The following is a 117713-nucleotide window of genomic DNA, read 5'->3' on the forward strand; positions in this document are numbered from 1 at the left end:
AGCAGTAGATCGCCCTTTTCTTGCGTCTCCTGCGGCGACTTCCGTCGGAGACTACACTTTCCGTCCTCCATGGTGCGGTGTCGCAATTGAGGAACGATGTTTGCCCGAGCTGCACCAATGGCAGAGTCCATGCGTTGTGCAATAGGCTCTGCGTGCCGCTCTCTGCTTCCGTTTGGGGTCTACGACCAGAGGCGACATCTTTGGCCCCCAGGTGATGACGCTCAAATCCATTGAATCCCCGCCGTTAGAGGTCGTCGATTGTGGCGTGGTGGAGGTTGTAAGGTTGCTTTGTGACTTGCTGAGTTGTCGGTGTTTTCTTGAAGTAATTGGCATTGACTTGACGGCATTCGTTATCGCAGATACGGACAAGGTCCATAAATTGACTAAGTTCGGTAGGTGTATCTTTGCCCTTAGTGAGAGAAAGTCTCCAGATAACGTTGTCGTGGAGGGCACGTCGGAGGTGAGCAATGAGCGCCCCACTATCCCACTCGGTGAGCTTGGCGACGGCATACCATTCGGGAGGAATGTCGTAAGGGATCTATGGCCTTGTTTCATGTCAAAGATTTTGAGTTGGGCGGTAGCTTTAGCGTCAATATCCCCGAAGGCTGACTGAAGGGTGCTTTTATGGCATTGACATCGTCGAAGAACCACCCCATCTTTAATGTTGTAGCGGACTTGGTCATGTGCTTTGCCTTTAAGGCATGAGACGACATATCCCATACGTTGAGGTTCCGAGTTCCACCAATCTTTATTCATTTCGAGCTTCAACTCGAGGTGCTGGAGGAAATTCGGCAGAAGCGTGGGGTCCTCTCCGGTGAAGGCCTCAGGATCAGGGTGTTCTGGTGTGCGGTGTGAAGCTCCTTTGACTGAATGATCTTTAGGTATGCTTCATTTTCTGCCATAAGACGGGCGATCGTTGCGTCTCCATCACTTTTAGAAATGAGCGTGTTTTCTAGGCGGGTTTGGAGGTCCTCCATGTCCCTTATTGTCGTCGTGGTCGAGGCACGTAGTGAATCGATTACCGCTTGCATACTGTATGCGGCATTGCATACGAGGAAGACTTCTTTCATGAGACCGGCTGGGTTAGCAACAAAGGCATTTCGGAACGTTTCATTGGTATTGCTGGCGTTGAGGAGGGGCAGGGGGCACTCGATCGACGGGTGTGGGGCAGCGGTAGCCATTGGGTTGTTGACGGTGTGGTGGTTTAGGTGAGAATTTGGTTGCAGGGTGTTTTGGTGAGGTTTGAAAGCGACAAGTGCGGTTTAGAACTATCGAAATCAATAGTCACGTCGCGGACGGTGATCTATTGAGGAGGGTAGTTGGTAGACAATATGTGACGGTACAAGTGCACGAAAAAGGTCGGGTGCGACTTGGGTAAGGTGATTGTCTACGAAGAGAGAAGGAGGTTCCTAAGGAAGACTCTGACTTTCGCTATTTACATGAATCAAAGTGAGACATTTCATAAAGTATGAAAGTCACATGATCGTTCCCTCACAGAGCCGACCTTTTGCTGGTATCGGTGAACCTGGTCAGACTTGGCTTGGTCATTTCGGGGCTGCAGGTCATTGGTAGGGAATAGGTTTCCCTTAAATTGATCGCGTTGAGTGATTCCGTATTGATTCGCGATTTTCTCGATGTATGAATCTTGGCAGAGCTATAGCTTGCGTGCTGTTCTGTCCCGTAAGATTCGGATGCCTAGGAACCATTTGAGTTCTCCCTGTTGCGATTGAACTTACTTCTATTCAATTCTGTCTGACAGCTCTCAACATACATATATACATAGTGGCACGTCCGTGCCACTATCCAGTGACTCACCACTTGTAACTGCTGCCTAAACAAGTAAACATATCTTGGTCCATGTCTCATATCAAGTCAACACTCCCCTAGAGCTGTTACTCGTCCCACAGACCCACGTAAAGTGGGTCCTCACCACCTGTCTGTGTCAACCACCTGGCTGTGTCACTTCACCGCTTCAAGCCTCTATCTTGACCTCAACAACGGCACATTATGAAGAAAAAAGAGCTTACGCTTGAAAGGCGCGTAGCCGAGGCTATTAAAGCCATTGAGGCAAATCCCAATATGTCCCTTCGCGCTGCGGCTAAGGAATTTGGGGTTCCACGCGATCGACTCCGCTTGCGATTTCACGGCATCCAACCTCGCAGCGGCCATAAACCAACGCATACGAGGCTATCGCCAGCTCAAGAGGACTCAATCGATCTGTATATCGATCGTCTTGAGCGTATAGGACTTGCGGTGCGGAAGGACTTATTACGCGATGCAGCAAATCGGGTTCTAAGCTCCACGGTCGGCCCTGATGGTACCCGCAACGAACCCTTCGACTCCCAATGCTTTGTTGGCAAAAACTGGATATCCCGTTTTATTAAACGCAAGGGATATCATATTATGAACAAAAGGTACTCGATAACCAACGCAAGCTTGCCGAATCAGTCCCGCACGTTACCGAGTACTTCAAGCTCCACGAGACGATTGCCTCGTACGGGATTAACCCGGCTGATATCTGGAATATGGACGAGACGGGCTTCCGTATTGGTATTGGCAGGGACCAAGTTGTCGTCACGAAATCAAGGCGATCGCAATACTTTGGTATTGAGAGAGGGAACGATCATGTGACTTTCATACTTTATGAAATGTCTCACTTTGATTCATGTAAATAGCGAAAGTCAGAGTCTTCCTTAGGAACCTCCTTCTCTCTTCGTAGACAATCACCTTACCCAAGTCGCACCCGACCTTTTTCGTGCACTTGTACCGTCACATATTGTCTACCAACTACCCCTCCTCAATAGATCACCGTCCGCGACGTGACTATTGATTTCGATAGTTCTAAACCGCACTTGTCGCTTTCAAACCTCACCAAAACACCCTGCAACCAAATTCTCACCTAAACCACCACACCGTCAACAACCCAATGGCTACCGCTGCCCCCACACCCGTCGATCGAGTGCCCCCCTGCCCCCTCCTCAACGCCAGCAATACCAATGAAACGTTCCGAAATGCCTTTGTTGCTAACCCAGCCGGTCTCATGAAAGAAGTCTTCCTCGTATGCAATGCCGCATACAGTATGCAAGCGGTAATCGATTCACTACGTGCCTCGACCACGACGACAATAAGGGACATGGAGGACCTCCAAACCCGCCTAGAAAACACGCTCATTTCTAAAAGTGATGGAGACGCAACGATCGCCCGTCTTATGGCAGAAAATGAAGCATACCTAAAGATCATTCAGTCAAGGGAGCTTCACACCGCACACCAGAACACCCTGATCCTGAGGCCTTCACCGGAGAGGACCCCGCTTCTGCCGAATTTCCTCCAGCACCTCGAGTTGAAGCTCGAAATGAATAAAGATTGGTGGAACTCGGAACCTCAACGTATGGGATATGTCGTCTCATGCCTTAAAGGCAAAGCACATGACCAAGTCCGCTACAACATTAAAGATGGGGTGGTTCTCTTCGACGATGTCAATGCCATAAAAGCACCCTTCAGTCAGCCTTCGGGGATATTGACGCTAAAGCTACCGCCCAACTCAAAATCTTTGACATGAAACAAGGCCATAGATCCCTTACGACATTCCTCCCCGAATGGTATGCCGTCGCCAAGCTCACCGAGTGGGATAGTGGGGCGCTCATTGCTCACCTCCGACGTGCCCTCCACGACAACGTTATCTGGAGACTTTCTCACTAAGGGCAAAGATACACCTACCGAACTTAGTCAATTTATGGACCTTGTCCGTATCTGCGATAACGAATGCCGTCAAGTCAATGCCAATTACTTCAAGAAAAACACCGACAACTCAGCAAGTCACAAAGCAACCTTACAACCCTCCACCACGCCACAATCGACGACCTCTAACGGCGGGGATTCAATGGATTTGAGCGTCATCACCTGGGGCCAAAGATGTCGCCTCTGGTCGTAGACCCCAAACGGAAGCAGAGAGCGGCACGCAGAGCCTATTGCACAACGCATGGACTCTGCCATTGGTGCAGCTCGGCAAACATCGTTCCCTTAATTGCGACACCGCACCATGGAGGACGGAAAAGTGTAGTCTCCGACGGAAGTCGCCGCAGGAGACGCAAGAAAAAGGGCGATCTACTGCTCTCTTCTCTGGACACCAACCAAGCTCATTTGCTACTGCCTTGTAACCTAATCGAAGACAATTCCACTCCGATTAAAACCGAAGCAATGCTTGACTCAGGTGCCACCGGAAAGGGTTTATAGACGAATCCTTCGCGCACACCAACAAACTCACGCTTTATGAATTACGAAACCGTCGCCGGCTGAACGTAGTCGATGGAAGACCCTCCTCGGCTGGCGACATCACTCATGTGGTGAAGCTCAACATGGACATCAAGGGACACAAGGAGAAGATGCTTTTTTACGTAACGAAGCTTGGGAAGTATAATGTCATACTTGGAAAACCCTGGCTAACAGATCACAACCCAATCGTCAATTGGAGCACGAATGTGGTCACTTTCAACTCTGATCACTGCCGCAAATACTGCATGGAGAAAGGACAATACCAACTGCCTGTTTCTGGAGCTCCCTCTTTGTCAAGTTCTGCAACCACGACTATACTGCCACGCCCATCAATCCCCGAAGAGTCGGCGCAGCCTGTTCCACATGCTGACCAAAAACCGCGACGTCGACGTATTCTCATTATCACTGTATGAGATCGACAAAGGCTGGCTGAACTTGGGGTCATCACAGAAGCCTCCACCTTCGTAGAACCTAAAACACGCCGACGGGTCCGATTCGACTCTGCACTCACAGACATGGACAAGATGAACCGAGAGCTCCAGCTACAGGACGGAATCACCTCCCTTAACCCCAAGGACCAACAAACACAGGAACTCCGAGCTTCCCGGAAAATAGCAGCCGATATGTACCTTTCAGGGCATCACTCGAAGACATTCACAAAGCCCTCGAACCCAAGACTTTGATCGATCCTGCAACAAAAGTACCACAACACTACCATGAATTCTTGAAGGCATTCGACCAATCAGAGGCGGATAAACTCCCCCCACACCGAGACTGCGACCACGAAATTGAACTTCAACCTGGAACGACTCCACCACATGGACCTCTGTACGGGATGTCCCAAGACGAACTTCTCGTCCTCCGGAAATTCCTTCAGGAAAACCTTGACAAGGGTTTTATACGCGCTAGCACCTCACCGGCGGCCTCGCCGGTGTTATTTGAAAGCCAGGAGGGACTTCGTTTTTGCGTGGACTACCGAGGTCTTAACGCGATAACCATCAAGAACCGCTACCCGCTACCGTTAATCCAGGAGACACTTTCTCAGCTAAGCCAAGCCAAGTATTTCACCAAACTCGATGTCGTCGCAGCGTTCAATCGAATACGCATCAAGGAGGGTCAGGAGTGGATGACGGCGTTCAACACAAGATATGGTCTCTTCGAGAGCATGGTGATGCCTTTTGGACTATCAAACGCCCCAGCTACCTTTCAAGCTCGAATCAACGAAGTCTTACGCCCATTCCTTGATAGATATTGCACAGCCTACATCGACGACATTCTCATCTACTCAGACGACCTCGCCACCCACAGACTCCACGTCAAATCAGTACTTCAAGCACTTGAAGCCGCAGGCCTACAACTTGACGTCAAGAAATGCGAATTTGAGACTACTGAAGTTAAATATCTGGGCATGATCATCTCAACCACTGGAGTACGGATGGACCCAGAGAAAGTCGACTGTCTCATCAACTGGGAGGCCCCTATCAACGTCAAAGATGTTCAAGCCTTCTTAGGATTCTCGAATTTCTACAGACGGTTCATCAAGGGATTTTCACGCATCGTACGACCACTTGTTGCCCTGACACGGAAACTAGTCAAATGGAACTGGACTTCATCGTGCCAAGAAGCATTCGATATGCTCAAAAATAGCTTCACTTCAGCGCCAATCCTCAGACACTTCGACCCCGCAAGAGAAGTGTTTGTCGAATGCGACGCATCCGATTTTGTCTCTTCGGGCATCCTCTCCCAGGAAGATGATCAAGGTGCTACACCCAGTGGCTTTCATGTCCAAGAAGTACGACCCCGCTGAGTGCAATTACGAGATCTATGACAAAGAACTTTTGGCTATTGTACGCTGCTTCGAATGCTGGAGACCCGAACTCCAAGGCACGCACCACCAGATTACAGTCATCACTGACCATGCCAACCTTCGATATTTCATGACAACCAAGCAACTTTCAAGACGACAAGTCAGGTGGAGCGAATTCCTATCACAGTTCCAATTCGCTATCAAGTCAGTGCCTGGGAAGAGAACGGAAAACCTGACTCACTCACACGAAGATCACAAGACTTGCCGAAAGATGAAAATGACGACCGCATCCAGTACCAACAACAGTCGCTGCTTAAGCCTTGCAACGTAGACTCCTCCGTACAAGAACAACTAAAGCTTGACCCCGAGCTCTCAGAACTCTTTGCCAATCTCTCCTGGGAACAAGAAATTGCACTATGTCCCGCCATTCTTGACGAAATTCAGCCAGAACCAATCAACCACAGAATCACAAGACTTCTAGACAAGGGCTATGAGGAGGACGAATGGTGGATGAAAATCAGGACGAGATGCTCAAACCCCATGGCACTCCTCACTCGAAGGAAGTTTCTATCGGAATGCATGATAAACGAAGGCCGATTATATTTCCGAGAGAGGCTATACGTACCCGCAGGCGAACTACGGACCCTTCTCACTCAACTCGCCCACGACAGCGTCGAATCAGGCCACCCGGAAAAACAAGCTATACGAACTCATTTCACGCTCTTATTGGTGGCCAAGGCTTAGCGCCGATACGAAACAATTCACACGCAATTGCCACGGATGCCTGAGGAACAAGACCTCCGGTTACGGTACCAGGGGACGTTGAAACCGCTCCCAGTTCCTTGCAAAGATGGAGGGACTTGTCCGTTGACTTCATTGGCCCAATTCAGCGCACAGCTCGTGGATTCAACGCAATCATGGTGGTAGTCGATAGGCTGTCAAAGGACAGACATTTCACGCCTTGCAAGACCGACATGAAAGCACATGACTTGGCAACGCTCTTCGTACGAGATGTCTGGAAACTCCATGGACTACCGGATTCAATCGTATCTGATAGAGGACCACTGTTTGTCTCGGAATTCTGGAAAGCGGTTTGCCACCGCCTACAGATCAATATCAGCCTCTCCACAGCATATCACCCCGAAACTGACGGCCAGACGGAAAACGCTAACTCATTTCTCGAACAATACCTTCGCCAGTATGGTAGCTTTGCTCAGGACGACTGGGACGAGTGGCTCCCATTGGCCGAATTCGCAGCCCGTAACGTTGTTAGCGATTCAACGGGAATGTCTCCATTTTTTGCGAACACAGGCTACCACCCCCGAATGAGCTTTGGTCCCCCTCGCGCAATACCACTCGCGGCATCCAAAGACCTGGCAGAACGCTGCAACGAGGGGAACGAATTTGTCGCCAAGATGCAAGAAATCACTGATCTACTTCGGACAAACCTGCTCTCAGCTCAAGCCTCACAAGAACAGTTCGCCAACGCAAATAGATCACCGGCGCCAGCGTACCGAGTTGGAGACATGGTGCTACTTAGCACACGCAACATCGATTCGGCCAGACCCATCCCCAAACTAGATCATAAGTTCATTGGCCCTTTTCGAATCGAGCGCGTGCTCAACCTCACTCCTACCAACTGAAGTTGCCACATGAATTAGACTCAATTCACAATTCATTCCACGCCAACCTCCTACGACCGTCACCAAACGACCCGCTCCCCGGCCAATACAACACACCGCCCCACCAATAACGCTAGATGCAAAGGGAGAAACTCTGGGCGATTGAAGCAATACTGGACTCGAAACGCACAAAACAGAAAGGCTTCCAGTACCATATACTATGGAGAGCTTCGACCTTGAGCAGGCAACATGGGAACCACTACACAACGTCGTCAACGCTCACATCGCCATCAGAGACTTCGAGAAGCACAGCAAAAACAAACCCAGACCCACGAAACAAGAAGTGCAAAATGCTCGCCTACAGGCTCAGCAAGACGTGGAAGAATCAGAAGCGATGGAGTAAGGGAGGCCCATGTGTGAGGAACGATCATGTGACTTTCATACTTTATGAAATGTCTCACTTTGATTCATGTAAATAGCGAAAGTCAGAGTCTTCCTTAGGAACCTCCTTCTCTCTTCGTAGACAATCACTTTACCCAAGTCGCACCCGACCTTGTTCGTGCACTTGTACCGTCACATATACCGAGTTCGTTGATACTCACCAGCAAGTCAAGTGCCTCCTGCCCTTATCGGAAGAGATTGTCGCGCTCTATCAACTACGGAAGGTTCTGAAGCCGTTTAAAGACCACACTCTGAAAGTCTCCGAAGCTATGCCGCAGATCTCACAAAGTCTCGATATCTATTGGGATTTGGAAGCTCTCCTTGATGATGTAGTCGAAGGGGTTGGCGACTTTTCAGACCTTGATATGTCCATTCGAAACACCTTCTCGAAGGGCAAAGCAAAACACGTTACATATATGAAGAAGCTTGACGATCAAATGATGCTATTCGCAGCTCACATCCTGGATCCGCGGTATAAAGCTCACCAACTAGAAATGATGGTACCGGATCAATACTCTGAGATTATGGCTAAAGTCAAGAAGTATTTCAGAACGGAGTGGCCGGAGCTAGCAACATTGGATGCCACAAACTCATCTATGAGCCAATCCAGACCAGCTGAGCGTCCTCAAGGAGTCTCCATTGCGCAGTGGAGAGCCATCCAAATGAAGAAGGCGAAGGAGGCGGAGGCGGGCGCGGCGATCCCTATTTCGGAGCTTGAACGGTGGTTTGCAACTTCCCGAATAGAGTTCGACGAGTCTATTGCAAAGTCTCCAGACTTCTTACGGAAGTGGTGGAAAGAACACAAGGAGGAGTGGCCACTTTGGCTGCGGCGGCGCGTGATCTCCTCTCTGTCCCTGGCTCTGAAGTTGACGTGGAACGCCTCTTCAGTGGTTGTAGAGACGAATTCGGTATCCGCCGTCACGCTTTGAAGGCAGATACAGCGCGAGTACTAACACTTCTACGGAGTGCTTATACTCAGGAAGATAAGATCGATCAGGCGTTGATCAAGGCGGCCATGGAGTATGACATCTTGCCCTTCGCTAATAGTATTATTTGGAGACCAGACCACATTCCGGGAATGCTGGTAAATGGTATGAATATACCCTCATTGTTTGTGTGTAATGCTAATCTGCGTTCAGGCGAGAATCCTCCTCCTAAACCCCCTGCTCCGGCGGAAGTTCCACCGAGGGTCCTACCGAGGCTCCCACCGAACCTCCCACCCCCAAACCTCTTGCTTCCCAAGCCAATAAGTCTGCGATATCAACCCCTTGTCTAGGTACAATGGAGGCTTCGGAGGATTGAGGCTCTACGAGTGTGTAACCGTGCACAATGGCGATTCGAACGCGTTGTACCGACGCATTTTGAGGATTCGGCAGAGCTTTTGAAAGTGCTTATTTTCAGCGATTTGCCTAGGACATGCGGATCAGTATTTATGTAAGTTAATTTTTGTGGTATTCGGGATTATCAAGACACTTCTCAGAGGGCTATAAAACTATATACTACTTATTGGAGTTTTGAGGTATTTTGCAATCGCTTAGGTACACACCAAATTCACTTCGTTTAGGGATCCCTTCAAACCATTCATGAATGGCCTGAATTGGCCCAAACCCAACTTGAATCGCGAAAATTGGAGCTTGAAGATTTTGAATCGAGATCCCAAAAATTCAATTCATTTGATTCATCCTTCATTCAAAATCTTCAAAAAATTCACCTTCGTATATCACCCCTACCCACCGTTCATCATTGTTTCGGGCAAGTGCCACCTCTCGACCTGGTACGAGGACAGCGATATACCGCGAGACTGGGTGATCTCCACGTCTGATAACGGTTGGACCACAAATGAGAGAGGCCTGGAATGGATTCGACATTTTGACAGGCACACCAAACCGCGCTCTTCGGCCAACTATCGCCTCCTCATCCTTGACGGCCATGAAAGTCACCACTCGACGGACTTCGAGCTCTACTGCAAGGGGAACAACATCGTCACGCTCTGTATGCCTCCTCATTCTTCTCATATACTCCAGCCTCTGGATGTTGGATGTTTTGGCCCGCTCAAGCAAGCGTATGGCCGGCAAATCGAGAAGAAGATGAGGGCCGGTACAAGCCACATCACCAAAGAGGACTTCTTTCCCGCGTTTTTCGCGGCATTCCAGGAGGCAATGACAGAAAGAACATCCAGTCAGGTTTTCGAGGGGCAGGAATTGCTCCGCTTGACCCTGACGCTGTGATTTCCCGCCTGGATGTGAAGCCACGGACGCCGACACCCTCGGAAGAGGGTCACGGAAGACCCGAACCCTGGGTTTCTAAGACGCCAAACAACCTGACTGAAGCGAGCTCCCAGACGGATTTTATCAAGGGGCGAATCTCTCGTCATCAGAATAGCTCGCCGACATCTATTTATGAAGCTGTCGACCGGCTTTCGAAGGGGCGCGGGAATCATGCATCAGATTGCCCTGCTTAAGTCTGAAAACCGGATCCTTCGAGAGGAGAATGAGATACTCAGCCGGCGTGGAAAGGCCAAAAGTCGCGTCTCCGAAAGGAGGGAGCATGACACTATCCGAGGACAGGATCTGCAGGCTCAGAACGAGATGGATGCGCAGTTGAGGCAGGAAATGAGGCAAAATGGCGGTCGCAAGTCGAGGAGAGTAGTGAAGGAACAGCGCTGTGGCGTCTGTGGCAAGACAGGACATAACGCACGAAATTGTGAGATAGTAGTGGAAATGTCTGAGGAAGACGACTCCGATTGATTTCAAATGATTCCAGGTGTTTTGGTTGATTTAGGGACTAGTTATATGCACAACAGTAGTAGTAGTAGTAGTAGTATTGATTACCGTCTGGGACATCCCTATAAGGGCAAAAGACGTGCTAGGCTAGGTATAGTACAAGATGGGGATGCTCGTCGGAGACCCGTCGCGCGTTCCTTACTTCTACTCCCCTATCTAGCAATTCTTGGACTCTGTGGCCGCTCGGATTCTCAGGTCCCTTCCCCCGTCAGCGGGTTCCGGGCACGGCGGCGAAGCCGTAATAGTCAGTCTTCGGTCAGAGCCGGGTGACTGAAAGCCCACGCAGTCAGCTGGGCCGTAGGCCCACAGGAGCCTACGGGCAGAAAACATAGAAAAGAGAGTTGTACATATTAGGTTGGAGGTTGCCTCGAGCTAGTGGCGGTGGCAGATCCGATCAAAGAATTCTGCCTCCGTTACTAGCCCGAGGAACCGGTCAAATCCCTTCCTAGTGCCTGGTTGATAGCCTTGCCCGCCGTGGGGCTGGCCTTAGGCGGTGTCGAGTACCTACCTTCCGGCAGTAGAAGGTGTGTCGGTGATTTTCTCCTCCCGCAAGAGCATTCGATCCGGGCCTCTTCGTGGTTAAACCTCTCGTGGTAGTCGGCGAAGTCCCCGTGCCCGCTCCTCGCAGCGAGCAGGTGATGGAGGTGCTCTCGTTTGGTGTGCCGCTCCGGGGGCACCGAGCGAGGCCTTGAGCTCTAGGCTCTTGTAGCTGCTCGGGGCCCCGCGGCCCACCAGTCCTGGAAGTCGCGCCTGGCCGCAGCCTTGGCCTGTCTCTTGATGTTCGCGTAGGTCGGCGATCTGTCCGGACCCTCGGCCCGGCAGCCCTCCTTTGCTAGCTGGTCGGCCCGCTCGTTGCCGGCGATCCCCGTATGGCCGGGGCACCAACGCGTGCTGACATCTCCGTGTCGAGCCGCGGCCTCAGCGAACTTCTCCGCAGCCGCTTGCGACGAGATCGATGGGCTGCCTCGTATGGCTCTTATAGCCGCAGTGTTATCAAGGCAGACGACTATCGGCCACTGCTGGTCCGGGGTTCTGGGGGACCACGTGAGTGCCGCTCGAAGCCCCTCGAGGGCGCCTTCCACCTCTGCGTCGTAGACCTCAGCGAGTAGGACCCGACCGCTGCCGTAGGTCACTTCGCTGGGGCCTAGCCACACTGAGTACCCATACCCGCAGGCGCCGTCTTCGCTCTGCGAGCCGTCAGTGTAGACGATGAGGGTATCTTCAGGGCATACCCGGAGCCACGAGTGGAAGTCTCGAGCCGCCTGCGTTTTGTCTACGCCCCTGTCGGGTCGGGCTGAGGGGTGCTGGGGAGAAGTCGGGGCCTCGGGCATGGGCCGTCATTTGGTGAAGACGCAGGAGTCTCGAGGCGTGCTGCTTCTGGGCCGCGCGAGGGGCCCGCATACCGTGCCTCTTCATTAGCTCCCGGCCAGGCGTTGGGAGGATGCTCATACGGGGGGTCAAGGGGTGCCGCTCATCTAGGGAGCGTAGACGGACCGCGGCGCGTCTCTGGGCGTCTGCGAGGAGCAGCGTGGCAGGGGGGATGCCGGTCTCTCGGTGGAGGGCCACAATCGGCATGGTACACCAGACGGGCGCGATAGCGCGCATTGCGACGTTTAAGGTCAGCTGGATCCTATTCTTCAGGTAGGTGATCCGCGACGGAACTAAGCGGGCAGTCCCCACACAGGCCGAAGCGCCCCGGGTACCATACATGGGCGCCGTATAAAGGATCGGGAGGACGCAGGCCGTGACCGCATGCCGTGTCGACCGGGAGGATTCCGCGCCGGGTGTTTGAGAGGTTCTGGAGGAACCCTGCGGCCGTCATCGCCTTCGCGGCCCACTTCTCCACATGCGTGCGGAATGAGAGCTTTCTGTCGTACCAGACGCCGAGCCAGCGCAGGTCCTGCTGTGGCTCCTTTCTACGGACCCGTGCCAGACCGACGGCAGGTCCCCTTTGTATCTCGGTCTCGTGAAGTGGATGACTTCTGTCTTGCCCGGGTCGAACACTACGCCATTATCGGCTCCCCACTGGATGAGCTCACCCGCGGCGTGGCCCGGGCGGCCGTCTCCTGTAGGGACCGGCCCCGGATCAGGGTGGCCACGTCATCTGCGTAGCCGAAGCGCGAGTTCGGTTCCCCTGTCGAGTAGATGGGCACTGTATAGAGGAGGAAGAGAATCGGGGAGGCCGGGGAGCCCTGTGGCAGCCCGCACGTCAGGGGGGTTGTCGGCGTCGTTATATCCTCGAGCCGTATTCTGGCCGATCTCTGCTCCATAAAGCAGCCTGCCCACCGGACCAGGTTTGTTGGCCAGCCCTGTTCCCGTAGGCGTAGGAGGAGCCGGTTCCGCAGAACCGTGTCAAAGGCGCCCTGTATATCCATCGTGATTAGCGTGGCGACTTTCCCCTCGGTGAGGGCCGTCTCCGCGTCGTGGAGCAATGCTAGCGCTAGGTCGAGCGCTGAACGTTTGGGCAGGGCACCCGCATGCTGGCTGTGGATGACTCGTTGTGTGATCGCAGCCCAGGCTGGCGCCGGGCTATTAGGCGTTCGAGTCCCTTGCCGAGGCAAGCTAGGAGAAAATCGGCCTCCAGCCTCTCGGAATAGACAGGTCCCTCTTGCCAGGCTTAGGGATCATTACGACCTCTGCTGCGCGGAAACAGGCGGGGTGGTAGCCCACGTGTAGGCAGCCTTCATATAGTTCCCTCACCGCCTCGCCGATGTGGTTCCAGACGCGACGCAGCATTCGGACCGTGATGCCGTCGATCCCCGGGAGGTGTTGCCCGTAGAGGTGCAGGCGCATGCCGCATCCGCGAGCGTGACGCTGCAGTCGAGAGTCCTCCTGGGGCCAGCACCTCTGGGGCCCAGGGGTCCGGGATGTCGTCCGCGGCCCCGCGCCTTTCTAGGATCTCGACTCGGAGCGCGTTTGCCTTTTCCGTCTGGGTCTCGAAGACCTGGTCGCCTACCTGTATAGGCGGGGCCCGGAACGGGCTCGGTTTCCTCGACCACCGCATGATCTTATAGATATCCTGGTTGCTCTCGGCGCCTTCTAGAACAGTCTGCCAGAAATGTCTCTTAGCCCGCCGTACCGCCCGGCGCAGCTCCCGCCGGGCAGTCTGGACCTCTCTGCCGTGCCCTGTGGGGTAGATCCGCCGCATAGCTCTTAGTTCGGCCGCTGCACCGCGCACTGATCGTTCCACCATGGGGTGCCTCTCGCGTTCTTCCTGGGCCGTCGGCCCGCTGCGTCGGCCGCCTCTTGGAGTAGGCGAGACAGCGCCTCGGCCAGCCTCTCCAGGCCTCTGGGCTCAACGGCCAGCCGGGGTAGTGCTGTGGCCCCAGCCCGCACAAGTTCCTCGAATCGCTTCATTTCTTCCTCGGAGCTTACCCTTGGTCTAGCTATCGTCCTTGGGGAATCCGCCGGGGAGCGTAATGCTGATCGTGTAATGGTCCGAGCCGGTATGAAGGTGCTCTTCGATAAGCGCGTCCGCAGAGGGATATTGGCAAAGGCTAGATCAATGGTATTTCCGCGGGCGTGTGTGGCCTCGCCTGGCGTGGTGAGCAGTCCGAGCCCCTTGTCGGCCGCCCACTGGGCGATGTCCTTTCCGTTCCTCGCACTCCGGGCTCCAGGCTGCCAGGAGAAATGACAGGCGTTGAAGTCGCCCGCGATGAGGCATCTCTCGGGGACGTCCTGCTGGTGGAGGAGGTAGTCGAGTGGCTCGGGTGTCTTCGCGTGTCGATAGAAGTTGATAATAAGGGTGCTGTTTACCCGGAGCCACAGGATATCACGCGTAGGGCGGGGCAGAGTTGCTCTGCCCGTATATCTGGGTGGTTCCGGACATACGAGATCACTCTCGGGCCTGATCCGGTTCCCAGGCGCGTTCTGGGGCGAATGCGTGGAAGGAGCGGTGCGTCTGGGTCCTGCAGGCTCCGCCTTCTTTTCTATCCAAACGTTCGGTTCCTGGATGAGCACGACGTCGTAGTTTTCTGCTTCCGCTAGTCGTAGGGCTATGCTATGATAGGCCCCTATTTTGGCCACGTTGGCCTGGAGAACTCGGATCGTCCTCCTGTCGCGAGTTGTTAGTGTTGGGGGCCTATTGTTCATAGGGGTCCAGGGATACGTTTCGTCGGCGCCTCTTCATAGGAGACTCGGATCTGTCTTCCTGTGGTGGAGGAGCGTTGTGGAGTCTGGCGCCTGCGCGCTGGTGGGGGACAGCCGCTGGGGTCGACATTGCTGCTGCTGTTGCTGCTGCTGTTGCTGCTGCTGGTCCTGTTGCTTGCCTAGGCGGGCCTCGGCAGCTCTCATGCAGGGCGATGGGGTCGGTCCTTGGGAGGGTTGGGGGGAGGCGGTCGCCGTGGCCCGTTCGAGCTCCATATTGGCTTGCCGGTATAGCTGAGAGCCGATCTTCCTTACGGCGTACTTCTCGATCTTGGAGAGCCGCACGAGTTGGCCGTGAGAGCGCCTAGGTCTGGCAGGGCACTCCTTATGGTCTGCCGGGAAGGGCCCGGAACAGTTCGCGCACCTCTCCGGCTGCTTGCAGTCGTTATCGCGATGGTCTTTCCCGCCGCATCGTCGGCAGGCTTGTTTTCGGTCGCAGGCGTAGCGGGGTGATAATCCCAACAGGTGTCGCACTGCGCGGCCGGGCGGTCTTGGCGATCAGTCGGGCTAGTCGGCTGGTGCCGAAGAGCCGCCATCTCCTCTGTATCGCCGCCTGAAAGGACACAATCATTGTCACAGTGGGCTGGTCGGAGCTTTCGGAGTATCTCTTAGCAATGTGCACATCAATTGGTTCGGCACCTGTCTGGAGCTTGATCTCTTCTTTGATAGCTTGGTCATAGTCCACGGCGGCCCCCCAGATATCCGTGAGCTGCCTGGGGCAGTCGGCCACAGCGTACGTGTGCCACTTCTGGAAGCCTTCAACCGCCACGGCCCCGAGGCGGGCCGCCCAGTCGTCCTGCCGTTCCACAAGCAGGTCCCTCGCCTCCCGGTCTGAGGCCCGTATAGCCCATCCAGTCTTAACCCGGGCGATCTGTGGCATGCGTTCTGTCCCTAGGTTGAGAGTCTTAGCTACGTGAGCTCTGATGGCATGCCCCTGATAGCCCCATGCTGGGGACTTGTCGTCGAGCCGCACGAAGACACGCAGGTCATCTTTAGGCGGCTGGACCGGAGGCGCCTTCCGGGGCTTCGGGCCGAGGCGTGCCGGCAGGGGAGCCCTTGTCTGTGCCATCCCTTCTGGGCCATAGCGGCGTAGGTCGGTGCGGTCCCGTCTCTGCCGTGGCGGTTGTTGACATTCTGACCGGCGCGTGTGGGCGCGCCGTTGAGCGCGTCGTCCCAGTAGCTAATGAAGCCGCGCGAGAATTCCTTCGCGAAGCTGAGCTCGTGGCCCGAGTTGAACTGGGCAGCCGTCTTGTCGAAGGCGGTGCAGAATGCGCGGAAGACGGCCAGCTTTGCCTGTTGTGCTTCCATCTGGTTGGCGATAAGTCTCTCTGCCGCGTGGGCAACCGTTACTGCTGGGCCTTGAGTCTCGGGCAGGTCGTCCGGCTCGTCGGTCTCGGTTTCGTCTGCTGCGTCTCCCATTACAGCATCTGGCTGGTCGGTGTCGGTGTGGGCATTGTCGCTGTTCGTGGAGCCGAATGGAGAGTCGTCGGGTTGCTGTGCGCGTCGTGGCAACAGTAATTCGGCAAGACCCGCGCGTGGGGCCTGCCGGAGGAGCGCTTCTCTAGCTCCTGGGGCGTTCGTGGAGTCATCGGCTCTTGTTCCTGGGGCGGCAGTCGCGCCTGGTCCGCGGGGTTGGGTGCCATCGCCGCCCTCAGCTTGCGCTGAGCGTGGTGTTAAACGCCCTTGTTAGCGGATGTGTGTTGTGTACAGCGAAGTCCTTAACAGATGGTGCCAAGAAAGTAAGAATACAAGGGAGTGCTTATATGCACAACAGGTTACGCTATGTGCACAGCAAAAAGTGGAGTAGTGTGGTTTGGTGGCGCAGGAGCGCCGATACCGCAAATTTGAACTGGCCCAAGGGCTCTTCCACCTCTGCGAAGTACGTATCGCATCTTAGTGCGATTTTTGCCCTCAAAACACCACGTATTGCAACCGGCGTCGCTTCCACCGCCAGTATTATGGAGTCGGTTTATTGCCGCGAATTCGATACCAAAGAGGCTGCCCAAGCTGCCTGTCACGCCGTCGCCAAGGCCCAAGGCTTCGCCTTAGTCATACGATCGGGGAGGGCCAGCGCCTGCTATATGACTTGCTCAAAGGCAGGCGAGTATCGCGATAACACTGACCCGGGCGCCCACAAGACGAAAAGCCGGCCTAATCAGTCCACGCAGAGGTCAGGATGCCCCTTCCGCCTAACCGTTAAGAAGAGCCGTACTAGTGGCGCCTGGACCCCAGTGCCGTCTCCCTCCTCACGCGACCACGACCACCCTTTTACGCCTGCTGTCACGCACAGTGGTTATCGCGCAGAGCTCATCGCCGAGCATCACGGTCATATCGTTGGCCTCTATAATACTGGTCTCAAGCCGTTCCAAATTGCTACCCACCTGCGCGGCCTAGCCCTCATCAAGAACCCCGACCTTAAGTTCATAACGGGCAGCATATCCGCAACGCTATTGCTGCCTACCGCGTCAGGAGCTCGCTGGCCGCACGCCCTTCAATTCCTCTACGATCAGCTCAAGGACTTATCCCTCGGCTTCTTCTTCCGCGATACACGCGACCAGGAAGGGCGGCTGACCGGCCTCTTCATCGCACCGCGCACCGGCATTGAGCTTTGGCGGCGTTTTCCAAATATTCTCCTTTTGGACTGCACGTACAAGACCAATAGGTTCAAGATGCCTCTTCTCAATACGTGTGGATCAACCTCAGAAAAGAAGACCTTCTCTGTAGCCTCTGTCTTCCTTAGCGGAGAGGCAGAGCCGCAATACCGCTGGGCGCTGCAATGCCTACTTGACCTAGCAGCAGAGGAAGGCATTCCATTGCCTCGGGTCATAGTCACTGACCGTGAGCTTGCCCTCATGAACGCCCTTGTTTCCTTCTCAGAGCTTGCACCAGTAATTCACTTATTATGCCGCTGGCATATCAACAAGAACGTTCTTGCCCAAAGCAAGCAATACTTTCCTAAGGCAACAAAGGACGGCAACCGCGTTATCCGTGCCCCTACATTCACGGCCTTCCTGAAAGAGTGGAACGAGCTCATCAACGCGCCTGATGAAGCTACATACGATATACGACTTCAGGCGTTCACGGCTCCAGACCATCACCCAAAGGCGGCAGTGGATTATGCGGTAAATACATGGCTCAAGCTCTGGAAGGATAAAATTGTGTTATATTGCGTTGACCGTCACCGTCATCTTGGCCGTACGACGACGTCTATCCTTGAGGGCATGCATGCCACGATGAAGAAGTTCCTATGGTCGTCGACAGGTGATTTGACCTCCGTTTTGCAGCGTTTCCAAGCCTTCTGGGAGCATCAGTCAGACGAGATCCTCAATTTACAGCAGGCGGCTATACATAAGGTATCAACTTCTACCCTTCAGCCGATCTTTGCGAAAATCCGGCCAAATCTCTCTTCCTGGGCGGTACGGAAAATAGGGATCGAATTCCGTGCTGTGGGCAGAAACGTTGCTACAGATGACCGGGCACAGCAGCCGCCGCCTGGCAGTTGTGATCCTCTCCATCACTGTAGCTTTAAGTCCAGCCTTGGCTTGCCATGCCGTCACGATATCTTCAAGCGGCTCAAGGATGCCCGTGGCGCCGGCGTTGGTGCCCGTGGCGCCGGCGTTGGTGCCCGTGGCGCTATTCCTTTCGAAATGACCGACGTTGACGAGTTCTGGCATCGCGAGCGGCAGCTTCGGGGCTCGAGCCCTAACGACGCTCCACTCGATCCACTACCCGTACGCGGTAAAGGCCGGCCAAAGGGCTCATCCAACCTCGAGAAAGGTGCCTGCAGCACAAGGCGTAAACCCTCTGCACATGAGATCGTTGAGAGGATCGAGCGTGCCGAGGCTATAAGGCCACCGCTGTCAACAGCGCCGGCGGCACTCACAAGCACGAAAAAACACGAGGCTGACAGCAAGGCTGGCGGCAAAGGCAGGGGCAGGGGCAGCAGCACCGCTGTTAACGCCGCCGATGTGACGAGGCAGGCGTTGGAATACATTTACGCTAATGGCGACTCATACGAGCCAGGCACAGAGATGCCACGGGCATATCAGCGGCACCGCACGCCTGACTCTGACAATGAGCTTGCCGGCGCAGGCGAGACGCAGGGCACAATTCACTGTTATCAGGCCACGCAGCAGGCTACGCAGTGGAATACGCAGCGGATTACGATGCCTTCAACCCATCGCGGTCACAAAGAAGAGGATACAGAGGATGAAGATGACCCCCTAGCCGATTTTGATATGATGGACGAGGAGATGGAGGAAGAGGAGTGTTTAAGGGAGGAATTACATAAGGAAGGCCTCTTATAGCTACCGTCATTGCCATCGCCTTTTAATTGACGAAAGGACGCTCCGTACGACTCTAAGAATGTGCCTCTACTGTATGTATTGATGCATCTCGGCCAGCTTCAATTTGCCGCATCAACTTACAGCTGGCCTTGCTTGAGCGCGCCTTTAGGTCACGGCACGATGAATCAGGTCGAGCTGGCGGCACAGTATCAGGAAAGCAATCGCTTACTTCCGGTTCAATGTCAACCGTGCCACCAGATCTTTGCCAGTCTCAAGGAAAGTAGTTAATGGGCCGAGGCGAACTTCCACACTGGGTTCTGCGTCGCCTACCGTCTCTTCCAAGTCCGCCCCCGGCCCCCCGCCATTTGGATGTCCCCGTCCCCGAAACCGGTGAGCATGCTTCGCGCCGCTGCACACGATCGGTTCCATGGGCCGCGGCTATGTTTTGTATGCCCTGGATCAATTTCACCCTCTCTTTGGAGGCACATGTCTGCTGGGACTTTATAGCCTTAACCTGATCCTGTGGCGGTACTGCGGCCCCGGAAATCACTCGCCCTGGCATGTTTATCCGCCTCTCCCCACGTTCGAGCATTGCGGTGGCCTGGAGCTCGGCCGTTGAGCATAGCGCTGATTGCTGGACGCGGCCGAGTTGCTGCATCATTGCTGTAAGTTCCGGCGATCCCGCCGTGATCTGGTTCGCGTCGGCTGCACTTCTAATGACGTCGATGAGACGCGTAGCGTTTCCGACGTCCCTGGATTGGTACACTGATGCGGTCTCTTCGTCCGCCTGACCCCCTCCCGCCTCGTCGACCTCCTCGACATGTGCGCCCGTGTGATCTCCGCCGCCGGATGATGCTGTCCATTGCTTGGCATCGCGCCTGGCGTCTTCGGCCGACCGCCGAAGCAATTGCACGTTATCGACGAGGCACGAGATTCTCCGGGGCAGCAGCCCTCGTGCCCGCACCCATATGTCGTTGATCCTCTTACTCCGTCGCAGGGCCTGGCGCCCTCCCGCGGACTCCTCCCCCTTCGGCTTCAACTTCGGCTTCAGCCGGCCAGATTACCCCGCCGCAGAAGCGTCCCTATCCTGAGTCTGCCGACACGCCGACCAAGAGGCCCCGCGTGCTGCGGCGTGCCCTGAACCCTTCCTCGTCGGCCGACGATGGAAGGTCTGCCACTCAACCATTCTCCATTTCAGCTGCCTCCTCTTCTTCCGAGACGGAAACAACCAACCAGCGTCCTGCCTCCGGGAACGCTTCAGGGCCTGCACTTGATTCGATTGTCGCATGCCCATCAGAAGCACCCGCCCGACCACATCGAGGTCGGCATCCAAGCAAGAAGCTTGTGGAAATGGAATAACTACATCACCTATTAGTTTCTCGCAATATATCCAACCAAGATGGAACTTGGGGTAGTGGAATAACTACATCGCATAAAGTTTTGTGCAATATTCTCAGCGGATAGAACAGTCCAATATCCCAAGCCTACTCGTCAGCGGAAATGTGAACCCAGCTACTACCTATGTAGCAACACTCCATCCACAACTTCTGGTGCCGTCCCGCTTTGCTTCCAGACTCTTCGCGTCTGTCGTCCTTCCCTCGGCACGCATGCCTTTGTGTGCTACTGCATAACATTCTAGCATGGCTCTTCACTCCCACCTTTGTTCCGCATATTTTACACAACCTAACCTCCGTGCAGCAACTACTGCCGGTACGTCCCAAAATTTCCTCACGCATCCCAGCTTCATTACCTGCATCATCACTTGCATTTCCTGCCTCATCTTGAACTTGCACTCTTTTCCACCATGTTAACTCCAACCTCAAACTTTCGTTCCTCAAGGCTCTTTGCGCAACCCCTGATGGGTTGCCTCACCTGTTGGTCAAGTTGGTCAGATTAAGGCCAAAATCGGGCGTCCCAGAATGAGCTTGACGTCCAATCACATCCCTCAAGGTTGGATGATTGGAAGCCGGTGGCTTGCTTCATCAAGACTAGTCGAGCGGTAAAATTCAGTGATCGTGAAGCGGTCTGGCGATTGGAGAGCGCAATAAATATTGCACATCTGATCTGCTTTTACCCTGTCGCGTCTGTTTCGTGTTTGTCGGCGGGGGGCAAGGTGAACTGAGAAAAGGCTTCAACGTCAAGTTCTGCCTAGCAGAGAGTATGGGAAGTGTGACCAGATGCTACCCTAAAGACATGAGATGAAAGCTACGCAGAGGCTCGTTCTGCCCTGGCAACACTTTGATATCTCGTAAGAGCTAGATGGTTTGTAAAATTGAGCAAGAACGCATCCCGCCGTTTAATCAGCGATTGACTCGTTGTAAGTAGGCCAGGAATTACGTTAATGGTCAAACGTCCAAGTTTAGACAAGTCACACTCGTCACACTGATGGTGACACTGATAGTGCGCGACGCTCGCACTGAACTATGGGGCAGTTTGACGGGAGCCGCACTGAACCAGCAGTGTGGCGGGGGGAAGCCTCACTGAACCAGCAGTGTGGAGGGGGAGGCCTCACTGGACCAGCAGTGCGTTGCCAAACGGTTACACTGCACTGGCAGTGTGCTGACTAAGCAGTGCAAACTGCAGTGTGCACTAATAGTGCAGACCGTTTAGCGCACTATTAGGAGCGCTGGACATATATCCGTCTTCATCTCGGCCCACACCTGGCGAAGTGGCACGCTGTCTCGAGAGCTGATCGCCCGGACCATCTAACAAGGAGACGACTCTAGCTGCAAAGTTCCCGGAGCCCTTTTCTACGCGCAAGGCATGCCTGTCGTTGTGAACAAGAACATCTATATTGGTCTAAAGGTGGTGAATGGAGCAGAGTTTGCCGCTGCGGACGTCATCCCCGACCCTAGATACCCAGGCTACCACCTTGCAGACGACGTCACTGTCCACTTCGGACCACCGTTAGGTATACTACTTCAGTCAAAAGAGACAGACGACTTGGCTATCCCCGCCCTCCCACCGGGAACAGTACTCATCCGGCCCATGTCACAGACCCTCGACCCGACCAATTCCCATTTCAGGTTCTTGTCGGCGAGATGTACGCGACGCGGATTACCCGTTGCACCGGCATTTGTCCTTACTGACTACAAGGCCCAAGGGAAAACATTCCTGGAAGTACTCTTGGAGCTGCGAGGAAATCGCGTAATAAACGGTGAGCCTTCCAAATGCGATTTTACCAGTCTTTATGTACAACTATCTAGGTGTACAACGCTTCAAGGTATCAAACTTCTCAGTCCCATACGACCCCAGGATTTCATCGGCAACAGGCTGGATCAGGCTATAATTGATGGAATGCAGAGACTCAAGGAACTGGCTTTAGAAACGAGACGGGCATACGATTCAAGGCAGCGATACGCAGAAGCAGCGTGAGAGATTACTCTGATGATATATCAGCTTCAAGGCTCATGAAGGGTTGAGTAAGGTAGAGAGTGTGTGCTATACATGCTTAGATAAATTTATTACCCCTTGGCTGGGCCCTCGGCGGGCCGCCTTAGGAGTAACGTAGGCGGCCAATTTAGTGGTAACCTCAGACATGCCTTCTCCCCTGCAACCCCGGCCCAACTCCAGTTCCGTTCCTCAAGGCATTGGCGGGCCCTGGAAGGGGCCGGTCACCTGTGCGGTATCGGCGCTCCTGCGCCACCAAGCCACACTACTCCACTTTTTGATGTGCACATAGCGTAACCTGTTGTGCATATACAACTCTCCCCTGTAAAAATTCTTCTCTTCTGCGGGCTGTTAGCAGCCTGTTAGTGGATAATTATTTTCAGGTCACCCGACCATGCTTCTGCCTCTCTAGCCCTAACGGGGCTCTAGCAAGCACCAAAAGGCAGACTTTGGAGAGTTCGTCTCCTCTTGGGAAGCTGGTCTCGAATAACGGCATGCCTCACGCTGCCTCGCCTTCTGCCGCCTTTACTGGCTGGCCTCGACTTCTGCCGCATCGCGGCCCCGACCTTTTCTGCCGCCTCGCGGCCCGACTTCTTCTCGCCCTTCCTGGCACGCCTCGCGCTGCCTCGCACCCTCTGCCGCCTTTACCGGCTGGCCTCGCCTTCTGCCGCCTTGCGGCCTGACTCCTTCTGCCGTCTCGCGGCCCCGACCTTGCTGCCTTGCGGCCTGCTGCCGCCCAGCGGCCACGACTTCCTCTGGACTGGTGGGCCGCGGGGCCCTGAGGAGCTACAAGAGCCTAGAGCTCAAGGCCTCACCCGGTGCCCCCGGAGCTGCACACCAATCGACAACACCTCCACCACCTGCTTGCTACGAGGAGTAGGCACGGGGACTTCGCCGACTGTCATGACCACGAAGTGGCCCGGATCGAACGCTCCTGCGGGAGAAGACAATCGCCATCGGGGCGAACCCCGACTAACATTGCTACACTCTCTGCTCCTTTTCTTTTCTTTTCTTTCTGCCCCGTAGGCCCTCCTCGAGGGGCTTGCGGCCGGCCCATGACTTCGTGGGCTTTCTCAGTCACCCGGCCTCGGCCAAAGACTGACTACTATTACGGCTTCACTGCCGTGCCTGGAACCCGCTGACGGGGAAGGGCCCGGATTTCCGACCGGCCTCAGAGCCTCAGAATTGCTAGATGGAGTGGTTAGGTGCTACACACGGTCCTTAGTCCAGGTACTCGGGATATTCTATGTATCTAGTCTTCTCTAGCCTAGCACGTCTTTTGCCCTTATAGGGATGTCCCAGACGGTAATCAATACTACTACTACTACTACTACTGTTGTGCATATAACTAGTCCTCGTGGGGCTTAAGGTGTTACGCATTAATGTATTGAAATGTCAGTAGCTTTTACGTCTAGGCCCTATAGGAGAAATCCTCCGGGTGAAATACACATACTGTCGGTAGGTCTCTACACAGGCCTGCGTGCAAATCGCAATGGTATGTGTAATCGTTGATGTCTGTTCTAGAAAGGGGGAAGAGGGGGCAAAGGGCACGGAGCTAGCTATGTGTCCTCCGCTATCCTCAACTGCACACGTGAGAGCGCACGTGACCTATCTAGATGGGTACAATGGATTACTACAATTCCCACACTGGCAACTTTTCTTTTGTGGTTGCAATCGCTGTAACGAGCAGGGAAAGAGAGGGAGAGACCAGCTGCAGTGGTGGCAAAATGTCAACAGGCCCAAAAAGTGGGGCCATAATGAAAAGAGGGGAAAAGAGTGTATTGGGGTCAAAGAGGTGAACAGTCGAAGAAGATTTGGAAGACTTGTCGGTGACAGGAACTGTTTGATTGTGTATACCTTGAACGTAGCGCTGATGCTTGAACGTAGCGCTGGTGCTAATCAAATGCGTTGGAGTCAACCGTTGTACTTGTGGTCATCGAGGTCTTTGGCTTGGCTCGAAATTGTGCTTCCTCGAGCTTTTCTTCTTTGTGGGCATATGGCTCCTCTAGGGACTACAGGCACATATTGTTATTTGCTCTTGTGTGCCGGCCGGTCCTCGAGGCTCCGTGTGCTGCGGGCTGGGGCTTGTTCTTTGATCCGGGCGGGCGTCCTCTCTTGTGGGGTGCGGGGGTTTCATGCCGGTCTGGGGGGTTCTTCTTCTTCCTGGGTAGGGGTCTGAAGGATGTGGAACGTGATCCTTCCGACTGGTGTTTTGAGGGCGATGGAACCAATCGAGTGAGTGGCTTCGCCGTGTCCAAATGTGATGGTAGCCTGGCCGGAGGTTGAGCTGTCTAGGGCTACAGAGGGTCTTCTCGTTGTAGAGCAATGTACTGAGAGTGACCGGCTGTAGAGACTTTTGCTGCACCTGTGTCAATCATGATGCCTGGGAAATTGTCCACTGAATATTGATCTTCAATGACGAATTGCTAGGCGGGAACAATGGTTTGATCCGTCCGGTAGACTTCTCCATTGTCTAGGGTGATTGTTGGTGCCATTGTCAGGTTCTTCCCATATGTCGTCGGTAGTGAGTTCATCAAGCTCATGACCTTCGTAGTCTATAAGATAGGCTATGAAGTTTGGAGGTTGTATGCCTGTGAATTGACAATGTGCGACATATTGGTCCTTGGCCTCTTGTCGTTCTTCTGCAGAGTGTTTGGTTGACCAGCAACCTTCTTGTCCACAAACAAAGCACTTTTGGTCCAATTGCGATTGGTGTGGCTAGGGTGTAGTTGCTATGGCTTGAGGGCCTGTAGCTTCCACGGTTGTAGCCTTGTCCATATCCGCGATTGGGTCGTTGTCCTGAGTATCCGTATCTTCCTCGTACGCGGTTGTTATGGTATCGGCGATCGAGGTAGTACTGATTGTTCGGATTCGTTGGTCCAAATGATCCGTCAGGGCTTTGCAAATACTGAGGGTTTGTCTGTCGGGCAAGGTGGGTCTCAACGGAAGATCGTAGATCTGCAAAGAGGGTCTCGATCTTTGCTGCAGGTTTGAAGAGGGCGTGTTCAAGTTCGGGTACACCACGGCATGCGATGATAAGCGTAGTACGCAGTGGAATGTTTCCTGCGTAGTCAGGGCCAAGGCTCTCTGACAGAGTTGTAGCTTATCGAAGAGTAGTTGAAGGACTTCGTGGAGGGATTTGGAAGCATCTTGGGCACGAATCGAGTTGAAAGTGGTTGTGGTCCAATCTGTATAGTAATGGACATGGTTAACTTCCGTGTCAAAGTGTTGTTTGATGCTGTCGTATGCCTTCCTAAACGTGGTAGTCCATTCGATCTTGTCAATGTAGAACGTTTGTGCTCTTCCATCAAGGATCCGGGGAAAGAGTGCGTGAAATTGTGACGGTTTCACTTGGATGTTGTAGCAGATACTCATGAAGATTCGGAGTTTCTCATCGAGGAGGTCGTACGGCTCTCCTGTGTAGTTCTGGTCCTTATCCCAGAGCTTCATGAACATATATTGGGTATCTGCGTCAACAGTGGCATTCGGGTATCATCCGGGGAAGTTTTGTATATGCGTCGAGATGCATATGCTCGGACGGAGGTTTAGGTGGGGTTTGGGCGGATTGGACGAGTTCGGGTGCTTGAAGTGGTGGGTTGTCGGATGGGCTGTACGAGAGTTCAAGTTAGGTGCATCTTGGGTCAGATCGGAAGTCGTGGAGGTGATGTTGTTATCGGTAGTGCCTCAGTGATGGGTTCCTGGGCAGGTGGCTTCGTTAAGGTCTTAATGGGCTGTTGTTCGTTAAGACTGTAACGGTGTTGCTACCGGTGGCGATTGGGGTTCTCGGGGAGAAGTTAGGGCATTTGATCCTGTTGCTCGTAACTTATAAGCGGTCGTCCCAATGTCAAAATCCATCTCCATGTACTCTCGTTCTGGCCATGCAGGTCGGTCCTCCACAGTTTGCAACATGATGAATTGGGGTGCAAAAGGGCCATTTTTCCGTCCTGTATAGATGCCACGTCTCCTTAGAAGTAATCTAAGGGCTCTCTTGTAGTCCATATGTACCCGGTTCCATATGTCTTGGTTCCAGCCTTCGAAGTGTTGTTGGAAGTGGTCAAGGATGTCGTCTCCTTCTAGGCGTTCGAATTGGGCATTGGACATGAACCTAGCGGCGTACGTCGTAACTGCGATCTCATCTTCCTCGTCAGGTTTGATGTCTTGTCCCCAAAGGGTAACATCAACTTTATCGAATACGGATGTCTGGATAGCTAGTCCTTGCATCCGTTCGCTCAATTGTTCGAGCTGAGCGCTCTCGTTCGGAGTCGTAGCTCGGTCGGTCGGGTCATCGTTGATCAAGTGAATGAGACGATGGAGTCGTATCTGGCTGTCGAAATACGTCTTTGTCGGGTCTAGTAACAACTGTTGATCGATGCCTTGCAGCCGATAATAGAAGTCGCTAGGCGATGTGGTCGCACTACTAATCGATGCCTTGCAGCCGATTAATAGCTTGGTAGGTTCTCCCAGATGCCTGGCAGCCTGAGATAGCCACTTAGCACAAATAACCTTCCTCAACCGATGCCTTGCAGCCGATCTTGAAGGTTAGCGATTTGTCTCTTCTTCCTAGCTGTCTGTGATCGACCAAGTCGACCACTGATCAGTGTCGGTAGGTCTCTACACAGGCCTGCGTGCAAATCGCAATGGTATGTGTAATCGTTGATGTCTGTTCTAGAAAGGGGGAAGAGGGGGCAAAGGGCACGGAGCTAGCTATGTGTCCTCCGCTATCCTCAACTGCACACGTGAGAGCGCACGTGACCTATCTAGATGGGTACAATGGATTACTACAATTCCCACACATACTGTCGGGAGGTCTGTACTGCAGTAACGCAATGGGTTGTATTCAAGATGTCTAGCTAGGAAGGGAGGAAAGGGAATGAGGGGGCACACTACGTGCCCTTTATACACGGATCCCCGAGGTCCATACACGTGACGCTAAGGGTCACGTGTGCGTGTGTGCGCACCTCCCTTACAATCCTACTATAGCTATATGCTACTGTCGGCGGACCAGGGCTGCCACGTTGGGGAGGGACCTGGAGAAGGGATCCCTGGCCTATGTAGCAGGAACGCATGAAGACTTCCTGAGTAAGGAAGGCTACCCCTTTATGCGTGGACACAGCCAGTAAAGCTCCTTACTCAGGAGGTCCCCAGAAGGCCCTAAGACCTCTTGTATAAATAGCCCCTTCAGACTGCCCCTTTAGAGAGAGAACATGCATCTTGAACCTAGCTGTGTGACCCCCTTATTCCGATGTGTATTGACATAACATTTCACCGACAGCTACATTCCCACACTGGCAAATCTTCTTTTATCGCTGCAATCGCAGCAGTAGCAGCAGGTGCGGGAGCGTAGCAGCAACCGCAAGGGTGCGACCGCAAGGGTGCGAAAAGAGTGACGGTTCGAGCGGCAGCTAGCGGGGAGGGCGTTCGACTGATCCTTCTATCCTAATCGTAAGGCTATTCGTATCGACGAGGCGTTCGAGGGCGCGGTTAGGCGATGCCTGTAACGGGCAAGCCGCTTTAACGGCGGCTGCGCCGCCTAGCTTCTAGAACCTTCCATTGGCTCGAAGCTATAAAATGCTATTGTGCTCTCATGTAGTAGATTTTCTTTCTTTCTTTCTTTCTTCTCTATCTTGATAGTAAACAGCATAGGGACTAGTTAGTTGTATCAACTCACTAGAGGCCTTTCACATACTATCAAGATCACTGAAGACATTGAAGACACTGAAGACACCGAAGACACTGAAGACACCGAAGACACTGAAGACACTGAAGACACTGAAGACACCAAACTGAGTCCCGTCGAACTATTAGCGTTCAGCGAAGTCGCGATGGCCGAAGATAACAACAACATGCAGCCGGACGTCCTCAGCGCCCTGGTTGCCGAGATACGAAGTCTGAGAGAAGAGAGTTCCCGGAGAAACACCCAGTTTGAAGAACGTTTTATTGCCCTGGAACTCCAACAACACCAGCAAGCCCGTTCGTCTGAACTCCTAGAGCCAACGCCATCTGTCACCCCGGCTGTCCCCATTGAGGACACCCGTGTGGTCGCCACTCACAACCCTCACCCAACCAAGCGCCCCAAATTACGAGACATACCGAAATTCGGCGGCGACAAGGCCCAGTGGCGAAGCTGGAAACTAGAAACCGAAGGAAAGCTACGAGTCGACAAAGAAGCCCTTGGAGATGCAGAAGGCCACTTTATGTACATCTTCATGAGCCTAGAAGGCAAGGCTAAAGACAACGTGACCACATTTGTGGAGATGCAAACCGAGAAGAAAACGTTCAATGTTGCTGAACTACTCAACCGCCTCGAATTGCTGTACGGGAGAGGGATCGCAAGCAGAGAGCTACACGCAACCTGCATTCGATTAAGCAAGGAGAGAATGAACCGTTCACGTCCTTTACCCCGCTTTGAGAGGAGATCGCCAATGCCAACGCCGAGTATTGGCCAGATGACAGCAAGATTTCCTACCTCCAGGAGGCACTAAACGATAAAATGAAAGCAGGCCTCATAGGCTCTGACCCTCTGCCATCAGCAGCTATGTTGGGCTGGCGAGGAGGTGCGATTCGCTGAGCAGCCAGATGGAATTATTGGGTCAGTGGAAAGGCCTCGAGGCAACACAAAGAGTTCGGACAACTATGACAACCACCAGAATCATGGAGGCCAGGCTGCCCAGAAACAGTCTGGCCAGAAAACCGAAGTTAGACGAGAGGATATGATGGAATGGGAACCAACTCTACAAGTATCCGCGAAAGTGAACGCTGCGCGCACCCGCAGTGATAAGAACACATATGGTTACCAATCCAAGCGACCAGAAGACCAAGCGCTGTTGGGCAAGCGTGCCAAGTGGGTCGACCAGGCCGAGATGGACGCCCGTTACCGTGAAGGGCGTTGCCTCCGTTGTGGAAGAGACAACTGCAGAATCGAGCGCTGTCCATTGGCTGCGCCTATCCGACCCGCAAACACGACCCGACGCACTCAGGTCAATGCCGTGACCCCGTCACGACCAGCGGTCACTAAAGCCGAGGTCGCCGAAGACGATACTTCTTCTCATAGCGAGGAAGATTCAGACTAGGGACACGCGGCGGCTGTGAGAGAATGGGATGTGAGCGGAAAAGCAAAAATGGACGGAGAACCGTTCATAGCAGACGTCAGGGTGAACGGCACAGACTTCGTGCCATCTCTTGTCGACTATGGCTGCCTCTGCTACGGCGCGGTTAGCAAGCGCACATTTCACTCTCTCCAGTTGCCACATATACGCGTTCAGCCGCGTATCTTGGAGAACGCAGCCGGAGACGGCAAGGAGGTCAAAATCGACAAGATCACGTATGTGTCGATCGACCTCGATGGACATCAGCAGCATCGTGTTTTCATGTACGTCATCGACGATCTGAACTGGGATATGATCCTGGGTAAACGATGGATGGAAGACCAGGATGTTCACATCCATGCGAAGGAAGGATATCTCGAGATCGGGTCCAATGGAGTTCAAGTACGAGACCGACGACGTTACCAGCCTCCCCAGCTAGATGTCTCTAATGTCATGGCCGCAACCTTTTAGCAGAAGCACGCCGTGACAAACGCAAAGGCGGCATTGGAGTTCACTCGGTCACGATGGCGGATATTGACAAGGCCCTAAGACCGAAACCGAAGACTGACGTAATGGAGAAGCTGCCACCACAGTACCACAAGTGGTCTCGAGCTTTCTCTCAGCAACTGGCCGACCAGCTGCCCCCTCATCGGCCAGGTGTGGACCTGAAGATCGAAGTGCTGAAAGACGAGCATGGCCGAGAGAAGCCCTACCCTGGGGACCGCTTTACAGCATGTCCCGCGAGGAGCTATTGGTACTACGGAAGACTCTCACAGAACTACTCGACAAGGGATTTATTAGAGTCAGCAGCTCGCCAGCCGCGGCACCAGTCCTTATGGTGAAGAAGCCCGGCGGAGGCATCCGCTTCTGCGTGGATTACAGAGGTTTGAACCATATAACGAAGAGGGACCGCTATCCCTTGCCCTTACTGAGCGAGACCTTGCGAACGATAGCCAAGGCAAGGTGGTTCACCAAGGTAGATGTTATAGCAGCGTTCCATAAGATCAGGGTCGCCCCCGGCGACGAGGAAAAGACAACTTTCAGAACGCGCTATGGATCCTTCGAATGGCTGGTAGTTCCATTCGGCCTGACAGGCGCACCAGCAGCCTTTCAGCGGTACATTAACAGCGCGCTCCAGGATTACCTAGACGATTTTGTGTCAGCATATATCGACGATGTCCTGATCTTCTCCTCTGGAAGCCTGCAAGACCACCGCGACAAGGTCGGCAAGGTCCTCCAACGACTGATGGACGCCGGGCTGCAACTGGATATCAACAAGAGTGAATTCGAAGTCAAGGCTGTGAAATACCTTGGGTTTATCATCGAGGCGGAGTGTGGGATCCGAGTCGACCCTGAGAAGGTTGAGGCTGTGAAGGAATGGGCAACCCCGACGAATGTTAAGTCCGTGAGGAGTTTTATTGGATTCGCGAACTTCTACAGGATGTTTATGCCAGAGTTCTCGGTGATAGCGGAGCGCTAACGCGGCTAACGAAGAAGGACGTGCCATTCCGTTGGGATGAATTGTGCGAAGAAGCCTTCGAGAAGCTCAAGGACCTGTTGATCACGGCCCCAATCCTTGCACACTTCCATCCAGAAAGGAGACTATCGTGGAAGCAGACGCTTCAGGATTCGCGTCGGGAGGCGTGCTCTTGCAGAGAGATGATAAGGATGGACTGGTACGACCTGTCGCATACTTCTCGAAGAAACATTCGGCAGCCGAAGCGAACTACGCTATCCATGACAAGGAGCTACTCGCCATTCTCAGATGTTTGGAGCAGTGGGAACCAGAGCTACGGGCAGTAGAGCACTTCAAGATCCTAACGGACCACAAGAACCTGAGGTACTTCTACTCGGAAAGGAGGTTGACAGAGAGACAAGTGCGGTGGTCGGAGTTCCTGTCCAGGTTCCAATTCGAGCTCGAATGGAGGCCGGGCCGCAAGGGCGGATTGCCTGACGCACTCTCTCGACGAGACCAGGATATGCCGGCCAACTACTCCGATGAACGACTAAAGGGACGCATTATGAGGCTATTCCAAAACGATCACCTTAGAAGAGTCCCAATATCGACATTGTCTACCAACACCGAGGGTGCCCAGGAAATCAACTTCGGAAAAGAGATCAGGATATTTGAAGATGAGGAGTTACAGCAGCTGTGGCACGCCGCACGGCAAGAAGACAAGCTTTATCAAGAACTCACGAAGCTGGTAGCAGATGGAGCGAAGAGTTTGCCAACAGAGTTACAGAAGGAGAAGGTTGTCAGCATTTCAGAATGCTCATTAGACAATAGAGGCCTGCTGTGCTTTAGAGAACGCGTCTGGATACCCGGTTCGGAGCCGCTACGTACAAAGATCATCCAGGAAACTCACGACTCTCATATCACCGGACATCCTGGAAGGGACCTCACGTACTCGACTCTGTCGAGACGCTTCTTCTGGCCGGGTGCCGCTAGCGATGTACGTCGGTTTGTGCGCAACTGCGACCCTATTCCGCAACGCATATGGAGCGAAATTACCATTGACTTTATTACTGACCTCCCGCCGTCGGGGAAAGATGGCGCGACGAACTGCATGGTGGTCACGGACCGACTCACCAAAGGCGTCGAACTCGAAGGATTGAACGATATTTCCACAGAAGCGGTTGCAAGAAGACTCTTCGAACGACACTACCCTGTCCATGGCATCCCAACGGTTATCACCAGTGATCAGGGTCCCCAGTTTGTCAGTGGTATGTGGAAAAGTTTCTGTCAGATGCTAGGGATCGAGCAGCGGTTGTCGACGGCGTACCATCCACAAACCGACGGTGCAACAGAACGAATGAACCAAGAGGTAGAGAGGATTCTTCGGATATGGACGAATTATCTGCAGGAGAACTGGTTAGACTTGCTTCCAATCGCGATGGCGACTATTAACGAGAGGAAGCAACCTCCACCGGACTGAGCCCGTTCTTCTTCATGCACGGCTACCACAACGAGCCAATCCAGTTAGTTGAGCATCGAAGAACGGAAGACACGACGCAGGGGGAAGCGACAGCGGAGGATTTTATTCAGAGACTACAGGACGCCACGGAGTTTGCGCAAGCAGCGATAGCTATGGCCCAGGAAATACAGCAAGCGCAAGCCAACAAGCACAGGACAGCCGCACCGAGATACGAGCCTGGGGATTGGGTATACCTCAACTTGAGAAATGTCAAAACATCGCGACCCTGCAAGAAGCTCGATTGGCTACATGCCAAATATCAAGTGCTCGCGGAAGTTAGCCCACATGCCTACAGGTTGGATGTGCCTGGGCGCATCCATCCAGTCTTTCACGTCGACCTACTCCGGCCAGTCCCCGGAGACCGATTGCCTTCGCAGAAACTCGATCAAGAGAGTGCCCCACCGGTGCTGGTGGACGGCGAAAAGATGTACCTTGTCGAAAGAATTCTGGATGAAAGAATGGAAGGTACGCATAAGAAGGTGCTCGTAAATGGCATGATTACTCGCAGCCTACGTGGAACCCCTTACCACTATTCGACACACGGATGCATGGAAGCAATGGAAGAAGCATAAAAGGAGTGTCACCTTCTCAAGTCATCTTGCCACAGATTTCCACGATCCCCGGAAGAGGAAACGTTGGAAGGAGGAGGTAATGTAACGGGCAAGCCGCTTTAACGGCGGCTGCGCCGCTTAGCTTCTAGAACCTTCCATTGGCTCGAAGCTATAAAATGCTATTGTGCTCTCATGTAGTAGATTTTCTTTCTTTCTTTCTTTCTTCTCTATCTTGATAGTAAACAGCATAGGGACTAGTTAGTTGTATCAACTCACTAGAGGCCTTTCACAGCTGGCCGCAACAGCCGAAGGCTGAGCAGCACCCTCGAAAGCCCTCAATGTGAGTTTTAAGTGATTTATATGAGAGCTTAAGTTAGAAGAGAACAGGTAGTCACAAGCACCAGCGCAGGCAGGGCGGTAAGGCTCCAAAAGATGATCTCTTCTGCTGTACAGATTGTAATGCAGACGAGGTGTTTAGCTCTGCAAAAGTGGCTCAAACTCGCTAAATAAATACAGCTTAAGGACCCCAAAAAAAGAAGAGGCTCTGAAGAAGGAGACCTGAAGGTTTCAGCAACAGAAGAAGGCGGCGGAGCAAAAGCTTTCGCTCTACAGAAGAGGAAGCAATGAGAGGCGGAAATTGGGAGAAAACGACGGATGACGGAGGCCTTGAAGCAAAATATGGAGATAAATTGGCACTATTAACAAGAGCTGAAGACTTTGACTATGGAAAAGCCCCAGAAAATGCAGAATGAGCGACGGGTGGCTTCTGAGGGTTGCGTGAGGAGTCAGGATGCTCACGCCGCAGAAATTGTCACTCTTCCGTTCACACCAGAGCGGACCATAGCATTGCAGGTACCAAGCCCACTATATAATAACGCAAATAACAAGGCAATGATAACTTCGAACCACATATCCTGTCCTCAAAGGCCCTCTTTAGCTGTTGATAGTGATCGGAAGGTAGTGGGTGCATTTCGGGGACTTGCGCGATCGGAGAGTAACAGAAGACGACCTCGATGACTGGATGACTTCAAAAAAATATTGAGTGGAATCTTTGAGCATTATTAATTGCTCTTATGAGATTTTAGAACAATTCAAATAGTATTCGTGGAGTTATTCTCAGTTCTTTACTGGAATGCAAGGGAGAAAAAACCCGGCGAATCACCCGATCCGGCAGATCACCGGGAAATCCCTTATTAGAGCCACCGTCGCTGTCTTCCTTGGCGTGCTTCCACTTGCGCTTGGCGTTAAGTAGTACGTTCGAGTTGATATGGAAGATACAAAGCTGTTGTTGAGCGTCTGGAAACTGATCTTCCAGTGCCGCCTTCATCTGTTGGTCGAAGTCCGTGATCACAACGTTGGGTAGTTGAATTCCATGCCTCTCAAACAACTGCCTAATCCCTTCAGCGAGGAATTGGAAGCCTTCACGCCTTTCGTTATCGATCAAGCCGAAGGCAGCGTTGTAGACCGACTTGAGGCAAGTTTGACCCGTCGCCTGGAAGAGCGGGAGCTTGAAGCGATTTGTGTTGTAAGTGTTGTCGAAGCTTATCACCTCCGGGAAGCGTTTCCACATACGGATACAGTATGGAAAGGTCCATACCAACCCAACAAGGCGGTCAGGTTCGGTCTCTGACCACTTGGCGATATAGGGGATGCCCCTCTCGTCGAAAAGCTTGATTAACGCGGCTGTGGGGCTCATTCCGCCAAGATTCTCGCGGCGCAGAAGCGCCCTGGCGTTATATATGTCCCTTCTCATATAGACGGTTCCTGGTGGCTGTCCCGAACAAGTCCCCCTACATCACGTGCCCGGATGCCAACTCGCCGGCTTGTTGTTTCGATTGTTGCCTTGACAGGGTTGGTAAGTCTTCGGTGAACTGGGTGCGCGGAGGCTAATACTCCGTTCGTGGTTATGTTGGCCGTGCTCAGGGTCGGGAAATGCTCGTAGCGTCCACATATAGCTGTTCTCTGCCAAGCCTTCCGCGATCACCTTCCACTTGCAGCCGGACTTGCGTGACCGCCTCTGGCGAAGCCCAGTCCCCTCAGACGGGCGTGGCTGACCGTACCGATCGCACTCCAATACGTATCGCGTCTTTCTGGCTCGACTCCCAGTTCCATTTCGCCTGACAACGCCAAACCCGTTCGTTTTGCGAATGCGTTCACCTCGGCGTGAAGGGCCTCGATCGATGGAGCTGCAGTACCGGGGATTTGTGGATTGGGAATAGGTTCAACGTCGCTATAATCCCCACACTCGGCGTCGGAGAAGCCGTTCCACTCTTCGTACTCCTGTCCATCTTGGCTCAACGATGATACTAGTGGAGTGGGCGACGCAATACGGCCGTGGCAATCGTCTCCACGTTCCCAAATAGCTTGCCGTGGGCCGGACGCTTCTCGACACTTGGCCAACTCGCGAGCCAATAAGGAATCTGTCTCCGCCAGCTCCCAGGCCAAGGTCAAGGCAGGCTGGAAGCGGGCCACAACCTGCTTGCGGGCATCGACTTCCTCCACCCTCAAGAGGCAGCGTAGACGCTGTCTCTCGAGTTTGTCTGCATCAGGAATTCCTGTGGTGAACAACCGCCGAGCCCCACCTCCTCGGAAGCTATCATCCAAGAATATTTGTGACTGACGTAGTTTCCACCAGGGCTCGTCGACGCCACGAGCCGTGTGGTCTTGGCAGGCTAGTGAAGTAGCTTTCTGGCCATGTCGCGAAGAGATTGTATAACGCATCATCGTCGTTAAGGCCGTAATACGGTTCAGGATTGAAAGGAGGCTGAGCCCGAGCCCGTGATGCAAGTCTACGGCGCTTGCATGGAGGCAAGCCCGGAAGGGATCTACTACAGCCGTCGCCGCTGTTGGCAGCAGTTGGGTCTTCGTGCAATGTCATGCCGGTTGGTGCTTAACCGAATGATTGCTCAGACGGAAAGTTGGTTGTGGGAGAGTTAGTTGTCACTACAGAACTGGCAGCTGGGATGTCACCCCCCTTCTGCCAGGTGGTGGGGCTACAGACCCTGCCACGTGCAAGGACCAGGCGGCAGAATTTTTGGCCCAATTAAAAACCGCCGCCCGTGTAAGGAGCGCCCGTGTAGTAAAGTGGTTGGGCCCGTATATCAATTGCCTTCAACAAATACAGGACGAATCAACAGCTGCTGGCCCGGTGCTAACGAGCTGGTACGTTTTCGACAAGTACTATCAGCTGTCCGATGAGAGCCCGGCATATGGTGCAGCCCTTATTCTTCATCCATCCAGAGGCAAAGCCCACGTACAAAAGAATTGGCCAAAGGCGTGGCATAAGAACATTTTCGCAGGGTGAAGAAAGCATGGGAAGACGAATACAAGAACCTACCCGCCGTTCTTACTACTCCCTCTATCGTTCCCGAATTGGAGCTCGATGAGTATGACCGGCTGGCACAGGAGCTTGATGTTGTGGGCACAGAAGAGGACGCCGACGAATACGACTCCTACACCTCTCAGCCGCCCATCCCAATCGATGGCTCTCCCCTCGCCTGGTGGCTCCGTGCTGAGCAGAAGGAGCGCTTTCCTCGATTATCAAAGATGGCAATAGACATTCTCTCCATACCTGCCATGTCTGCTGACCCTGAGCGCACTTTCTCTGGGGCGCGGCGTACAATCTCATGGGATCGCATGCTTCTTGGAGCATCGACAATTGAAAAGGGGAGTGCTTGAAGAGCTGGATTCGCAGCGGGATAACGGCAGGGCTGCCAGTAGAGGAGATTGAACTGTTCGAGGACATCACACACAACAGCATCATCGGCACCCGACGCGAACATAGTGGCCTATGACGTCATTTTCCGTATGGTCATATATGATTTAGTTGACCATACGGGAATAAACCATACGCCATAAACCATAGAGGTCCGTATGGCGTATGGCGTATGATTAAAAGCCTGGTTTCCTAGTAAGCGACGACTGACGCATACCTTGACCTGCTTGCTTGCTCGCTTGCCTCTCGTCCATCTTACTTGCTTCACCCTGGTGCCCCCTCGCCTTATCAGACAACCCCATTCATGACCATTGATCACACCGCCTCCCCCGTGGCATGGGCCGCCCGGCTGTTCAGCTATGGGCCATTTCAGCTTCGTCACCAGGAGACACGCCGACGACCGATCCGCCTCGCAGGCCTATCCCAGCTTAAATAGCTGTCAGGAGGACCCCGATATCTGCATACACAGGAACCAAGTATCCTCCTTCCAAACAGGGTCCGCTCGATGCGACACGACGTTATCTAGTGCGTGGAAGCCCGTCGGTTTTCGGGCCAAATCGACGTCGAGGCCGGGCGCTATAACGGGTCCATGCTTGTGGGCCCGCCGAATCATATGGATGAACTGTTCATATTTCCGAGCGTGGATCCACACTTGCCGTAACTTTTGGCGAATTCGCCGTATAACACTGGACCCAACTCTTCCCCAGCTACTGAAAGCTTCGCGAACTGAGTCAGTGGAATGGCTGGCGGCAAACTTAGGAAAATAGAGTCGGCAATTTTTCTCTGGTTGGAACCAGGCTAGAGTTGCCAGCCGTATCAGCATGCCGTCGGCAATTAGACTCGTTTAGTAATGGTGAGAACTTACTGGTAACTAGATTTGACAGGTTTATCAGCAGTGTCTGTCGCGAAGACCATTGCGCCACGCAGGCAAAAGTGGAACGCGCGCTCCGACAGGTGCGCTGCAATTAACACATATGACTGACAACCGCGTTTTCCGACACACCCCCTCAGGGATCGCGGCTCCGCCGGGATTCCTGGACCTAAGCCCACGACGCGGAGTCGAACACCAAGCACCGCGCCCATTACCCAGGGAAATCCAAGAGAGAGAGGGGTACACGGCTATCTACGGGTATTACCCCGCAACGCGCAGTCACCGGAAGTTGCAGGGGGTAGTTTGCCACCCCCTCCCGGGCTCATAACTCTCGCGAAGAGAGGGTGCAAGTGATGAATAGATTATGTTTCTTGTCCTTAGATTCTTCTTCCTCCCTAACAAAAAGTGACTTCTTATAGTTCTGTCACCTGTGGCTGCCTTGTGGTGGCGATGTCGCCACCAGGCCGCCTAGATGACGTTGTCATCTAGAAGGTTCGATACCACCGCTTAACAACAATATTATTCATCCTTCTCAGTCACCTTTGCTAGAGTCAGCCCGACTAGGTAACCTCCGGACCTAGATCGTTAACCCGTTTTCACGACAGTGTCACTGGCAGTCAGACTCGTCGGTCATGGGTAACTTACAAACTTATTGTACTCAGTCATGAAATCTGCAGCAGCTTTCGCCAGCTGTCCAGGCAGCTTCTGAAATGCTGCTGCGATGTCGGTTGGGGCTTTTGAGGTCGTCAAACCCCTTCCAAAGCCGGAATTTCACCTACCGCTTTGCGAGGTCGCCAGAGACCTCGCAAAGCGTCATATTCCGGGTTTGCGACGTCATGTACACCGCTTACCACCGCCCCGGAACTTCGCAACCCTTTTCCGAGGTCTCGAGCAGACTTCTCGAAAGCCTCGAGATTTTCCGCATTTGTGAGGTCGTGTATAGCGCTTTTCACCGCCTCTGGAATTCCCCCTAGCTCTTTTAGCAAGTCGGCACCAGACTTCTTAAAAGCCACCCAGTTTTCCTCGCTAAATAGCTTTATGAAAGTCGGCCCGATCGAGTAGAGTTTCAGGGATTTTTGATTCTCTCCCAAAGGGTAAGGTCCTGCGGCGGCGCCACTGGATGCACCTGCTCTTGCTGGTTCCGCTCAAGGCCGATTAGCATACCGCCGATGTTAAATTTGTCATTAGTCACGGTTAGAAACTTACCATTTTTTCATGTGCTTCACAAGTAACAATTGCCGTAAGAAGGCCGAACGTAAAGCCAGGAATAAAACCAAAAGTCTTCAGAGCTTTTGCGGACGGTTCTTGACCGGTTCGGAATCTGGCTCGGGACCGGGCTTTCCGGTATTCCCCTGTTGGTTTATATCGGGCTGCGGCTGCGGTTTGTTGTTGGCTGGGGGTTTGTTGTCGGCCGGGGGTCCCGTTGTCTTTTCGCCGTTGTTCTTGTTGGCCTCTTGGTTCTTGTTGGCCGGTTCTGCACCATTTCTGCATCCATTGCTGCGCTTGCACAGCGGTTCCCCATTCTCATTTGGACCCGACGACCCATCTTTGCCTGCATCTGGTTGGGGCAGCGGCTGAGAAACAGAGGCTGGAAGTCTTTGTTGCAGCTTGTGCCTCCACATACCTTGTTCCAATAGAAATTGCCCAGATTATCTAACACTTTCTGGTCCTTGTATTGGTTCCACGGCTTTTCCTTCCATGCGTCAGAGGTCTCAGGAAACCCGGCGATCTGAGGCTGTGCTCCGCTTCCTTTCTGATTGCGATACTTTTCTTCGTTAAACTTGGGGCTCTTAATGAATTCTACACGCCCCGGAGACTCTCCTCGCTTAATCGTTTCGAGTACGTCTGTGTCTTTGATCCCCTTCAATTCGTACCAGCCTTCGATTTGGTCGAATGGGATGCCCCCTATGAATGCATGCTCTGTTTGGCCTTTGTAGGGGCTGTACCGCCCAAGGGACGCATCCACGTCGATGGCTTTTGTATCGGCGTGTATGCGATAGAGGTATCCGTTTGACTCGCCGTTTTGATCCCCACCGCGACCGAACCGCAACCCCAGGGCCGGATCTGAAGCCGTCGACACATATTGCGAGTTTGCTATTCTGTTGCCCTTGGCATGCTCATACAAGCTGCTGCCACTCTCAATTTCTTCCTTCGTAAGGGTTTCACCTCTTCGCTGTTTTCAAGGCCTCGAGAGAACATGCCGCCAGCGGCTTCAACCTCCTGAGGAGTCCGAAACTTTCACCACGCCAGACGGTCGTTGGTTGTTCGGGATCAGGTGCCGGTTTGCTTACTGCCACGCCACGTTTGCCCATGCTGTGAATGACCTCAGCCGAGGGCAGGCTTTGGCCAAAGCCCAGGACCAGCACAAGGAGAGCCCATAATGTCGGCAGCCAGAGGCCCTTCATGGTAGGATGACGCTTTGATGTTGTCTTGGGCGTTCAGGGGACAGTCATGGGCTTATTCCCGACTGTCGAGAATCGGGTGTTGAGTCGATCGGGCTCTGAACTCCGGTTATACGTGGTTTTGAGTCTTTAATATACCGAGAAACATAAATGTATTGAGGGAAATGTGACGATACGAATAGCAAGGGGCCGAATCAATGAGCAAGCGGCCGCAGAGTTCATTGAAGATCTAGGCGATATGTTGCGGGGGACGACGTGGAATTCATAGGTCGAAAGCCGGTACAATGACGGGGAAAGTTCCTGTATAAAATCTGACCAAACTGGTCCTGCTAGAACTCCCAGAAAAAAATCTAGCGTCATTCAATCTAATGCGGCCGAAGTTAGTCCTGCCTAGATGCATTGCACTTAGTCAGGCCTCAGCGAGGTTGAGGAGATGAAATATTAGCGTCACTTAAAACGGTGGTATGTTTAAAGTAAACCGATGGCTTGGTACTGTAATAGGGACCGCTTAACAATCCACCGCTTTTCAAGTACTACCACTTTAAAGTGGGGGCGGGCACAGTAGTCATTTAATGCTAACTACTCTGTCGAGCACTTTTGCCGGCTCAGGTAATCGGGAAGCTGGTGCGAGTCGACATGATGTGTTGCCCAAGTGGGACTCGTGGGAGGAGCTCGATCAGCTCCAGGGCCAGAGCGTCATGTTTAGCATGGGCCGGTCGATCGGGGATGACAGAGTGGCGGGCGAGGATCCGTCCGTACAGTGCGAGTTCTGGTTGACTCACCACGGCCGCGAGTCGGCGTTCATGACTTGCGAATCTAGAACGGCCGACAGTGGGTCAAGATAAAGGCGGGATTTGAGTTAGGATGGCTAGTCTGCATGTTAACGGGTGAGTTGGGATGATAAACATGAATATTGAGGGGGCGGTAGTCATGTCCGATCTTCCGATTGCAGAACGCGGCGGGTGTTTCAGTTGAGCGGATCATCTGCAAGTGCATAGACGACTGGGACAAGGTCAGGTTTGAGCCTCGTCCGACTTTACTCAGCGGAGGACAAGACTCATGACTGTTTGTCAGACATTTGGCTCCACACGGGTCAGACATGGCATCAGGCAATTGATGAGAATTATCTAAAGAACAAGAAGTGAGTGAACGAGCTGCAGGGAATTATGCAGCTCTTTATACACAAATGAAAGGCTTGTTGCCTGCCTACGCATTAGCTGTTGCCTAGAAGGCAACAGCGGCGTTGCGTAGTAATATCGCCACTTCATGAGTAATCATCCTAGGCAGGCTTGATATGCGACACACCCCCCAGCGTTGAGTGATCAAGTCAACGCTGCTAGAACTATCACAACCAGCCTGACCTAGAAGGTCATCGACATCCCACTTCCAAATTTGCTTCCCTCTTGATATCTGTCAGATTTAGCATCGATCGGAAGTGCTCGAATTTCGCTCTCGATAGCGCTTTTGTCAATCCGTCTGCTGGCATCTGATCAGTCTTCAAGTATTCCACTAGGAACCTACCCTTCTTGAATTCCTGTTTTAGCCACATGTTCTGTATGTCAACGTGCCGCAACTTGGTCGTGATTCTCTGGTTCTCCTCAACCACCAGTCGGATCGACTGAAGGTTGTCGCAGTAAATCTTCAGAGGCCCGAGATCAAGAGAGATATCCCGTAATAGTCGGTCCAGGGCGTAGCTCTCCTTGGTTGTTCTCTCTAGGCTGAGAATTTCTGCTTCGGTGGTCGAAGTCGTGACTGTGTCCTGGAGCCCAGCTTTCCATATGACCGGTCCGTTGAACAACATCATCACATATCTCTGCGATGAACGACGGGTCTCGACATCATCTCCAAATGACGCGTCGCTTGCGATCACAAGTACCTCTCCCTCGTACGCTCCATCGTACACGATCGCCAAGAATCTCGTTGAATAGAGGTAACGGATGCATTGGTTTGCGGCTTCAAGGTGTTCAGGCGATGGGTTTGTCAGGAACCTCGCGAGCTGGGCTGCTGCTCGTGCTATATCGGGTCTGGTCATGACCGCGATGTACATCAAGGATCCAACTCGTTCCTGATACGCCTTTATCTCTTCCTTGGTAGCCTGCCCGTTGTACTTGACGAGCGGGATCGTCGCGATGGGGATTGATGGTACTCGGAGTTTCAAGTCGCTGAGCTTGAACTTTCGCGCAATTTTCTCGATGTACGCGTCTTGGCAGAGGTAGACCTTCCTGTTTGGTCGATCCCTTACAGCTCTGATGCCAAGATACCACTTGAACTCTTCCTCGCGCAAATCGTATTTGGATTGGAGATGTTGTACAAGGTCGTTTACAGCCTTCTTCTCTTGCCGTGGGTTGAGAATCAAGATGTCGTCGACATAGACAAGAGCCAGGATTTTGCCGTTGGTGAATACGCAAGGTTCTTCATCTGTCGTGAAAACGGGTTAACGATCTAAGTCCGAGGGTTACCTAGTCGGGCTGACTCTAGCAAAGGTGACTGAGAAGGATGAATAATGTCGTTGGTAAGCGGTGGTATCGAACCTTCTAGATGACAACGTCATCTAGGCGGCCTGGGTGGCGACATCGCCACCACAGACAAGTGACAGAACTATAAGAAGTCACTTTTTGTTAGAGAGGAGGAATAACAGAAGAAAAAAGCAACTTAATCAATTCATCACTTGCACCCTCTATTCGCGAGATCATCCGTACGGTCAATCCCTGCCTCCTTGAGCGCCTGGGAGATCTCATTGTACCAAAGCAGTGGAGACTCTCGAAGACCATACAAAGCCTTGTCAAGTTCCGCGATCATGGTTGAGCCTTCTCCAGATTTCAAGAAACCAAGTTCTACGAAGCCTTGCGGGAGCCGGACGTAGACGGGATGGTCCTTCTTTATGTCGCTGTATAGGAAGGCGTTACTAACGTCGAATTGTCTAACGTCAAGATCGAATCGGGCTGCGATTGCCATCACGATTCTGAAGGTTTTTGCTGCAAGTGTGGCTGCATATGTCTCCCGTCCGTCGTCCTCGTCCTGCAGGTCGCCACGGACGCAGATCCGAGCTTTGCACCTTTGGAGATAGCCATCCTGATCAAACTTATAGGTGAACACCCACTTCAGTGGAAGAGGCGGTCCCTGTGCTTTTTCACGTTTGACCAGTCTCCAAGTGCCTCGTCGGAGGAGATCATGCAATTCCTTCCTTATGGCCTCTTTGAAGTCTGGGCCCATCGGGTGGTTTTCTAGATCCTGGTAGCGTTTAGGGAGTCGTACAAGGTCATCGCGGTGAAATCGATGATCTCGTGCCGTCTTAGAGACTGCGGCAAGGAAGACACTATGAAATATTTCGAGGTTTCCCTCTGGATGTTGATCCGCTGGAAGCAGGGTCGTGAAAACGCTGTTGACGTAATCATCGTGCTTCCGTTTTGGCTTTGGTGTCCGGTCACTCTTGCGAGTTGGCTGGTCACCGTAAATCTCCTGTTGACTGCGGCGGGTGCGCGTTTTGCCGCGTGGTTCTTCAGGAATTGGTTGGTCACCTGACGGCTGCTTGTCCGGTTGCATGCTATTGCCTTCTGAGGAAGGTCGCCGGCGTGGTGGCAGCGGTTGAACTACGATCGTGTCCCGGTGACTCCTTCAGGACTTGGATCGCTTGAATCAGTCGACCTTTGGCTATCATAGCTTGTTTCTCTGTCTTGTTGGGGCAGAGACTCTGACTCCACTGGGAGCTTTCGGCGGGTCTCGTGTTCCGTAGGCAAAAGCAAGCAGCTATTGCGGCGACGCCACCGGCTTAACGATAGTTAGGGCTACCAGGCCACGTGGGCAGCCCGCGTTTTGCATCCATATAAGTATAAGGAGGGCCCTTCAAGAGACAACCAAACGGACGGGAAAGGAAAGGGAAGAGGGCAGCAAGGGAGAGGGCAAAGAGGAGGAGGCGACTGGCAGAGAGGCACGTACTATGCCTTTCTATAATTTTTACTTAATTATGACGAATTAAAAGCAGGAACACCGACGAATCCAGAGCGGGAACGCCAGCGAATCAGGAGGCGGGAAAGACGGGGGGAAAAAACTTTGGTGGGGGGGGAGGGGGGGGAGAGGGCTCGCAGGGTACGAGGGGAAGGCTCGCCAGCCGCGGCTCGCGCAAAGAGGCCTTTCGGAACGAAAGTTGGCGATGGCGACAGGAGAAAGTCGGGGAGAGGAGAGAGTTGGCGACAGGAGATAGGAGACAGGGGAAGTGAGAGGAAGACAGGAAGAAGAGTGAGATAAGAGATATGAGATGGAGATCCGGCGAGAGACGTAGAGCATTATCGTGAGTGAAATCGAGACAGAGCGTCAGAGAGGCAGCCTAGGCCGCTGCAAGGAGATTTTGCTTTGCAAAGGCGCAAAGGGCGTGGAGAGGCGGCAGGGGTGAAGAGAGTTGTGGGTGGGTAATGCATGTGTGGGCGAGTGGAAGGCTCTGAGGATTTACAGGTGCTATAAGTGGTGGATATAAACAGAATAAGGAGTATATTGGAGAAGTTTTGACTGGATTGTCTTTGTGAAAAGGAGAGCAAGAGGAGAAGGAAATATCCCATTAGGGCCTGTCGCACTTGAGTTTGAGGATGATGAAACATGTTCCTTGTCATGTTGTGTTGTTTCGTTCGTTGCTTTACAGAATATTCTTGGGCGGATGTCGGGCGCGGTGCGGTCGGGAAGAGATTGACGCCGGAGGTCTGATAGGGCCAGAGGCGGATGTGGCTGGGTGATTGACTGGCTCGGTGTCCGTCTCTGAGTCTCCGGGTCTTCGTGGGACAGAAGGGAGGAAGTGTCGGATTTGGCGGGGCCTCGACTATCACAGGCCTCGACTATGGTGGAAATTTCTGGAGAAAGTCGCGGTCTCATGGTTGGGGTTTGGTCGGGATCGGGCAATGACCGCTTTGATGTCATCATAAGGATCGACTGACCTAGATGCAGGCGGCGTGGGAGAGCGCCGCTTGGGGCGGCCTTGCGTTTTTGGTAGAGGTAAACCTGGCCAACGCATCGCTATAGTCCGAGGGTTGCCGACTGAGCCCTTGGGTGTCGTCGGCAGTAGCTGTGTCGCAGAAGCCTGGTTGGACATGGCCCTGTCAAGGAAAGTCCATGTATCGGGGACGACGATGAAGATATAGTCTTGCTCGAAGGCCGGGGCATGTGTCATGATCTGGTGATCGAGTAAGCCGGCGATTTGCCCGTGCAGGTGAGGAGAGCGTTCGGCTGGAACTGGCTATCGCGCCTCTCGGTCATCTTCTTGCATAGGAGGTCAAGGATTGGCGTGAATGGGAAGATGACGAAAAGTTGAAAGGGATGAAAGCCCTTGAAGGGTGTTTGCCCGGAATCCCAGGACAGATAAAGGTCGAGAGCTGGACAAAGCCGCAACAGCTCAGCTGGGTGTCGTCAAGGGCCGCAGCCGAGTTTCCATGCAGAAGGTCGCGGCCGGAACCGATGACAGGTCCCGTGAAGGAGACAATGGGTTGTATCGCTGGGAAGGCATCCGCCGAGCCGAGGGTGCGAGGGATGACTCTGTGGCCATCGTCAGAGATGGTAGTGGTGACGGAGGTCTGGAGCATACACCTACGGCTGGTAGCTGTGGTCGCGGACGATGAGAGCCGGGATGGTGTATTCTGTAATGTTGTCATCCTCCGACTCGAAGCTATCACGTCGCTCGATTTCCCACGTCAGGGCAAAGGGATGAACACGGCCGACCATAAAGAACCACTGCTCGGTCCATTCCGAGGGGATTATCTGTTGGTTGTATATGGAAATATTAAGGCTCAAGAAGATGCAGGTCGATGGATTGTCAGGATCTGACCGGATTGCTGCATACTCTGGAGTCGACAGCCATGAGGGCGTTGGAAGGAAGACCCTCGCTAGGGTTTCTGCGTTGAGCCCTTTGACACGATGCTCATTCTGGTAGGCGAACCTAGACGGGCAGCCGGGCTGGACAAAGGCCATCATGGACATGTCGGCGCCAGCATTTTCTGGCTGTCAAGAGGTTGCCGCGGGGAGGACGAGGTATCGACGTTGAGCTGGGAGGCCGACATCGTGAGAACATGGCAGATGTGGTCACCGTGGAAGTGTAAAGGAAGGGTTAGGCAGAGTAGAGGTAGGCATCCTATAAAGCAGGTTTTCTTGCTGCTCGAAAGAGGGCTCGTGGCTCGGGTCGGGGAGACTTGAGAGTCAGTGAATGCTACCTAGGTGATAGATCAGAAGCGGGGGTATGCGGGAATGAGCTGGCGAGGTTCTCGAGCAGTCTCGACCATCTGGTTCTGTGGTCGTGAGTGAAGTAGGGAGCCGGGGGTTGGAAGTTGAGTAGGGGTGATGGCTATGTTGCGAGAAGTTGGAGGTCGGCGAACGGTAAGGTTAGTGTGGGTAAGACTGCGGAGAAAGAAAGTCCAGTAGTCCCCTTCGGTGTCATCGTTGCATGGAGTAGATAGCAAAGGGGCAATAACGAATGAGTGAAGGAAAGAAAGAGGTTATGGTAGTATTGCAGGACTCCCTTTTTACGGTCGTCGGTAGTTGGATGGGCATTGCGTGCGGCTGAGCGAGGCGGGTGCCGACCGTGTCGAGTCTACTATTGGGACACGGTGAAGTCGGATATATGGGTCGACCTGAGGAGGAGGATGCGAGTTGGTCACGAGAACTTTCCAAGAGGGTTTGCAAGTCGAGACTCCGGTGGCTAGCGACTACAAGAGGACAGGCAGGGGATCCTGGCTATCGCTTTAGCATTAAGGCCGTTGATGCGACATTGGTGCTGGCGAGGAGCAAATCTAGAAGGGTAGTCCGGCTGCATGAGGACGTCATGGACATGTTATCGCCGGCAGCCTTGTGGCTGTTGCTCGACGAGGCGGATTGGCGGGTATTGATGGTGAACTGATGCGCAAGGTTGGTAGGATGGTGTTGGAAGGGCTGAAGAGTATGGTTTGAAGTGTGCGGCAGGCGGTTGTCGCGGCCATCTCCATGTGCCGGAGGTCGGCAGTGGCCAGGATTCGCTGGAGTGCGCAAGAGAGCACGGCGATGGAAGGGTCGCTTTTGGCAAAGCCGGGGTAGCAGGTCGCACGTGGAGACCAGGCGAGGCCGGGACGGTGGACGCACATAGATAGGCATGGTAACGGGGGAATATAGAGGGGTAGTATTGCATCGCCTCGGTACCATAGGAAGCATTTTATAGGAAGCTATAAGGAAGAAACGCCACGGCCATGAGGAAGTGATGGCTAGGGAGCTTCCATTCGGGAGAAGTAGCGTCGTCAACAAGCGAGACTGTCCAGTGGAGGTGCTCGGAGCCAAAGCTTTATAGCCTGTTGCCAATTTACGGCAGTCGACGTCGAGGAGGCAGCAGCATGGCGGACAGTCCTGCAGTGAAGTTAAGCGAGGCGGTTGCTCACCCTGAAGCCTGTTCGTTGTCAGTCGGGGATGGAGAAGAGGTGAGAACGTGAGCGGGTCGGGTTCGGGGCTCGGAGATGGTGCGACAGGAGCCGGTGTAGATGTGGTGGCAGCTTCTGAGAGGGCCGCAGAGCACGGGGAGAGCCTGGGACGGTTACGAAGATACGAATCACGGGCGAATGCGGCATCAACGTTCCGGCCGATTCAGCCTAGAAACCTGTGGTTGAAGACACCGCATGGAGACAGCACGCAGAAGCAATTGCGAGGTCGTTGCCGAGAAGACCGCCGCGAGGCGGTTTGCGGTCAAACAGAGCACGGAAGTTCCATAATATGGTTAGCAGCGGAAGTTCCGCGCAACATCAGTCACCGGGTCAGCTTCCGAGGCCCCTGTTGCCTAGGGAACGTGGAGATATGGGGTAGCGGACTCTGATCGTCCGCTCCTCATCGGCACTTTCTGCCTCAGGAGGAGATCCTGAAGATGAGGAGCAACGTGTTACGGCGGCGGCGGGCGATGTCCCGAGTGTTCATTCGAAGGAGGTACCGAAGCTTCGATCCATCCAGCCTAGGGAACCGGTATTCGACAACAAGAAAACGGGCAATTAGCAGCAGCGATTGCGTCTGGTTTGCCCAAGCGCCGTCGGGGACGGAGTTGGCGGGTAAAGGAGTACCAGGCCGCAGGGTGTCTCCAACGCAGCAGGTACGGCGCAGCATCCGGGGCCGTCTCCTGTGGGGTGGGCGACGCCGCGGCAGAGCCAGCGGACGCTTCGCTGAGCGGGCGGAGGCTGCAGCAAAGGGAGGTGGGCGGCTCATCGCGGGTGGCGGCTGGGAGCCCGTGCAGTTTGATCGGCAGCAAGAACGAGGAGAGTGCTGGAAAGGGCAAGGACTGAGGTCAAGGTTCGGCGTGGAAAACGTTCGCCAGCACGGCCCGGTGCCTGTCCAGTGCAAAGGGCCGGATGGCGTGTCAGGGATGCGAACGTAGTCGGGCAGTCGTCGCCAAAGCTGCCGCATCCGACGGCTTGCGAAGAAGCGAATCAGCCACGGAGAGAAGAAATCATGGATCGGAGGCGGCCCCGGAGGCGGCCCCGAGGCGGGAGAAGAAAACGTCTTCCTGGTCCGGACGAGCGCCCGAGAAAACAGATTCGGAGTGGAATCGGAAGGCAGAGGAGTCGGGAGCTGCGGGCCGAAGACCTGGCGAGTGTGCTGCGTTTTTTGGAGGAAGACTTCGCCATGAAGGAGAGGCTGTCTAACGATCAGACGTGGTGTACGCCAATACCGCACGACAGGAAGGTGTCGACGGTGCGGATTTTTATCAGGCGTTCCACGATGCGAGCACGTTGCCGATACGGACCTGCATGATGTGCTACCGCAAGCGTACGAGAAAAGAGCTGAGGAGATCAGATGGGATCAATGGCTGTCAAGCTGCGTGCCAGAGGGCGGCCGCTCACCATTTTCATGCCGGAGCTGCTTTCCGAAGGCGAGCCCGTGTCGGTGTGTGTGGAGTGCCCGATGCCTGGCGCGCGGGAGTCTGTCGCCGGCGGTCCATCTTCACACTCGCCTTGGCTGTGAGCACATGTTCCTGACGAGCTCAAGGGACTCACGCTGGTCGAAGAGAAGCTCGTCTCGCTCAACTCCTGCTATGGGTTTGTCACGAGATATAGCATTCCGGGCGGGCAGAGGCAGGCCGTGAGGTATCCGAGGCACGTCAAGGGCCACATCACAGTGTTTCCCAACAACGTGCAGGAGCTGGCGACCAAGGTGCTCCGCACCCCTTTGCAAGCACTGGACGAGATCCACGTTTCGTGGCAGGGCGTGGAGAAGCCGGCACCGAGCGACCTGTCGAGTCTCTTGTCGGTGAGGCGGCGGGTCGTCGAGAGGGCTCTTGTTTGGCTGAAGAGGAGCAACCCCACTACGCCGAGATCGAGATCGACGTGGCGGAGATGGAGAGTTGGGAGACCCGATAGACGGGGTGCCGGCCTTGGTGTATGATCGCATGGAGCGGAACGAGCCGTCCGCATGGGAGAAAACGCGGACGGCGCACGTTGTGCCGCCCACGGAGCGCGCCATGGACGACGAGGGGTCGGTGGAGATCGAGGAACTCTTCGCTCTGCTCAACCAAAGGCAGGAAACGGGAGGCGAGGCTGAAGGGCACGGGCCCAACGAAGAAGGCGCGGGTCGTGATGGAGTTGGTGCTAGCCCCGATCAGAACGTTCGACCAATCAACGAGGTGACGTCTTCCGGCATGTTTGGGCTGGACGGACCGCCAGACGTGGCGGATGTCGAGCTGCGGTTTGCCTGTGACGCTGTTGGCGCAGGTGCCGACGACGGCCGCGCGGGCCGAGAACGTGGGTCGGATCCTCGGTGGGGTCGAGGGCGTGGCGACGATGGCAGTGAGCCATACATTCGAGTCTCGCGGGGATGAGTTTGCCGACTCCTTTGAGACGTCCTTCTTCGCCAGAACGTTCCCGACCCTGTTCCCATTTGGCGTTGGGGACCAAGGCTGGCCGAAGAGGCCATAGCCGAGGCGGGAAGGCCCTTACCAACTTGCGAGGCACCGGTAGAGCTGCTGAGGCAGGGGCGGCAGCGGGAGACATCGTATCCTCCCGAAGCTTGAACCTCCGGATTTGGGCCGACATCGTGCTCCGGCGCCATGGTGGCCGGTTTGCGTTGCACCACATATTTGCATTTCTCGTCTTCAACATGGGGGTGCGGTCGAGGAACCGCCGCGTCAGCATGCTGAGTGTGGCGAGGAAGGACTTCGGCAAGGTCGAGCGCGTTGCCCGCTCGATGACCGCGCAAAGGTTAGCGGCGGCGAGGTCGAGTTGGAGAGCTCGGGCAAGACGACCGATGAGGGCGTGAAGGAGCTTCTCAGGAGCCTCTCGCTGTACGGCCACCGGCAACCCATGTCGAGAGGTTCGGCTCAATATGCGGCGGAAAATCCAGTCGCTCATCGTTGGCTACGGCGTTCCGGCCATCTGGTTCACCATCAACCCAAACGACATTACGAACCCGGTGAAGCTGCGACTGGCGGCATATCGGACACGCGATCCCGGCGCGGCCGAGGAGTTCCTAGAAGGCCTTGGGAGTGCGTACAAGCGGACAAGGCTGGCCATGTCCGATCCGATGAGCGCCGCCGTATTCTTCCACCGGGAGATGAAGCTGTTCTTCGATCATTACGTGAAGGTCGGAGAAGAGTCGGTATTCGGGCGCATCGGCAAGTACTATGGCGCTGTGGAGACCAACGAACGAGGGCGCTTCATGTTCACGGCTTGCTCTGGTTGCACGGAAACGCGCATCTCAGCTCGATGCTTGCCGACATCCACGGGGAGGATCAGGCGGCGTATCGCGAGCGAATCATACGATACGTCGATAGTGTCTTCTCCGAGGTAAGAATAGCTAAGACGTGTCACTGAGAACCTGAATTGCTCGTCCGATGGACAAACGGGGCCAGGCTGACGTGCAAGATAGGATCTGGATCAGGAAGGGTTCTGCGCCGTGCAAGCGGAGCGATCTGTGACGTCCGATATTTCCTCCCTGCTGGACAACACCGAGCAGTTTTCGGCCGCATTTGACGAGGAGGCCAACTTCTGTGCCGGCGCTACACAGGTTCACACGCATAGCCCGACCTGTGTCAAGTATTCCTTGGGCAAAGGAGCGCGGAAGGAATCCATGCCGGTTTAAGTCTCCATGGAGGTTGGTCGACAAGACCGCCATCACGGCAGACGGGGTGTTGCAGATCCGGAGGACTCACAGCATGGTCAATCGATGGAACAAGGCTATCGCTGTTGGGCTCCGGCACAACCACGACATTTCCTTCATTGCGACGCAGCGCAAGACCATGGCCCTTATGTATTATGTCACGAACTACGCGACGAAGGTGGAGGACCCGGTGTGGAAGCGTGTGGCGGCCGCGGCCGATCTCCTGGCCGCCTCAACGGGTGACGGCACGGCCAACGGAGGACAGGACGACGGTGGAGGTGCTGTTGGCGATGACGCCGCCAAGGGAACAGGACGCGACAGTTCTTGATGAGGGTGGCGAATCGTGTGTTCACGGAGCGTCCGCTATCTCAGGTCGAGGTCGTCGCTCATCTTCTTGGATATCCGGCCGAGTTCACCAACAGCAGCGCCTGGGCGTACCTGAACACATCTCTGCTGTACTGGGAAGTCTTTCGACGGTGGCCGTATCTCCGACGAGCAAGTGGCGCGGCGGCCATAGATGATACTCTGGATGAGTCGGTCGTTGTCGAAGAAGCAGGCCTGAGGATCTCCCACGTTGAGGCGTACCAGCACCGGGAGAGCTCCTGCGAGGGCTATGCTTATACGACTACATATCGCTCGTTAGACTAAAACGCACCAGTAAGGATGAGAGCTGTGCGGCCTGGGGAGGTGCCCTTCGAGGATGGATGGGCGCCAGGAGACGCTGGGTCCAGGTGCTCAGGCGGCCGGGCAAGCATGCTACCGTCTGCCTCGATGGCTACCTGAGCAAGGACTTCGGCCACAACGACGACGAGGAGTCGTGCCACCGGAGGTGTGTATAGCAACCGCCCTGCCGGCAGGCATCATCAGAGTGGCTAACCTCCCCCCCCTTCCCCTTAAAGGGCAGCCGTGCAGCATCTTGCGCTATTTGTGCCGTGGAGTCCTTTCTGTGCGAAGAAACAGGTGAGATCAATAGCATCTGGGAGCGGGCGCGAGAGGCGCTGGCCCCGAGAATATCATGTCTCGTCGACAACGTGCAGCTGCTTCGACGATCAGCCGAAGACGCAAAGCGCGACGCCAAGCAATGGGCGGCCTCATCCGGCGATGGCGATTCCACGGTCGCCCACGTCGAGGAGGGCGAGACAGGCGAGGCGGGCGCAGAATTTGCAGCGACGTATCGGTCCAACAACATCGGAGACGCAACGCGCCTGATCGACGTCGTCCGAGGCGCAGTGGGCACGAATCAGGTGACGGCCAAGTCGCCGGAGCTCATGGCAATGATGCGGCAGCTCTGTCGATTCCAGCAATCGGCGCTCTGCTCAACGGCCGAGCTCGAGGCCATCGCGATTCCCGAACAAGGGTTGAGGTGCATAAGCATGCCAGGGCGGGTATTTTCCGGGGCCGCACTACCGCCGCAGGATCAGGTCAAGGCTATCAAGTCGCAGCAGATAAGTGCGTCGAGGAAAGGGAGAGAATGATCCAAGGCGTACAAACCACAGTCGCAGTCCGGGAAAGCGATCGCCGAGCTGCGTTGCGGAGGGTGATGACCGGCTTCGGGAGGACGACGTCGAAATGACGACAGCCGACTCCGACGAGACGGCTAGCGACGCAGAAGCGGGAATGCGCGTCCAGCTTGGCCCATCGACCTCCTTCTTCGCGGCGGGCAAGGAGTTGTCAACACGGCTAACGCTGAACAAGAGGCAGTCGATCGCTTTCCTAATAATATGCCGCCAGCTCGATTTGATGCGACAAACGAATAGGGCGATGCCGGCCAGCTCTGCCAGTTCGTCGGCGGCGAGGGGGGCACCGGCAAGTCGCGGATCATTGGGGCACTCGTCGAGCTGTTCAGTGGGAAGAGCCTTTCGAATCGTCTGCTGATCACGGCGACGTCAGGGACTGCCGCGGCGCAGATCAACGGCATCACGATCCACTCCGCCTGCGGGTTCACTAAAGACCAAGGGGCGGGCGCGAACACAGCCAAGGACCTTGACGGGGTGCGGCTGGCAAAACGGGCGGAGCGGTTCATCCACGGCCAGTCTCGGATGGACTGGCAGGAGAAGGACGTGCTTGTCATCGACGAGGTGAGCATGCTCGGAGCGCGGACGCTGCACGCCATAAACGAGCGACTCTGTCGGCTTCGCGGATCGCAGAAAGATTTCGGGGATCCCCATCGTCCTCTTCTGCGGAGACTTTCAGCAGTTCCGGCCGGTCAAGAGAGGTCGATCGTCCTGCCGAGCGCGGCCATCTCGTGGGACGTAGACAACTCGTTCAAGGCCGAGCAGCGGCACCAGCACGACAAAGCGCACGCGCTGTGGAAGAGATTCACGACGGTCGTCATGTTGAACGAGCAAATGCGCGCCGCCGGTGATCCGGAATTGCAGGGCTGCTGAAGCGGATCCGGCAGGGTGTGCAGGACCGCACGGATCTGGACCTCCTCAACTCAAGGTGCTACCGCGAGGGCAGGCGGATCCTTGGGAGACTGGCATCACCGTGGTGACGCCGCTGAACAGGAATCGGTGGAACCTAAACATGGAGGCAAGCTTGGCGTTCCGGGTCCAGCAGCGGTCGACGATGCGCATCTTCATCTCCGAGCACAAGTGGAAGGAGGGCCTGCCGACCGAGGAAGAAGCGATCATGGTACTCAATCAAGGCGACGATAGCGCGATCCCCGTGCCGGCCGTCTTCATGTTCGTGGCCGGGATGCCGGTCGTCGTGAACCACAACACCCATCAGGGGCTGAAGCTGGTGAACGGCGCCGGCTACTCGGCGGTGGAGGTCATTGTCGACAAGGCGTCCCCAGGGCATCGAATCTCGTCCGACATGACGATCCACTTCGGGCCGCCGGCGGGATATTACTGGAATCGGCGACGACAAAGGACCTCCACTTCGTCGGGATGCCGCCGGGCACGATCTTGTTAACGCCGATGAGCGTCAGGATACACTGCCAACGAAAGCGGCCGTGGCAGCAGAACGACGTCAGCCGGAAGGGATTGCCGTGCGCAGCAGCCTTCGCCTGCACGGACTACAAGGTGCAGGGCAGAACGCCAGAGCGCGTGGCCCTGGAGCTGCGGGGACACGGACGACGAAAGTCGATGGAAGGGCCGTGCCCTCGCAATGCGACCCGTACAGCTTATATGTGCAGCTATCGCGCTGTCGAACGCTAGACGGCATCACGCTCGTGTCCAAGGTGCGGGAGAGAGACTTGGTGGGCAACCAAGTCCCCGAAGAGATGACCGCCGCGCAGGCCAGGCTGGAGGTGCTAAGCGAGAGGACTGTCGAGGAAGCTTTGCGTCGGTCGGATGGCGACGCTGAAGAGTCAAGGAGAGTTGTCAGGGTGAGGTGACGAGGGGGAGAAGACGGAGGAGCGCGCCGGCGGGCAAGAAGACAAGGGCACTGGGCAGCAGCGATCAACGAGGGGCGACTTTTGACTTGAAGGAAGAACCCGCTAGAAAGGCATGAACGAAAGGGCAAAGACAAAAGACGCAAGTTTTAGACACAATAAGAAAACCGGCGGACGAAAGGAAAAAGGTTGGCATTGGCATTGGCATTGGCAAGGGTAAACAGGAGTATAAACGGGGAAACAGGGCAAGGCATGAGAGGGGCAAGAGAAGGCGGCAGCGACCAATGATGAGGGAGGGACGGAAGGGTCGGCGACCAATCACACGGGATCTTTTATTCCGAAAGAGGAAATAAATCAGCCAATCAGAGGCGGAGGATGTGGGGGTGAAGCAGTCTGGGGCCTTTTTTCCCCGCGCGCTAATGAAGTCCTTTCGTTCCTCAAGGCAAATGACGTTGGATGAGATGACGTTGGAGAGGGAGTCATCTATTTGAAGGTTTTTGTGGTGGTTGCGGCACTAGGTAACCGGCAATTCCTTCCCGCAGTAGCTTGCATTGCGCGACGGCCGGTTGGGGGCGAAACGTAGAGGCCTTGGGAGCGCGCGCCAACGTGTCATGCAGCACAACGTGTCAAGAAAAGCAAGGCGAAGGTGAGAAGGGATGGGTGGAAGAGCCGATACAATAGATCGGACAAGTAGAATCCGATCCGGAGCCACGGGCTTTTCCCCGTCCTTCTCATCATACGTACCTACCTACGCATTATCACCCATAGCATCTAAATCACGGCCAAGTCAGTTGTGGCAACGTCCACGGTTCGATTCGAATTCATGTGCCAAATCGGTGCCAAGCAATTCATACGCAGCCACGGCATTGCCCGGCCTCATCACCGGCGCAAACCGCGCCGGAGAGGATGCTGAATACAAGGAACAATTTGCACAGGCCATGATGCCTCTCATGAAGGAGCATGAATCAGCATGTCGCAGCGCGTCGGGGGCTTTCTGCGAATGCTGCGGGCGGTTTGCGACAGATATCCTACAGAGTCCAATATCTTTGCTGCACGCGGACGAAGCTCGCATTATAGTTTGGGTCACATCTTTATGCGGAAGCGGGCAGTGCGAGGTGGAAATGAGACAGGAAATGCAACTGATGATGGGGGAAATGCGGCAAGAGCACGAAACACGCGACGGGTTCTTAGGACGCACTGGTTGCACGGAGGTCACGTTGTGCAAAGTATGCGGGACGACCGCGGGCGTGAGTCGCTGCGGCAGATGTCATGGAAGTGGCATACTGCGGGAAAGAACACCAAAAGGCGGACTGGAAGGTTCACAAAAAGGCATGCGTGCCGAGAGAAGATCACTAGAGAGGGAAGGTCTGGAAGGGAATGATGACGAGATCCGAAGTTGTGGACGGAGTGTTGTAAGATTGCAGCTCGGTGTAGATATTTGCTAAGAAGCAAGATAAAGCATGGAACTAAATCACTTTTCTATGAATGTTATAACTTATATCGGTAGACTATTATATCAAGCAGTTACTCTGTTTCCGTTGTCCTTTTGCCTGGGTGGCGGTTTCTGAGCGGCCGGGCCGATGAGTCTGACGTGTAGGCAACGATCGAATCAATGGCGGGTCCCAAGACGGTTCCCGAGGCAGGACTCTGTCTCATCGTCTCCGGCTCGAAGGAAGAAGAGGCAGCGGAAAGCGAGAACGATTGAGTGGCAGAGCTTCCAGTGGCGGCCGATGAGGAAGGTTTTGAGGTCAACTGCAACAGGCGCGGTTTCTTCGTTGGCGTGTCGGCGGGCTCGGGACAAGGACGCTTCTGCAGCGGTGTAACGGGATCGGCCGAAGCCGAAGTCGAAGCCGAAGGCGGAGGACTCGGCGGAGGGCGCCAGGTGTAGCGACAGAGAAAGAGGCAGCGCGGGCATCCTGGAAGGCCGCCGAAGCGGAGGACGGTTGCCGCTTCGGTGGCGATGTGAGGGCTAAGGCCGACGCGGCTGCGGTGGTGGCGGCCTTGTCGAGAAAAGTCCAAGAATCCGGGACGACGATGAAGACGTAGTCTCTGTCGGAGCTCGGCTGGTGGACCATGACGCGGTGATCGAGGAGGCCAGCGACCTTGCCCGTGCAGGTGAAGGAGATATTGGTCTGAAATTGAGAGTCCCGCCTCTCGGCCATCTTCTTGCAAAGGATGGCCCACGGGTTGGCGCGGATGGGGAAGATGACGAAGACCTGAAACGGGTGGAAGCCCCTGAGAGGGATCTTGTCCGGGATCCCGGGAGTGATATAGGTCGAAAGCTGGAGGAAGCCGCAGCACCTCAGCTGGGTGGCGTCCAGACCTGGCAGAAGGTCCTGTCGTAGCAGGGAGTGGCCGGGGCCAACGATGAGGCCGGTGAAGGAAACGATGGGGATACGGGGAAGCTGTCCATGGAGGCAAAGAGCCTAGGAAGAACGCTTGAGGCCCATTTCAGCTAAATTTGGTGCTCGAGGTGTGCGCGGAGGAATTGGTAGTCCTTACGGCTGGTAGCCTTGGTCGCGGATGATAAGGGCGGGCATAGTGTAGAGAAGGATGCCTCCGGCGCCAGACTCAAGACCGTCTCGTTGCTCGACCTCCCACGCAAGGGCGTAGGGATGGACGCGGCCATTCATGAAAAACCACTCTTCGGTCCATTCGGAGGCGACAACTGGCTGATTGTAAATTGAGAGATTGAGGCTGAAGAAGATGGATGTCGCGGAGTCGTCGGTATCCGATCGGAGGGCGCATATTCCGCAGTGAGCAACCACGACGGAGGAGGCAGGAAGACGCGGGCCATGGTCTCGGCGTTGAGGCCTCTGATGCGATGCTCGTCTTGGTGGGCGAATCTGGAGGGGCAATCCGGCTGGACGAAGAACATCATGGACATTTCACCGCCAGCGTCTCTCTGGCTGTCGAGCGGCCTTCGAAGGTGTGGTGGGGCAGAGGTGAAGAGGAAGACATGGTGTATCACTGCATCTACGTGGGGTTGATCAGTGTTTTGTCCCTTTCCCTGCTGCAGCATGGACAGTGGAGAAAAAGAAAGTCTAATACGACGTTTGTTCAAACGCGCACTTGCGACGATGGAATCGGAGGAAGCGGGGGGGCAGAGCGGTTGAAGGTCGCTCAGGATAGGGTTGCGGTGTCAGTTCCTGCGCATGGGCTGGTCGAGGCCGTCCGAAAAGGGGAGGGCCCTCTCAGACAAGCATTACCGTGTTGCCTCGGTGATATAAAGACAATAGGGCTTTGGGAAACCGCTGGTAGGAAGAATGCCAGATACGGCGGAGCGCACCATTACCAGAAAGCGAGACAACCTGGGAGAATCTTCCGGGCGAAAGCTTTGCGATCCATCGTCCGTTTGCAGATCTTCGGCGTTAAGACAGCATCATCATGGGGAGAATCCTAGGCGCAAGGTTCAATCGGTGGGGAGAAGGCGAGATAGTGACGGCAGCAGCGGCCGTTGCTGCAACGGGGGGTACCGCGGAGGCGAGATTGAGTGCAATGGATGAAGGGTTGAAGCGGGTGCCGGAATATGAAAGACAGGCGAACGTGGTATCCAGGTTTCAGCCTATCCAGGCCAAGCAGGCGCCGGCCGAGGAGGTCTCCCGGGGAGAACAAGCGGAAGCACTCAAAGGAGCGTCGCCCAGGGGCAGTCGGCGAGGCGGTCGGCGGCGAAGGGAACATCAGATCTGAACGATGGCATTTCGAAGGTGCGGCCAGCACGACGTTTAGCACCGATAAACGTGCGTGACGAGCCCGTGAGTATGGACACGGACGCTGCGATGCCGGGGCTGGGTACGAAGCCGTGTGGAGAGTCTGGAGCCACCCGTCGGCGGTGTATTGCAGTGCGAGGTAACGACTCGATCTCGTACCGGCACATTTTGCCCAAGAGGAGGAGGATTGGGGGTGATGGGAGGAGCGCAGCGGCCACCGTTGGTATGCAAGCACCAAGTCCCCCGAAGGCCTTGGTCGGGCGAGACGACGACCTAGACAGTGGGAGAGCGTCTGTCGTGGCCGTAAGTGGACCTGAGACCGTTGGGCCTAGGCAATCTAGCGGGGACGTACTGGTGAGGCCGAACGGTCCTATTGAGCGGACACTTGGTGTGGGGAGAAAGCGCCAGGATGGAGGATCAACAATGATGATGAGATTTCGGCTGGAAAACGGGAGTCAGCATTCGCCAAGGCCAATCAGACCTAAAGAAATGGAGAATGCGGAAGGGCCGGAGGGAGACCAAGGTAGCCCGGGAAGAGAAGGTCGGCCAGCAACCGCTGTCAGGCGTCCGTCTGGGAATATCAGGGAGTACCCGGTTCGGCCAATCCAGCCCAAAGAGAGGGGCGAGGCAGCAGGAGATGGGCAGTCATTCGGACTGTTGTCAGCGCGGCCATCACGCCAGACCACAGGTGGAGAACAGGGTCGGCCGAGACGAGACGAGGCGGCGAGACCTTCGCGGCCCGTGGAGCAGAGAAAGAGGAGGCGCCACCCCGGCCGTGACGGGTCTCTGACGAAACGCATACGGGGCGGCCATCCGGGGCAGAGGAGGAAGGAATTGCAGGCGGAGGATTTGGCCAGTGCCTTGCGGTACCTTGAAGAGGAATTCGCCGTGAAGGAGAGGCTGTCCAACGAGCAAACTTGGTGCACACCAGTACCGCATGAGAGGAAGGTATCGACGGTGGGAAAGTTCTATCGGGCGTTCCACGATGTGAGCACCTTGCCGATAATGACCTGCATGCTGTGCTACCGCAAGTGCACAAGGAAGGAGTTGAGGGAGAGCACATGGGACCAATGGAGGTCAAGCAGCGTTCCAAAAGGCGGCCGGTCGCCATTTGGGTGTCGAAGTTGCTTTCCCGAGGGCGAGGCCGTCTCGGTTTGTGTGGAGTGCGCTCGATGTTTGGGGCGCGGGAGCCTGTCGCCGGCGGTCCACCTTCACAGTCGCCTCGGCTGTGAGCACATGTTCCCGACGAGCTCAAGGGCCTGACGCCGGTCGAAGAAAGCTCATCTCGCTGAACTCGTGTTATGGCTTTGTGACGAGGTATAGCATTCCGGGCGGGCAGCGGCAGGCCGTGAGGTATCCGAGACACGTCAAGGGCCACATCACGGTGTTCCCAAACAACGTGCAGGAGCTGGCGAGAAAGGTGCTCCCGCACCCGCTCTTGCAAACAATGGACGAGATCCATGTCTCGTGGCAGGGCGCGGAGAAGCCAGCACCGAGCGAATTGTCGGGTCTCTTGTCGGTGAGGCGTCAAGTCGTCGAGAGAGCGCTTGTCTGGTTGAAGAAGAACAATCCGCATTACGCCGACATTGAGATCGACAAGGCGGAAATGGATAGTTGGGGAACCCCGTCGCACGGCGTGCCGTCGATGGTGTACGGACGCATGGAGCGGAACGAACCGTCTGCGTGGGAGAAGACGCGAACGGCATAGGTTGTGCCGCCCGCAGAGCGGGCCATGGACGACGATGGTCCGGCAGAGATCGAGGAAGTCCTTGCTCGGCTCCGCCAGGGACAAGACGTATCGGACAAGCCGAGTCGAGAATTTGAGGGGGGCGGAGCGGACGGGGCTAATGATGCCGAGCCCGAAGACGGGGCCAAAATGATCAACGAGATAACCTCTTCCGGCATGTTTGCGTTGGACGGACCGCCGGGCGTGTCGGATGCGGAGAAGGTCCGCTTTGCTTGCAATGCCGTGGGCGGCGACGGGGCCGAGGACGACCGGCGGGGCCAGAGCATGGATAAGGTCGGCGGGGCGGGTCGAGGGTATGGATGTCCGTGAGCCGTACATTCACGTCAGTCGTGGAGATGAATTCGCCGACTCGCTGGACGCCTCGTTCTTCGCGAAGACCTTTCCCACCCTATTGCCGTTCGGATGTGGAGGACCACGGCTGGCGGAGGAAGTCATCCTAGGGTCGGAGGACGGTCAATTCGCGCGCTACGGCAGTCGGAGACGAGACGGCCGCGCGAGATCTCCTGTCGTCTCGGAACATGAGCCTTCGGACGTGGGCCGGCATCGTGCTGCGGCGCCATGGTGGCCGATTCGCGACGCATGCCATCTTCTCGTTTCTCGTTTTCAACATGGACGTGCGGTCGAGGAATCGTCGTGTCAGCATGCTCAGCGTGACGCGGAAGAACTTCCCCGAGGTAGAGCGCATCGTACAGTCGCTGACCGCAGATAGGTTGGCGGCGGCCAGGCTGGAGTTGGAGAGCCTGGGCAAGACCACCGATGATGGCGTGAAGGAGCTCCTAAGATGCCTTTCGCTATACGGCTACCGGCAGCCCATGTCGAGGAACTCCGTCTGAGCATGCGACGCAAGATCCAGTCACTCATCTTGTGTCGTGGCGTGCCTGCAATATGGTTCACGCTCAACCCGAACGACATCACGAACCCGGTGAAGCTGAGACTGGCGGCGTACCGCACACGTGATCCTGAAGCGGCCGAGGCATTTCTGAGAAGCCTCGACATGGCATTCAAACGTGCGCGGCTGGCCATCTCGGACCCGTTGAGTTCGGCCGAATTCTTCCACCGGGAAATGACGTTGTTCCTCGAAAATTACGTCAGAGTGGGCGAGGAGTCGGTATTCGGGCGCATCAGCCACTATTACGGCGCCGTGGAGACCAACGAGCGAGGGGCGCTTCATGTTCACGGACTGCTCTGGCTGCAGGGAAACGCGCATCTAAGCTCGATGCTTGTCGATATCCACGGCGAGGATCAAGCGGCATACCGAGAACGCATCGTCAGATACGTCGACAGCGTCTTTTCCGAGGTATGGTGCAGGGGGCCGCGTGTTGGCCTATGTCCCCCGTTCAGTTAAACCCGAGCGAGAGGAATGCTGACGAATGGGACAGGATCTCGACCAGGAAGGTTTCTGCGCAATCCAGGCAGAGCGATCGGTGACGTTAGATATATCGCAATTGCTAGGCGATGAACGGCAATTCTCAGCCTCGTTCGACGAAGAAGCGAACTTCTGTGCCGGCGCGACGCAAATCCATACCCATAGCCCGACCTGTGTCAAGTACTCGCTGGGAAAAGGGGCGCAGGGTGATTTATGCCGCTTCAAGGCGCCATGGGGACTGGTCGACGAGACGGCCTTCACGGGAGACGGCGTGCTGCGGATTCGGAGGTCGCACAGCATGGTGAATCGGTGGAACAAGGCGATTGCCGTGGGGCTTCGCCACAACCATGACATATCCTTCATCGCCACACAGCGCAAGACCATGGCCCTCGTCTTTACGTCACTAACTATGTGACCAAGGTAGAGGACCCCGTGTGGAAGCGCGTCGTCGCGGCCGCGGACCTCTTGCCTCCCAGAGCAGGCGACGAAATGGCCGACGGCGCGGAGGTTCGTGGAGGCGAAGGTGCCGGGGACGATGGCAGGCAAAATAAGACACGAAAATTCTTAATGAAGGTGGCGAATCGCGTGTTTACGGAGAGGCCGTTATCGCAGGTCGAGGTTATTGCGGATCTTCTGGGATACCCGACTGAACTGACGAATAACAGTACCTGGGCGTTCCTGAACGTTTCGGTGCTCTACTGGCACGTCTTCCGACAATGGCCGCACCTTCGACGAGAAAGCGGCGCAGCCACTGCAGATGGTTCCGTGGACGAGTCAATACTCGTCGAGGAAGCAGGCCAGAGGATTTGCCGCGTCGAGGCATATCGTCACCGGGGAGATGTCCTTCGAGGGCTATGTCTCTACGATTACATTTCGCTAGTCAGGCTGAAGCGCAACGACGGGGACGAGGCCCGCCGCCTGGGGCGAGGTCCCGCTTGAGAGCGGCTGGGCTCCAGGAAGCAGTTGGGTGCAGGTGCTCAGGCGACCGGGCAAGCAGGCCATGGTCTGCCTCGACGGGTATTTGAGCAAGGATTTCGACGAAGACGACGAAGGATCATGCTACCGAAGGTGCGTTTGTCGTTGACGGACCAGGGCGCCGGGTCGAGGAGGCTAATTTCCACGTCGAAGAGCGGCTGTGCAGCATCTTGCGCTGTTCGTGCCTTGGGAGCTCTTCTTAGGGAAAGCGGCGACATCAACCGCATATGGGGAGGGAACGAGCAGCTCTGGTCCCGAGGATATCATGTTACGTCGATAACGTGCAGTTGCTGCGACGGTCGGCCGAAGATGCAAAGCGGGACGCCAAGCAGTGGGCAGCCTCATCCGGTGACGGTGACTCCACGGCAGTCTATCTAGACGAGGATGGCACCGCGGAGGCGGGTGTCGAGCCAGATCGGTATACCAGGCCGACAGTACCGGAAACACGACGCGTCTAATCGACGTTGTCAGAAGCTCGATCGGGGCGAACCAAATCACGGCCGGCTCGCCAGAGCTCATAGCGATGATGCAGGAGCTCAGCCGCTTCCAGCAACTGGCGTTTTCGTCGTCTTCCGAGTTCCAGGCCGCAATACTATCCGAACGGGGCCCGAGACGAATCAACATCCCGGGGCGGGCATCCTCCGGAGCCACCATACCGCCGCAGAGTCAGGTTAGGGCCATAAAGTCGCAGCAAACCTGTGCGTCCAGGAGAGGAGAAGATGATCCGGGAATACAAAGCGTGCCCCCGGCAGAGGTGACTGATCGTCGGGCGGCGGTGCGCAGCGTGCTCACGGGTTTCGGGGATGACGATATCCTGATGACGGCGGCGGACCTCGAGGAAACGGTAGAGGCCAGCGCGGGAATGGAGATCCGGCTCGGCGCCTCAACCTCCTTTATCGAGGCGGGTAAGGCCCTGGTAGCGAGGTTCACGCTGAACAAGAAGCAGGCGATTGCCTTCCTAATCATATGCCGTCAGCTTGACCTCATACGGCGCGGGGAGAAAGGCAACGGGTGTCAGCTATGCCAATTCGTCGGCGGAGAGGGCGGAACGGGCAAGTCGCGAGTCATCGAGGCGCTCGTCGAACTCTTCGCGTCCAAGGATCAATCGAATCGCGTGATAATAACGGCGACGTCAGGGACGGCAGCAGCACGGATCAATGGCATCACGATCCACTCCGCCTGCGGGTTCTCCAAAGATCTCGCGGCAGTCGCAAATATGGCCAGGGATCTCGACGGGTTGCGAATGCCGAACCAGGCGGAGCGGTTCGTCCACGGGCAATCCCGGATGGACTGGCAGGAGAAGGACGTGCTTGTCGTCGACGAGGTTAGCATGCTCGGTGCGCGGACGCTCCACGCGGTCAACGAGCAGCTCTGCCGGCTGCGCGGGTCGCACCAGGATTTTGGAGGGATCCCCATTGTCCTCTTCTGCGGAGACTTCCACCAGTTCCGCCCGGTCCAAGAGCGGTCGATCCTCCTCCCCAGCACGGCCGTCTCGTGGGACATGGACAACTCTTTCAAGGCCGAGCAACGGCACCAGCACGACAAGGCGCACGCGCTGTGGAAGAGGTTCACGACCGTCGTCATGCTCGACGAGCAAGTGCGCGCCGCTGGCGACCCAGAGCTGCAGAGGCTGTTAAAGCGAATCCGACTGGGCGCGCAGGACCGCACGGATCTGGACCTCCTCAACTCAAGATGCTACCAGGAAGGTAGGCGGATCCCGTGGGCATCAGGCATCACTGTGGTGACGCCGCTGAATAGGAACCGGTGGAACCTCAACATGGAGGCCAGCTTGGCGTTCCAGATCCAGCACCGGTCGACGCTGCGCATCTTCATATCCGGCCATAAATGGAAGGAGGGCTTGCCGACGGAGGAGGAGGCCATCATGATGCTGAACCAGGGCGACGATAGCGCAATACCGGTGCCGGCCGTCTTCATGTTCGTGCCGGGGATGCCGGTCGTCGTGAACCACAACACCCATCAGGGGCTAAAGCTGGTGAACGGTGCCAGCTACACGGCGCTGGAGGTTATCCTCGACAAGTCGTACCCGGGCATCGCATCTCGGCAGACATGACGGTCCATTTCGGGCCGCCGGCGGGATAATGCTGGAGTCCGAGACAACGAAAGACATTCACTCCGTCGGGATGCCGCCAGGAACGATCTTGTTGACGCCCATGACCGTCAAGATACAATGCCAGCGAAAGAGGCCGTGGCAGCAGAACGACGTCAGCCGAAAGGGTCTGCCCTGTACGGCGGCCTTCGCGTGCACAGACTATAAAGTGCAGGGCAGGACGCTCGAGCGTGTAGCTCTGGAGCTGCGGGGGACGCGGACGTCAAACATCGATGGACGCGCCGTATCCTCGCAGTGCGACCCGTACAGCCTGTACGTGCAGCTGTCCCGCTGCCCGACGTTGGATGGCATCATGCTCGTCTCTAAAGTGCGGGATAGAGATTTGGTGGGCAATAGAGTTCCAGAGGAGATGACCGCCGCACAAGCGAGACTGGGTGAGCTGAGCGACAAGACTGTTCGCGAGGCCTCGGGATGGCTGGACGTCGACTCTTTAAGCTCCAGGGGCATATATGTGCAGCCATGGTGATGCCGGACGCTCGACAGCATCGTGCTCGTATTAAGTAGGGATGCGGGAGAGGTCGCGGTTCGGACCTCGGCCAACGTGCTAAAGCAACACAACCAAACAACCAATAAAAGAAGGAAGCTTGCAAGGAGGGGCTAAGACGAAAGAAGGAAATCTTGGGCCAATTAGAAGCCGAGGTTTTCGGATCGGCAACATCCGAAAGGCCATAGAGAGCGACATGAGAAAGAGTCAGAGGCAGGAGACTTGGAAATGCGCAGCGGTCGTGACAGACGCTCGAAACCCCGACCGGATCAAAATTTTATGCAGAGACCAAACCGAGTTGAAGCAGGTCAAGGAAGCAGCGCAGAAGACGGTAACTTCGGGAGCCAGGGTACTGAGAGATCAGCTTTACCCTGTCAAAGTCGACAACACCAAGCGTACCGCAGTGCTGGACGCCGAAGGCAACGTTCTGCCTGGCGCAGCTGAGGCGCTCGGAGCCGAGAATTACGTCACGATTGCCAAGATCACCTGGCAGAGAGAAAGCCAAAGCGTACGGGTCAATGGTGATCTATGTCACTAAAGAGAGTGACGCGCAAAGACTTCTGGACGGCGTGTGGTTCGATGTTGCGGGAGAGTCCGCCTGCACCAATGTTTTTGAACGCCGCGTAGGACCGATTCAGTGCTTCAACTGTCAAGAGATGGGACACAAGGCGTTTTCATGCAAGAAGCCGCAAAGATGTGGCAGATGCGCGAAAGCAGAACATCACCACAGAGAATGCAAGGAGACAGTGCCAAAGTGCGTGCCCTGTGGTGGACCACACGAATCGTACAGCCGGAACTGTCGGGCGCGGAACGCTGGGGATGAGACGCAGGCAGCGTCTGGCCCTTCGGGCTAAGCAGCGGAAGTGAGAATCCACTTAGGATCGATTATAGCACTAACCTTCAACAACTGACCAGCTCCATAAGCACGTGGGGCGAGTGCTGAAATCGAGGCTCCCCGACGTTCTACTGTAGTTCTTCATATTTCTTTACTCTGGGGTAGGTGTGGCTCTTGATTGCCATCATGGCAGAGCCTGAAGTGGCGCCTCCGGCCGACGTGGGGGCGGGGCTGGATCCAACTAGCCCGTCGCCATTGACGCGTCCGACGCGAGTGAGGACGCCCAGCGCACGAGTGCAGGATACGTTACGATCGTTGGAAAGTGCGACCGCGAGAGCTCCCAAGCGTGTCTCGACCCGAACGACGCGAGTCATATCGGTGGGCAACGAAAGCGAAAGAGGCGACGAGGTGAAGTCACGCAGCAATGTGGAGACCGCCAAATCGATGATGCAAAGGGTTCTAGAGATGCTGGCGAAGATGGGAAGCGAGATGGTGGAGCTGAAACATCGAGTATCCGAGCAAAGCGACACGATCAGGAAGCTGAGCGCCACGGTGTACAAGCAAAGCACCACCATCCAGGGACAGGAAGATCTGATCCGAGGCTTGGAAGCCCAGGTCCAGGAATCCAAGGAAGAGTTTCGACGTAAGAGCGAAGAACACGACAAGCAAATGAAACAGGAGCACCGGGATCTTAAGAGAGATTGGTCGGAATGAAAGAGCAACTAGATCAGCTGATGCAAAAGCTGGATGTATCGGGCGAGGTGGCTTTGCCAAGCGGCCCTCGAGCAACGTTTGCGGACGTCGCGCGCGCCCTGCCAAACAGCCCGCCCTCCAGTACACGCAGCATACCTGGTCCAACCAAACAGCAGACAGCCAACGATTCTGTCCATTGTACCATTGACACGTCTCGTGTAAGTGAGCCGAACAGGAACAAAGCGCAAATCGGGCAGATACGACAGGCCATCGAGGTTGAGATGAGAGCGAAGAACGGACATGAGACCTGGAGGTGCGCAGCAGTTGTGAGAGAATCCCGGAATGCCGACCGAATCAAGATCGTCTGCAGAGATGAAGCCGAGCTTCAGCTGGTCAAAGAGGCGGCGCAGAAGACAGCCGTGGAGGAGCGCGAATCATGAGAGACCAGCTGTATCCGGCCCGGGTCGACAACGCCAACCGGACAGCAATCCTCGACACGGAGGGCAATATCCTACCCGGAGCGATCGAAGCCTTGAGTGCCGAAAACAGAGTGACCATTGGCAAGATTTCCTGGCTGAGCAAACGAGAGTCTGGTAAAGCCTACGGATCCATGGTAGTATATGTCACCAAGAAAAGCGATGCAGAAAGGCTTCTGGACGGTGACTACTTTGACCTAGCGGGAGAGTCGGCCACCACTTATAAGTTCGAGCCAAGAACGGGACCGATCCAATGCTTCAATTGCCAGGAGATCGGTCACAAAGCATATTCATGCTAGAAGCAGCGGACATGCGGCAAGTGCGCAAACGCTGGGCATCACCACCGAGTGCACAGCGATTGAGCCAAAATGCGTCCCGTGCGGCGGACCGCATGAGTCGTTTAGCTGGAAGTGCAGGATGAGGAACCCGAGCAGCGATGCTTGAGTCCCTCCGCATCCTACAGCTGAATGCACACAAGAGTGATGTGGTGCAGCAGAGTCTGATGAACGACGAAGACCTGAAGGATTTTGCCGCACTGGCTATATCTGAGCCACATGCGCGCAATATCGACGGAAAGGTGGTGACGAGTCCTATGGGACACCATAACTGGACAAAGATGATTCCGACGTGTGTTTGTGACGCCCTATGGCCGATCCGCAGCATGCTCTGGATCCGAAGTGACCTTGAGGCGGAGCAAGTGCCTGTGCCGTCGGCCGATCTCACAGCAGCGGTACTCCGACTTGAGGGAAGGGAGGTGATGGTGGTGTCAGTGTATGTGCAAGGAAAGAACGACGAGGCGCTGACGAACGCGATGGAACTATTGCGCGACGTGATCGATCACTTCCGCAATGGGACAGGGAGACGCACCGATGTGGTTTTGGCGGGGGACTTCAACCGCCACGACCTCCTCTGGGGCGGAGATGAAGTGTCAGCGAGCAGACAAGGGGAGGGCGAACCCATCATTGACCTGATGGACGACTTTGGTCTTAGCAGCCTTCTCCCGAGAGGGACGAAAACGTGGCAGAGGTCGGACGAGGAGAGCACCATCGACTTGGTGTTGGCATCGGCGGAACTGGCGGACGAGTTGACATCCTGCGTGATTCATCCAACAGAGCACGGATCAGACCATAGAGCGATCCAGACGACCTTCGACATTCGAGTGCCGGAACGTACCTTTCCGCAGCGCCTGATGCTCAAGAACGCGCCGTGGATCGCCATCGCAACCAGGGTCGAGGACGAGCTTCGGCCTCTTCCGTGGACTGTGGGGGTGCAGACGCAGGCGGATCAGCTCATGCGGGTGGTCACCAAGGCGCTTCGAGATCTGACCCCTCGAGCCCAGCCGCCGCCATACGCGAAGCGATGGTGGACAAAGGACCTGACGCAACTCCGTCGGACGTACACGTATTGGCGCAATCAAGCAAGGGCGCAGCGAAGAGCCGGTCAATCGCGGCCGGATCTGGAGCAGCGCGCCAAGGAGGCTGCGAAGGAGTACCACGACAATTTGCGGAGACAAAAGAAGGCCCATTGGGATGACTTCGTCATCGAAGGGAGCAACATATGGAGGGCTGCCAAGTATCTGAAGCCTGGTACGGAGATGACGGATGACAAGGTGCCCCCGCTGAAGAGAGCCGACGGCTCGATCACTGAAAGCAAGGGCGAGCAAGCCGAGGAACTCCTGAGCACCTTCTTTCCGCCTCTGCCAACGAGGATCGAGCCGGAGGGTGAACGTCCGCAGAGACAAGAAATAGCCATGCCAGACCTCACCTTGCAAGAGATTGAGGAGAAGGTGATGGCGGCGAAGCCCTGGAAAGCGCCTGGTGAGGATGGCCTTCCTGCGATCGTGTGGAAGAAGCTCTGGCACGTGGTCAAGCACCGGGTGTGGACGCTCTTCAGCTCATCGCTCCGAGAGGCGTCGTGCCTCATCAATGGCGAACGGCTAAGATCATTCCCCTGAGGAAACCAGATAAAGGGGATTACACCTTGGCCAAGGCGTGGCGACCGATTTCTCTCCTGTCAACGCTTGGCAAAATCCTGGAAGCAGTCGTTGCGGAACGTATCAGCTATGCAGCAGAGGCTCAAGGGCTTTTGCCCGCGAACCACTTTGGTGCACGGAAGCGCAGGTCCGCAGATCAAGCACTTGTGCTTCTACAGGAGCGGATCTACAAGGCCTGGAGAACGGGCAGAGTGCTCAGCCTCATCAGCTTTGACGTCAAAGGCGCATACAACGGAGTGTGCAAAGAGCGAATGCTCGAAAGGATGAAAGCCCGAGGCATCCCGAGTCGTCTGGTCAAGTGGATAGACGCATTCTGCTCGGGACGGACCGCGTCGGTGGTTGTCAACGGGCACACATCCGAGCAACAAACCCTGCTGCAGGCCGGCCTACCCCAGGGATCCCCTCTGTCGCCAGTGGCTTTTCTTTTCTTCAACGCAGACCTGGTGCAAAGACGGATCAGTAACAATGGCGGCTCCATCGCCTTCGTGGACGATTACTCTGCCTGGGTCACGGGGCCAACGGCAGAGTCAAACAGAGATGGTATTCAATCGATTATCGATGAGGCGCTTGATTGGGAGAAGCGCAGCGGCGCCACATTTGAAGCAGAGAAGACATCCGTCATCCACTTCACACGCATCGCGGAGCGCGACAGCGACCTGCCTCTCATCATCAAAGGAAACGATGTCAAGCCGAAGAGCAACGTGAAGCTGTTGGGAGTCATCATGGACAAGGCGCTTCGCTTCAAAGAGCACATCGCCAGAGCAGCCGCCAAGGGCTGGCCGCGGCCATGTGCTTGAAACGACTGAAGATGGCCTCGCCACGGATGGCGAGGCAACTGTTCGTAGCGACGGTGGCGCCAGCCATGGACTATGCCTCAAACGTGTGGTCGCACGCGTGCGGGTGAAAGAAGCGGCGTGGATTGGCAGGGCCCAGCGAATCGGAGCCCAGGCTGTCACGGGAGGCTTTCGCACAGTGGCAACGGCAGTGGCCGAGGCCGAGGCCGGCGTGCAATCGTTCCGAGAACGGCATGCTCAAGCGGCAGCGAAATTCTGGATAAGGATGCGGACGCTCCCGAAGACGCATCCTCTGACATCGTTGAGGCTCAAGCTGAACAGGAGGTATGCGTCGCCAATGCAGAAGCTCGCCTCGGCGATGGGAAGACTAGATACCAAACGCCTGGAAGTCATCCACGAGTTCGCACTGGCGCCGTGGGACGAACGAGTGCAGGCAACGTATGAGGCAGACCGAGCGGAGGTGCTGAAGTCGGATGACCCGGAGGACATCACTATCGCGACGTCCAGCTCGCAAAGGAAAGGCAAGGTCGGGTTGGGAGGCGTCGTTCGGGATGCGTCCCGTGACAGCGCAGACGAGGTGCTGGCCAGCTACTCCGTCACCCTTGGCTCCAGTGATGAGCAGAATGCCTACACAGCAGGACTCGAGGCAATCGCCATGGCCCTGAGGTGTGTACCTCTAGTCTTCATGACCGACAGCTCACAGTTGTGACAAGCAACCGCTCTGTCCTGCAAGTCATCGGGCGACCGCGGCAGCAGTCTGGTCAGTGCACGATACGGGCGATATACGGATCTGTTGAGTATCTTGCGAAAAGAGGCTGCAGAGTCAGACTTCGTTGGGTGCCTGCAAAGAATGAGGAGTTCACCCTTGGGCCACTGGCCAAAATGCAGGCGAAAAGAGCGACGCGAGATGAATGCATCGCTGAACCAGCAACGTTTCAGGCAAGAGCAACGACGTTACGACTGCTGCTCAACGAACACACTCGCGTTCGTCAGATCCCAGAAAGGGTTGGAAAGCACTCAAAGCGCATCGATAAAGCATTGCCGGGCAAGCACACCCGCAAGATGTACGACGAGCTAACTAGAAAGGAATCTGAAGTGTTGATACAACTTCGAACTGGCAAATCACGACTGAATGGCTACCTCTGCAAAATCGGGGCAGAGGAATCGGATGAGTGCACCTGCGGACAGTCGGCGGAAACGGTGGAACATTTCCTCTTTCGATGCAGAAGATGGACGGTACAACGAGAAATCATGCTTCGATATGCTCGCGGAAAGATGGGAAACCTGTCTTTCTTCCTAGGAGGCAAGGCAGAGTCAGACGACGACAAGTGGCAGCCCGATATGGGGCTGTACGGGCGACAATACAGTTCGCATTGGCAACGAAACGCTTCAGTATGGACCGACGAGGACCATGTACTGATCAAGGGATAATCATACTAACACAACAGCCTTCAACTTGGCAGACCGCGCTTCAGTCGCTGAAGGTAGGACGCTGAACACTTGGAGAAACTGACCTTCAAGTAGGCCTGTCATGTCACAGCGAACGAGGCTGGAAACAGATGAAAAGAAGCGTGGTGTGGACAGGCTCTTCACTGCAGTGAGGTTATTCGAACTGGTTCAATTGGTTATATCTTGTGTAACTAGGGAAACGTGTCCCATACAAACTGTGTGCAAAGACCTTCCTCCCTGTGTCTCACCTCTTACTCGCACGTGACTAGCGCGGTCGATTAGTTATACGTGCGCGATCGGTGCCTAGTGCACAGGTGGATCCAACACTGGAACCTCTTTCTAAATCGATGATCGCGCACTAATCAATCCACCAAAACACACCAAACACAGCGAATTAAGATGAGATAGGAAAAACACGAACAAGAACACCAACAAACTCCTACCACGATGCATCACTATGTTGGATAGTGTGCTCTGACTGTAGCTCTCCCTCCCCCACACTGGGTGTGTTCTGCCACACGCCATCATGGGCCGCATTTCGAGCGCCGGATGCGCTAGCTGATTCCATCGGTCCCACGTTGGAATATGGACACGAGGATCTCCTCGTTAATGTGAATGGAATAAAGAACGACGGTAAAGCAGAAGAAGGAACGAAAAACCGATTAAATCTCGTCGAGAATTGTTGTGTTATTGCGATGAACGAATCCTTCCACCCTCACGTTTAGCTGATTGTCGCTAATAAACTGCGTGAGGGCGCTGTTTGGTGATGCCTTCGTCATAGCATCGGCAGGGTTATCTGCGCCGTTGACCCAACGGATTTCCGCAATATCCCTTGATTCATATGCCTGCCTCAGCGCCATGATATCTATCATGAGTCGCTTCTCTGTTGTGGTGCCAAGTTTGACGAGGCACTCATAGAGGCTATATGAATCTGTGCAAATGACGAGCGGGATTTGCTTCAGATCAAGGCGTTGTGCGATCGTATTGACCGTTTGCTTGATCACAAATGCGAGATCGAAGCCCGATGTCAATCCATAGATCTCTGATGCAAGAACGCTTCGAGTAACGCGCTTGCATTTAGTTGAGCTCCAATGAAGAATGTTTCCGCGGATGGAAAATGAATCGGTTGATTGCGCGGTCTCATTGGCGATGATAATCACAAAGCCGATTTGAGAGCTTAAATCCTTATTGTTGGCGAATGATCCATCGGTGAACACAAAGATCTTCGCGCTCTCGAGATCGATGGGTATGTAACATAGGCCACGGTCGGGATTGTTGATCTGCCATTCAATCCGCTTGTTCAAAGCCTTGAAGTCGGTATTAACGGGCTCTTGGGCTTGTGCCGCAACGGAACAATCGTATGTTGCTTCGGGTTGGCAAATCGAAGCGATATATGCCCCCGGCGCGTTGAGCAGCATAATCCTGATGCCTACTTGATGCCTGAAGATTGATCTCCTCGAGGTTTTGGGCTTGGCCCTTCTGCCTGACGATGACACAGCCATTTTGTATGGTCAGGCGGCTGCCGTTAAAGTCGCAGATGGAACCTTCTTGGAGAATCTCTTTGGCTTGGCCTTAAAGCAGAGTTCTTTCTCCTCGATCTTGAGAAATGCATCTGTGCCAACAATGAATGTGTCATCCGTTTGCAAGGCCGCGATGCCAAACAGGTCCTTGTCGGCGATGTTGTTTGCCGTGATCAGAAGGCACGGGTCAAACGAAGAGGTTTCCATATTAAGCTTGCGGCAGTGATGGTCGTGATATGTGTTGAACCAGTGGGCTCCTGCCTCTGCGATGCCATATAGCGGCTTCACGATTCGCAGGATTGTTCCTCTGGATATCTTCTTTTGAGTTCTTGAGGAAGGGCTGCAAGGATGACACGGGCCAGCTTGGTCTGGGATTGTGTGTATGCCATCGTGATGTCTCTGATCATGATGAACATATCCCGTGTGCAGAGAAACGGTGCTAAGGCCAAGGCCACGCGTTGTGCGGGCCGGCTGATGGTAGGGGCTTGTGTGAGGATCCCACGTTTCCCATCATCATTGTATCCTTGCACAACGAGGCGTGATTTCTCGTATGGCGTTGCAGTATTTCTTCCTTAACCTCTCTGACCATTCGTGATTTGAAGACACGATATCCACCATGTTTATTCGCATCGAATTCTTCGGGTACAATGACCCCAGCGGCGAGGAGGTTCGTGAGCTCGAGTGTGTCGGAAGCTTCAAATGGGAAACCGGTGCTTGTGATCTTTCCTTCAGCTCGTAGCCGCTTGGCTAGGCCGAGATGTTCCATTTCTTTTCGAACAAGAAACGCATTAGCTTCATGATGAACGATAAATTGAACGGGTGAGCAAACAATAGTGGATTCTGATGTGCCATTTTGTGCAGCATCCTTCCTAGGTCGGCCACGCCTGCGCGGCCTCTTTGGCTCAGGGTATTCGAAAGGTTTGGGTTGGTCTTCTGTGGTAGGAAGAGGAAGAGGTTGTTGAGTTGTGGGTGGAAGGGAAGAGGGTTTTGAAGAGGATGTTGTTGATCGGATTGTGTTGAGGAAGGAGTGATTGTTGTGTTGATGGGTCTGTGCGGCTAGGGCTAGGGTCGGGTTGCAACTGAGGAAGGAGCGATTCCGGGTGACGATAGTACGGTTGGACGCATGTACTGCGAAATTTCGCTGGTCCGTTGTCCAGGTCAACTGCGATTTCCGTATCCGTCACCTCGAGCACTTTATATGGGCCTTGCCATCCGTGCTTCTCGCGAAATACGCGAACTTCGCTTCCTAGCGCCAGGGATAGGGCAGGCGCAACGCTGTATCAGGCCCATTACGCGTATTTAACGCGGTCTGAACCTTCCTCTGGGCGTTGATCTTCCTCAGCTCTGACATCGTTCGCCACACCGCCTTAGCTCTTGCCATTGCGGAAGGTGTAGGCGGCGAATCCATCGTCATTCGAGGCAGAGCACCGAAGACGAGGAGGGTTGGAACGAGGCCATCCGGACCGGCTGTGTCGTTGACAGCCTTGAAAGCCATTTGAAGGACTTGATCAGGGCTCACGGTATCCTTCAGCTCTGCCTTTAATATATCATATGCTCTTCGGACGGGCACATGATACTTCTCAACCTTCCCAACAGCCCAATGTGCTTCCACAGGCACCTGATGACACGTTATTCCCATCAATTTCGCTTCTGCTTGGAACTCGGCAGCAGCGAAATTCGTGCCTGCGTCATGAGTGATCACATCGGGTGGTCCAAGGTATGTATCCATCCAACATTGTTTCAACGCGAGCCACGTTTCCTTGGCCGTCATGTTGGATAGGAATCTCCCTGCCTGATAGGCAGTGGCGATCAACAACATGGAGGACTGGTCTGCCACCCAATGTCATGACATCAACGATGACTTCGTAATTGAAGTCACAATCATCCTTCAAGCTGAACTTGAACCTTCGTGGCGGGTCGGATTTCATCTGACAGTAGTGGCAGAACTTCTTGATCATTTCCAGAGCTTCGATTTCCACATCATGGCCAGCCGAATTCAGCAGCTTGTGCAGCCGATACACGGATGGATGACCAAAACGCGTGTGGAGGCGCCGCAATTCAGCCTCCGTGAGATATGCCACTGATGCCTCTTGTTTCCGCAAGAAGAACCACGCGTGACCCCATCTTCGAATCACTGGAACGCTCACACCATTGCCAACGAGCTCGTTCGTGACGTTATTTAAATATACGCCGAGCCGATCCATATCAGCTAGGCATAGGAGGAATGGCGTTGGCACGTTGACTATATGAAAATCAACCTCTCCCACTGGTGTGTTCAAGGTGATCACGCCAAGTGGTGTTTCCAATCTTCCTGCACCAAATCTAACTGGTTCGGGCTTGCGATCATCACGGAATTGGACTGGGGGCATCTCTCGTTGGAGAGCACGCAGTTGTTCGATTCCTCCCGTCGATATGCATGCCGCACCTGTGTCCGGCATGATTCCTTGGAACGAGTCTTGAGAGTAACGATCTAGTATGAATTGTGTGGGTTCGTCACTGTTGAATAACTTGATGCCTACTGGAGATCCGATGATGGAAAGCTTCGTTGGACAGAAGGTCGCAGCAGCGTAGAACGATTCATAAGGGTCAGAGGAGTCAGAATCATCGGATTCCTCGGTTCTCGAGTCATCCTGATCCTGTGATTCCCCTTCATAGTCAGCCAAGAACATAGCATACGAACGAGATTGACCGTGGAAGCCTCTCTCGTAGATACTTCTCTTTGGCTGCTTTTCTCTCGTTTTCAGGATGTCTCGTTGAGAAACAACCTTCCTTGCCGCAAACGTAGCATTTCTTCTTCCAATTTGGCTGACGCCTTTGTGATTGACCTCTTGTTCCGCCGGAATTTCGCTGAAATTTGCGATCCACGAAGTGCTGATCATGTCCTCTATCCAGGTCTTGGGGATATTGGCCACTGGGTTGTTCAGATCGTTCATCTTGCATGGCAGATAGCGATGATCGAAGCTGTGATGCCAATCCCTCAAATGTAGGTGCGGGAGAGTATATCGCGAGTCGGAATTCAGGCACACCACGGCACGCCCTGAGCGTTGCATCGATCAGGCCACCTTCGCCGCCAGACTTATCCCCGAGTGCTCTCCTACAGAGCCGCAATTTCGTAAGAAGGGCCTGGAGGACCTCGTCAGATGACTTACCGGGCATCTCAGCCCGAAGTCGGCTGAAGGTGAGGGTGCTCCAGTGGGTATGATACATCTTCTGGTTGATTTCGGTGTCAAAGTGCTCTTTCATCTTCTGATACATCTCAGCGAAGGTTAAATCAGTGCTGATTTCGTGTAGAAAGAAGGACTGAGCTTCCTTGGCCAGAATCGAAGGAAAACACCATGGAATTTAGACGGAGGAATGTTTGCTTGACGGCACACGCTCATGAATTTCGGATCTTGTCATCGAAGATATCGTATGGTTCGCCGGTATAGGCTAGTTTCTTGTCCCATATCTTAATGAATCTAATCGTGAGATCGGCCTCAACTTCCTCGTTCTCGAATCGAACAGGTGGAATGCTCGTGTATGCATCTCGGAAGTTGGTAGTCCGTACGGGAGCGTCTGCTGATACCGAGGGATTCGCGCCATTGATGCTGAGGCTCTTGCTGAGCGGGTTGATGGGTCTCAATGATCTGAGGATTCCGGTTCCGCCGGTCGGGTAATAGTTGGCTGCTGGATTACTACCGGTGCCGGTGACGATATAGCCGCTTTAACAGTTCCTTGGAGCAGCTTCTGTTTCACCTTATATGCCACGGTGTTTTCAGCAACCTCTTGACCAAGCAACTCGTTCTCATCCCATTCAGGAAGTTCGTTACTTGTTAGAAGGCCACATAAAGCTCGAGAGATGCTAGAGTTGGCCTTGCCCATATAGATCCCCCTAATTCTGAGAAGCGTCCGGAGTCTTGATCTAAGGCGTGGGTTGATTAGTTCGAAGTCATCATAGCTCCATCCCGTGAAGTCGTTATACAGATCCCCAAGCAGGGCAATTCCGTGGTTACGTTTATCCACCGTGTATGTTGCCACACAGCCTAAGAAGAAGCTGTTGCGGTGGACAAGGAGGAGCTCTGGGTGATAGGTTCGTTGAGAAATCCGCGTCGAAATGCCTGATCGGGAGTGAAGGGAGCTCCACGATCGTCAGGTTCCGTTCAACGAGTTGCCTGTCTTCGAGAGACACGTTGGCCGGGGTATCCTGGGCTGTTGCCGGGGCTAGTGCGGCAGATGAATTGTCAGACATATTGACAGGCTGTGTGCTGAGAAACAGGGCACAGGGTGTCAATGAGGTTATCAATGTGCGATAGGGCACGCCTAAGGGTCGCTGATGACAGCAAAGCTTAGGCACGGTTGGATAACTAGAGTGGGCTCTGATGCAGAGTCTTCGTAGCAATCCGCGCGTTGTAGCAACTATCCTACCGTCAGGAGCTCGCTTTGCAGAGCGTGACGATAGGTTAGCTCTCTTCCGTCTTGCTGTTCTGTGTCACCTTTGCCGGGCGACACTGATCAGTGTGGACAGGCTCTTCACTGCAGTGAGGTTATTCGAACTGGTTCAATTGGTTATATCTTGTGTAACTAGGGAAACGTGTCCCATACAAACTGTGTGCAAAGACCTTCCTCCCTGTGTCTCACCTCTTACTCGCACGTGACTAGCGCGGTCGATTAGTTATACGTGCGCGATCGGTGCCTAGTGCACAGGTGGATCCAACACGTGGGGCTTCAGGTGCGATGGAACCATGTACAGTAGGTACGTAGCTTAGCGTAGTGGCTCTATGGGGGAACCCTCCGGGCGCAATACAAAATAATAATAATAAAAGCTGGTGCTGACGGGCCACTTAACCAGACTGGCCACCTAGCCACTTTTTCACACCTTCTACATTTCAGCCAGAACACCACCACCAAAATGCGTCGCGAAGAGGCCAGGCTTCTGGAGGCTCGTGTGCAAAAGGCCAAGAAGTATCTTGATCAAAATCCCACTGCAAAGGTGACCACGGTTGCTCGTCAATTCGAAGTGCCGCGTGGCCGACTCCGAAGCCGCCTGGACGGCCGAACCAGCTTGACTGACCGCCAACCAACAAATACGAAATTGAGCAAGCCAGAAGAAGATGCACTATGCCGCTACATCGATCGCCTTGGCGCTGTGAATTTAGCCGTACGCAGAGAGTTCATTGTGGATGCTGCAAACCGCATTCTCAAGGAGCGGTCAGGCAAGGCTAGCCAGAGCAACCCGCCCACCGTGGGCATACATTGGATCGACCGCTTCGTCAAGCGTCATAAATATCTACTAATGAGCCAAAAGCAGCTGGAATCGAACCGCCAAGCCGCCGAGGATATCCCTACAGTCATTGAGTGGTACAAGAAACTCCACGCTGTAATGCAATCCGAAGGCATTGTGGAAGACGACATCTGGAACATGGACGAAACAGGGTTTCGTATCGGGGTTGGAAAAGACCAATTGGTCGTCACAAAGCGCAAGAAAGCCCATTACTTCGGCACTCCTGGTAAGAGGAGTCAGCTACGGCCATTGAGTGCATCTCGGCCGGTGGGCGAGTCTTACCAGCCTTCTTGGTGCTCTGTGGTATCCAACATCAAGCTCGATGGTACGAAGTCATGAAGCACTACCCAGACACACGCATTGCGATGTCACCAACTGGGTATAGTAACGACGAGATCTGCTTGGAGTGGATCTATCATTTCGACGAGCACACGAAAAACAAGACCAAAGGCAACAAGCGGCTACTTCTACTCGATGGATTCGGTTCACACCATACATACCCGTTTATCGAGTACTGTGGGCGCCGCGGTATTATACCCTTCTCTTTACCTCCTCATTTAACACACCTTCTTCAACCACTGGATATGGTAGTCTTTCAGCCGCTCAAGCATTATCACGCAAAGGCGGTAGACCTAGTGGTTCGTGACGGCTGCACAGATATCACCAAATTGGAGTTCTTGGACTTCATTCAGGACGTCCGGAAGCAAGCCTTTCGTCAATTGACCATCATTTCTGCGTTTCGGAAGACTGGAATAGTGCCATTCAACCAAGAGGTGGTCCTGGCCGTCATGAAAGCACGCAAAGCTCGTACACCTACCCCTGAATTGGATCCGGCCCTCCTGTCTTCACCGTTCGGCACGCCAGTCACCCTCCGGCAAATGCACAAGGCGGCAACGCAATTGGAGGACCAGTTTACTATTGCCGAGGAATGCAACGATGGTTCTATACTTCTCGAGGAGGACTTCCTTGTGTCCGTAGGCCAATTCATCCGTGGAGCGATTTCCACTAGTACTGAGCTCCTTCAAACGAAGAAGGACCTCAGCCGCACACAACAGGCTGAGAAAACTAGACGACTCCGCAGGGCCATGAAAAATATACCACTACAATCAGGAGGGGTGCTTACGGTAGCCCAGGGCCGTCAAATGGCCGCACGGAAGGCGGAGGCAGAGTTTCAGAAGGCCCAGCGCAAAGTCGACGCCACCCGGATTCGGTACGATAACGCACTCAAAAGATGGTATTTGGCGGCCGCAAAAAAAGCCAGATCTATGCGAATGACTGGTAAACTGGGCGAAATGCTTGTATATAGCGGAACTGGTGGTTGTAGGGCCATACGAAGGGCTGGAAAGTAGAAGGTGTGAAAAGTGGCTAGGTGGCCAGTCTGGTTAAGTGGCCCGTCAGCACCAGCTTGGCTGGTGAAGGTGAATCGGAATCCAGAAAAGTGGGGCGTGGCACGAGTAGAAAAGCTCGTTGACCTGAAAAAAGAAGTACATAAGAGCCCCGTCATTTTGCTAGAACTTAAAAGTACCTCTCTTCCCGCGATAAGTGCAACACATGTTCGCTTTATTGCAAGCTAGTCATAGCAATGCAAATGCATCACCATACTGCCTTTGGGGTGTTTTGGTGTTTTGGCATCGAATTGAGCTCTATTCGATTTCTTCTTCCTTCCCAGCCTCGAGCGCGTCTTATGATTCCTCTTCATCGCATCTCGATGCCGTCAGCTTCCAAGGAAAGCGTCTGACGGCAAATAGCACGCTTATTTGCCTCCATCACCACTAATTCGGCTGCTTCCTTTACAATCTCGCGATCATAGTACTCCGGCCACATGATCGCCTTGCTTTGCCCTACGCCGCGGTTGTGTAGCTCGCGGAGAATCCTGTAGCTTGCGCACATCCACTCATTGCAATTGAGGTGTGCGCGCTTGTCGCCCTTGGCCCAGAGACCTCTGATGTCTCGAATCCTCGCCTCTGTGATGCTAATCCTGACGTTGAAGCGTACCTTGCGAAGCCAGCGGCGTATATAGCCAGCTTCGTCGCGAACCTCCTTATTCCTGACTCTCTGTGCCTCCTCTTCTTGCCGCTTGTCTATTGTATTCGTCTCGGGCGACTTGAATTCTAGCGTCACCGACGCTTAATGGGCCGTATCTCGCTACAATAGTTGTCTGTTGCTGGAGACTGGAGCGCTTGGCTTGTTTCTCTTTTATCTTCGTCATCTCGGCCGTTGCGGTGATGCCGTTGAGAGCGAGGGTTTTGTCGGCTTTCCGCGCCTTCTCATAGACGTATGTGACGGAGGAGTCAAAGTCAACTGATGTGGCTAGACGAAGCTGTACGTAGGCGTGATACCTCTGAATCGTAGAGAGGTTGAGTCTCGGCGTTGAAACATTGTTCCAGTTGAATCGTTGAATCGAGGGCGGCGTGTGTGGCGATGGTGTTGACGGTCTTGCTGCCTGAGGCCCGCCCTGAGGCTCGCTTTCGATCGAGCCCGGCAGGTCCTTAATAGCCACTTCTTCTGTGAGCGACGAGAGCGTGTCTTGAAGCTGAGAGAGCACGATCTCGGGATTGAATGGGAAGAGGCCACATTTCTGCCAAGATGAGAGAATTGTGTGCTTTTTGAAGGTGCGAGTGCGGACCTCTTGAAGATGATATAGAAAATCGGACTTGTTAAAGTAATATGCCCCGTCAGCAATCTCACGATGTAGAACTTGTTGATGCCAGTGTTTGTATGACCTAAAAACGCCGACATCAAGAGGTTGAAGCTGATGTGTAAGATGGGGAGGCATTGGGAAGACCTTAATGTTGTGATCGAAGCAGAAGTGAACCATCTCTTCTGTATAGTGATTATCACAGCTATCCATAAGTAGAAGCCGCTTCTGAAGTGGATCAACTGGTCTCGTGTGTTTCTCGAAGTGTCTGATCCATTCAATCGCGATGACATCGTTAATATACCCCTTTTGGCTGGTTGAAATGATGGTATCGTCGTCAAGGCTGTTGCTAACCCAACGGGCAGGAATTTGGACCCCAGGGAGTATCACAAACGAAGGAATGCAACTCCCAGCTGCAGAAATAGCCTCAATCGCTGTGACCGACACTGTTTCGTGAGCGTCAGATAAAATAGGGGTATCAATCTCGCGGAAGGTCCAAATAAATGTGCCTTTATGTAGATATCCCACCATGAAGCCCGTCTCGTCGAAATTCCAGGTGTTCTTAGGAGAATCTCGTCTTTCTCGATCGTTTGAGACCAGCCGCGAAAAAAAGCCTCAACGTGGATGCGATCTTGCATAGCCTTCCGTTTGATGTCTCGCGCTGCTGCTCTTCGACGGTGGAAGAGTTCTCTATGCCGCTGTATAAAGCGCTTGGCCCAGGCTCGCGATGCTGTAGCTCCCACGCCCTTTGCCTTGAGAATGGCGTTGGCGTGTTGTTGGAGCGCACGACCCTGGATGTGGTGCCCCTGTGTGATGCGGCGATGTGCCCAGCAAAATACTTCCTCTTCATCCGAGGGATCAAGCAGGGTACGGTTGCCCCCATTCTCGGCCGTTGAGTGATGCCCATTGACTCGATAATAGAGGCGCTTGTAGGGTACGCCAAGCGCCTTCGCCGCGGCCACAATTGAGCCGTAGAAGCCCTCGTAGTAGAGCTCTGCTCCTGCAATAGTTCGCGTCTCGAGGTTTGCGGTTGTATGGCGCGAAAAGTTGGGTAAGCCGGTGGCAGAATCGATCCATTTTTGGACAGCAGACTCTTTAGCTTTTGAAGAAGCCATAGTCAAAGAATTGGCCTTCCCTCGATGACTATTGAGATAGTGACGTGGCGATAAAAATGTAGTGTTATGACGCCATCGTGAAATGGGTTCTGAATTATTGCCATAGGGGGGTATATGCGGGGTCGAATTGTAACTATGGTAGATATGATCTTAAACATGTCTACTATTTATTGTATGATGCGTGCACACTAATTGAAGTACCCTGTTTTTTTCCAGGTCAACAAGCTTTTTCTAGGTCAACCGCCCCCCCGTGACTGTGGAGCTGTCACGGGGATTGGCCGACTTTGAGGCCCCCCTAGTAGGTTGACTGGAAGACAAAATGAGTCTTGGCTGAGTATACGGCCGAATATGCCTCGGCTGAGGGAATGGTGAATAAGCCTTGCAAAAGAAAGGTTGATGAGGCTTGTAGATATTGATGTGCCAGTGTAACAGTGCAACAGGTCGAGAACACTCCTCGCAGAGCGGGACGGACTCGCCCTCGGGGAAGCAACTCCGGCACGCAAACGGCGATCCGCGACCGCCCCCTAATGGTGGGACTCGACATCCACTGGTCCCATGCCATCTCCCTCAGCTCTCTTGCCGTGCGCTTCCGGTGGCATAGCATGCACATCCGTATCGGCAGCTTGTCTACGTCGTGGAAGGCCCGATAGAAACCTCGCACCGTCGACACCTTCCTCTCGTGCGGTACGGGCGTGCACCGGTTTTGCATTGGACAGCCTTTCCTTTACGGCGAATTCCTCTTCAAGGTAACGTAGGACGCTGGCCAAATCCTCCTCCTGCAACTCCCTTCTCCTCTGCCTCCAAAGGCCGCCTCGAGTACGTTTCGCCGGGGGCCGGTCTCGGTCGGGCTGGCCCATTCTCTTTCTCTGTTCTACGGGCTGCGACGGTCTCGCTGCCGCCTTGTCTCGTCTCGGCCGATCTTGTTCCTCCGCTGCGACCTCGCATAATGGTCGCGGTGGCGAACGTCCGGAAGACTGCAGATTCGCTGTTCTGTTTTCCGTCTCTCTAGGTTGGACTGGCCGAACGAAGGGCTCCTTACCGACGTGCAACCCGTCTTCACCCGAGCGAGGCACTTGTCCGGCCGCGTTCGTAGCCTCTCTGGGCTGAACGGGTTGGGGTTTTCTCGGTCTCCTCGCGCGTTTCCCCAGCGCCGGTTGTACGTGTCACGACCCTGCGCGCCAGCGCAGAGCCTCACCAGTGTCACGTGCACAAGCAGCATCACGTGCCCACGTGCGACCTCGTGCATATGCACATAGGGCCATTACCTCAGCAGAGCTCAGGCCATTGGTCGTGACTACGCCACCGGAGCGGACTATACCTAATCGGTAAGTCACATGCGCTCCTCCTTTTACTGGAGGAGTAGTCCAAGTAACGTGACTTTGACCTAAAACGGTTAGACTCCTCTTGAAATGGCCTGAGCACTGCTGAGGTAAAAGGGCCAGCTCGATCGTGCAGTCTAGTCTTTCTTTGCTCCTTAGCTTTGAGTCTTCGTTCATAGTGCCAATACACCTTTATAGCTGTCGTGGCTCGTGTGCACCTGGCCGTAACAGTACGCTCGATGAGACCCTTCAGAGTTACCCGGGCGCCATCGCCGGACTGCCTAGGCCTAGCCGTCTCAAGACCACCTCTGGCCGCGGCAGACGATTCCCTATGCCTGCGCCTTCGTTTCGCCCAACTAACACGGCCTCTGGCCCATCACGAGCGTTTATCGATGCTGACCGTGGCGCTTGCCCTCCTCTAAAGTAGCGCCATCGATGTACCTCGTCCGTTTTCGCTGCTAAGTACCTCGCCGTATTCCTACGGGCAACGCTCTTTGAGTGTTTTCGCTCGTTCCTTCGCAAGGCCTCCTCGAACGCCGGCGCCTGCTTGGCCTCGATAGGCCGGACTTGGATGCCGCGTCCGCTTGACTTTCGTGGTGTGACACCTGCTTCGGCCCTTGTCCGTCGCGCTAACTGTCCCCTCCGCGATACTCCTTGTCGCAGCGGCGACCGCAGCCACCGTCCCCATTTGACCTTCTCCGGCCACTAACCTAACCTCGCGGCTATCCAGTCAGAACTCCTGATGAGTCCTTCGTCAAGGGTTGGCCACTTCTCTTCCTATATGTATGACGTCAGCATTGAGGAGACGGTAATAGCACTGATGCGAGGCACATGCGTTTGCGTCTTATCCGAAGAAGACCGCTTCAGTAGACTGACCCGAGCGTTCAAGTACAACGAAACTGGCGCGAATCAAGGCAGCCCTAAAGTCAAGAGCAGCGCAAAATAGCAACAGTCGGGGGAGCCAGGAGCCGCCGGGTCACGTTAAAGCTGCGGCGTCTCCGGCACAGTTATATCATCAAAGAGCAGCAGTTTGTCCCTGATGGAGCAATCCTGCATCGCAAATTAGTGCCAAACGACAGCGGCCGCTCCGTAAATACTCGGTTCGCCGCCTTGAGCAGGAACGTTCTCGTCTTGTTCCCCTATGGGGTCCGCCGCCGTCGCCACCCTTCGGCCCCGCCCCTCGGCCGGCGTCGCGGTCGGCGCCACTTCCGTTGCCCTCTCCCGTCGGCTCTAGCGCGGGAAGGAACTCGGCCGCGGCGGCCACACGCTTCCACACGGGGTCCTCTACCTTCGTCGCATAGTTGGTCATGTAGTAGATTAGGGCCATGGTCTTGCGCTGCGTCGCGATGAACGAGATGTCGTGGTTGTGCCGTAGTCCTACTGCCATCGCCCGGTTCCACCGGTTCACAGGTTTGTAATGGGGGGTAGTTATCCGTACAACACATTTTGCTGAACGTACAACAAAATGTGGCGCAGATCGCGGGGCAGCGCCGATACCGCATTTTTGTGTGCACATTCCCCACTACGAACTGCAAGCGGGCGCAAGCAACGTCCATGGCGCAATTGAAGTCGCAATTGAAGCCGGCCGTGATACCCTTTTACCTATGGAAGGGAGTCGATTTTAGAGTCATACGAAGCGCACCACCGTCAATTTAAACACAATCGCAAAGGAAGTAGCTACAGCGGGTCATCTGTATCCAAAACTCGCCGCGCACGAGCTTCTTCATCCACCCGCCGTTCCATCGCCCCAGCAAGCGCCAGCAGCAAAACCCACCCCGCCGCCCACGCATGCCTCCCCGCCGATGGGTACATCAGGTTTGAGGGAAACGCACAGCAAGTCGGGGCATGTCGAAGCTGTCATTGTCCGATGTGAGGCCGAGAAGCGCAAGTTTCCCTTTGGTCTGCCACTACAATCCCTGCGAATCATGTCGTGTTTTCGCAGTCGGTGCCGTCCGTCCCAGGGCTCATCGAGGTCCCGCTGGTCCTGGATCGGACGGGGACTCAGTCCGTCAACGAGGCAGACCTCGACAACCAGATTGCTACGTACCTCAATATTGATGCCAACTCCGGGTTTGCACCTCCAGACTGGCAGTCACAAGTTGGCACCGTCGTGGTCGCGCGTAAGGACAGGAAGCCATTTTATCCGCAGCATCTCGAAGGAGTGTGGATGTTCTGCGACCATATCCTGGACCTGTTCGGGAAGGAGACGGGCCGCCGAGGTGGCTTTACAGCCGCCAGGCGTTCGACGAATGGTGGGTAAATTATTGTGAGGAGCAAAAGCGCTTACGTCCTGGGAAGGGAGGGGAGCGAGCTCCGGACGACTGGCGTGCGGTCCGGTCACCTTATGAAGTGTAGGACGTCTACCTGCCGCGTTACGACGTGCGAAAGGTCAAACTATAAGGATGGTTAGTATACTAGCACTACTTTTCGAAACCTTGGTCCTTGTATAACCGTCTCGTTTCCGCGGCCAAGTTCTTGAGTCTCTGCATTCCATCAAGAATGGCCTGATCGAGCCCATTGCCAATGAAGTCATGGTGTCTCACGGGATTAAAGCTTGATGCCCCGAAGCGAGGTGCACCTGGATAGTTGCACATAGAGGCTCGTAAAATCGCACTTGGAGGGTTCACCATTGGTCACACGATTTCCACGCAGCTCCAACAGTACTTCGACGAATGTTTTACCCTGGGCTTTGTAATCAGTGAGAACGAACGCTGGTACAGCGGGCAGTCCACGTCGCGTGCATCTTGCGGATAAGAACTTGAAGTGAGAGTTAGTCGAATCAAGTGTATGCGACATGGGCCGGATAAGTACTGTCCCCACCGGGAGGACGGTATCGCCAAGGTCTTCGTCTCCTCGGACTGCAGAAGAATGCCGAGCGGTGGCCCGAAGTGGATGGTCACGTCATCTGCCAAGCAGTATCCCGGGTGATTGGGATCGATTATCACGTCCACGGCAGTAAAGTCAGCCCCATTCACCACCTTCAGGCCAGTGTAGATGTTCTTGTTCACAACCACGGGCATGCTCTGGGCGTAGAAGAAGACGCCGGGGACTTTGCAGGCAGAGTCGTCGCCTTGTCCGATGGTTCGCGCTATGAGGTTTGGAGACAGCGTGCCGTTGCGCCAGGTGTGAGTCGAGACAAAGATACGGATGTGCCGCTTGTTGAAGCGCGCCCAGCCCACAACAGCTTCCATGTTGAGGGCCCACCGGGTGCGGTTCAGCGGCGTTATAGCGCGCAAACCATCGTGGAAGGTGATTTGCGAGCGTCCTACAATGTTGGCATTGAGCAAGATCAGATCTTCATGGGTCTGGCGCCCGTTACGAACTCGATCCAGGAGTGCACGGAGCTGGGGATCGTTGCGTGCGCGGACTTGGTCTTCGAGGAGCACCACGGTTTTGAACAGATGCCACAATCTGCAGCCGCTGTGGCGAGATATGGTCGCTTGTCGCAAGGGGGTCTCTGTTCGGTCCGGCGGTCTGATGATCAGTAGGCTTGTTTCCCGCACGGGGGCGAACTGGTAGAAGTCTCCCATCAGTAGAACGACGGGCATCCCGCCAAACGGTTCGTCCGGACAGTCACGGAGTGCCTGCAGGTAATGACTGACGTTGTGCAGAGTGGCTCCTCCCAGCATACTGACCTCGTCAATCACGAGTACCAGCTTCTGTTTCCAGATCCACTTCTTCGCCTCCGAGAAGGGGAGGCGGTTTGTTTGGATCGCGATGGGAATCAACCCACAGGCCGAGTTGATGGTCGTGCCGCCAATCTGGGCCGCCGAACTGCCCGACGTGCCGGTTATCTGCAGAAGATGCGGCTGGTTCCTCGCCGCGAACACGTCCTTCAGGGCATCGATAATCCTCGACTTTCCCGTGCCACCCGGCCCGCCGGTGTATTGAAGATGCTGACCCGCTGAGTCCGGATTGGCAGTATACTTGTCCAGAAACAGGCAAACGAGTTGAAGGGCCATGGTCTGTAGATAGTTCAGTGTAAAGCTGGCCGCGGCGGTGTGTCCCATCTCCGCGAAGCTAGTTGCCGGACTGACGTCGACAAGCATCCGAGGGCCTCGTTCATTGAGGTCGCTGCCCGGGCCCAGCAGGGACTCCGTATCGCCGTAGCGAGCTAGCGTATCGTCGATGTCGGCGCCATCCGCGGAAAGCATGGTCCCCTGGGAACCACCCTCAATGTCGTCTAGCATCCGAAGATGCAATAGTTGTTGGGCCTTGGCCGCTGCCTGGACATCGTCTCGAGATATGGGGAGTTGACACAAGGCGTCACCTTGATCATGGGGCATATTCCGGTACAGATCCTCTTGACGTTGGACAAAAGGTTGCTCTTCTCCAGCCGGGTTCTCTTCCCACAGATCGTGTATTAAACCTCCAAGGACGGGTGAGTCTTTTGTGGCGTCCGTGTCCTGCACGGCATTTCGCAAAATCTGGAGTAGAGCTCTGTAGGCCTGACGATGAGCCATCGCTGGAGGCTCTTCTTCGTATCGGCCATCGCCAAGCGGGTACTCAACGTCAATTGTGTCGTCGCCCTCCGACCGACTGGCCCAGAGCTTCGCGTCCTTACGCGCGGCTTCGGCAGACTTTCTCAAAAGACAAATGTTAGAGACGTAGAAACGGAGGCGGGACAAAGGCCCGCTCGATGCGTCGTCCATATGTCGGTTATATCACCTAGGCTCTCAGAAATGAAGTTTTCCTAAGGGACGAATAACGCCAAATGTAGGACAGGGTTTCTACACAGAGTGTCAGACGGAGCCAAAACGGTGCCGGGGGTTAGAGCGTACCGCTTAATATAGACTGGGTGATCGTCCTCGTGGTCGTCGCTGATGTATCCTTGGAAGATCGGGACGGCGTACTGGTCGGGCCGTCGAAGCTTTTGCATCCAGCCTTCACAGTCTGAATCCTGGCCATCGAGAAAATGTGAGAGTCATCTTCACTCCGACCATTTCGACGCACCAAGTGAATAATTGACATGTAGTCATACAGGCATAAGTCTTGTAGAACATGACCGCGGTAGGCGTACGCCTCCAGGCATAATAGGGTTCGCCCTCCTTGCCTCAGAGGGATAGTGGCTGATCTTCCCGAAGATCGATTCCCGGCCTGTATTCACATACTTTTCAAAGAATAGGGATATTTCTCGGTGGAAGAAGATGGCCGAGCTAACCGGATCCATGGTGCTCAGGGCGATCCTGTCGTACTTTTCACGGAGATCGGCCAAAAGCTCCTTCGCAGACTCATAATCGTGGAGCCTATGAATGGCAAGCTTCATCTTTACCGGGTTATTAATGTCGTTGGGACTGATGGTAATCCAGATTGCAGGCATACCGGCGCGGATGTCTAGAGCTTGTATCTTCCTCCGCATAAGTAAACGGGATTCGTTCGAGAGCGGCTGTGCATGGCCAAAGATCGACAGCTCGCGAAGCAAGACCGATATGTCGGGGTCCGACGTAGTCCTCGTCTCCCGCATCTCCACTTCGGCCCTCTTCAGTCGGTCCTCGGTCAAGTTTGCATAGGCCTGCTCAAGTCTGTGGAAGGAAGGAATCTTTAGCGACACGGACCATGCTGATGCGGCGGTTGGTGGAGCGAAGGAGGGTGTTGAATACTAAGAAACAAAAGACAGGATGGGTGGCGAATCGGCCTCCATGCCGTTGCAATACGTATCTGGTCCAGTATTGAAGAGAGTGATTCGGACGACGGTCGGCAGCGTCGCTTTGTCGGCCATGACTCGAGTCGCCCTTCGATTTCGGGCCGCCCCTTCCCCACGGGAAAAGCTTCGGAAATGTTCGAGGGAAGAAATCTTCGTGCAGGTTGTCTGCAAAATCCGCACCACGCTCTACTCGGACAAACGGCTGGTCTCCTGTAGTTCGGACCTGCATAACGCACGGCACAGAGTTGCCATGTCGGTCCGGATTGGCGTTGACGATGTCGGCCAGAAACGACAGTTTATCGGTCTCGGCGAAGGCAGCCGGACCATCGAGAGGAAACATGCCGGACGTAGACGTCTCACAGACGGTGTCAACTTCCAGGCCGACGGCAGCCGAGTCGGGGACAGGAGTCGCCGGGTCACCAGGGGAGGGTTGAGTCTGCTCAGTCGACAGAGCAAAGTCCTCATCGCAACACTCAGCGACGAAAGGAGGATCGATCGAGTTCACAAGATCGTCGATACTTCTGAAGCTGCTTTCCTCCAAGCCTCGATCAGTGTCCGGGACTATGTGGTCCGTTTGTGTCTTCTCAACGGTCGACGGTTCCTCTCTTCGCATGCAGTCCATGATGACGGTCGGAACAGTGGAGCCGTCGGCATACTGCCAGCCGTCCATCTCTGCTTGGTTGATCGCGATATCCTCGTAAAGGGGGTTGTTCCTCTGCAGCCATGCCAGGGCAGCTGCCACCCGAGATTTACGCACCTGAAGTAGATGTCTGACATCTGCGGAGCCAGGCTTACCCGAACCGCTCCAAGAGACGTGGATGTTCTCAATGGCCTGCAGCAAGGGATGGGGAAGAACAGTGGCAACAAGATCGTCCACCTTGTTCGGAAAGACGACGATATGCCCTTTCACGTGCTTGCGGTAGGTAACTAATTCCCGAACGAGTCTTATTGTCCACCGTGAATTTGGTGATATAGCCGAAAGGCGCATGCAGGGCAATGAGTCTCTCTTCGACGGGAGAGAGGTCACCAAGCTCTTCGGGGTACCGATGCTCACAACCGATGGCCATGTTGTTGACCGAGCAGGCTTTAGGCAGCCGTCCACTGTCCAAGCTGACGCGACACTCGCGGCACACGTCCACTCCGGCGCCCTCGTGTGACGGAAGGCACGCATCACACTCCTGGAGAGTCCTGGTCGCCTGTAGTAGGGATGGCGATAGACGACGCCTCCACTGCATGGTGGTAAGTTCGCAAGGCGGTGTCTTCCTATAGCAGAAGGCGCAGTGGGAGATCGGCAACGTCCTCTCGTCCGTAAACGCTTGGTGGAACGATTTGGGAGCTGCTACCCGAAGGGCGAGCGGAACTTCGTTGCACCAGGATCTTGTTGACGACGCCTGGTCCTTGGAGCGGAAACGGGCGTTATAGCGATGTAGAGTAGAATTGACAGTGTCTCGTTGGAGTTGAACGGTTTCTCGCGTAGGGCCGGGCCTTGCGGGGGAGCGTCTAGGCCGCGTGGGTGGAGGGGTGCGAAGCGTTTGCTCCACTCCAGGTCGACTCGGTGATGGAGAGGCTGGTGGTTGCGTGTGACTTCTGAAGGAGCGCCTTGGGTGCGTGGGGGGTGGAGTGGGAGGTGTTTCCTCTTCTCTGGGTCGTTTCGGTGATGGAGCGGCCGGCGGCTGCATATGTCTTTTGAGGGAGCGTTTTGACTGCGTTGAGGGTGGAGTGGGAGGCGCTTGCTCTTCTCCAGGTCGTTTCGGCGACGGGGTGGATGGCGGCTGTATATGTCCCGTGGGGGAGCGCCTTGGCCGCGTGGGGGGAGGAGTGGAAGGTTCTTGCTCTTCTCTGAGTCCTCTCAGTGATGGGTTGGATGGCGGTTGCGTTTGTGCGGGATATTGGCATTGAGCCTCGCGGCGGCGGGCTCGGTCCTGAGCGCGCTGGCGGTCCATATCTCGCAAGACACGGAGGATCTCGTCGTGGGGAACTCTGACAAGCGGTGAACGGCGTTGACGGGACCTCTGCGATTCAAGATCCCCCAACGTGCGCCGAACCTCTTCGGGTGAGACCGTGACTGGGTGTTCTCGCGGCATCGTGCAAGGGGACGGCTGCGAGCGAGTGCTAGGAGGAAGAAGGGGAGGTCCGTGCGTACGTGGTTACGGTGCGTTCAGAATTCGCGGGGAAAAGAGGCGGAAGGAAGAACCTTTCGTTCCTCAAGGCACATTTGGTTCGTCGCCGGCGAAGCTCTCGCATCTGACGATAGATCATGACGTAGCTCTCGTACTGGTCTCCCGAAGAGAACAGGCGGAAGCGCTCGAAAGAGCGTTGCCCAAGGGAAGTCGGCGAGGCAGTCGGCGGCCAAAGGGAACATCAAATTTAAACGATGGCATTTCGAAGGTAGCGCCAGCACGACCTTCAGCACCGACAAACGTGTGTGGTGAGCCCATGATCACTGTGTTGAACCACCGGCACACATCGCATGAATCGGTCGACATAAGGCGGTTCTTCGACAAGCTCTGCATGAAAGCAGCCGAGGATGTTGACGCTAGCTTGTGGAATCAATGTTCCATAGAGGAGGCATCCAAAAACCACCGCCGCTCTAAAGGCTGGTACAGATATTCAAATTCAACACTCTTCCACGGCCGGTCGCTTGCTCCTCCGAAGTTTGTGAGTACGCTGCCTCTTGCGTCTTTGCCTAGGAGCTTGCCATCTTTCCTGAGGCGATCGAAGCCATGCATCCTTCCTCCCAGGGATTTCATCATGGTTCCTCCGCTCGCGCTGTCTGGTGCATCGTGACGAGCCTAGAGGAGAATACTGGGAGAACATCAAGGTGATTTGAACAGTCTTGCGAAGAGGGAAGCCGAACTCCAGTTCAATTTGTTCGTCTTGTCCGCTATCGATGGAACCGTTGGCCTCTACTCGATGGCAAGTGTCGGATACGGCGACCTGAAATACAAGTCCAGGAGGACGATTCTCCTTCCCGTCGCTGCAAGAGGAAGAGTCATGAAGATGGCTAGGTGCGAGCAGCGGATGTGCCTCTGCTGTAGGTGACTCTGCAATCTCGCCTTGCGCCTGTTCGTCGCGACGGCCTGCACCGTTGTATTGAGTTTCGGTGCCCCAAACCTCCGAGGTTGGCGAGGCAGGACGTAGAATCCTATCGATGGCACGTATATGACCAGTTTGTCCACAGGCAACCGACTCAGTGTGAAAGGGACTCGCATCTTCCCGAGTCGTCGAGGCAGAGTCAGTCGACATGGCGGGCAAAAGGGCCTTCGTTAGATCGTCCGCCGCTCGTTGGCCCTTGGAGAGCTGCAAGAACAAGGAGAGTGATATAGAAGAAGAAGAATAGGTGGGTTGGTGTCTATGTTCCTCTGCTTTCCGCTCGAGTGTGGAACGGGTTTCCCGGGTCGAGCTTGTCTGTAACCCCTGATGCAAGCTCCAGCAAATTATCCCGCAAGTCCTCCACAATGCGACCTTGGTCACTTCCTGCCAACTTTCAGCCGGGTTGGCTCATGCACCTTCCTCCTGTTTCGGGGTTGTGGTCCGCTGTTACTTGGCTGATGCCTGTGAGCCACCCCTTAGGGGGGGCGTCTACCAGTCAGCCTAAGTCTTCAACCATCCCTTGCATCGGCTGGTTCGTGTACCCCGGACCAGGACACCTCAGGCTTCTGCATCTACGCGTCGATCACATCCCAAATCCACCAGCAGCCAACTTCCAAATAGGCACCGGGACGAATCTCTAGAGTCTAGGGTGACTGGGCGGACCGCCTCTTCCGAACCATGCATGCAGACTGGCCCTTAGCTCCCCTGCAGTGGGAGTCAGGGGTGAGCGTGACGCAGGATTCTGCCTGTTGATTTCTCTTCCCTCGTCCTGGCATGGGAAGTGCTGGGGGGTGGCGAAGCTCGCAGGGAAGGAAGCCTCGTGACAAGGGAAGGGCTGCCCACGTCGGCATCCACTTCGGAAGAAGAAGGTAGCCTCTGTGAGACCTGCGTCCGCGGCTACCGAGTGACCCGTAAAATGCAAACCCGACTGTCCTTTGTCCAAGCCCCTGGGAAGACTGCAAGGGCTACGCCATGACCAGCACGCGGCCAGGCAAAGAAGGCGTGAAGCTGCTGTAGCTATCTTACTTGGTCTTTCCCCAAATACTTCCCTTGCCAGAGATCTAACAAGTTTTGTCCATTTCCTCGTTTTTCCTTTTGCCAACCCCCATTCTTTCCCGACACCCAGAATTGGGCCGATACTCTACTTACGGGACTATTCACCTGATTTTTATTTTTATTTTGCTTTCCCCCTTCACTGGCCAAGAAGAGTCTATAGACAAGCCTGCAAGCTAAATGTCAGCCCCCGCAGTAAGTGACTCTCAGCAAGCTGAGAGCGCGGGCGGAAGGATAAGGGCAGGCACAATTGAGTCCTAACGATGATGCATGTTTTCTATCTATCTGTGCGACATTGAGGGGGTATTTATACGAATAGATACCAATCTGGGACCCGTGGTGGCCCTGAATCAGTGCCAATTCCCGTGTATCCCGATTAGGGCAATGTTCCTCTACTGTATCGATACCTGACTCAAGTCCTTGTGTCTGACCTGCCTCTTTCACCGGAGTTTATACGTGTGCGGATTAGACCGTCAGTCTGCTCCCTCTGACAGTGACATAAACCTAGGCGATCCCATCGACAGGAATAGCCTTTTCTAACACGAGACTCCGTCTCTCTTTCTCTGCTCTAGTAGAAGAACATCTTAGTCCGAATTCGAGACAGCCAAAGGAGGTCGCGGGCCCGACGGAGAGAGTATGTCCAAGAGCTCGAACAGCGACTCAGAGTATACGAGCTCCAGGGCATCGAGGCTTCGACCGAGATCCAGATAGCCGCGAGGAGAGTAGCCGAGGTGAACAAGCAGCTACGAGAGTTTCTCAACAGGCATGGCTTTAGTGACGGCCATGTTGCCCATTTCTTGCAGTCGGGCACTTTCGTGCCACTTGATGCCGACCAAGGCCATCCTTTTCGCGCCGGCGACCCTGGTGCCGCGTCGACTAGCCAGTCTAGATCAAGACTTCTCCCTCTCTTTGCCGAGACAGTCATGTCGGGAGCCCTCCACTACCAGCGGGTCGACGACAAGGTCGTCCATCTGGGAGTCGTCGCAGCTCTCAACAGGCGACATGGAGGACTGTGAATTTGGAAAGTGACGAACCACGACTGACTCTCCACTGGTCTTGCCACGATCTGTCGCCCTGCTATCATATGCTGCGGTTGGTTCGCACACCACAATAGGAAACGGACTTGGTTGCTCAGCGTCGCCCAGGCCTTGGAAGCTCCAGAGAGTCCCATGCGATCGAATGCAAACTTTTGAATGGGATCTCAAGTCGTCATCGTTAATGTATGCCTTTGAGCAGCCCGCCACCAGACATACATAGTATTGACCGCAATCGGACTGTTGTTGCTCAATGATAGATGGCGATACTGCAAACGCGGATTCTGACCTCTGCTGGTCTTGTGTCACTCCGGATGCGAAGTCTTCTCGCCGTTTGTTGTGTAAGGCAGGAACTCTGGTCAGTTCACTGGCTTCGCCCTGGTCCGGCAAGTTGCAGTCATATTCAGGGGCAATGACAGTGTTGCTAATAATATAAACAATACGTATATTGGCAATATGGACCCCTCGCAATATTATTGTACTGTCAAGAGGTGCGTATTGTATTGCGCAATATGGCATTGGTCCATATTGTATTGTATTGCCAGTGACCCAATATATTGCCAGTAAAACAATATATCCCGTATATCCCACGTGACCTCATTATTCAACCGTCGTTGCTGAAATATCGTCACCCTGAAAATCCTGTATCCCAAACCATGACTTCAAGCACTCCAATGCCTGAATTACATCACTCCCAAGTCGATTTCGACGGTCTGTGATGGTTATTTTGCCCCAGAGAAGAGTCTTTCGGGCTCAGCAGACATTGCGGGAATTGACAGTATATCCACCGCCATTTTGCTCAGGTATGGGTAGTTCTTTTGCTGTGTTTCCTCCAGCCACCATGCGAGGGCGCTTGTGAACCCATAAACCCGTTCAGACTTACAATATCGCTCGTACTCGTCTGTGATAAGTGCTGGTTGTAGGTGCTTGTTTCTCCAATTCAAGAACTCGTTCGTGGTCGTCAACGGAACCTCAGATAGAGAAGGCGGCTCCACAGGTTTATAATCATCCCACAGTGTCTCCATCAGCTTCTTTGACGAGTCAGCCCACTCCTTCTTCCAGTTTTCGTGTATGTAGTGCCATTTATGCGAAGGGTGAAGCACAATCGCAGCGACGTAGGCAGGCGATTCGTCAGTAAGACAATAGTACTTATCCATCTTCGCCCAGCCCGAGTTATACATTGGTGCCATAATCGGATCGTCGATATGTGCCTCTTTTCCTGCTTCAAATTGCGCCAATACGAAGTCCATAGCCAAGAGAACATTGTCAAGAGTTGCAAACGATGACTCAAGGGCCTTTGTCGTCATTTTAAGCTTCTCCAAGAAAGACTTGATCTTCTCGAGGATGACCCACTCCTCGGGAGAGAGCTCGTCTCCGGCACAATCTCCTTCCACCCATTTGTTGAATATCCCTCGACTGCGCCTCTAAGATGCAAGGCCGCTCGTAGCATGGTGTACCACGAACTCCACCTCGTGTCATTATCTCGCGCAAGCTTGCGATTATGGCTGATGGCCAGAAACTTTTGGCGACGCTGAACACTACTTTGGACGAAAACCACGAAGTTGTGGAGCTTGCCAAGGGGACCCTTTTTCCGCCACGCCTCGATCTCTTTTAGTGTCACATTATGCCCATCACGTTCGTCGTCTTTGAGCTTCTCATTATCGGTAACGAAGAGGAAAGCTTTGGCGGCAAGGTTGATGATAATGTGACCTTGGCAGCGGAGTCGGTGAGATTTGGGATCGTATCGAATGTCATATCGACGTAGAAGGCCTGTAGATGTTAGGGCCAGTCAGAAAAAACAGTGCGCCGTACTTACCAAGGGAAAGAGATCTCATCATTGTATCGTTATTGCCTGCATTGTCCATCACAAAATATCCAAGGTTGAAGCAAACCCCAGTCATCAACCACTTCCAAAATTGCCCTTGCCAGGTGATATCCGTCGTGCTCACTGTCGATGTCTTTCAAAGCCAAGACATGGTGTTCCAACTGACTGTCTTCTGCAACGTAATGAGCAACTACGCCTAAGATGGCCAAAGAGTTGGGGGAAGTCCATAGGTCGCAGCTGATATGAATTTTTGACTTTGCTGACTGGATGCGCTGCTTGACCTTCTCCTTCTGACCTTCGTACTGCCGCATAATCCATTTCTTGATGGTCTCGTGTGTATCTGGAAGCCAAGTATCGATATCGGCGTTGAGGTAGGCTAAGAATGCTCGGAATTCTGGGCATTCCACAAGCCTAAATGGGAGAGAACAGGACGTAATAAACCTTACGTATAAAGCTTCGAGCTGGTCTGGGTCGATCGAGTCTCCGGATTGATCGTTGAGCCGACGGCGTTTTCGGGGATGTTCTTTGGCCATAACACGAGCTATCTCGAGAATAGTTCGTATATTCGTGACTTTGGCTGTTCGTGGCGCGCCTTTTGGGAGGCCGTGACCGTCAGGAGGAGGATCCGTAAGGTGCTTGGCTGGGGCCGCAGTTCCACCGGAACAGCAATACGTTTTGTCACAGTGTTTGCAGCGCCATTCTTCTTTTCCGGTCCGCTGATTGTAGTATTTCGTCTCTATGTCCTCGTCTGGCATATGAGAAAAGACCCATGATGTTCTTGGCTTGGCCGAAGGGTTTATGGAGGCCGTGCGAGGTTGCGACGATTGGCATTCAGTGGTTTGGGTCTCATCTGGATCATGCAACCGTGGGCTGGAAATCTCCGAGTATTCGTCTGATATTGACGAATCCCGTCGCGGCGATGTTTGAACAAAAGGCAGGCGTTGTTGAGGCATCGAGATTGCTTGTAAGTCCTGGGGTGGGAAAGCGGGGTTGAGGAGGAAAACAGTGTTTGGACGGCGAGCCGCTACCCTGTAGGTCTGGATTTATACATACATTTACGCGTTTCCGTGCGCCAATAGGAAGATTTTACGTCCTGGAGGTCCGCCAGACGAAAAACAATACATAGAACATGCTTATATTTACGCGTGTATTTTGACGCGTCATCATATTGGCGCGAATTGGGGAACGGAAAGGCGAATGACCACCAACCAATACAAACAATACAAGCCATATATTGCCAGTATGGAAGGCGCCATATTGTATCGTCACAATATGACGGCGAGCATATTGTATTGGTACAATATGAGAAATCGCGTATTGTATTGTATATACTGCAGTATACTACTTTATTGTCATATTATTAGCAACACTGGGCAATGGCGAGGAGTCCTTTCGCATAGTTGGCCAAGTCAAAGCCTCGGTCATTGATGCATTTTGCATATGAATGAGATGAAGTGGGATGGTTGTCTCTCCAACTAAGCTATGACTGCTTCATCCTTATGTAGGAGGCAGCCAGGTCGGACTATCTAGGTGATCCGGCCGGTTTACAAGGCAGCCACATACCGATGCCTGCTCACACGGCTGCCTGTTTCACACGGCTGCCTGTTCACACGGCTGCCTGTTCACATGGCTGCGCGTGCGGCAGCCGGTGTCCTTGATGCTTGGTGCCGTGCCCAACGCCCCAGTGTGCGTAGGGACACGCAAAAACGCATCAGTCATCCTCAGTACGGGGGCTAGCTTCGTCGGCCATTGGTGAACAAGAGCGAGAGAGACGGCTGGGATGGCGTAGTCAAGAGATTCAAGATCGGCGAAAGTTGACGCGAATGGCATGGAAATAGGCAGCCTGAGTCGGAGACAGGTTTGGACTTTATAGTGCCTTGCCTTTCATCACAAGGCTAGAGCCTGAGGCAAATAGTAGAGCCAACACGCATCTTAAGGAGGACACAGGCCGAGGTGGGTATACTAATCATGTTGGTGAAAGGGCAGGCAGTAGGCACACCATGCGTGCCGCCCGGGCCGGATGTTACTTGACCTGAAATGTTTGCTGGCTGCGGCGCCATGGAGGCTTTGCACGGTGTCAATGAATTGCGGACTTTTGCCCCTGTGACAGCTCTTATCTCTAGACCAGGCAGCCGTATCTCTCAGAGCAGCGCCGGGCGAACAGTTGTTGTTGGAGACTTGTGTTCGCGAAAAGACCGGGACTGCGGGCTGAAGACAAATCTGGGCTCTGTACAATTGAATGCCTAGCCACTTGATGTAGGCTTACACGCATTCAGTTGCAATGAAGCTCTGTCGGTGATCTAACTCGTATGAGCAGCTTGACGTACGCAACGATGACTATTTTGCAATTACTGCCAACTGGCCAAACTACAGGGGCGGACAATGACAAAGTTCTGGCGTTGAGTGAGCTAGTCAACCCACCACTTGACCTTCATTGTATGCCTGGATGCCAGTTTCCAACAAATGTAGGTGCTGCGGCCTGCAGAGAAATCCGGGTATACTGTGTTGACATAGTGACTTACTATAGACCGCACAATCTCAGTAGGCAGCTTGAATCGAGCTACACGCCCTCATGCGCCTATCTGACTGTCCACCCCAGCCGATCGAGGGGCAGCGACTTACGAAGTACAATAGAGAGTGTGACTTTGTCTGGCACGGGATGCTTGGTGGTTCAGGATTCCTCGCGAATTCCGCAAAAAGAGGTTACAGTCAGGCGACCTCCAACTTTAATGTCGATGATCTATTTTGTAGTGTTCTCTACTACGACGGCGTCCGGCAATGTAGCTGCGGCGCAAGAGGGCAGTGGCCAGTGTTAGAAACTAGTTTACATTGTTACCTGCTTGTTCTTGCCGTGGCATCTTCGTCCATATCTCTCAAGTTTTCACTCGCATATCTCTTTAGTTTAGTAAGGTCCATTCCCTTAGCTGTCTTCTCAACAACTTGAAAAAGCCGTCGCTGCTCGGGTTAGTTCCCAATCCAAGTTGCTTCTGAGAGAACTTACAAATACGTTCTCCGTCCCCTCGCGATCAAAACAGCAGTCTTCGTAGAGGACATACCGACGAGAAATCTCCATGTTCTCGGCCACAGGGTATGGAGGGTCTCCCCCGAGTGTGACTGGGGATCCAAGCTATCTCTGAAACTGTGCAATCGCCTGGAGATCCCGAGGTGATAGTGTTGATGAGCACTCTTGCGCAAATACGCGTGCTCTCTCCGAATTTTCTTCAATCTCTTTGAAAAGTTGCCGCATGATACCAAAGATAATTGTTTGGAAGGCGACGGTAGGGACCTCCATATGCGTGCTGGGTAAGCGACTGGATGTCTGACGGAGGCCCTCGGATTAAGATTTCATGGCCTCTTCGATTTGTGCCATCTGGGGCTTGTGCTGAGTCGCATTGTTCGACTCGCCCGCGGCGTTGCCTGACTCCCCTATACCATTCCCATTGGGAAGACGCGAAAATTGGCAGGGCAGACGCGTAACTTGTTGACATTAGGTAGGTGCTACCTTAAGGCGGAACGGACCAATGGCATCACGGGAACACCAGTCCAGTCAGACCGACTCAGACCACCCAGACCGACTGACTGCTCCGGTCGGTCGGTCAAATGAGAATTGGCGGTCGGTCGGTCTGCGGTCTGTCAGACGGTCTGTCTGTTAGCCACACTGCTCCGGAATTGCCGGAAGCACTGCATTCGCCTGGCTTGAAGAGGTTCAAATCGCACGGTAGCACGAAAAGGCGATCCATGACCGGCCGTGAGGCCGCAGAGCATACTGCCGCTCGAGCGGACCGAGCCACTTCGGATTTGCTGAAGGGAGTTGATCAGCTTCCTGACCATTCCTCGACCCCGTCCTCTCCTTTGGCAACTTCGCCACAGCTTCTTCGGGAAACGAGACGTAGTCGAACACGGAGCACGAAGGATATAGAGAAGGCGACGACTGCTACTGGGAAGTCTCCAGATAGAGCGGGAAAGGCCCGAAAGGGTGAGGAACCCGATATGCCTAAGCCGCGGTGCAAGAAGCGGAAGGCTTCCAAGGAGGATGAAACGCAGTTGGAACTGCAGCAGCGGCCTACTGTAAGAGGCTGGCCCGGAGTTTGTTCAACAAGCAGGTGCCTATGTGTTGTCTATCTAGAGCTAAGGAGGAAAGGAAGCTGAACTCGAGGCGTAGCCTCGAGTGCGAGCTTATATTGCCCTTCACGGAATGTTCTCGCAGATTCCGGGTCCGCGGAGCGGGCCGGTGTTGCCACCGGAGCACGACCCACCGGACCCGGTACAACCGGGTCCACCAGCCGGGCATAGCCCGTGACATTACCCCCTTCTCCTCCGACCAGGTCGGCGTCTGCGGGTTCTTGCGTTCCTGCCAGCGTCTCGTACCTCTCCCTAGGGCCATCATTGGTCTTGATTGGCCCGTACTTGTCCTCGAATGCCTTCATCGCAATTGTTCCTTGCAACCACTCAACTGGCTCCCAAGTCGGCTCTGCGTAGCCCGTCCATCGCACTAGTGCTTGCCTGAATTCCTCGTCCGCGCTTCTTCCATCTCGCGCAGAGGATCTCGTCGACATCCCACAGATCCGCGCCGGTCTCATCTTGTACCGGTGGTGGCTGTGCGTCATCCACCTTTTGGCCAGGAGCCGGATCTTGATGCGCCCTCCGCAAAAGGTCAACATGGAATCGCGGGTAAATTGAACCACGAACATCGAGCTCAACGACGTGCGAACTAATTACCTTCGTGACTGTGTACTTGTGATGCAGCCAGTCGAGCTTCTTGCACGGTCGTGGCGATCTGTAGTTTGCCATCGAGAGCCACACCTTGTCACCAACTTCAAATCGCTCCGCAGGATGTCGCCTTGCGTTGGCAGCCTCTTCTTGTTGTTGCTGTGAGGAGGCCATTACTGCTTGCATGTACTCATTGACCTCCTGCAGGCGACTGAGTAGGCTATCAGCTCTGCTTTCCTCTCTATGCCTCGGTGGCTCTTCCGATTCCTCGACGCTGATGGGATCGACGTGGTAACCATGCTCAGCGAAAAGGGGCTGATCTTGGTCGCTGCGGATTCACGATTGTTGAGTGCCAGCTGCGCGGCAGGGAGCAGTTCTCCCAGTCGTCCTGCACGTACGACACGTAGGCTCTCAGGTAGGCCTCGATCTCCTGGTTCATTCTCTCTGGCCCTCCGTCCGTCTGAGGATGATAGGCCGTGCTCAATTTCTGCGTGACACCTGCAAGACGGCAGAACCTCTTCCAGAACCTACTTAGCCAGTTGCTCCCGCGGTCGCTGACGATGGACCGTGGCATTCCATGAAATCGGTAATGGCACTGGAGAAAACGTTTTGCACACGGCTCAGCTTCCATGTTTTCCATCACCTCGAGGGTCACAGCCTTTGTCAGTCTGTCCACAATCACCCACAGGTACCTTGCCTTGCTCGGTCCAGTAGGCGGCAGATCTGTGATGAAGTCCATGGACAAATGGCTTCGGGGTCGATCTGGAATCGGGAGAGGCTTGAGAAATCCCTTTTCGACTGGCGCCAGATGTGTGCTCTGCCGCAGGTGTCGCAATTGGCTACGTACCGGCGAACCAGCTGGGACTGCCCAGGCCAGTAGAATCGCCGAGCCACAATAGCCAGCGTACCTTCCCTGCCGGGATGACCGGTCGCAACAGAGTCATGCGACTGCTGCACAATGCGGGTTCTCAACTGGTCTTTCTCAGCTTCCTCCTGGTTACCCTCCTCTCCGGATCCACCCGGCACCCAAATACGGTCTCTGAATGTCAGCCTTTTGCCTACGTCGATCGCACATTCTGAAATCTGGATCTTCAGGCCCAGCGAGGGCGGGAAGGCACGCTCGCGATCGCGGACTGCCTTATAGGCTGCCCGGAATATCGAGTCCTTCGCCACCGTTTCGTCCCAGAGTTGCTGCAGGTCCGCTACCTCGAAGACCTTCATCTTCGGCAGGGTGGATGCCTCTGAACAGTCAGAACTCATCGCGTTGATACATGCTCTTGTCGATGATGGAATGGCACTATCCGGTATCAACTGTATCATTCTTCCTTGTTCCCGCTCGTCGTCAATGCCCTGTGGCTTGTCTTGTTCACGGCGGGACAACGCATCAGGCACGACAGCCCCGCTTCCCCGGCGATACTCGAGCTTGAAGTCGAAATGGGGCAAATTGGCTGCCCCACCGCCCTGCCGTTCCGTGAGCTTCTGGCGTGTCGCGAAATACCCAGGTTGCGGTGATCGGTAAGGATTGTAAATGGGCCGCAGCTCCTAAGTTCGGCGTTCCAGTTGTCGAGACATCTCATGATGGCAAGCATCTCCTTGTCGTGAATGGGATAGTTGTACTCCGCTGGCGAAAGTCGCTTCGAGAAGAAGGCGCATGAGTGTCGACGTCCATCTGGGCCTTCCTGCGACAGGACGCCTCCCAATGCGTAGCCTGAGCAATCCGTCTCCAAAAAGGTCGGGAGGCTCGGGTCCCACTGCTTGAGCACCGGTGACTCGCAAAATCGTCGCTTCAGTTCATGAAACGCCTCGTTCTCCGCCCGCCCCCAACAAAAGGCAGTTCCTTTCTTCAGCAGAGCGTCTAGCGGCTGAGTGATCTTAGCGTAGTCGGGGATGAAGATCCTGTAGTAGTTGGCGAAGCCCAGAAAGCTTCTGACACCCTTCACCGTGGTAGGGGCTTCCCATTCGCGGATGGCGCGCTGCTTCTCGGGGTCGCACGCGATTCCCTTCCCTGCATTGACAATGAACCCAAGGTACTTGACCTCTTGTACGGAAAACTCGCACTTCGCTGGGTCTAGATGTAGGCCGGCGTCGGCGAGTGCTTGGAGAACCTTTCGCACCTTGGCCTCATGATCAGCCTTTGAACCACTCGAATAGATCAACACATCGTCTAGGTACGCCGTGACGAAATCGTCCAGCCACTCGCGCAACACGCTGTTCATGTATCGTTGGAACGATGCTGGGGCGCCGCTTAGGCCGAAGGGGCACACGAGCCACTCGTAGAGCCCGAACCTCGTGCGGAATGCCGTCTTCCATTCGTGCCCGGGGGCCATGCGGATCTTGTGGAAGGCGGCTACGACGTCTAACTTGGTAAACCATTTGGCCTTGGCCAAGTTCTGCAACGTCTCGGCGATGAGTGGCAGCGGGTATCGGTCGCGCTTGGTGATTGCGTTCAGCGCCCGATAGTCACAGCAGAATCGCAGCCTCCACTTGGCTTCCTCACGAACAGCACCGGCGTTGCGGCCGCCGAGCTACTCGCTCGGATGAACCCTCTATCCAAAAGGTCTTTCAGGGTCTTTCGCAAGACCAACAACTCTTCGCGTGACATGTTGTAGAGCGGTCCCCATGGCAGGGGCGGCTCGTTGCCATTCTTGTCAGGCTGCAAGTTTACCTCGTGGTCCACACCTGGCCGGTGTGGCGGCAGCTTCATGGCCTCCTCTGGTGAAAACAGGTTGCGGAACTCTTTCAACACTTCCGCTGGGACCATCTTGCTCGGATCAACTGGCGGCTTCGGTTGAAGCGCTTTTTCTATGTCTGCCAAGCTGATCGCTTGTATCGAGAACGCATCGCACGTCTGGCGTCTCTTTGCACGCCGGCACTCTGCCGTGAACACGGCTGCCGACACAAGTCTTGCGCTTCGAATTGCGCGTACTTTGGCGGGCTCTTCCTGCCCCATGAGGCGTATCGTCACGCCTGCTCTTCCGTGGAACACTTGCCGCTTAGCAGCGTCGTACACGACCTGGTTCCTCCATCCAAGGCCGGCCAAGGAACATATCCTGGCCGAGGCTTGGGACGACGTACGCAAAGATGCGTTCGTCGAAACCGGCGGTCTCCACAACGACAGCCACAACTCCCGGCGACGTGACACTTTCTGAGGACTCCGAATCCCCGATCTCTCGAGGCTTCGAATCAACGAGAGGGATTCGAAACTTCCGGACGACCGCTTCGTCAATCACGGCATAGCAGTCACATCCACTATCGACTAGGACGCGTATAGGATTGCCTCTGTTGAGCCGTGCGTTAACGAGCACGGGTCGACTATTCATACGCGGCTTGAACGCCTCCCAGTCTTGGACATCTGCCTTCGAATGCCCCGGCGCCCGCTTTCGCACCGGGGCTAGTCTTTTCCCATCGGCTCGTCATCCCCACTGGATGTTGCGGCCGACTCCGAATCGTCATCGCTCGCATCCGGCTGCTTCACCCGGGCGGCTCCTGACCGTTTTTTCTTCGCTTCGCCAGGAAAGACCAAATGAGCTGGGCATTCCGCGACGAGATGACCCTTCCGGCCGCATCGGTAACAGCGGCGCTCGTTCTTGGGCGCCACATCTGCGTTGCGACGTTTCTTCGGCTCGTGACCTGTACGGTTGACATCTGCCATTTTGGTATCTCCGTCTGCGTCGCGGCCTCGACTATCATGGGTTGCACCACCGCTTCGAAGGGCGTTCCTTTCTACACCTTCTAGACCTGAGGACAGCCTTTGAAGAGATCGGACCCATTCCGAGTACGTGGAGCGAGTGGGCGCCGCGTAGACAGTTGCCAGTCGCAACTCCGGACTCAGGGCGCCCTCCAGGTAGCTGATTTTGACTTCTTCCGGCCAGGTGGCGCCGCCGGAATCAGCGAGTTCTTTCTCGAAGCGAGGGAGCAGTGTCGCAAAGCTTTCCTTGTCTCTTTGCCTCAAGGATCGCAATTTGTCCAGCGCGCGAGTCCTGGCGTTCGGGTCCCCGTAGCACTCTTCCAAATATTGGAGGTACTGGTCCGGATCTGAGTCTCCACCCCTCCGGCTTCTACATACGCGATCGTCATTTGCTGAGGGGCACCCCCTAGTCGCGCGTAAATGTAGGCGAACTGGTCCGCCTTATTCCCAATTACCCTTCCGTCTACGCGAAGCTTGTTCTTCATCTCGCTCAGCCAAGCGCGAAACTTGGATCGAACGCCCTCGAATCGCGGTGGGTCTGGGAGAGTCGGCCTAGTCTTCCGCAATGATGTGTCGACCAAACGATTCGGTTCATGCAGAGGTTCCGCTCTGCTCTCCGACTCGGTCCCCAAGGGCGTTGGTCTCGAGGTCGTCAGACTGTCTTGCAGCAGTTGAATCTGCTCGCGCGTGGCGTCGCGATCGGCATCGCGGTCGGCACGCAAACTTTGCAACTGTTCAGCCATCTGGCTCATCATCTGCATGAGGAGCTGGGAGGTCCGCTCCGGGGAGCTCCCGTCTGCAAGGGTTGAGTCCATCGGTAGTGAGCTCTAGATATGTAAGAGGCTGGCCCGGAGTTTGTTCAACAAGCAGGTGCCTATGTGTTGTCTATCTAGAGCTAAGGAGGAAAGGAAGCTGAACTCGAGGCGTAGCCTCGAGTGCGAGCTTATATTGCCCTTCACGGAATGTTCTCGCAGATTCCGGGTCCGCGGAGCGGGGCCGGTGTTGCCACCGGAGCACGACCCACCGGACCCGGTACAACCGGGTCCACCAGCCGGGCATAGCCCGTGACACCTACCCAGGATTGTATACTAGTGGATTTCCCTTCAGACTGAAAAATGGCACTTGTGCCCGTTCAGGTTGTAGTCAAGGCGCGATGGCTTTTAACCCATGCTTAGCGCGATAATCCCTGCAATATGTCTGTCCGAACCTGTCTGTCCGGAGCCATCCCGTCGAATTGCAGTTGTACGATGTTCAGCCTTCGGGCTGGATATTCAGCCGTTAAGCCCATTGCCTTGGCAACTTAACGGGTGTTCGAAGTATTTTAGTGTAAATTACAGCTATGTAGTCCTCATGCGTTTTACATTCGAGCTGAGGAAAGAAGGAAAGGAAAATAGAAGGACAGAAATCCTCCAACAAAATAGACTAAGCCGTTACTGGAGCAACAGTGCTTAGACCGACAAGGCACTGCCTTGTCCAGCAGGACCTAGCCCGTTACAGTACCATCCTTGGATCTTTTGGGGGTCTTCGCATTTGGCGCGTTGATAATCATATCGGCGAGAGTACTTTGCCTTGATTTCGCCGTGGCGGCCAACAAACTTCCGCACCCAGTTCTCCCTGACAGGATCTTCGCCTCGCTCGGAAAGCAATAAGTTGGCCATCCGACGAGTGTAAGCCACTGTCGGCGGCATTCCTCGCTCGTCCATCGACAAGATCCATTGTACCAGGGCAGTCTCTTCCGTCGCCGTCAACTTTAGGTTGTTCACCTGAGCGTCGCGTCGGCGAATGACACCGCGCAGTCGATCAGATACTGTCGATTGAGGGACGTCTGCGGCCGCTGCCTTGCGGGTACTTTCGAATTGGCCCTGCTGATAGGCCCTGACGGCGAGCAGGACCCGTTCTTTGCGTGGAACCAATTGGTCTCCCGTCGCCGTCGCGGCGGTGGGGAATTTTTCTGACCGAGTAGGGGGTGGATTAACGTAATCTACCCCGTACAGACCCCACTCAGACAGAAATTCCCCACCAATGCTACCTCACCACGACAACAAACTGCGCACATGGAAGACAATTTATTGCTAGAGGCAAGTAAATCAATTTCGGACTATCCATTACACGTACGGGAAGTTGGTTGAAGGACCTGGATTTCCTAAGTCTGTGTGGCGCACGCTATCTTGGGGCCCTTGGCCCCTCCTCTTCTATCTGTCGTTGACCCACTCCTCGTCTTCTCGCGTGGCTCGGCCCGCTTCTCCTGTCCTTTTCTTTCCATCGCTTGACTCGCTCTTCAATTCGCTCGTGGTCACAAAATTTCTTCGGATATCTGACGGCGAGATTGCTTGACGGCGAGCCTCTAAATAACATGAAGTCATATGACGGATCTCGACGAAAATACCCTACGTGAAGAGGGTACTAGAAGGGTGAAAACGTCTGAGAAGTCTGCCGGTATATGGAGTACTACGATGGGATGTGTCGACTTGCCAAAGCCGGCGCGACGTGACAGCCATGCCCGTCGAGAATATGATGCGGATGTGTACGAACCATGCGGCGGCGTTTATTTGGACCAGATACTTCTTTAACCAGTATATGGCAAAGTCATCGGAAGTCCAGCTTCTCTCATTAACACTGATATGCCAGTGTTGGGTTACTCCTGTTTCATACCGACTTGCTTGGCGTAGCTTGCCTTGGAAGATAACCTTGGCTGGTAAAGCCCGTCTTAGCAACCAGCAGACTCGAGTATAGTAACCTATTCGCGATTTCTAGAATGCGTGGGTTGAGGCAAGCCTTGCTGGTCAGACCTGGTAGGGACTGTTGCTGTTACAATGGCAACCATTTGAGCACGGGTCTCTTCCAAGTTATAGACATCCTCGTCAAGAATCCCCCACTTTTGTTTCGTCGCCGCGAGTCGATCGTACCATTGTTGAATCTTTTGCGGGTCCTCGCATTTGGCACGTTGGTGATCGTATCGGCGAGAGTGCTGCGCCTTGGTTTAGTCGTGACGGCCAACGAAATGCGCATCCAGTTCTCGCCGACAGGATCTTACCTCGCTCTGAAAGGATAGATTGGTCGTCCGGCGAGTGTAAGCTACCGTCGGCAGCATCCTCACTCACCCATGACAAGATCTACTGTACAAGAGACATCTCTTTCGATGCCTTCGCTATTCATCTGCGTGTCGTGCCAGGGTAATACACCGCGCAATCGATCATATTTTGTGGATGGAAGGACGTCGTAAAGTGCGCGATTGCGTCCTTTCGGATAGTTTCGAATTGAGCCTGTTGATAAGCCCTGACGATGCGGAGGAGCCGTTCTTTGCGCAAAACTGAAGGTTGTTGTGACGCAAACATTGTGTAGTTGTATGGTGCGGTCGGTGGAGAATTTCTGTCCGAGTGGGGGGTCTGTACGAGTAGGGGGTAGATTACGTTACGTTCATGGTCTGAGCTTGCTGAGGTAAGCAATAGGGTCGAGAACATCACATGACCTTACAGATTAGGTATAGTCCGCCCACGGACGACCAGATTGCCTGTGGTACTGAGGTAATGCTCTGGCTGATCTCAACTCCATCCTCTTTCCATCACAAACATGTCCGAAGAGCGACACGTTCGCATCCACTCTTATTGTGGTGCGTGCGGCTTTCGATTCAATGCTGGCGACGAGATTCTTGCAAGTAAGAGTGGATTTCATCCCCCATATTAGCAGCAGGCTAATTGCTAACTCGCTCTCCTTAGTCACCGAGAACCCCGATTCCAACTTCCACACCGCGCGCCGAGCGGGTGCATTTATAGAGTCCGCCTATTGCGACAATTCTCACGGCCACTCGTGGATCTTTTGTCGGCACCTCAAATGCATGAAATGCTCGTCAGCCCTAGAGAGCGCGACGTTTCATACGGATTGTTTATCGGCGATTCACGCCGGAAGTAAGGCAGAGGAGTCGAAGTGGGAAGAGGTGGTTACTTTAGCCCAGTCATGGATGGCAGCGACATGGAGGAGTCCTTGGCGCAATGCCCCGCCTCTCGGCCTGCCTCCCGCTGTGGATGTTTCAAGAGGTCTACGTCATGCTAAGTTGGCCCAGTGCTGGCAACTACCACCCGAGTTAGCCAGCATGGTCTACGCACGATCTCAGCAAAGCCTCTTTTGGCGGTACTCATCTGCATCAGACCTTGGGTACACATTGTCAAAAGCTCGAAGCGAGCCGCTCACGATTCCTATCGAAAGAATTGAGAAATGGCAGCGCGGTGAGCTCCCAGGGACGAATAAGGATACTCATGAACAAAACCATGGCAGTGCAGATGACCGCCTCCTATGTCTCACAATTGACGCACAAGGGCTCCAGCGCATTGAAAGATTACCCATAGAAGCACTCGATAAGGTTTCCCGATCCTACTCCCTCGCGTACGTTGTCGAGGCAGCTGTCCGCTTTTCTGGCGTCCAGGTGGAGTTCAAGGTATATCTCTCCTAAACTCTAGTTGCAAATGATCTTAACTAAATACCAGCAGCTTCAACGTGCTCGCCTACGCCTTCCAGATGGATCCAAAGGCTTCCATATCTGGGATACACTATTTCCACCGTCCTTAGAGAGGTACCAGTTAGATCCAACTTGTGAGATCGCGCCGTCTCGTCTACGCACTATCCAGTTATATGACTGCACTGGCATCACTTTCTTCGTTTCATCTGGCGCAATATGGGCTATTCACGGCCATACACGAAACTATCCATTTGCGCAGACCACCTTCGAGATTCTATGGCCTAGGCAGCAGCAGTCAGTTGCGTGGGTTTATGTTCCCGTGCGCGATGGAATCGCGAGTGTTGGCTGGAGGCACTTTGGTCCTCGCTCCTGTCCGCGGACGAGTTTTCTAGTAAGAAAGGGCGATACTATTAAAGTCTATTGTTCTAACGGAAGTTAGCTACGTACCGAATTAGCTGGAGACGTTTTCATTGGGTCTTCTCGCCAAGAGGACTTTGACAGGCTTGCATTAATTCGTTACCCTCATAGCCTTATATATGAAGTACCCGAACTCGGACCTATTACATCGATTTGGGCTTATTCCAACATCCCTATAACCGCGACCTCCCCTCTTCTACCTTTTAACGATCAGCCGCCGTTAGAGAGGGCCTGCTTCTCGTCGGCACCCCTGGACGACGTCGTTGGGATCACAATATTCTATGATCCCGACACCGAGCTATGCAGAGGCATAATCGTGCGATATAACAATAGGGCCATGCGGAGTCTTGGACAATGCCGACTAGGCAGCGACATACGCCGAGAAGTGGAGCGTCCTGCTCAACTCTGTTACATTCCTGTAACGGATGGACCATCGTGTATGAGGGGGCAACTTCAAGCAGCCAGAGCAGAGAGTACTTCTGAGGGGGCCCATAAACATAGCGATGGGGGTTGGACGTGTTGCGCGATGGGAGGCGTCCTAAAATGTTGGTTTAATTGTGATGAGATGGTACTTAGTTACAGCAACATTTGATTTATAACGACCGTCTTACTTGCGTCTCGTGCTCTTCCCCTTATCCTTTCTTTTATCCTTTACTCCGTCCTCGGTCTCAGACTCGATCATCCATGCCCAGAACTGTTCCTCCGAGTCTAGGGGACTTGCGGTAACGCAAGCGCGAATCCCTCCCCGTCCATCCGTGACGTTCGCTTGAACCCAGCACTCGGCAGGTGTTACCATCTTAGTGCCGTTTGCAAGCTTGCAACTAACCTTTGTTCCCCCTTCCATGTATTTTGCGCGCTCCACAAAGGTGCATTGGTCGTGATCTATGACATCCGGCCCGCTGGATGCTGCCTTTGCGGAAGTTGACAGAGCAGCATAGCCTTGGCTGGTATGGCTGCTACCTCCGCCGTAGCTAGAGATTGCTGGTGGTGCGTAAGTTGACACAGTAGCATAGCCTTGGCCGGCATGGTTGCTACTTCCACCGTAGCTGGAGGACGCCGTCGGTACAAAAGCAGCAGAGCGTTCAGTTGCCACGCCGATTCTCTCGTCGAACATCTCGGGTGTCGGCACCGGATTCTCTCGGATGAAGATCAACCGCTCCCTGAAGCCATCTGCAATGTCGATGTAGAGGTCTTGTTCGCCGTAATCGAAACTATCGGGGTAAACAGGCTCAAGCAAAGAGGCGTCAGCGTTGCATGCCCAAAGCCGGCCTTTGCTGCCGCGATAGGTAAGCGCCCATATCCATCCCCTGGTGCGCTCCTCTAACATGATCCTATTGCATGCGTCGTAAACCTGTGTTTCGACTTCCTTTATGTCTTGAGGAGTTGCACGTTCTTTTTTTCCCTCCGAGACCAGCACGACTCGAAGCCTTCCCATGGTACTATCCCTGATGAACTCCTCAACAAACAGGTCAAAACGTCTTCGGCTGTGGTGAGACCTTTCTGGCTGCTCCTGCGAAACCACATATCTCTCCGGGTCCTTGAAGATTTGCGTTTTAAGAAAATGGCCCCAAAGCTTCGTGGCCGCATGCTCATCCCCTGCTTGCGCATCGGCTCGGAGCTTGTAAAGCAGGGAGCCTCGTTTGAACAGATTTTGATCCATGAGAAAGATGTGGAACTGTGCTTTTGGAAGAAGTTTTGGTCGTATTGTGTTCTCAAGAGTGATGCGGCAAACATATATGTATATACGTTCAAATATCGGACGTCTCCGACGTCTAAAATAGGCTCTTGACTATTATTCAGCCCGAAGGGCGTTCTACTCAGTCAGAAAGATTCGAGCATAAAACCTCCTCTGATTGGCTAATTGGCCTGGCTTGTGCTCAACTCGTGCGCGGATTGGTCGGCCGATAACGTCACCAAATGAAGGCCCGCAAAAATTACCCCTGAGCGTTGACTAGGTAACTGGCCAGCTTGGCAGGCTCTCCAAGAGCTTCCAGTTCTTCCTTTCTTCCATCCATGCCATCAATTTACTGGGTCGCTAGGCACTCTTTACACTAACCTACATAGCGGCTGCTTCTCTTTTCTGCCCAATCTATCAAACTAATCATGTTACTAACGGTTTATAGGTTCACCTATTACCTCGGCAGCCGGCCCACCTCCCAAGATTCTCCGGTTATTCTGTCTCTTCTAGCAGTCTGAAGGGTAAGAGGTGGATACATATACGGCCAGATGGAGGACGACATACCCCAGGCAGTTCGGAATTGCCATACCTGCAAGCAAGACCTGCCCGAAGTCGAATTTCGAAGCGTCAAGGACCCTACGAAGTTTTAGTTTAGTTTAGTTTAGTTTAGTGTATTTTCCGTCCAGCAACTTTTGGTCGCTCAGGTCTCCGCAGGGGAGCACAGGACGTGCTGAGCTAGCAGGTGTCTACATGCTACATATCGTACACTTCACCCACTATCCAGCATTTCATCGGCTCAACGGCGCTCATGACAAACCTGTTGCCCGTCAGCGGGACGTCCAGGCATGAAGAGAAAGCTGTCCCGTGGTCAGATCAGCCAATTTGCTTCTGGGGCCTTGCAGCCCTTGATGACCTCGGCGATCGCATGGTCGCGAGACCTTGACGCCGCCCGAGATCGGAGCAGGTAACAGAAAGGATTGAGAGGAAAGGTAGGGTGAGAGAGGAGAATGATGACCGTCTAGTGGCGTGGGCAGATCCTCCGAAGAAGGAGCTCGCTTTCGCCAGCCTGACGAATTTGTCAAAGTCCTTGCCGATTGCGCGGTTGATGGCTGCAGCCGGCCAAGGTGCAAGCCGCATACGATGCCGTGGCGCAACCTTTCTGCAGTAAAAGATGTGTGCTGGCTCTTTTCGTCTTCCGCACGAGCACGTCAGTCGCGCATTGTCGTGACCAAACCTTTCGTGGTAGTCAGCAAAATCCCCATGGTGGGTTCTTGCTGCAAGCAGTTACGAAGCAGGGGCCGAGAGAGCGCCAATTCTGACGGGCAGCTGGTTGTGGCTTTAAGCCTCAGGTCTCTGTATCGCTCCGGCGCAGAGGCTTCCCACCAGGCCTTGAAAGCCTCTTCCGGCTGCTGTCGGGCAATCTTTCGCAGGTGCGCTAGCGTCGGGACGTTATCAGCGGGTTCTGGCAGTGATGCTCCCGCCTTTGCCAGAGCATCAGCCTCCTCGTTGCCTGGGATGTCAGCATGGCCGGGGATCCAATGGACCTCCACAGCTCCGTATTTTCGCGCCAAAGATTGAAACTCAAGGAAGACCTCTTGCGAGGAGTCGCTCGGCGTGCCCCGTAAGCATGTTGCGGTCGCAAGGTTGTCGAGGCAGACAAAGATGCGGTCAGTTTCTGGAAGGCTCACCGCAGCCTTCAACCCCTCCAACGCACCTTTCGCCTCAGCGTCGAAAATCTCGGCGGGCCCGAGACGGCCCTTGTCGCGCAAGACGGTGGATCCGTCCCGATGAACAACATAGCCATATCCGGCGTGGCCTTCGGTAGAACGGGACCCGTCGGAATAGACGACCAGAGTTCGGGGCGATAGTGCCTGGAGCCAATCGCGAAATTTCTTCGCCGTCTCATTTTTCGATGCACTCTGCAGAGGCGCAGTCTGCTCTTCGACAAATCCGCGCTGCAGCAAGGCAGGCCTTGGGCAGCTTGGTAGCAATTCGTCGGAGCGCCGCAGCCTAGTCCGGAAGGGTTTTGGCTGCTTTTGGTACTTCAGCTTGATCATTTCATTCAGTATAGGGCTTTTGGCCTCGACGTGCGCTTCACGAGCGGATGAGCTTCGTCCAGGGATTTGAGACGCGCAGCAAATGCAGTCCGGCGCGCCTCGAGCAGCAGAGGGACCGGCGGTATCCCTGCCTCCCGGTGCAGAACATTCGTTGGTGTAGTTCTCCACACTGGCAGGATAGCCCGAAGAGATGTGTAGAGTGCCTTGCTCATCTTCTTTACGAGGTGTCCGATCCTGGACGGTCCTTCCTTGCCCGGCTTGGTCCAGCGCGGGCGCGTAGAACCAGGATACCAGACCTCCGCCGCGTAGAGCAGCACTGGAATGACGCAAGCGCAGACCGCTCGTCGCACAGCGCTCGGTAGAGGACCATGCCTGGTGTTTGTCAGTCTCCTGAGATGGAAGGCGACTGCTTGCGCTTTGGCCGTCCATTTCTCGACATGAGTCTTGAAAGACAGAGTGCTGTCGAGCCAGACGCCGAGCCAACGCATCGCCCGGCCCGGCCGTTTCTCAAATTCGCCATGGAGCACTGGCGGCGCCGTCTTGGGCGTCGTTCGAGAGAAGTGCATCACTTCTGTCTTCTCAGGGTCGAAGGAGATCCCGTTGGCGGCGCCCCACGATACAAGCTCACGCACATGATGAGATGCTTCGGCGGACGTCTCATCCAGGCTATCGCCGACGCAAAGGATGGCAGTGTCGTCCGCATAGCCGAAACGCCCTTTTGAGCTGCCCAAGCGGTAGATTGGTTCCGTATACAGTAGGAAGAGGATCGGCGAGACTGGCGATCCCTGTGGCAGCCCGCACTGGAGAGGCGATGAATTCGTTGCGATATCTTGATAGCGGATGCGTGCCGACCTGTCTTGCATAAACGAGCCGACCCATCGCGCGAGGTTCGGTGGCCACCCTTGCTCCCGTAGGCGAAGGATCAATCTGTTGCGGAGGACTGTGTCGAAGGCGCCCTGAATGTCCAAAGTCACCAATGTTGCAACCTGCTTGCAGGCAAATGCCTCCTCGATGTCATGAATCAAGGCAGCAACGAGATCCACGGCCGATCTCTTCGGGAGCGCGCCGGCTTGTTGTGGGTGTAGTACGCCGAAATGGACCGAGGCCCACGCTAGACGCCGTGCGATGAGCCGCTCGAGGCCCTTGCCGAGACAGGACAAAAGGAGATGGGGCGCCAAGCGCGGGGTGTAGAGAGATCCCTGCGCCCCGGCTTGGCAATCATGACCACTTCTGCTTCTCGGAAGGGCTTCGGATGGTGGCCAATCCTGAGGCAGCCTTGATATAGCTGGTGGACGAGACTTCCGATCGCATGCCAGACAGCGCGGAGCATCCGCACCGTAATATTGTCGGGACCAGGGGACGTATTCCCGGTGCGTAGCGTGGCGTCGCGGGTCTCCTCCGGAGAGACTCGGTCGGTGAAGGGTATCGTCCTATCTGTGTTCACGGAGATCCACGGATCTGGGATGTCGTCGTTCGCCGTGCGCCGTTCCAGAGTGGCTTGTCGCAAGGCGGTGGCCTTTTCCAGCTGCGTCTCATACACTCGGTCGTCAATTTGCAGGAGGAGCTTGAAACGGACCTGGAGACTTCAGCCAGCGGACCGCCCTGAAGACGGAGGCGCTATCGGTGAAGCTGTCAATCAAGTTACGCCAGTAAAGGCGCTTGGCCCGGCGCACCACGCTATGGAGCTCCTCTTGGCTAGCTGTACTTCTCGGTCGAAGCCGAGAGTGAACTCTCCTCCACGCGCGGTAATTGGCCGCCGCCTTTGCGCATTCTTCAGTCCACCACCGCGCACCATGCGTAGTCTTACGGGCAGGTCGACCGGCAGCTCTGGCTGCACAACCAAGAAGGTTCACGAGCGCCGACGCAAAGCTGTCGAGCTCGGAAGGAGATGCCGTGGTGATCGGGATGAAGGCGGCACCGGCCTCCACTAATTCAATGAATCGCTTCAATTCCTCGTCGGAGTTGAGATGGATCTTTCCTATTGGAAGGGGTGCCAGAACTTGTCCTGGCAGCGTGATACTAAGGGTAAAATGATCGGAGCCGGTTGCTAGATGATCCTCGACAACAGCGTCGGCCAGAGGTATGTTGCAGAAGGCGAGATCAACCGTATTGCCGTGTGCGTTGGTCGGGACATCGACAGGATTCAGTAAGCCGAGTCGATTGTCCATTGCCCAAAACGCTATTTCTTCGCCGCGGTCCTCTCGTCGACCGGCCTGCCAGCTGGGATGTTTGGCATTGAAATCACCAGCAACAAGACACTTGTCCGGTACGGTCCACTGAAGCAAGATTTCAAGGGCTCCGTCGTGGTACGGCTGCCGATAGAAGTTGACGACTGTTATGCCGTTGACGGTGAGCCAAAGGATGTCACGAGTCGCCGCAGGTCTCTTTTGATCAGCGACGAGACCTGCGGAACGCCGGACGTATGTCATGACTCTCGGGCGAGTGTCGCGGCCGTCCCAGTCGTTGACGGGTGAGAAGGTGTCGTAGGCCTGATGCGTCTTAGTGAGGCATCGGCCATCTTTCAGTCCTGTCCATGGCTCCTGCAACAAAATAATGTCGTATTGTTCCGAGTCGGCCAACGCAAGGGCACAATCGTGTGCCGGCGGAATCTTGCCTACGTTGGCTTGGAAGATTCGCAAGATCCTCCTATCGCTTCGATTGCGTGGAAAACAGCGAGGCATTAGGGTAGCGTCACAGGACTAGTGCGTCGTTTCTTCGATGGGACGACAGGGAGGAACTGGTCGCCGTCCCTTACATGCGGCGGCGTTGTGGCCACAACGATGCATGGGGTTGACGGCGCGGCTGGCTCGTAAATGGCGCCCATGTCGGAGCTTCCATCTCCTCCAGCTGCCCGCGGCGCCGTTGACTCCAAGGAAAGTATCTGCGGCCTGCCAGGGCTCTGATCAGACTGGTCGGACACTCTGGCCTTTGGAGTCTGCCGCTTCTGCTGCGCAGAGAGCTGAACTCCCATCTGCCGTACCAGGCTCTTCTCCTCCTTCGTCAGGCGCCGGACCATGCCGTGAACGCGCTTGGGGCGGGCAGGGCATTTGGGGTCATCCGCGCAATGGGGTCCAAGGCAGTTTGCACACTGCTCGAGGGCGGTGCATTCTTGGCTACGATGGCCGGTTTTGCCACAACGCCTGCAGCGCGCCGTTCGATCGCAGCTGTGTCGAGCGTGGAAATCCCAGCACTTGTCACATTGGCTAGGAATGCTGGGCTTGTCGATATAGCGGGCGAACCGGCTGGCGCCGAACAGTCGCCAGGGTCTCTGCGTGGGTTCCAGGAAGGATACAATAAGGGTCTTGGTAGGCATATCGCCCGAGTCGTGTCGCGAGGTCCGTATGCTGATGGGCTTCAGTCCGGTTTGGCAGGCAATTTCTTCTTTGACCGCCTCATCGAAGTTGATCTCAACGCCGCGTAGGTCCGTGAGCCTACGGGGCAATCGGCTACGGCATACGAATGCCATTTCTGGCTAATCTCTACGGCCGTCGCGTCCAGATCTACGGCCCAATCCGCCTGTCGCTGCACGAGTAGTTCGCGCGTGGCCACATCCGATGCCAGGATGGCCCAACCCGTGTTTACCGGGAAGGCTGCCGGGATGCGGCGTAGGTCGATGCCGACTCTAGCGGCGATGTGGGCCCGGATAGCGTATCTTTCATGGTTTCGGGCCGGAGCATCGGCGTCAAGTCGGACAAAGACACGCAGGTCTTCCTTGGGTGGGACCACGGGCGGTCGTCCTTGGAGACGAGTGGTGGTTTGCTGTTTTCGCTGTGGTGGGGCGGAGGCCGTAATGGCCAGCTGTCCTTGTGTCGTTTTGCCGGATGCGAGAACGCTGCTGTACGTAGGTTTCGGTGGTTCCTCAAGGTCGGCGAGCGATTGAGTCCAGAGGTTCAGAAACTTGGTGGCAACTTGCTTTGCGATGCTATTGTGGGAGCCGGACGTGAATTGTTTGGCTGTCTGTTCGAATGATTCGCTAAAGGCCCGAAAGACTGCCAGCTTGGCATCATGGGCTGCCGTTTGGTCGCGAGCGATCTTTGTAGCCGCTTCGATGATGGAGACAGGTGCATTTTCCGTGGACCCGGTCGAACCAGGGCCATTCGGGATTATTTCCGGCTGCGTTCCTTCCGCGACGGCAGCGTTGGGCGTGTCGCTGGGAGACGTCGGTCGAGGAGCTGCTGAGCCGCCAGGGTTGAGACATTTGGGCGAGCCTCCGCCGGAGAGGACAGTAGGTGCTGAGATGCACGGGCTGCTAGATCAGGTGGCGATTGTATGTCGACAGCACAGGAGCGGCGCGCGAACCTGAGGCTGGTGCCATGGCCGCTGCCGGCGCTTTGCGCGGCGCTGTTGCGGAATTTTCAAGAGCACTGTTAAGCGAAAAGCTGTATGGATAGGCTACTTCCTTAACACTTGCGTGCCAAGAAAGTAAAAATGCAGGGAAGGGTGACCCTACGAAGTTTACAAGAGACTGTGCTAGCTGTAGGGCACGCCGAAAGGAACGGGTAACCGAATCTCGAGCCGCCGTTGCCGCAATGCGGAATTTCGCCTTGAGGCTATCGCCACGCAGAGCCACGAAACGGACCGATTCTCTAGCTAACCTGACGCCTCCAAGGCGGGCTGCGCCAACGCCTGCGTGTGTGCAAGTCTTACGACCCCTGCCACATCTACGTTATGCCGTGCCCTGGCGCCCGCACTCCAGGGACTGCCTAGACCTCTGCCGGGGCCATCTACCTCAAGCGCGGTAGAGGACCTTCCCCCCCTCCTACCCTTGGCCTGCCAACAGTAGTTCTGGGCACGCCGATTCCA

At 54.8% G+C, this 117713-nt stretch overlaps 24 protein-coding genes across 24 annotated transcripts; 12 read left to right on the forward strand and 12 right to left on the reverse strand.

Annotated features, from left to right (window-relative positions):
• Window positions 1-7053: 7053 nt before the first annotated feature.
• HRG_11707 (integrase core domain-containing protein) lies at window positions 7054-7722 on the forward strand (the record flags this gene model as incomplete). The annotated part of the gene is made up of 1 exon (XM_044870177.1): window positions 7054-7722. The coding sequence occupies one exon, from the start codon at window positions 7054-7056 to the stop codon at window positions 7720-7722; it is 669 nt and encodes a 222-aa protein (XP_044714672.1).
• A 2003-nt stretch (window positions 7723-9725) lies between these two features.
• Window positions 9726-10449, forward strand: HRG_11708 (DDE superfamily endonuclease domain-containing protein; the record flags this gene model as incomplete). The annotated part of the gene is made up of 5 exons (XM_044870178.1): window positions 9726-9857; window positions 9900-10018; window positions 10079-10239; window positions 10296-10298; window positions 10391-10449. 5 exons carry the CDS (start codon window positions 9726-9728, stop codon window positions 10447-10449), a joined length of 474 nt encoding a protein of 157 aa, XP_044714673.1.
• Window positions 10450-11341: 892 nt separating this feature from the next.
• On the reverse strand, window positions 11342-16490 carry HRG_11709 (reverse transcriptase (RNA-dependent DNA polymerase) domain-containing protein; the record flags this gene model as incomplete). The annotated part of the gene is made up of 13 exons (XM_044870179.1): window positions 11342-11389; window positions 11434-11494; window positions 11658-12144; window positions 12221-12586; window positions 12803-12911; window positions 12965-13454; window positions 13504-13541; window positions 13596-13772; window positions 13882-14041; window positions 14104-14979; window positions 15436-15493; window positions 15546-15962; window positions 16211-16490. 13 exons carry the CDS (start codon window positions 16488-16490, stop codon window positions 11342-11344), a joined length of 3567 nt encoding a protein of 1188 aa, XP_044714674.1.
• An 8975-nt stretch (window positions 16491-25465) lies between these two features.
• Window positions 25466-26968, reverse strand: HRG_11710 (uncharacterized protein; the record flags this gene model as incomplete). Its single annotated transcript, XM_044870180.1, has 3 exons — window positions 25466-26214; window positions 26287-26355; window positions 26707-26968. 3 exons carry the CDS (start codon window positions 26966-26968, stop codon window positions 25466-25468), a joined length of 1080 nt encoding a protein of 359 aa, XP_044714675.1.
• Window positions 26969-28569: 1601 nt separating this feature from the next.
• Window positions 28570-31635, forward strand: HRG_11711 (reverse transcriptase (RNA-dependent DNA polymerase) domain-containing protein; the record flags this gene model as incomplete). The annotated part of the gene is made up of 9 exons (XM_044870181.1): window positions 28570-29060; window positions 29278-29336; window positions 29753-29797; window positions 29891-30234; window positions 30414-30489; window positions 30540-30670; window positions 30737-31192; window positions 31273-31475; window positions 31536-31635. The coding sequence occupies 9 exons, from the start codon at window positions 28570-28572 to the stop codon at window positions 31633-31635; spliced, it is 1905 nt and encodes a 634-aa protein (XP_044714676.1).
• A 2421-nt stretch (window positions 31636-34056) lies between these two features.
• Window positions 34057-36079, reverse strand: HRG_11712 (MULE transposase domain-containing protein; the record flags this gene model as incomplete). The annotated part of the gene is made up of 3 exons (XM_044870182.1): window positions 34057-34124; window positions 34562-35129; window positions 35516-36079. 3 exons carry the CDS (start codon window positions 36077-36079, stop codon window positions 34057-34059), a joined length of 1200 nt encoding a protein of 399 aa, XP_044714677.1.
• Window positions 36080-36139: 60 nt separating this feature from the next.
• HRG_11713 (uncharacterized protein) lies at window positions 36140-37036 on the forward strand (the record flags this gene model as incomplete). The annotated part of the gene is made up of 4 exons (XM_044870183.1): window positions 36140-36240; window positions 36317-36419; window positions 36483-36520; window positions 36658-37036. The coding sequence occupies 4 exons, from the start codon at window positions 36140-36142 to the stop codon at window positions 37034-37036; spliced, it is 621 nt and encodes a 206-aa protein (XP_044714678.1).
• A 2191-nt stretch (window positions 37037-39227) lies between these two features.
• On the reverse strand, window positions 39228-40349 carry HRG_11714 (heat-labile enterotoxin alpha chain domain-containing protein; the record flags this gene model as incomplete). Its single annotated transcript, XM_044870184.1, has 3 exons — window positions 39228-39418; window positions 39487-40117; window positions 40236-40349. The coding sequence occupies 3 exons, from the start codon at window positions 40347-40349 to the stop codon at window positions 39228-39230; spliced, it is 936 nt and encodes a 311-aa protein (XP_044714679.1).
• Window positions 40350-41715: 1366 nt separating this feature from the next.
• On the reverse strand, window positions 41716-43889 carry HRG_11715 (reverse transcriptase (RNA-dependent DNA polymerase) domain-containing protein; the record flags this gene model as incomplete). Its single annotated transcript, XM_044870185.1, has 7 exons — window positions 41716-41756; window positions 41868-42205; window positions 42248-42764; window positions 43046-43124; window positions 43185-43401; window positions 43447-43702; window positions 43865-43889. The coding sequence occupies 7 exons, from the start codon at window positions 43887-43889 to the stop codon at window positions 41716-41718; spliced, it is 1473 nt and encodes a 490-aa protein (XP_044714680.1).
• Window positions 43890-45583: 1694 nt separating this feature from the next.
• On the reverse strand, window positions 45584-46295 carry HRG_11716 (uncharacterized protein; the record flags this gene model as incomplete). The annotated part of the gene is made up of 2 exons (XM_044870186.1): window positions 45584-45863; window positions 45919-46295. The coding sequence occupies 2 exons, from the start codon at window positions 46293-46295 to the stop codon at window positions 45584-45586; spliced, it is 657 nt and encodes a 218-aa protein (XP_044714681.1).
• Window positions 46296-49075: 2780 nt separating this feature from the next.
• On the forward strand, window positions 49076-54335 carry HRG_11717 (ATP-dependent DNA helicase PIF1; the record flags this gene model as incomplete). The annotated part of the gene is made up of 19 exons (XM_044870187.1): window positions 49076-49094; window positions 49156-49211; window positions 49314-49363; window positions 49421-49570; window positions 49617-49989; window positions 50036-50219; window positions 50296-50521; window positions 50582-50914; window positions 51022-51106; window positions 51189-51395; window positions 51457-51702; window positions 51792-51956; window positions 52151-52248; window positions 52393-52868; window positions 53310-53497; window positions 53571-53634; window positions 53676-53746; window positions 53809-53861; window positions 53927-54335. 19 exons carry the CDS (start codon window positions 49076-49078, stop codon window positions 54333-54335), a joined length of 3453 nt encoding a protein of 1150 aa, XP_044714682.1.
• A 2030-nt stretch (window positions 54336-56365) lies between these two features.
• HRG_11718 (uncharacterized protein) lies at window positions 56366-57389 on the reverse strand (the record flags this gene model as incomplete). The annotated part of the gene is made up of 4 exons (XM_044870188.1): window positions 56366-56672; window positions 56737-57092; window positions 57155-57194; window positions 57259-57389. 4 exons carry the CDS (start codon window positions 57387-57389, stop codon window positions 56366-56368), a joined length of 834 nt encoding a protein of 277 aa, XP_044714683.1.
• Window positions 57390-60198: 2809 nt separating this feature from the next.
• HRG_11719 (PIF1 protein) lies at window positions 60199-62518 on the forward strand (the record flags this gene model as incomplete). Its single annotated transcript, XM_044870189.1, has 7 exons — window positions 60199-60486; window positions 60590-60617; window positions 60688-60887; window positions 61067-61510; window positions 61593-61990; window positions 62056-62187; window positions 62245-62518. The coding sequence occupies 7 exons, from the start codon at window positions 60199-60201 to the stop codon at window positions 62516-62518; spliced, it is 1764 nt and encodes a 587-aa protein (XP_044714684.1).
• Window positions 62519-62579: 61 nt separating this feature from the next.
• Window positions 62580-64654, forward strand: HRG_11720 (PIF1-like helicase domain-containing protein; the record flags this gene model as incomplete). The annotated part of the gene is made up of 5 exons (XM_044870190.1): window positions 62580-62647; window positions 62708-62735; window positions 62842-62972; window positions 63026-64554; window positions 64620-64654. The coding sequence occupies 5 exons, from the start codon at window positions 62580-62582 to the stop codon at window positions 64652-64654; spliced, it is 1791 nt and encodes a 596-aa protein (XP_044714685.1).
• Window positions 64655-65362: 708 nt separating this feature from the next.
• HRG_11721 (reverse transcriptase) lies at window positions 65363-66020 on the forward strand (the record flags this gene model as incomplete). The annotated part of the gene is made up of 2 exons (XM_044870191.1): window positions 65363-65674; window positions 65709-66020. 2 exons carry the CDS (start codon window positions 65363-65365, stop codon window positions 66018-66020), a joined length of 624 nt encoding a protein of 207 aa, XP_044714686.1.
• Window positions 66021-66466: 446 nt separating this feature from the next.
• Window positions 66467-66715, forward strand: HRG_11722 (slyX domain-containing protein; the record flags this gene model as incomplete). Its single annotated transcript, XM_044870192.1, has 1 exon — window positions 66467-66715. The coding sequence occupies one exon, from the start codon at window positions 66467-66469 to the stop codon at window positions 66713-66715; it is 249 nt and encodes an 82-aa protein (XP_044714687.1).
• A 1116-nt stretch (window positions 66716-67831) lies between these two features.
• HRG_11723 (reverse transcriptase (RNA-dependent DNA polymerase) domain-containing protein) lies at window positions 67832-70666 on the forward strand (the record flags this gene model as incomplete). Its single annotated transcript, XM_044870193.1, has 7 exons — window positions 67832-68587; window positions 68636-68742; window positions 68821-69046; window positions 69112-69703; window positions 69770-69937; window positions 70009-70043; window positions 70097-70666. The coding sequence occupies 7 exons, from the start codon at window positions 67832-67834 to the stop codon at window positions 70664-70666; spliced, it is 2454 nt and encodes an 817-aa protein (XP_044714688.1).
• Window positions 70667-77814: 7148 nt separating this feature from the next.
• On the forward strand, window positions 77815-79275 carry HRG_11724 (tc5 transposase DNA-binding domain-containing protein; the record flags this gene model as incomplete). The annotated part of the gene is made up of 5 exons (XM_044870194.1): window positions 77815-78351; window positions 78420-78453; window positions 78505-78714; window positions 78778-79194; window positions 79256-79275. 5 exons carry the CDS (start codon window positions 77815-77817, stop codon window positions 79273-79275), a joined length of 1218 nt encoding a protein of 405 aa, XP_044714689.1.
• A 606-nt stretch (window positions 79276-79881) lies between these two features.
• HRG_11725 (DDE superfamily endonuclease domain-containing protein) lies at window positions 79882-81939 on the reverse strand (the record flags this gene model as incomplete). Its single annotated transcript, XM_044870195.1, has 3 exons — window positions 79882-80289; window positions 80336-81385; window positions 81445-81939. The coding sequence occupies 3 exons, from the start codon at window positions 81937-81939 to the stop codon at window positions 79882-79884; spliced, it is 1953 nt and encodes a 650-aa protein (XP_044714690.1).
• Window positions 81940-85060: 3121 nt separating this feature from the next.
• On the forward strand, window positions 85061-85518 carry HRG_11726 (uncharacterized protein; the record flags this gene model as incomplete). The annotated part of the gene is made up of 2 exons (XM_044870196.1): window positions 85061-85157; window positions 85220-85518. 2 exons carry the CDS (start codon window positions 85061-85063, stop codon window positions 85516-85518), a joined length of 396 nt encoding a protein of 131 aa, XP_044714691.1.
• Window positions 85519-86154: 636 nt separating this feature from the next.
• HRG_11727 (PIF1-like helicase domain-containing protein) lies at window positions 86155-89572 on the reverse strand (the record flags this gene model as incomplete). Its single annotated transcript, XM_044870197.1, has 5 exons — window positions 86155-86163; window positions 86234-87842; window positions 88040-88158; window positions 88279-88780; window positions 89139-89572. 5 exons carry the CDS (start codon window positions 89570-89572, stop codon window positions 86155-86157), a joined length of 2673 nt encoding a protein of 890 aa, XP_044714692.1.
• A 5263-nt stretch (window positions 89573-94835) lies between these two features.
• On the reverse strand, window positions 94836-95920 carry HRG_11728 (transposase-like protein; the record flags this gene model as incomplete). Its single annotated transcript, XM_044870198.1, has 4 exons — window positions 94836-94903; window positions 94966-95498; window positions 95540-95852; window positions 95899-95920. The coding sequence occupies 4 exons, from the start codon at window positions 95918-95920 to the stop codon at window positions 94836-94838; spliced, it is 936 nt and encodes a 311-aa protein (XP_044714693.1).
• Window positions 95921-100723: 4803 nt separating this feature from the next.
• HRG_11729 (reverse transcriptase (RNA-dependent DNA polymerase) domain-containing protein) lies at window positions 100724-103378 on the reverse strand (the record flags this gene model as incomplete). Its single annotated transcript, XM_044870199.1, has 8 exons — window positions 100724-100747; window positions 100795-100945; window positions 101016-101212; window positions 101304-101340; window positions 101465-101565; window positions 101644-101858; window positions 102116-103049; window positions 103115-103378. 8 exons carry the CDS (start codon window positions 103376-103378, stop codon window positions 100724-100726), a joined length of 1923 nt encoding a protein of 640 aa, XP_044714694.1.
• Window positions 103379-112061: 8683 nt separating this feature from the next.
• Window positions 112062-115926, reverse strand: HRG_11730 (reverse transcriptase (RNA-dependent DNA polymerase) domain-containing protein; the record flags this gene model as incomplete). The annotated part of the gene is made up of 6 exons (XM_044870200.1): window positions 112062-112334; window positions 112422-112863; window positions 112956-114021; window positions 114069-114486; window positions 114764-115609; window positions 115666-115926. 6 exons carry the CDS (start codon window positions 115924-115926, stop codon window positions 112062-112064), a joined length of 3306 nt encoding a protein of 1101 aa, XP_044714695.1.
• Between the last annotated feature and the right edge of the window lie 1787 nt (window positions 115927-117713).

The sequence above is a fragment of the Hirsutella rhossiliensis genome (genome assembly GCF_020360975.1).
Source record: "Hirsutella rhossiliensis strain HR02 chromosome Unknown scaffold00022, whole genome shotgun sequence".
Taxonomy (NCBI): domain Eukaryota; kingdom Fungi; phylum Ascomycota; class Sordariomycetes; order Hypocreales; family Ophiocordycipitaceae; genus Hirsutella; species Hirsutella rhossiliensis.